This window comes from Ranitomeya variabilis, chromosome 7, assembly GCF_051348905.1.
Source record: "Ranitomeya variabilis isolate aRanVar5 chromosome 7, aRanVar5.hap1, whole genome shotgun sequence".
In the NCBI taxonomy this organism is placed as follows: domain Eukaryota; kingdom Metazoa; phylum Chordata; class Amphibia; order Anura; family Dendrobatidae; genus Ranitomeya; species Ranitomeya variabilis.
In genome coordinates, this window is record NC_135238.1 from 57,692,301 (window position 1) to 57,836,479 (window position 144,179).

The 144,179-nt window shown below is 43.0% G+C and overlaps 1 protein-coding gene and 1 long non-coding RNA gene across 4 annotated transcripts; one reads left to right on the forward strand and one right to left on the reverse strand.

Annotated features, from left to right (window-relative positions):
- Positions 1 to 478: 478 nt before the first annotated feature.
- On the reverse strand, positions 479 to 98,817 carry CPPED1 (calcineurin like phosphoesterase domain containing 1). 3 transcript variants are annotated; one of them, XR_013218187.1, is made up of 5 exons: positions 98,651 to 98,817; positions 96,582 to 96,800; positions 57,506 to 57,928; positions 3,762 to 4,610; positions 479 to 3,680 (listed from the first exon to the last, which is right to left on the reverse strand). XR_013218187.1 is itself a non-coding variant. In XM_077275153.1 (4 exons), exons 1-4 carry the CDS (start codon positions 98,712 to 98,714, stop codon positions 4,381 to 4,383), a joined length of 936 nt encoding a protein of 311 aa, XP_077131268.1. In that variant the 5' UTR covers positions 98,715 to 98,817; the 3' UTR covers positions 479 to 4,380. The 3 variants fall into 3 exon arrangements, 2 of the variants coding, with proteins under 2 accessions (XP_077131268.1, XP_077131269.1); XM_077275153.1 differs by having other exon boundaries at positions 479 to 4,610; XM_077275154.1 differs by having other exon boundaries at positions 479 to 4,610; positions 96,582 to 96,789; positions 98,651 to 98,759.
- Positions 83,604 to 86,288, forward strand: LOC143784940 (uncharacterized). Its single transcript, XR_013217924.1, has 2 exons — positions 83,604 to 83,687; positions 85,851 to 86,288. It is a non-coding gene; the product is annotated as an uncharacterized LOC143784940 (long non-coding RNA).
- Positions 98,818 to 144,179: the final 45,362 nt, after the last annotated feature.

Here is a 144,179-nt window from a genome sequence, read left to right on the forward strand (position 1 = left end):
TTTTCCTCCAACTGAAAAGATATTAAAAAAAATACACGTGATATTGCGGTGTTCAGAAAAAGTCCAATCTATCAAAATATAAAGCCAATCAACTCGATTGATAAACGCCATAAAAGGAAAAGATTTAAGAACGCCAAAATTACGTTTTTCTTGCTCACCATAATTCCACAAAAAATTCTGTAACAATTGATTCTAAAGTCACATCTATCCACAAATGGTACTAATAAAAATGTTTTTCTCACAGTTTCAATTTCACTCTTGGAATGTTTTTCCTCTTTTCCAGTATACTATGTGATAAAAAGAAAGGTGTCATTCAAAAGTACAACTTATCCCACAAAAAACAAGCCCCATATGTCTATGTGGACAGAAAAAAAAATATAGGTGTGGGAAGAAGGGGAGGAAAAAAATGGAAATATGAAAATGGGCTTGGGGGTGAAGGGGTTAATTAACAAAAGAAATAAGTGAAACACAACTTAAATATAATTCAATTCTTTATTTTGCATAGATTGTCATTCATTGAAATTATTTTTCTAATAATGTGATAAAGGAAGAATACAGCAGACACAAGTGTGATAATGTAGGTAGCAACAGCAGACAGGATTTTCACACCAGGAATCATGAAACACGTGGACAGGAGGCATAAAAAGTTATTTGGTTCCATTGTAAACAGACATACCGGTATATTGGACTTCCAAAAAGTAAGAAAATCGGCACAAAACTCCAGTTCTGCATTTGTTTCAACAAAAACAGAGAGCTCCCCTTCAGTCTCTGTGATGGTGACATATATGGAGGGGGTTGGCTGTCAAGCTCCGTTCATTAGCAAAGTCAGCCCCTTACTTTATTTCTATATTAGCTGTGATGGAGAAGGGGGCTGGCTTAGCTAAAAACCTGAGACAACCAAACAGTCAGTCCCATTTAGCACATACTGACACCCAGTGAAAGAACTCTGACTATAATGAAAAAAATGCAGAAGTGGAGCTGCTGGGACTGCAAATAGGGGTCAGAAATCAGTACACCTGTGCCAGTTTCATAACTATGCAAATTGCTTCATCAGGGAGGAAGACAACGTGAGCTCTAGTGCCACCTACTGGAAGTAGCCATCCTAAAATTCGATATTGACCCTTTAACGAGCCTTGCCATATGACTTTGGCTTTTATCCTACGTCATGTGACAAGGCTCGTTAAAGGGTCAGTGTTGACTTTTAGGATGGCTACTTCTAGAGTTCTAGTCTTCTTCCTCTCTGAAGACGCAATTTGCATATTTTATTTCCAAGAGGAGTATTGCGTGGCCTATAAGTCTCCTTATACTGGCATGTCACACTCTCCACAATAAGAACTGCTACCCAATTTTATATCCGAATTTCATAATTAAAGTACATTTTTTGTATTTTTATGTTCCCAGAGAAACTCTTTAAAGGGGTATTAAATGAAGAAGAAAAACTTAGATCAGTGATGATTCTATGATGTGCATGAAATGAGGGCGTCATCTGCCTGTATCAGGTTGAGCCTAGTTTACGACTGGTATCACAGCCTTTATATGTAATTTCTTACATGATGATATCTTGCATAAAAGACATAACCAATTCTTTTTGAGCAAGAATGAGTCATGGCCTTTCTCTACTCTACTGAATAACAGCATCTACCCCTTATGTATCACAGCTTGTATAGCATGTATTAAACTGAATCTAGTCATACACAATGCACATAAAGCAAAAACCAAGATCATTGCAAAAATAATGTGAAAATAATCATCTGTTATAATAGTCATCACACATAGAAGCAAGAAGAACTTTAGTAAATCAAAATGTCTGATACAAGAACTTGCGTAACAATGGCAATAAAGCTTACTTTGAATTTACTAGTCATTTACCTTTTCTACCCCCTCACTGTTGTATCTAAAAACTGCAGACTTGAAGGTGGACGACAACCTATATGGTTCCGATTACAGCTTCCATATAGATTATCCCGAGTATATGACTCAGTTATCTCCATAGTCCCAACAGTTGGTTGGCCACCGATCAATTAACAGATGAAGACTTTTTATTAGACCCTTGGGGTGGGGCCATCTCATTGAGGCCTTGGAGGTAACTTCCAGAGGTGGGGAAATGTAGTGTTACAGGTGAGATGAATGGTTTTTCTTGTAATACATAGGCAGGCTAGGTAAGTCCAGGTTCTGCTCATAGTTTCCCATTCTATGTTCTGGCTCAGAGTGGTTGGTCCTAAGTGGTGTACCCTTCTAAAACACCCATATACCCTAAGAAGGCATACGTATAGTGGTCACCGTTCTACAAAACTAGAGTATCTAACCACTAGTGATGAGCGAACGTGCTCAGATAAGGCGTTATCCAACCAAGCTCGGGTACTAACAGTGTCTTCGACGTGCTCGAATACTATGTTCGAGTCCCCATGACTGCATGTCTCTCAGGGATTGCCTAACCATGTATATAATAATTTGAATTATCATCAAGACCCACAGACTAATATGAGTAATGCAAAGTCAAAATTATTAGAGGCAGAGGCTAAGACATGCCATTACTTCTTACAGGATGAACCAACACGTCGCAGTTTAATGAGTCTGCGAAGTCATTACTACCCAGTACAACTCTAATCTGTAATTTTAGAGTTTAACAAAATATCAAATCAATTTGCATTTTTAAAGCGTAATTATGGCCATAATCATGTGCATTAGAGAATGCAAACTGTGACCTGTGCAAAACAAGATTTACATAGCAAGTTAGAGGAATCTGCTACATCGGTAAAATTAACGTAGAGTCCAGAACAGATGACAACTAGGATTGAGCGAAATTAGTCTTATGTTTCAAAATGTATCGAAATAACTAACCAGCTACAGACTACATATACAAATGGAATAGGATGGAAAGGAACCTTGTATATCCTATGTAAACCTTTGTATATGTCCATTCTACCAATGACCTAAGTCTAACATCTTCCATAATCCGACCCTTGTTCCAGTCTTCAAATATTGCCTTGCCCTGCACCAGTTATCTGGAATCCGCTACCTCAATCAGATTCATTTCCGACATCCACAATTCACAAATGTCACATAAAAAACCCCACTAGTTTTAGGTGGACAAATCTTAATCACTAGTCTAACTTCTCAGTTTACCCTTTTCGACATTCACAGTATTCCCCACTCAATAGCACTTTATACCTGTGCTTACCCAGGTACCGGCTGATGATTAGTTTGTGCTGCATTATGTGTTACTACCTTTTTTTCCCCATTATTTTTATGATGGCTGGGCTATTATTCAATTTTTGCGTAATCCCTCCTAGATGGTAAGGCCCTCATTCCAATTGTTAGGACTATTACGGTAATTTGTTATTCTGTAATGTCTCATTTTTCATATGCGTTGAGGGGTAGAAGCTAAAAAGAAATGTTAAAGATTAACAGTGACTTTAATTTTTTTTTTCAGAAATCAATAGTACAACTGAAAATAAGAACCATTGTAATATATCCCATTAGGGAAATCTGCTTCTTTCTCTTCCAGAACCGATTATGTAATTCTCAAAATTCCAACGTCATAGATAAAATGTCTTTACCGACTACAGATTTTACCCTTATCAAGATAAGGAGATGACATTTGGTGCTCATAAAAGGTCTATGGAAAATTGTAGGGGAACTTGCAGCAGGATGTCTAGGCCAGCCTCTAGCTCCTCCCCCTTTGTGCTTTTAAAATCCTATGTAGAGTAAGGGGGAGGAGCCAGAGGCCGGCCTAGACATCCTGCTGCTAGTTCCCCTACAATTTTCCATAGAGTTTTATGAGCACCAACTGCCATCTCCTGTCTCAGTTATGGGGAAATCTGTCTTCACTGAATACAGATTTAACCTAAGAAAGAAGAGCGAAACATCTGTCCAAGAGGAGAAAGATTCATCAAATAAGATACAAAACATTTTTTTTTTCTGTGTATTACTGATTTATGAAATAAAAATTAAAATCACTCTTACTCATTAAGCATGTAGTACAAATATGTATGATAAAGACTGGTGGGGGGAAGGAGGAGAGAGCAGAGCCACACACCGACAAGAGGGTGGATCCTAAAACTCCTGCCTTGGACGCCAATTCCTTATCCTGCCCATGGGCCTTCAGGATCTGTTAGGGTCTATACACTAAATATATAGGGAATCCATCTCTACACTAACCGTCACCGAGCTTTGCCTGAAAAGCATAAAAAGCTAAACCGATAATTTAACTTCACAGAAGCAGAATTTTTTAATATTTCAGAAAGAAAATTTTCTAGTGTCATTTTCTAAAGCGTTAAAGTACCAGAAGATAAAATTGTAACAAGATCAAAGTGTAATCATCAAATCAATCAAATAAGCAGACATTTTGGAATATATGGAATATCGCCATTTCGCACTCTATTCCTTCCTCATTAAGTCCATGAGGTCTTCATCGAGACCTTGGTTTTTGAGTTGGTCTAGGCTATAATATCTATGCACAATCTGATCTTCTGTGACCACCACCACACGAAAGCCATGTTGGTCTTCGCCAAGCTGGCACCCGATGGCCGATGTCACTACCATGTCAATATCTTTGTAGGTTCCTCCAGCATTCCTATGGTAGTGTCCCGAGAATATGGCTTTTACTCCTGCGAGAGGAAAAAAAAACACACAAAATGTCAATTCTGCGTCAGATTCACCACGGCTCAGGAGAGTAGTGATGCTAGTTTGATAAAGCAGAAATGTGTACGAATTATTGTGTTACATTTTTCCAACAAGTATTTGTAACCACTAGTGATGAGTGAACGTGCTCGGAAAAGGTGTTATCTGAGCATGCTTGGGTACTATCAGTGTCTTCGGCGTGCTCAAAAAAATATATTCGAGCCCCCGCGGCTGTTAGACAGCCACAACACATGCAGGGATTGACAGACAATTCTTGCATTTGTTGCGCCTGTCGAACAGCCGCGAGAGAAGCAGCCGTGGGGACTCAAACATATTATGCGAGCATGCCAAGGACACTCGCTTAGCCTGAGCATGCTCAGATAACACCTTATCCGAACACGTTCACTCATCACTAGTAACCACCTTATTATAATCTGTATTTCAAGCACTAAGAGGATCAAATTCGTCTCTATAAACCACATATGTACTGCTGCGGAATCCTGGAACCACATAAGACGCTAATACTACCTTTGAAGAATTGTAATGCTTTGATTTGTCATCGATAATGACATACAGGAGTCAAGCTGATTTTACTTGCTCATCAATAACATTTCAGTAGTGAACGGTTCTGAAAGATACATATCAATAGCAACTGGCTGCCTGGCTCCTGGATTGGATATTTGATGAGATTGTAAATCAGCTAAGAAGACAGTTCAAAGAAAGAAAGATAAGTCTTATAGACCCTGTGGTCAGATTGAGCTCACTGACACATTCACAGCTAACTCATTTAGCAGTCTGCATGTACTGTTATATGTACTGCTATGTAAGAATCTAAACAGCTAAACATTTTCATTGTAACCTTAATGCAAAATTTATTTTTAGCTGAAAAAAATCATTCATTTAACCCCACAAACAAAGTTAATTTTAATCAACAGATCTTGGAATAATAAGAACTTCCACAATTGGATGTGTTTAAAAAAAAATGTTCCTGTGCTGATATAATCTTAGAAATGTGTCCCTGCTGTGTACTGTGTAATGGCTGTGTCTGACCGTGCAGGAACATGGTCTGATCATACCACAGCTCCTGGCAAATTACTAGATGGAAAGGTCCATGGCTACTTTGACTGTGTCATTCCCTTATTGAACATAATATAATCCCAATGGGCGTGGGTGGTAGATGGACCCACCTTGGCATACATGCGATATTTTAGAATTAAAAGAAATGACTAAATTCCCCAGTTGCTTTTTCTTATTGGTCCTCCCCCGATAAGCAGATTGGCCACTCGTTTCGATCACTTCTACAATTAAGTATTTGCAAAATACCTAGCCGAGATATACATTTATGTTCACACGTTGGGTTTTTTGGCTGCATTTTTTAATGCAAATTTTAAGCTGCGTTTTACAGTACCAGCAAAAGCTTTGACATTTTAGAAATCTCGTCCACGCATATTTTATTTATTTTATTTTTTTCCTGACCGATTTGGAAAACTGTTGCATTTTTGCAAACTGCAGTGTGTCACTTCTTTCAGCGTTTTTTCACCCATAGAGAGCAGTGAATAAGTGCAAAAACGCAGAAAAAAGTGCAGATATCAGGTTTTGCTGCCAAAACCTTAAGGAAGTTGCATAATCTCTCTTTTTTTTTCTTGGGGGGGGGGGGGGGCATTAAGCTTTATCGGCATGCACAAGAGACAATAACAAGCACAGCAAAATCTGCTTTGTTGCAGCAAAAACGCAAAAACGCAAAAAATGCAGCAAAAATGCAATATGTGAATACAGCCTAACCGTCTGCCAGCAGATCTATGTGTTAATAAGTTACTGCTATCCTATGGATTTACAGCTCTTAAAAATAGTTTGGGGATTTTTCCTCTTTACAACAAAGTAAACAATGTCATTCTTCTTGACGTTAATATAAGCCTTGAAGAAGTCTACGGTGAACAGACATTTTCACTTACAACCGGCAGTTTAGCAAATAAACTACTACTCCATCATGGTGAACACTTGGGCTTTAATACACGGTGAAGGAATGAGCAATGAAAGTCGAAAGTTTGTTTAATTTCAAGGAAACGGCTACCGTCGCCTCGTCTGAGAAATCCGTGGTGTAATGCAATGCGTAAAATATAGACTTGATCGGTTCAAAAAGCAATTCCTCCGTCAGTTGGATGTGATACACTACTTTCATTTGCTGATCAAGTTTTCTTTATTCTGTACAAGGCATGAATATCCACCTAGGGTACCAGTTACATCTATAATTCAGTGCATTAAACTTCAAAAGTCTTTTTTCTTTCCTGGCAGAGCTGTAGCCTTGCAACAAAGTAATTGAATAAAAAAATTAAAAAAAATAAATAAAAAAAAGTCTCAGTAAAACTTTTTCATGTTGCCAGAACTAAATAAACCGAGCTGAGAAAGGTGATGGCCATAATATATAGATAGCATTAGTATTCTCCTATCAGCACCTGGTGGGCTTGAGAAAAAAAGAATGTGTATTCATAGGTTATGATATGTAATTCTAATTATTATGACACCCTTCTTAAATATGACAAAGTGGAAGATGCAATGGATACTGACGTACTTTCACACACAGGGAACGTCAAATAAGATTTCAAATACCGTACACACTGTCGAAAAGCGTCTTTATTTTACTAAACCCAGACCTGGCCAGATATTAAAGGGAATCTGTCACCCCAAAATTCGAGTGTGAGCTGCGGCCACCGGCAGCAGGGGCTTATCTACAGTATTCTGTAATGCTGTAGATAAGCCCCCAATGCATCCTGAAAGATGAGACGATGGGTGTCGCGGTAAAGTCTGGGGCCTCCCATCTTCATACGTTGACGTCCTCTTCTTTTCTTCCTGCTGCGTCTTCGGCACAGGCGTACTTTATCTGTCCTGTTGAGGGCAGCGCAAAGTACTGCAGTGCGCAGGCGCCGGGAAAGGTAAGAGAGGCCAGTGCCTGCAGTACTTTGCCCTCAACAGGACAGATAAAGTATGCCTGCACAGCAGCCGTGGCAGGAAGAAAAAAAGAGGACGTGATCCTATGAAGATGGGAGGCCCCGGACCGCGACGCCCATCGGACCCGAACCGAACCGGGACCGCCCCTGGGCGAGTATAATATAACCCGTTTTTCTTATCTTTCATGGTACATCGGGGGCTTATCTACAGCATTACAGAATGCTGTAGATAAGCCCCTGATGCCGGTGGCCGCAGCTCATTCTCGAATTTTGGGGTGACAGGTTCCCTTTAATTGTAAGTATATCTGCCAGTACCCAGTATTCTGTCATTCAGCCTAAAAGGGCTCTGTAGGCTTCATAAATCACCAGTACAAGCAAAGAGAAGACATTTTTTATATATTAGCCAAAATTTGCCTTTTTTTCTGCTTCTAAGTCACTTATATACTGCACGGATCTCAAAGACTGCTTAAATCAGTTTACAGATCTGTCTTCAGTGAGAAATCAAATTACACCTTTTGGCTATAGAAGCTTGGAGGGAAGAAGCTGGAGTGTAAGGCCATGTTCGCATGTTGCATTTTTGCTACGTTTTTCGGCAGAACCTGCTCTCTTGACGGTAAAGAAGATGCTTATCAGCAGGTTTTGCCGTTTGTGATTGCGGATTATATACAGCTCTGGCAAAAATTGAGAGACCACTGCAAAATGTTCAGTTTGTCTGATTTTTCTCTTTATAAGTATATTTTTGAGTAAAATGTAAATTGTTCTTTTAGTCTATAAACTTCTGACAACATGTCTCCGAATTTCCAAGCAATAGTTTTTTTTTTTCTGAAAAGGAGAAATGGTCAAAGTAAAAAAAAACCCCCAGTGCTTACAGACCTCAAATAATGCAAAGGAAACAAGTTCATAATCATTTAGAAACAACAATACTAATGTTTTAACTCAGGAAGAGTTCAGAAATCAATATTTTGTGGAATAACCATGATTTTTAACCCCTTAGTGACCGATCCAAATTTTTAAAATCTGACCAGTGTCACTTTATGCAGTAATAACGCTGGAACGCTTCAATAAATTCCAGTGATTTTGAGACACATTTTACTTTATGATAATGGTAAATTTAGGTTGATATGTTTTGTGTTTATTTATGAAAAATATCAGAAATTTGACAAATGTAAAAACATTAACAATTTTCAAACTTTGAATTATTATCCCTTTAATCCAGATAATCATACCAAAGCAAACCATTAATAAATAACATTTCCCTCATCTCTGCTTTACATCAGCACAATTTGTAAAATGTTATTTTTTGGTTAGCATTTTAGGAGGTTTAAAAAAGTAGCAGTAATTTTTCATTTTTTCAAGGAAATTTGCAAAATTTATTTTTTTAGGGACCTGTCCAGGTTTGAAGTGGCTTTAAGGGTCCCATATATTGGGAAACCCCTTTAAAAACAACACCTCCTACCATACTGAAAACTGCTGTCAGGTACTTTATTAACACTTTAAGTGCTTTTCAGGAATTAATACAAAGTGACATGATAGGAATAATAAAGTTGATTTCTACCACCTAAATGTCGCTAACTTCTGAAAAGCCCGCTAGAGCCGACAGTCTCTAAGGCCGCTATTTGTTTGTGAATTGCCATCACAAGCATCGGGACCACAGAATCATGATCTCAGGGTGCCGATGGGAATAAAGAGGGAGAAGCCCCACACTCTTTTAAACATTTACAGTCATGGCCAAAAGTATTCACACCCCTGCGATTCTGTCCGATAATACTCAGTTTCTTCCTGAAAATGATTGCAAACACAAATTCTTTGGTATTATTATCTTCATTTAATTTGTCTTAAATGAAAAAACACAAAAGAGAATGAAGCAAAAAGCAAAACATTGATCATTTCACACAAAACTCCAAAAATGGGCCAGACAAAAGTATTGGCACCCAGCCTAATACTTGGTTGCATAACCTTTAGCCAACATAACTGCGACCAACCACTTCTGGTAACCATCAATGAGTTTCTTACAATGCTCTGCTGGAATTTTAGACCATTCTTCTTTGGCAAACTGCTCCAGGTCCCTGATATTTGAAGGGTGCCTTCTCCAAACTGCCATTTTTAGATCTCTCCACAGGTGTTCTATGGGATTCAGGTCTGGACTCATTGCTGGTCACCTTAGAAGTCTCCAGTGCTTTCTCTCAAACCATTTTCCAGTGCTTTTTGAAGTGTGTTTTGGGTCATTGTCCTGCTGGAAGACCCATGACCTCTGAGGGAGACCCAGCTTTCTCACACTGGGCCCTACATTATGCTGCAAAATTTGTTGGTAGTCTTCAGACTTCATAATGCCATGCACACGGTCAAGCAGTCCAGTGCCAGAGGCAGCAAAGCAACCCCAAAACATCAGGGAACCTCTGCCATGTTTGACTGTAGGGACTGTGTTCTTTTCTTTGAATGCCTCTTTTTTTCTCCTGTAAACTCTATGTTGATGCCTTTGCCCAAAAAGCTCTACTTTTGTCTCATCTGACCAGAGAACATTCTTCCAAAACGTTTTAGGCTCTTTCAGGTAAGTTTTGGCAAACTCCAGCCTGGCTTTTTTATGTCTTGGGGTAAGAAGTGGGGTCTTTCTGGGTCTCCTACCATACAGTCCCTTTTCATTCAGACGCCGACGGATAGTAAGGGTTGACACTGTTGTACCCTCGGACTGCAGGGCAGCTTGAACTTGGATGTTAGTCGAGGTTCTTTATCCAACATCTGCACAATCTTGTGTTGAAATCTCTTGTCAATTTTTCTTTTCCGTCCACATCTAGGGAGGTTAGCCACAGTGCCATGGGCTTTAAACTTCTTGATGACACTGCGCACGGTAGACACAGGAACATTCAGGTCTTTGGAGATGGACTTGTAGCCTTCAGATTGCTCATGCTTCCTCACAATTTTGTTTCTCAAGTCCTCAGACAGTTCTTTGGTCGTCTTTCTTTTCTCCATGCTCAATGTGGTACACACAAGGACACAGGACAGAGGTTGAGTCAATCCATGTCAACTGGCTGCAAGTGTGATTTAGTTATTGCCAACACCTGTTAGGTGCCACAGGTAAGTTACAGGTGCTGTTAATTACACAAGTTAGAGAAGCATCACAGGATTTTTCGAACAGTGCCAATACTTTTGTCCACCCCCTTTTTTATGTTTGGTGTGGAATTATATCCAATTTGGCTTTAGGACAATTCTTTGTGTTTTTTTCTTTTAAGACAAATTAAATGAAGATAATAATATCAAAGAATTTGTGTTTGCAATCATTTTCAGGAAGAAACTGAGTATTATCTGACAGAATTGCAGGGGTTTGAATACTTTTGGCCATGACTGTATAGGATATAGTCATTATTGACAGCAGCATCTAAGGGGTTAAATAGATATGGACGGTGACAACACTAATCGTGGCTGAAGCAGCAAATTGTCAGCTATAGTGGACAGCCGACAGCTGCTGGATTGTCACCTGTATGTGAATGATATTCTCTCATATCTCAGGTCAGTTAAAAGACGTATTGACGGTCATTAACCCCTTCAAGACGCAGCCCTTTTTCATTTTTGCGTTTTTGTTTTTCGCTCCCCTCCTTCCCAGAGCCATAACTTTACTTTTCTGTCAATATGGCCATGTGAAGGTTTATTTTTTGCGGGACAAGTTGTACCTTTGAACGACACCATTGGTTTTACCATGTCTTGTAGTAGAAAACGGGAAAAAAATTCCAAGTGCGGTGAAATTGCAAAAAAAGTGCAATCCCACACTTCTTTTTTGTTTGGCTTTTCTGCTAGGCTCACTAAATGCTAAAACTAACCTGCCATTGTTCATAGACACCAAACATGTCTAGGTTCTTTTTTATCTAAGTGGTGAAAAAAAAATTCCAAACTTTGCTGAAAAAAAAATTGCCCCATTTTCCTATACCCGTAGCGTTTCCATTTTTCGGGATCTCGGGACGGGTGAGGGCTTATTTTTTGCGTGCCAAGCTGATGTTTTTAATGATACCAGTTTTGTGCAGATACATTCTTTTGATCGCCCGTTATTGCATTTTAATGCAATGTCGTGGCCACCAAAAAAACCGTAATTCTGGCGTTTTGAATTTTTTCTCGCTACACAATTTAGCGATCAGGTTAATCCTTTTTTTTTTTTTTTTTTTATAAACCAGGCGGTTCTGAACACGGCGATACCAAATATGCGTATGTTTGATTTTTTTTAATTTTTATTTTGAATGGGGCGAAAGGGGGCTGATTTAAACTTTTGTATTTTTGTTATTTTTTTAAAACTTTTTTTTTTTTTAAAAACTTTTGCCATGCTTCAATAGCCTAGAAGCTGGCATGGCCTGATCGGCTCTGCTACATAGAGGCGATCATCAGATCGCTCCTATGCAGCTGAATTACAGGCTTGCTATGAGCGCCGACCACAGGGTAGCGCTTACAGCAAGCTGGCATCAACAACCATAGAGGTCTCAAGGAGACCACTGGTTGCTATGCCGACGCATCGCTGACCCTCGATCACATGACGGGCGGTATGATGGCCGGAAGCGGTATTTAAATGCCGCTGTCAGCGTTTCGCAGCGGCATTTAACTAGTTAATAGCGGAGGGTGGATCGCGATTCCACATGCCGCTATTGCGCGCACATGTCAGCTGTTCAAAACAGCTGACATGTCGCGACTTTGATGTGGGCTCACCGCCGGAGCCTACATCAAAAGGGGGAGACACCACATGCTCAGTAATAGTACGGGGCATGTCATGAAGGGGGTTAAGGGGTTTTAATCACAGCTTTCATGCATCTTGGCATGCTTTCCACCAGTCTTTCACACTGCTTCTGGCGCAAAAAATTTAAGCAGTTCTTCTTTGTTTGATGGCTTGTGACTATCCATCATCCTCTTGATTACATTCCAGAGGTTTTCAATGGGGTTCAGGTCTGGAGATTGGGCTGCCCATGACAGGGATTTGATGTGGTGGTCTCTTAATTTTTGCCAGGGCTGTATGTCAATTGCCTAAAATACGTTTAATAAATTACGTTTTATTCAACAAAAAACACAGCAAAAACGCATGGTTGCATTTTTACAGCGTTTTTGCACTTCACACATGCAGGGATTGCCCAACAAACAGCCAATCCCTACATGTGTTGCGGCTGTCTAACATGCAGCCGCAGGGACTCGAACACATTATTCGAGAATGGCGGATATGTATGCAGAAGTGCGCAGCTCTCAATCCTTCCTGCTATTTGTCCGGTGTTGTTGTATTATACCCAGTGTGAAGCCTACTCCAGAATACAATGTGCTTTACACGCCATTTCCTATTCTGCAGGACGTATTCTATTTACATTGAAAGGTCTCCGGTGAGTAGAAATGCAGATAATAGGAAACACCGTCGCCACCAGCAGAAAATCAATTTGTGGATAAATCTTTCAGTAATGATTTCTTTAAATGCTGTTGCAGCCAACACAGATTATTAAACTGGAACACAGCACTGTTTTCACAACATTTAGTATTTACTTTTTTCATATTAAGCTTTTATTTATAAATAATAGTTTTGTGATAGATCGATAGATACACACACTGTGTGCAGAATTATTAAGCAATTTGTATTCTTGATGATTAATTTTATTATTGAACAATTGCTGTGCTGTCCGTGAATCCAAAAGGTTAATAAACCAGAATATTTAAGAAAGTAAAACTGAAGGTTTCTCCTTCACCGCAAATCTTCTGTTTATTAAAGGGCAGAGAAGTTCTCTGTAGGGTTTATGTCAGATGATTAAAGGGCCATCTCATTATTCTTCCATCTTTAAGGGTTTAAAAGCCAAGCAGTGGAGACCTCCATGCAGCGATGGAGCAATGTCCTGCATTAAAATCATGGTTAATGGCTTCCTGGTTGCTTCACATTTGATTCTTTTCAAATCTTTGGCAGATAACACGGATTTTTTTTCATAACGTTTTTTGCAACTCTGTTGGCTATTTGCGAAACATTTGATGGTTCAGTGATCACGTTCCAATATCGCAGTTATCAGCCACCATTTTCCTGTAGCCCACCACTGAGAGATAAATGGCTCCTGCCTCGCACCGACGGACACCCCCTCCTCCCAGCCCAAGGCTCAAAGCATCGCTCCACTCAATGTGAATCAAAATTAATATCCCATATAGGTCTGGATTTGGAATGATACTCAAAATCAAAGTGGAAAATCAAATTCAGGAAATAGAAAAAAATCCAGCTCGACGAGGTGGTGAAAAAGCAAAGTCTTGGTACTTTATTCACTTCATATCAAAAAATAGAGGATAAAACAACAGCACAATAATTATTGTGCTGTTGTTTTATCCTCTATTTTTTGATATGAAGTGAATAAAGTACCAAGACTTTGCTTTTTCACCACCTCGTCGAGCTGGATTTTTTTCTATTTCCTGCATTCCTCACGCCTTGACACAGTGTTTCCGTGCTCCGAGCCTCCAGGGACTACAACTATGGTGAGCTGGATTTTTTCTTTTGAAAATCAAATTACAGGCTGATCCAACATCAGTGGAAATGCCTCAAGACAAGGAAATGATGCTCAGTAGTGAGTGTGGCCTCTACGTGACTGTATGACCTCCCTATAATGCCTGGGCATGCTCCTGATGAGGCGGCAGATGGTCTCCTGAGGGATCTACTCTCAGAACTCGATTAAAGCATTAATCAACTCCTGGACAGTCTGTGGTGCAACATTGTGTTGGTGAATGGAACGAGACATGATGTCCCAGATGTGCTCGATTGGATTAAGGTCTGGGGAAAAGGTAGGCCAGTCCATAGTGTCAATGCCTTCATTACATAGGAACTGCTGACACACTTCAGCCACATGATGCGTAGCATTGTCATGCATCAGAAGGAACCCAAGGTCAGTGCACCCGCATATGGTCTCACAATGGGTCTGAAGATCTCATCCCTGTACCTAATGGCAGTGAGGTGTGCGCTACTGAAGAGCAATGAATACTTACTGCTCTGCACACTGGGACTGTGCCCACACAGAGTATTCTGGCAGCCGTGCTCTGCTTGTGAGCAGCGAATGACGTCCCTGTCATGCGCTGCTTTCAAGCATAGAGCAGCTGTTGGCATCAGAACAAGATGCTTCGAAGGAGCGTCAGGAAGGTAAGTGTAATAGTTTGTTTTTTTAATGTTTTCTGATGGGGCCATTCATACCAGGATAGAGGTGGGTGGGGGCCAATCGAAGGATGGGGCCATGTATACCAGGAGCGGGGTTGGGGGCAAATCATACCAGAATAAGGATGGGTCCATGCATACCAGGACTGGAATGGGGTCCAATCATACCAGGATGCTAAAGAGAAATGAATATTCATTGCCCTCCAAGCCCATGGGCATGAAATGCAGTGAATATTAATTTCTCTTTAGCAGTGGGCACAGAAGTTAGCTGCAGCGGCCTGCTCCTGCCTTTGTGACCCGCTGCTCCGCCGATACCGCCTCCCCACCACAGCCAGAGACGGTACATCCGGACTATAAGATGCACCCCCCATTTTCCTCCACAGGAAAAAGAAAACGTGCATCTTAAAAACCGAAAAATACGGTAATTAATATGATTTCCCATTGCTGGAAATAAGGGGCCTAGGTTGACCCCTGGACAACCCCATTATAAAATTACACCACTCCACCAATATTTACAATGCTATCCAGGCGTGGTTGGTGAGGCATAATAATGTTCATAATAATGCAGTTAGAGAAATGGAATGTAAAATTACTATTATACTGCAAGATAGCATCATAAAGTACCGAATTGCTACCGCGCGGCACGTGGATACCGCGTCCTCCACTGACCAGGACACGCAGGCTCCATTCCACAGAAGGCAATATCGCCGGTTTCGGCCATCCCTGAGACACTGGCTGTGTCCACCTATATCTATGACCTTAATGAAAACCCACAATCTTTCGGGTCCACTAGCTTCCGTTCACGATCAAATATTGTGACTGATGAAGGTCCGGCTATAGGACCGAAACGTTTCTTCTGTTACTTACCGTGGACACCACTTTATCTGATTAAGTTAAGTCTGAGTGCCAAGTTTTCTGCTACCTGTATCAGTTATTATCAAGATACTCTAGACAGTAGAATTCACCTTATACTACTTTCTCCAGTACAGTACCCTGCCTCGACAATGCTATATTCTGCTATCTACACCAATATAGCTGCTCGTGTGATTTTACATAATTGTTGACTGGTTTGGTCTCTATCAGAGCTCAACACTTCTGCACGTTTCCACAAAGGTGCAACTGAGCAGTGTTTGTTGCCTCCTGTTAACAGATCAATGACCTGAAACTGCAAATGCTGCACTGTAGATGCAAATAGCAAAGGATTATCTTCTGCCAGATGCATCAACAGTGCAGCATTTGCATTTTTACATAACGGATTTACAGCAGCAGCCAACAAATGCAGCTCAGCTTCTGTCACGTTAGCACTGCTTAGTTATTACAAGCTTTGTAATAGGAGAGTTGATCTCTGATAGAAATCATCTAACAACGATATAAAACCGCAGAAGCCAGGAGCAATTTGCAAATTTTTGTTACTTGCTGCTACAAATCACCGAAGGTTTTTAGGTACAATGAGCTTTTTATACACTGCAATTTCCTAAACTTGTTTGTCCTACTGAACAAAACCTGAATGGGATGGAGCTGCAGGACCAGAGACAGCTACATACACAAAACACTGCTAGAAGAACTAACACTGAAGTGTAGTGGTGAGCGAATGTGCTGGGATACGGTGTTGTGTGACCATACTCGGGTGCTAACCGAGTGGCTCTGGCGTGCTCAAAAAATGTTCGAATCATGTGGCTTCATGTCTCACGGATGTTAAACAGCCGCAACACATGTGGGGATTGCCTGTTTGTCAGGTAATCCCTGCATGTGTTGCCGCAAGACATGCAGCTGCGGGGACTCGAACATACAGTATTTTTCGAGCACTCTGAAGTCAATCGGTCAGCACCCGAGCATGATCAGATAACACCTTATCCCAGCACATCACTACTGAAGTGTTAACATTACTTTTAGGGACCCCCCCATCAGATCTCACACTGATGGTCTATACGAACGTCACATTTTATTGTGAGCTGCTGAGACTTTCCTTTGTGGTTTTATACCTGAATATATTCTATGGCATTGTGTAAATTCAATTACCCTACTTGTCTACCAGAAATCAAGAGATGAGAACTTCGCAATTTTTAATAAAACTGTACAAAGCTTAATGAATTGCTTCATCAGTCTGCTAGTAAATACTTATAAAACCCGTATCTTGATCTACTCCCTTGATGTTCATAACGACGGTGAAGAATCTTCATGGATTGTTGCATTTTTCATTAAATAGCTTATGAATTTGTATTCAGATCTGGTGGAGCCTGAAAGAAGTAAACAGTTCAGCAAAGTAAAAAAGCGACATTACTGTTCATGTGCGCTAAAATAAAAAACCCATTCCTGCTCCAGAGGAGGATCAGGGAAAATGGAGCTCTAGACAGAGCAAGACTTTCAGACCTGTCCTCCAGTATAACCATAGGCAAACTCCCCAAAATACCTTCAGTTTGCATAACTGTCAGTGAGGACGTTACAGTAAATTATCTCTCGGAAACCTACATGTAAAAATGCTACAACCAACCCATGTCTTTTAGACAAGCATTGGTGTGAGCAGGGTCCTGGGCCAGGGATAGGTTTTGTAAGTGGTACCACTGAGGAGGCTTGTCCCACCACCGGGTTACAGCACAGAGGTTCATTAGGCTAGATAGCATGAAGACACTTATTCGCTGTCAGGTTATGGTTAACTCACAGCATTTTTGCAATCTCAGAACTTCCCTATGACAAAAATGGTGGCAGAAGACCCTTCCAACCATCGCAAAAAAGAAAAATCAGGCCGGGTTGAATTTTTTGTATCATATGTTTTCCAAGGTGGCATCAAATTTTAATTTTCCATAGGGGAGTATAAATGTCTTTATTATAAAGTACAATTGTAGCTTTTGACCACATCACAATGCCGCCCTAGGCTTACAAACAGTGTCATACAGAGTGAAGACTTAGGCACCAGTTCTCACTGCATGAACTGTAATGTCATCCTGACCCTGAGGACCATCCCTCTTCGTCCATGTATAGGCCTCTTATACCTAATGGGATACCTGGCACTATGGACAAGAATGCTACGCTGTGTCTTTAGGTAAGTGAGGGAAAGCTGTAACAGATACAGCACTTGAAGTGAACTTGACAGCCGATACAAACAAATCAGGTGTAACACCTGATGAAGGCTCTTTGTGAGCAGAAATGCGTTGTGTACCAACGCTACAGGTTCCCATTCCTTACTTGTTTTTAGCAATTCTTTTTAATGGACATGTAGGTTTTTTTTTTTTCCACTTGTAACCTTTGGGAGTAAACCTTTAGGAATAGCAACGTGTTCCCACCAGTTTGGTTATTCACTCGGAGATCAGATTGGACCGCACACTGGGATTAAACCTTCAAACGGAAGCTCCTCCGGAATTTTTATCCAAGTCAAAGTGTGAGAAAGACCCAAGAGAAGATCTTTAGGACTCAGGTGAAGGTGCAGTGAGATGAGCTTACATGGCTTGAGATGGGGGCTTTGTGCACTGAACGGTGCTGTAAGGAGTGGTGAAAAATGAAGAGATTTTGCATTTATCAAATGGAAATAATAAGAGCAGAAAGATGGAAGGGCAAAACAAAAAAAAAAAAAAAAAGAACTACTTTGTAAGGTTGGTGTATTCTTGTGACTCGGGATGGGAGAATTATATGAGGAGTTAAGCTTCTAACTTTTCCAATGAATAAATGATGGGAAGGTATAGTGAGGCTGATGGGTGAAAAAGAACTAAAAAAGAATTAAAAAATTCTCAAAGAGAATTTATTTATTTATTTTTTGCCAGTGGATGACATAGTAGGAAGAAGTGGTCTATTTTGCATAGGTATATACACAGTGGCGTAACTAGAAAGTTATGGGCCCCGATGCGAACTTTCAAATGGGGCCCCCTCCCAACCATGCAAAAATATTTTCCACCCAAATTCAGATTTTCCCTGTTCATTTCGCACACTATAGCTTTATTGCAAAGTTGTATAGTGTGATCTCAGTGGCGTAACTATCCGGTGCCCCATCCTGGTATATATCTGTCCCCCGTACTGCCATTGTTATGTAATTTATAAAAGAAAATAAACCATTATACTCATCAGGGGCTTACATAGAAGTCACGGGGATCCATATAAGAATTATAATGCACCCCCATAGTACTCCTTATAATATAATGCACCCCCATAGTCCTCTATATAATATACTGCACAGTTCATAGTCATCCATATAGTATAATACACTCTCCATAGTCATCCATATAGTATAATACACTCTCCATAGTCCTCCATATAGTACAATAGTATAATACACTTCTCATTGTCCTCCATATAGTATTATACACTCCTCAGTCCTCCATATAGTATAATACACTCCTCATAGTCCTCCATATATTAAAATACACTCCTCATAGTGCTCCATATAGTGTAATACACTGCTCAGTCCTCCATATAGTATTATACACTCCTCATAGTCCTCCATATATTAAAATACACCGCTCAGTCCTCTATATAGTATAATACACTTCTCATAGTGCTCCATATAGTATAATGCACCGCCATCGTCATCCATGTCGTACAATTCACTTCTCATAGTATAATGCACCCCATAGTTCTTCATATAGTATAATGTATTCCCCATAGTCCTCGATACAGTATAATGCAGGCCACATATAGTATAATGCAGCCACCCCACAGAGTATAATGCAGCCACCCCACAAAAGTATAATGCAGCCCCACCATACAATATAATGTAACCCCCATAGAATATAATGCAGCCCCCCTCATAGTATAATGCAGCCCCTCCATACAGGTGCAGTGAGAAAGACACGGGCAAATGGTGACTATGGGGCAGGGGAGGACACAAGGGGGCTAGGGGAGACAGGCACAATGGTGACACAGGGGGGCTAGGGAGCAAGGAAGACAGGCACAGGGGGACACATGCGGGCTAGGAGGTGGGAGAAGGGCACAAGTGGACTAGTGGGCAAGGGAGACTGACACAAGGGGACAAGGGAGACTGACACAAGGGGACACAGGGGGACCAGTAGGCCAGGGAGACTGAGAAGGGGACACACGGTGACTAGTGGGCCAGGGAGACTGAATAGAGGACACACAGGGACTAGTGGGCAAGGGAGACTGACACAAGGGGACAAGGGAGACTGACAAGGGGACACAGGGGGACCAGTGGGCTAGGGAGACTGAAAAGGGGACACACTGGGACTAGTGGGCAAGGGAGATTGACACAAGGGGACACAAGGGGACAAGGGAGACTGACACGGGAACACAGGGACTAGTGGGCAAGGGAGACTGACACAAGGGGACACACGGGGACTAGTGTGCAAGTGAGACTGACACAAGGGAGCTAGCGGGCAAGGGAGACTGACAAGGGGACACACAGGGACCAGTGGGCAAGGGAGACTGACAAGGGGACACACAGGGACCAGTGGGCAAGGGAGACTGACACAATGGGACACACAGGGACAAGGGACACAAGCACAAGGGCGACAGGCACAAGGGGACACATGGGGACTAGGAGGAAGGGGAGAAGGGCACAAGGGGGCAAGGGAGACAGGCACAAGAGGAAATAAGGGGACTCCTAGGGCAGAGTAGATAGGGACACACGGGGAGACGGAGCTGCAAGGGGACAGGGGAAAACGGGGGGAGCCTTGGGAGCAAGGAAGAAGGGGGCACATGGATTATGAGGACAGGGTAGATGGGGAACACACGGTGAGAAAGGGGACAGGGGAGACTTGAGAACAGGGCAGACAGGTGAGACGAGCGGCTGCTAATGACAGGAGGACAAATGCAGATCTGAGGCTTAAAGGACCCTTCAGCAGCAGGAAGAGGACGACGCAGCAACAGATTGCAGCTTTTTAGGTTTAGGCACTCAGCCACTCACTCAAGCAGCACCAGCTCCCTTCGACCAGTCTTTCCCTTTGGTGTGGCCGAAGGACCTGTGGACACGCCTCTCTCCAGTCACAAGGTTGGATCACGTGACCGCATTAAATCCATCTTCCCCCATGTAACTGGAGGACCTGCGGTGACGCCTCCCTGCTGTAATGGTTGGGTCCTTCTCCTTCACTATTGCTGGACGGACGGGCCCCTTAGCAGTCCGGGCCCGGTCGCAGCTGCGACCGCTATAGTTACGCCCCTGTATATACATTTGAAACGGAAAAAAAAAAAGGGACAAAAAAAAAAAAATAGGGATTATAATACGAAAGGAGTAGGGTTTGGGTGGTCCTTCCCACGCACTGCAGGCCACATTGGCATTCTATGAGGTATATAATGAAGTGAGACTGACAGTTCATATTTGACTTGATAGAAAACTTCACTTCTATAGTTAGATTTAAAAGTTTGGGTGTTAGGTTTAATGCTTCTGCCACAAAGGCATTTTCTTGCAAAGCATGTAAAACTCGTATTTTTTAGTGAAAGTTTATTGATGCGTGTACCACTGGGGGTAGTGTGTTTCAAGCAGCTGGGGGCTAGGCTGTTTCTCAATGTAGGGGCTCGCCTGAAGGTAACTTTAGGCTGTTCAGGAATGACAGAACAAAGAATCGGATATTTTAGAAGAATGTGCCAATGTCTATGCAGCGAGTCACGAATGGACTGATGTGCTGAATTAAAAGTTGTGATAAAATTACAATTTAAATCATCCCCTGCATTAGCCTGTGGGGCAGTTTTGGGCTGGATTCATTGTTTTTGTGATATGTTCTTAGTATTCTGATAATAGCGCTTGATAAGCCCTTCGGGGTAACTGCCTATGAAAACGCTCACGCAGAATATTGGCTTATGATTCAAAATCAACCCCATGGCTCGAGTTCAGTTGTATCCGTTGAAACTGGTTAAAAAGAGACATTTTGAAGTCACTTTTTATAAAGACCACTGGTAAAATGGATGTAACCATTAGCGTCCACGTCTTTTAAAAAAAAGTTTTAGTAATTACATGGTGTCCCCGATGAGAGATAGTAATATCTAAAAACTAAATAATATCATTCTCTATTATGGGAGTAAAAGTAATCCCCTCAATCGTTGGAATGAAGATAAGATAAAAAGTATGAAACGGTTTGTGGGTTCCCTTTCCAAATAATAAAAAGATCATCTAGAATCCTCTTGTACAGAACAATGTTAGTATTATATCAGGAATTGATTATACAGGTTCCTTCAAAAACTCCCATAAATAGGTTTGCATAGCTTGAGGCTCCAATCACTAATTGTTAGCAATTAGTCCTTTATTTGTGTATGATCATTTATATGTCTAGTTCCCTCCTTTCCTTTGCCCCCTTTCCCTCATCTGCCTGGGTGGCTCTTCTGTTAAATGTTCCTCCTCTGGCTTCCATTCACTGGCCCATCCTGGGTTCTTATTCCACTTATCCTACATTCCAATCATTTGTCCTCTATTCATCCATTTACATTTCATCATCAATAAGTATGGTCTTTCCTCCCACCCATCTAACGTTATACAGTTTGAAATTGTCAGTTGAACTTCCCTCTCCTTCCTAATTTCCCTATTGGTTTAAATGTTCCTGTGGGTGTGCCCACGGGCAGTTCACTGTGAGCTGGGACAATGAACTGCGGTGACCTCAATGAGATCACCGCTAGCACCGTGAGAAAATTCTCCTCCATTAATCTGTTTCCATTTTATCAATAAGTATAGTCTTTTTTTCCACTCTAACTTTATACAATTTGAAATTGTCAGTTGAACTTCCCTCTCCTTCCTAATTTCCCTATTGGTTTATATGTTCCTGTGGGTGTGCCCACGGGCAGTTCACTGTGAGCTGGGACAATGAACTGCGGTGACCTCAATGAGATCACCGCTAGCACCGTGAGAAAATTCTCCTCCATTAATCTGTTTCCATTTTATCAATAAGTATAGTCTTTTTTTCCACTCTAACTTTATACAATTTGAAATTGTCAGTTGAACTTCCCTCTCCTTCCTAATTTCCCTATTGGTTTATATGTTCCTGTGGGTGTGCCCACGGGCAGTTCACTGTGAGCTGGGACAATGAACTGCGGTGACCTCAATGAGATCACCGCTAGCACCGTGAGAAAATTCTCCTCCATTAATCTGTTTCCATTTTTTCAATAAGTATAGTCTTTTTTTCCACTCTAACTTTATACAATTTGAAATTGTCAGTTGAACTTTCCTCCCCTTCCTAATTTCCCTAATAGTTTAAGTGTTCCTATGGGTGTTCCCTATGTGATTGGCATCCATTTTGGGCCCTTAAAACTCATATTATTTGGTTTTTCACTTGAAAAAGACACCGGTATGGTGTTGAAACATGTTGTGAATAAAAAGCCTTTTCCTCATCATCTTTTCTGAAGAATTGATTTACTCCAGCAGTGCAGCCCACCTACGTGTTCATCCAACTGGATGCTTAAGGTGACGGATTAGCTTGTTGGCATGGAAGAAGGGTAGCATTGGACCACGCATTCACTTCAACTTACTTGCGTTATCGGAGTCCTCTAAAGAAAGGGACTCAAAATTCCTCTACTGGGGCTGCACTGATATGAAGCTAGTGATGTTCCAAAAGGACTAGAGTATAAGAAATACAGACATGCAGATACATATGTGGGCAAATATGAAGAAAGCAAGAGATATATATCTGAAATAACACATGCACACACACAACATTCTGGCAGTTATCCACTTCCTACCTAGAAAGACCAACCGGTATTTACCTAATTACAAGGCGGCCAACATCTCAGGAGGACCCGTGAGGCTCTACAACAGGTGTCTGATTTGCGCTTTCGTTAAAGAAGCTCCGTACAACGATGCACAGTATAATTTGGCATAAAGAGAACAGATATTACTTTATATCTATGGTAGGTAGATGAAGCTGTTGTTCTCACAGATGTTGAACATAAATTTAATTATTTCTTTTTAAGCAGAAGTATGTAGAACACATATATTATGTGTGGGCTTTTTTTTAATTTTTAGCGGTGTAAATATTGAATACATTTTTAAATGTCTTTCTGGGCTGCCAAATTGGGCACCCTAGGCAGTGCAGAAGGTTAGGCGTTCTTGGTGGCTGATAAAACTAATGGGAGTTAAATGTCATAAACTAAAAAAAAAATATACAGTAAGAAAATACAGTCCCTACTCCAAGAGACCATGGGGTCTCAGATGAGGGGCATACAGAGCTGTACGTTTCTATTCGGTCTTAACTAAGCATTCAACGATAAATTACAGCTACCAAATCGCCTACCCTCTAATAATCATGAGAAGACTGTGCTGACGATGTCCCAGTATATAAGGCAAAGCTGAAAAAGATGCAGTAAACAGAAAATGTCAGCCTGTATGTATATTCTTCAATAATAGTTACATGATAGAAACATTTATGATAAAAAAATAATGTTAATGATAATCTTCTGGCCCTTTGTTTCTAGGTCACATTATTTGACAGTCAACTTTGAAGTTTTTTTGTTTTTTTTTTAAAGCAGGTCAGTGTGAAATTTAAAGTGAACCTGTCAGCAAGATTTTGCTAAGTAAACTATAGACATTGTCAGGTTGGCTCTATTACACTGATTAAAAAGATACCTGTGGTGAAGAAAATCAGTCTTGTGGTTCTTGTGTAATCAGTTTCAGAAGTTTTCAGTTAATGAGATCCCTGTGCTCTGGGGTGGGACTGTAGGCAGAGTCTTATCTTCTTGCTCTAGGCCAGAGAAACCAAGGAAAGACCAGCCCGAAGCACAAACAGTCTGTCTCTATGATGAGGAACATGTTTGTGCTTCGGGGTGGCCTGTGGTCAGGTCTTTCCTTGGTTATATTAGGTAACAAATACTCATGATTAGCGGAGACAATCGGAATTTTCAGTTTAATACTATTTATCACAAAAAAAACATTATTTTCTGTTCAATTAACTAAAATGTTAAATGCACCTCAAACATGAGCAATGTGTTTCATTACTGAACACCAGCTGTAGTTTCTGCAGTCGGCCTTTCATCTCGGGTAATGATGAATGCCATCGCATTAGTAAAGCAGTAGGCTAAGGAAAAATGGCTTTTATTGTGAGGTAGCGCCAACAGATTAAAAATTTTTTTTTCAAGTTTGCAAAAATAGATATTTTATCTTTGCATCATTAGGCTGATTAAAAAGAGCAGGGTAAATTCTCTGAACACAAGTGGTACTAATCATATCAAACTCTATTTAGATAGTGCCGTTTCAGCACAGCGGGAGGAGAAAAGGATTAAATTGCACCCAGAAATTTCAGCAGAAGAATTAGAAATGCAAAAGTTAACTGGTGATTTTGTCACGGCATATTTTATTCAGATGACCACATGTAAAGAAAGTGTGGACTTCTCAAATCGACAGGAAACCGTGGTTAAGACTAATCCTGCAACAGTTTTCTGTGCCTTAAAAGGAATTGGTCACCAGGTTTTGCTACCTAGTGTGAGAAAAGCATAATGTAGAGACATAGACCCTGATTCCAGTGATAAATCACTTACAGGGCTACTTGTTGTTTTGATAATCTCCTGCTGATAAGATTGATTTCATCACTAGAGGACTAGTAAATCTGCTGCCATGTAGTCCTCCATATTCATGAGCTCTGCATAGCCCCACCCCAGCACCGATTGGAAGCTGTGTGCACTGTCCATGGGCAGAAAGCAGCCAATCAGTGGTGTGGGTGGGGCTATAAAAAGCTCGACATTCAGAGAGCTGCTAGATCTGCAGCAGAGAAAAGAGCTAATCAGCAGTGTGGGCAGGTTTGGACTAAGAGACATGTGACACCAAGTCCTGTAGTGATAATCTCCTGCTGCTAGAACACCAATTGTATAGAAACAAAAACAGCCTAGTACGTGACAACAGAATCAGGGTCTCTTGCCCTACATCATGCTGCTCTCAGAATACATAGCAAACCCTGCTGAAAGATTCCCTTTATCGAGCAGGACATGTTAAACACAACCACTCGTGTGCTGACACTTTGCAATGAATCTACTCCATCCTCTTCGCTCACGGGACCAATTATGCTCGAAAGACGCAGCAAACGACTTCAGCGGGCGGCCAGGAACATAATTACTGAATTGCCAATTGCTTCTGATAAAGCAGGTCACAGGTAGGGAAGTTTTGGTGCCTTTGGGCATTTCTTAGACACCATGGAAACCAGGATTTTAAAGTTAGGATTCTAAGACTTTTTTTATGCTTTTCTTCATTGTAGAGGAAAACACTAAAATTACAATCCTCAAATGAGTTTTCCTATTTTTTTTTACATTTTTTAACATTGTGTCTCCAACTAAAATGATTCTGATCCCGCTCGTGTGACTACGCTGCTCGATTCCGCTCCTGCCTCAGATCATGCGTCATTCATTCCCCATGTCATCTGTGTCTGCTAATTTTTGTCATTAGTGAATAAAATGTTATTTTCCTCCATTCCTAGCTGTGCCCCAGTTTTGTCCTCGTTTTTTAATTGTTTTGGTGTGGCCAAGGCTTCAGGAAGGAGGTGGCATGTTACATCATTTCAAAAAATCTACTTTAGATGCAGTTTGTGAAAAGCTTTGTCTGGTACTTAAAGGGGACCTGACCGCTAATATATGATGCCCTATCCACGGGCAGCATGTATCAGACGCTTGCTGCATGATATCAGATATATAACTGACTCTGAAACGTTTCGGTGTTTCAGAGAAAAATACTGTATAACAGCTGCCGGGGAGCGAGGAACATGGGAGACTAGTTGGACAGGTAGAGCCCGGGCCGATTCCCCCTCAACCTACTCCCCTGGAGTGACAGTTCTCTCCCTATACTAGTTCGCAAGAAGAGACCTGTTACTCAAGGATAGAGGGAGGGGAGAAGCCACAGAGGACTTGCCTGTCTGACTAGTCTCCAGTGGGTCTCAGTCCCTGGTGGCTTTTAAGCCATGGCTTTTTTTTTTTTTTAAATGCCATAGAGTTTCAGAGTTAAACATATATGGCAGAAACCACACAACCAGTGTATGACACATGCTGCCCGTAGATCGGGCATCATGTATACACTACCAGGTTCCATTTAAGGCACCTAAACACACTTGATAATACTTGGCCAAACCCAACAACTTTGGCTCTCTACTAACAGATGATGTTGGTGAAGAACAGATTAGGCAGTTGGCATTTCACAGGTCGATCCTTTTGTTTGGCAGGGACATAAGTCACTTCCAGAAGAAATAAGCCCCTGCCAGTCGAGCATTCCTGTGAATGGGGGAGTTAGGACAGATAATTGTTGGCTGATAATTCGACAGCTTTAGGATGGGATCTCAATGTATGAGTGGCAATCCAACCTTTGGGACTACCAATCACCAGGACCATTGACCATTTGCTCCAATGATTAATAGAGGAACAATTGATGGGATCTTGACAATCATACACTGTGTGACGCAGTGACTGGTGTTACATGTGAAGGTCGCTGTGTGTTCCTCCTAAGATACGTCCTAAGACGTATTGAGGCCATGGGAATGTATTGCAGTCACAGGTGTAGCTGTGGTTGCAATGCAGAATAAAAGTAAGTGTTAGTCTTGGGCAAGCTATTTGTCCAGGGCAGATTTTGGAAAACCTGCTGGGCTTTTGTTTTTGAAATGGACTACAGGATGGTTAGTGGGGCAGTCAGTTTCCTACCTGGCTGGGTTTTCCATGTGGCTGAAGGCCACAGGTTGCTTGTAAAAAAACCCTGATCAGATGGTTGGGTGTGTCAGGTTCAGTGTCAGTCTGATGTTTGCAGGAGTACAGAGCGGAAGGGCTCTGCAGCGCTCCACCTGGGTGAGGCAACACAGGCAAGCCGAGCCAAACAGCCAAGGCAGCTGAAAAGCCTGGCACCCACAGCGGTGCAGTCGCCCACGGCAACTGGTCTCGGAGGTGGACTGGCATGTTTAACAGCTGAAAACTGGAGAATATGGTTCCCGGCTGCGATCCAGAGGATATCGTGTACTGTGTATTACTGCGAGTTGAACATTAATGAGAAGTTTTGTTTTTGAATGTTGCTGGGTCACTGCCTCATCACTGCACAGGGTGCTACCGCTGCACTACAACTGATAGTCTTATCCAAGGGATCGCTCATTTATTGACAATTAACTTCATGCTATCCTCTTTAAATCCTTCAGAAAATAGAATTTTTTAGATATATTTATGAATCTATAAGCAATATTTTGGCTAAAAGCGCCTTTTTAAATGTAATCTGATTCCACTACAGTATATATAACCTAGGCTACATATTAGTGGAAATAAGATGCTAATAATATAATCTCAACCAAGTGCTGATAGAAGTACAGGAAGTACTTTTAAATAGAAATGAGCAACCCGTGGATGTTCAGGTTCACACAAAATACAGTAAAAGGCTTGGTTCAGGTCTGAAAACTTCACCCACAGAGCACGGGGCAGAGTAGCCCTATATTAGGAGCTTACAAATTTCACCCACAGAGCCAAACTTTTATCTTTAGTAGCGTACAGTAGAGCAGCTACAGATTAAAAAAAATAATAATAATCGCAGTATGATTCTGAATACAGATAGCAGTCCGCTTAGAGGCTTGCTACTGCAAATCCCAACCACTTTGCCTTGGGACGCACAGAGGCTTTTGGGCACAGTACCCCCACAGAAGCTAATAACAAATTTCACCAACAGAGCATGTTTTCCACATTCATCCCACAGAACCTGGTAACAAATTTCACTCACAAAGCATGGGGCACATTACTCCCACAGCTACAAAATGTCTGCTCCATTAGCGTATGTTCCAAATGCCGCCGATGATACGCTTATAGCATGATCTTGAATCGAGCTGGCAGTCTGCAGAGAGGCTTGCTACCGGCGGTCCAGGTAAAAATTTCACCCACAGAGCAGGTTTCCACATTTCCCCCACAGAAGCGGATAACAACTTTCACACTCAGACAATGGCCTAAAATACCCCTACAGGCAGGGATGCAGAGTACACACAGCGGCTTTTGGCAAAGTACTCCCACAGATATTGATTAAAGAATACACACAGGGGATTTTGGCACAGTACTGTCACAGACATGGTTGCCTAAGAATAGAAAAATATGTTTACACACGCAGACTCAGTTGAAGATTATAAAAATGTTTGGTTACGCAAGATACTATCACAAATACAGAAAGAAAGAATGGAGGTACAGAGAGGAACATCAAGTGCATGTATACTAATGCCAGAAGCCTCGCCAACAAAATGGACGAATTAGAACTAATGTTGTTGGAGCATAATTATGACATGGTGGGGATATCTGAGACGTGGCTGGATGAGAGCCATGACTGGGCTGTTAACTTGCAGGGCTATAGCCTGTTCAGAAATGACCGTACAGATAAGCGAGGGGGAGGGGTGTGTCTGTATGTAAAATCTTCCTTAAAACCCATCCTGCGTGATAATATAGGTGAATTTAATGAAAATGTAGAGTCCCTGTGGGTGGAGATAAGGGGAGGGGGAAAAAATAATAAATTACTGATAGGGGTTTGTTATAAATCTCCAAAACTAATGGAAGCAATGGAGAATATCCTCGTAAAGCAAATAGATGAAGCTGCGACTCAAGGAGAAGTCATTATTATGGGGGACTTCAACTATCCTGAAATAGATTGGGGAACAGAAACCTGCAGTTCCAGCAAAGGTAATCGGTTTTTGACAACTATGAGAGACAATTACCTTTCACAACTGGTTCAGGACCCAACAAGGAGGGGGGCACTGCTAGACCTAATATTAACCAACAGGCCAGACCGCATATCAAATATAAGGGTTGGGGGTCACTTGGGGAATAGTGATCACAAAATAATAAGTTTTCATGTAACCTTTAATAAGATGGGTAGTAGGGGGGTGACAAGGACACTAAACTTCAGGAGGGCAAATTTCCAACGGATGAGAGAGGATCTTGGTGCAATTAACTGGGACGATATCCTGAGACACAAAAATACACAAAGAAAATGGGAGACGTTTATTAGCATCCTGGATAGGACCTGTGCACAGTATATACGTATGGGAATAAACATACTAGAAATAGGAGGAAACCAATATGGCTAAATAGAGCTGTATGGGGCGCAATAAGGGACAAAAAGAAAGCATTTAGAGAATTAAAGGAAGTAGGTAGTGAGGAGGCATTAAATACAGAAAATTAAATAAATTCTGTAAAAAGCAAATCAAGGCAGCAAAGATTGAGACAGAGAGACTCATTGCCAGAGGGAGTAAACATAATCCCAAAATATTCTTTAACTATATAAATAGTAAGAAACTAAAAAATGACAGTGTTGGCCCCCTTAAAAATAGTCTGGGTGAAATGGTGGATGAGGATGAGGAAAAAGCCAATATGCTAAATGACTTTTTTTCATCAGTATTTAAAAAAGAAAATCCCATGGCAGACAAAATGACTAGTGATAAAAATTCCCCATTAAATGTCACCTGCTTAACCCAGCAGGAAGTACAGCGGCGTCTAAAAATAACTAAAATTGACAAATCTCTGGGCCCGGATGGGATACACCCCCGAGTACTGCAGGAACTAAGTACAGTCATTGATAGACCATTATTTTTAATCTTTAAAGACTCCATAATAACAGGGTCTGTACCACAGGACTGGCGTATAGCAAATGTGGTGCCAATATTCAAAACAGGGGCAAAAACTGAACTCGGTAATTATAGGCCAGTAAGCTTAACCTCTACTGTGGGTAAAATCCTGGAGGGCATTCTAAGGGATGCTATGCTGGAGTATCTGAAGAGGAATAACCTCATGACCCAGTATCAGCACGGGTTTACTAGGGACCGTTCATGTCAGACTAATTTGATCAGCTTCTATGAAGAGGTAAGTTCCGGACTGGACCAAGGGAACCCAGTGGACATAGTGTATATGGACTTTTCCAAAGCTTTTGATACGGTGTCACACAAAAGGTTGTTACATAAAATGAGAGTAATGGGGATAGGGGAAAATATGTGTAAGTGGGTTGAGAGCTGGCTCAGGGATAGGAAACAAAGGGTGGTTATTAATGGAGCACACTCGGACTGGGTCGCGGTTAGCAGTGGGGTACCACAGGGGTCAGTATTGGGCCCTCTTCTTTTTAACATATTTATTAATGACCTTGTAGGGGGCATTCAGAATTTCAATATTTGCAGATGACACTAAACTCTGCAGGGTAATCAATACAGGGGAGGACAATTTTATATTACAGGATGATTTATGTAAACTAGAAGCTTGGGCTGATAAATGGCAAATGAGCTTTAATGGGGATAAATGTAAGGTCATGCACTTGGGTAGAAGTAATAAGATGTATAACTATGTGCTTAATTCTAAAACTCTGGGCAAAACCGTCAATGAAAAAGACCTGGGTGTATGGGTGGATGACAAACTCATATTCAGTGGCCAGTGTCAGGCAGCTGCTACAAAGGCAAATAAAATAATGGGATGCATTAAAAGAGGCATAGATGCTCATGAGGAGAACATAATTTTACCTCTATACAAGTCACTAGTGCGACCACACTTAGAATACTGTGCACAGTTCTGGTCTCCGGTGTATAAGAAAGACATAGCTGAACTGGAGCGGGTGCAGAGAAGAGCGACCAAGGTTATTAGAGGACTGGAGGGTCTGCAATACCAAGATAGGTTATTACACTTGGGTCTATTTAGTTTGGAAAAACGAAGACTAAGGGGTGATCTTATTTTAATGTATAAATACATGAGGGGACAGTACAAAGACCTTTCTGATGATCTTTTTAATCATAGACCTGAGACAGTGACAAGGGGGCATCCTCTACGTCTGGAGGAAAGAAGGTTTAAGCTTAATAACAGACGCGGATTCTTTACTGTAAGAGCAGTGAGACTATGGAACTCTCTGCCGTATGATGTTGTAATGAGGGATTCATTACTTCAATTTAGGAGGGGACTGGATACCTTTCTGGAAAAGTATAATATTACAGGTTATATATATTAGATTCCTTGATAAGGTGTTGATCCAGGGAACTAGTCTGATTGCCGTATGTGGAATCGGGAAGGAATTTTTTTCCCCAATGTGGAGCTTACTCTTTGCCACATGGTTTTTTTTTGCCTTCCTCTGGATCAACATGTTAGGGCATGTTAGGTTAGTCTATGGGTTGAACTAGATGGACTTGCAGTCTTCCTTCAGCCTTAATAACTATGTAACTATGTAAAATACGGGTGCAGAGTACACATAGAGTGCTTCTTTGTAAAACTGCGCACACGCAAAACCTAATACTGTCCCTCACTACAGCTGAGTCCTGTCCCTATGCTAAGCAGAGCAGGAATAAAAAATAAGAATAATGAACCAGGAGGAACAGGTCCAAGTGGAAGAGTAGGCGGAAGTGGCAGTATAAGTGGTAGAGGAGGAAGTAGCTAACACTGTTCTTTTTTTTATATATATTTGGGGAGGGGACCCCGTAATGAAACAAATGGCAAATAGAGTTGAAGTCTGGCTGGGTTTTTCTGTTATAGTTGTCTAGTCATCCAAAAGGTATGTTAGAGTGCTGTGGCATCCACGCTTTGGAGACCCAGAAGTTAAATGGGGCAGACCCATCTGTTAGTACGTGAAGATGTGTGGACACTTAGTCTTCCACAATGTTGTTGTAACCCTGCCTCCTGGTAATACGGACCGTATCAGATGATGGTGCCGGATGTTGTGGTGTGCTCATAACATTATGCCACACTTCAGCCATGCTAAACCTGCCTTCCGAGGTGCTGATGGTGCCCCAGCAGCGTTGGCAACTTCCTCCTCCGCCTTGTTCCACTGAGCCCCCGCTGTCAGGTGAGAAAGCCATTAGTAGTTTTTCTACCAGCGTTTGCTTGTATGCACACATTTTGCGATCCCTCTCCAGTGATAGAAGTAATGATGGCAAGTTGCCTTTGTAGCGGGTATCCATCGGGGTGGCCACCCAGTCATCTGCACTGGTAACAATACAGGCAGCTCGACGGTCATGTAGTGGCTCCGGAATTGCCCATAGTTTAAAAGCTTGTTGATTGGCTGCGCTTCAGCCTTACAACAAGCTTTATTAGACTGGCGAACCTGAACAGGATACTGGACATACTGTGTTCAGTACGGTCCGGTAGGAACTTTCCAGTTCAGGTTCGCCCATCCCTACTTATAAACTTTGGCTATACGTACTGTATCCGTTCCAAACTTTTGCAAAACTTCTTTAAGTGGTTTGACAAAATCTACTGAAATATAATGTAATCCCCATATCCTTAGTGGATAAGACGGGAAATTAAAACATGAAAGCCTTGAGTTCCTCGTGTCGTGTAAACAGATACTTGAATCAGGAAGGCATCTTTCAGAACTGTCCTCCTTCCATTTCTGGAACACCGTCTACTAATGTAATCGCTTCTACTTTTCAGGTTCCATAATTACCAGTTGACCTAGTTACTTATCTAACACATTTCCAATAACAATATGGATAGTCAGGGGAGCAACCGATCGTAGAAAGGCAAGAATAACTTTCATCAAAGCGACAGAATCATTTTGCACTAAATTCATTAGGTTCAGAAAATTGGAATAAATATTAAACGTTCAGGAGGTTAAGCTTCTTAAATGTATAAAAAAAAAAAGTTTAAAAAAAAAATACAAAGGAAAAAAAAAAAAAAAAAAGAAACAGAATGAGATGGATTTCATTATCTACTGTCTGTCTCTTCGTCCCAAAGTATGAACGAGTCGATTTAAGGAAAAAGGCAATTTCATAAAGATGTGCTAAAAATTGATTATCATTGGGCAAGACACTAAAAGAAAAAATAAGTGGTGTCAGTGCACATCTGCCTATCTGTTCTGCCGTAATAACTGCTTATTAGTACATTTTCACAATATTTTTTTTCCCATGCAAATAAAAAAAAAAAAATACATTCACAAAAGGGCTAATATAAAGTAAACTAGACGGTATCTGTTTCTGTGGCAACCTGTAATAATATGGAGAATAAACAAAAAAGACAATTTTGCTTTTAGACTTACTAGAACGGTTGAAAATAATTTTTTTTTTGCTCTAAGGGTGAAAATACAGGTCCTTCTCAAAAAATTAGCATATAGTGTTAAATTTCATTATTTACCATAATGTAATGATTACAATTAAACTTTCATATACTATAGATTCATTATCCACCAACTGAAATTTGTCAGGTCTTTTATTGTTTTAATACTGATGATTTTGGCATACAACTCCTGATAACCCAAAAAACCTGTCTCAATAAATTAGCATATCAAGAAAAGGTTCTCTAAATGACCTATTACCCTAATCTTCTGAATCAACTAATTAACTCTAAACACATGCAAAAGATACCTGAGGCTTTTAAAAACTCCCTGCCTGGTTCATTACTCAAAACCCCCATCATGGGTAAGACTAGCGACCTGACAGATGTCAAGAAGGCCATCATTGACACCCTCAAGCAAGAGGGTAAGACCCAGAAAGAAATTTCTCAACAAATAGGCTGTTCCCAGAGTGCTGTATCAAGGCACCTCAATGGTAAGTCTGTTGGAAGGAAACAATGTGGCAGAAAACGCTGTACAACGAGAAGAGGTGACCGGACTCTGAGGAAGCAGTGGACTGAGTCTGGTGTGGAAACATCCAGAGCCACCGTGCACAGGCGTGTGCAGGAAATGGGCTACAGGTGCCGCATTCCCTAGGTAAAGCCACTTTTGAACCATAAACAGCGGCAGAAGCGCCTGACCTGGGCTACAGAGAAGCAGCACTGGACTGTTGCTAAGTGGTCCCAAGTACTTTTTTCTGATGAAAGCAAATTTTGCATGTCATTCGGAAATCAAGGTGCCAGAGTCTGGAGGAAGACTGGGGAGAAGGAAATGCCAAAATGCCTGAAGTCCAGTGTCAAGTACCCAGTCAGTGATGGTGTGGGGTGCCATGTCAGCTGCTGGTGTTGGTCCACTGTGTTTCATCAAGGGCAGGGTCAATGCAGCTAGCTATCAGGAGATTTTGGAGCACTTCATGCTTCCATCGGCTGAAATGCTTTATGGAGATGAAGATTTCATTTTTCAGCACGACCTGGCACCTGCTCACAGTGCCAAAACCACTGGTAAATGGTTTACGGACCATGGTATTACTGTGCTCAATTGGCCTGCCAACTCTCCTGACCTGAACCCCATAGAGAATCTGTGGGATATTGTGAAGAGAAAGTTGAGAGACGCAAGACCCAACACTCTGGATGAGCTTAAGGCCGCTATTGAAGCATCCTGGGCCTCCATAACATCTCAGCAGTGTCACAGGCTGATTGCCTCCATGCCACGCCGCATTGAAGCAGTCATTTCTGCCAAAGGATTCCCGACCAAGTATTGAGTGCATAACTGAACATTATTATTTGATGGTTTTTTTGTTTGGTATTAAAAAACACTTTTATTTGATTGGTCGGGTGAAATATGCTAATTTATTGAGACAGGTTTTTTGGGTTATCAGGAGTTGTATGCCAAAATCATCAGTATTAAAACAATAAAAGACCTGACAAATTTCAGTTGGTGGATAATGAACCTATAATATATGAAAGTTTAATTGTAATCATTACATTATGGTAAATAATGAAATTTAACACTATATGCTAATTTTTTGAGAAGGACCTGTAGATCTAGTCACATATGAAGGCTAGCCCACGGCTTTGCCTTTTACATGATCCTCTACAGCAGATTACTACAGTGGCTTGCGAAAGTATTCACCCCCCTTGGCGGTTTACCTATTTTGTTACATTACAACCTGTGTTTGAATATTTTTGTAATCCGATTTGTGCGTGGTGCACCAGCACTAAATAGTCTAAGTTGGTAAAGTGAAGTGATAAAATACATTTATGGAATCCAATAACTAAAAATTGGCATATGCATATGTATTCACCCCTTTTGTGATGACACCCCTAAAAGTTTCTGGTGCAAGAGTTTACCTTCATAAGTCACATGCTTAGTGAAAGGAAGTCCGCTTGTGTGCAATCTAAGTGTCACCTGTCGGTCAGTATATACACTTTACCTTCTCTGAAAGGCCACAGGGGCTGCAACACCATTAACAAGAGGCACCACTAACCAAACACCAAATATCCCAATCTCTGATCCCCCAGAGCACCATCAAATCCATTATCACCAAAAGGAAAGAACATGGTACCACAACAAGCCTGCCAAGAGAGGGCCGCCCAGCAAAACTCGCAGCCCGGGCAAGGAGGGCATTAATCAGAGAGGTAGTACAGAGAATAAAAGTAACCCTGGAGGAGCTGAAGAAATCCCAAGCAGAGACTGGAGTATCTGTCCATACTACCACACTAAGCTGTACACTCCTTAGAGGCAGACTTTACTTACACACAAAAATTGAAAAGCTCATTTTGAGTTTGCCAATAGACATATGGGTGACTCCCCAAATGTATGGAAGAAGGTGCCGTGGTCAGAGGAGATCAAAATGTAACCTTCTGGCCACCAAGGTAAACGCTATGTCTGGAGCCAAACCAACACAGCTTATCGCGCCAAGAACACCATCCCCACAGTGAAATATGGTGGTGGCAGCATCATGGCTGTGGGGAGGTTTGTTGGCAGCCGGGACAAGGAGAATAGTCTGAGTCAAAAGGGAAGAAGGATTGTGCGATATAAAGGGAAATTCTTGAGCAAAACCTGTATCGGTATGTATGTGATTTGATTGAAACTGGGACGGTGGTTCACCTTCCAACAGGTCAATGACCCAAAACATACTGCTAACGCAACACTCGAGTGGTTTAACCCTGCTGTGGAACCATGAGGTCATATAGACCCCAGTGCTGAATAAATGGAAATATTCCTAAAACTGGTCAATCTCAGATATTGACCTTATGTATTTTCAAGTAACATTTCTGCTTATGTTGATGATATTTTGAATTTTTTTTTCAATTTTGTTTCAAAGTTATTTTCAATTTTCTGTGTTTGGGACTCTCCTGACCTCATAGTACCTTTATTGTCTGACATTTTTTTCGACTATTTTCTGTTTATTTCCAGGTTTTGTAATATAATTGTAAATAGACAATGACTAGTCACTTCCAAGTGACACCAGCAGTGTTACAGGACAGTGCAAACGGTGCTATGTTTGTCCTCGATCGAAGGACAAAAAGACGAGATTTGTTTGCAATGACTGCAAGAAGTTCATTTGTGAAGAAGATGGCACTATGACGTGCAGTGAATGAAAGGGCTAAATGTATTGTCAGATCATTCGTTGTCATTATGTTTTTACTAAAATCCACACAGTTGCAGTTATTGTGCATTTTTTTATTGAATTTGAATACTTTAAGTTATTAGTAAAGCATGTTGGTATAAATTTCAGTTTGTGTTTGATGATGACAAATAAATCCCTTCAAAGTTATGTTTGATTGCATAACTGTGTTCTGAAATGATGACAGAATAAAACTTGATTATTCTGAACAGCCAGCATGTTCATTTTAATGAAATATGAAGATTTTGAGCCTGGGGTCATATAAACCCCATGGTACCAAAGCAGTGATTTTTTTCATGGTTCCACAGCAGGGTTAAGGGGAGACGTGTAAATGTTTTGGAGCGGCCTAGTCAAAGCCCAGGTCTTAATCCAATAGAAAATCTGTGGTCAGACTTGAAGATTGCTGTTTACCAGAAAACTACATCTAACTTGAAGGAGCTGGAGCAGTTTTAACTTGAGGAATGGGGAAAAATCCCAGTGGCCAGATGTAGAAATCTCATTGAGGCTTATGCAAAACAATTTGCATCTGTAATTTCAGCAAAAGGATGCGCTACAAAGAACTGACTATAGGGGTATGAATACTTATGCAAACTTAAGTTTTCAGTTATTGTGTCCTATTTGTTGATTGCTTCACAATAAAAAAAAACACAAGAGCACAGTTGTAGGCATGTTCTTTAAATAAACTGATCAAAACTCTATATAAAAAAGTGACATTCCAGGTTGTGAGATCGCAAAACACGAAAAATGCCAAGGGGGGTGAATAATTTCTCAAGCCACTGTACATCAAAAAGGAGCTTCAATATTTATAATTAAAATATTAAAACTTTATGAGCAACACAAAACTGACGAGAGGACACCAATGGGTCTTATGTATGAAATATCAGCAAAACACTACAGCATGACAAGATCCCCCAGCACCAACAGCTCGGACGTAATGAAGATATAGCGCATTCACACAGTGTATGTTTACATATAAAGCCAATGGCATGTCTAGTGGTATGTGAAAAGGAAGAAAAATCAATCATCAACACAAGCTAAGATGGTGTTCACCATGATGTACGTTTCAGCAGAAAATCATGGCCCTAATTTAACAGGGAGTTATTGTAAGAATTCTGATGCAAAACTCTGATGTAAAACTTGATTGCATAGACAACACACTGTACTACTTGTGTTGCACAGTGTATCATCTAATGGGTCAGTGTTTGACAGGTGGCCTATTAGACCCCACTCCTAGCAGGATCTGATAGGTTGCAGTAATGGCAGACATGGAGGACATTGTTAGAGCTCTGGCATCTGTAACTGTGCTTCGCTCTCTGTCAAAGTCTTTAGACGAGTTAAATAGCGAGGATAGCACATAGCTGTGATCCTGGTTGTTGTAGTGGGATCTCAGCAGTATGTAACAGCTAGCCCTAACTGCAGATGGCATGGGCAGAACCCTTCTGCCTGCTCCATCTCAATGCCTTATATGTACAGCATGGTGCGATAAATAACACTTCACCAAAGTATCACTAATCAAGCAACAGTCAAGCACAATCTCACTTCCCCAAAAAATAAAAAATGGTGCTGGTAGAGCTGAAACTCCTAAACCCTCAAATGAAAGCTGAAAGTCTGAACTTCAACTGCATCTGAATTATTTTGTTTAAAATTCATTGTGGCAATGTCTATAACCAAAATTAGAAAAATGTTGTCTGTAAATTATATTATATTATATATATATATATATATATATATATATATATATATATATATATATATATATATATATATATATACACACACACATACACACACACATATATACACATATACACACAGTGGGGCAAAAAAGTATTTAGTCATTCAGCAATAGTGCAAGTTCCACCACTTAAAGAGATGAGGGGCGTCTGTAATTTACATCATAGGTAGACCTCAACTATGGGAGACAAACTGAGAAAAAAAATTCCAGAAAATCACATTGTCTGTTTTTTTATCATTTTATTTGCATATTATGGTGGAAAATAAGTATTTGGTCAGAAACAAAATTTAATCTCAATACTTTGTAATATATCCTTTGTTGGCAATGACAGAGGTCAAACGTTTTCTGTAAATGCATGTAGGATAGCTGCGGAGACACCATCACGTGTTTCTCGACGCAAGCAGTGAATAGCCAGACCTTTCCCCGGGAGGGAACAACCACGGGAAGGGCAGCATCCCATAAAGGAAAACATCCAATACAGGAAAACCACCTATGCCAAGCATGGTATCCATCCACAGACAGCTGTTTCGGGGTGTTTGCCCCTCATCAGTGTGGAGTAGGAATCTGGAAATTAGGAGAAGTGCCTAGTAAAAGGCTGTGAAGGAACAGATGATTGGCCTCGGGGAGACCAAAACATCCAACACCGCGGAGACACCATCACGTGTTTCTCAACGCAGTGATCCAGAACACTGCCCACATCCCTTATGGGAAATATGGTGTTGGATGTTTTGGTGTCTCCGCAGCTATCCTACATGCATTTGCATATTTCCCATAAGGGATGGGGGCAGTGTTCTGGATCACTGCGTTGAGAAACACGTGATGGTGTCTCCGCGGTGTTGGATGTTTTGGTCTCCCCGAGGCCAATCATCTGTTCCTTCAAAACGTTTTCTGTAAGTCTTCACAAGGTTGCCACACACTGTTGTTGGTATGTTGGCCCATTCCTCCATGCAGATCTCCTCTAGAGCAGTGATGTTTTTGGCTTTTCGCTTGGCAACACGGACTTTCAACTCCCTCCCAAGGTTTTCTATAGGGTTGAGATCTGGAGACAGGCTAGGCCACTCCAGGACCTTGAAATGCTTCTTACGAAGCCACTCCTTCGTTGCCCTGGCGGTGTGCTTTGGATCATTGTCATGTTGAAAGACCCAGACACGTTTCATCTTCAATGCCCTTGCTGATGGAAGGAGGTTTGCACTCAAAATCTCACGATACATGGCCCCATTCATTCTTTCATGTACCCGGATCAGTCGTCCTGGCCCCTTTGCAGAGAAACAGCCCCAAAGCATGATGTTTCCACCACCATGCTTTACAATAGGTATGGTGTTTGATGGATGCAACTCAGTATTCTTTTTCCTCCAAACACGACAAGTTGTGTTTCTACCAAACAGTTCCAGTTTGGTTTCATCAGACCATAGGACATTCTCCCAAAACTCCTCTGGATCATCCAAATGCTCTCTAGCAAACTTCAGACGGGCCCGGACATGTACTGGCTTAAGCAGTGGGACACGTATGGCACTGCAGGATCTGAGTCCATGGTGGCGTAGTGTGTTACTTATGGTAGGCCTTGTTACATTGGTTCCAGCTCTCTGCAGTTCATTCACTAGGTCCCCCCGCGTGGTTCTGGGATTTTTGCTCACCGTTCTTGTGATCATTCTGACCCCACGGGGTGGGATTTTGCGTGGAGCCCCAGATCGAGGGAGATTATCAGTGGTCTTGAATGTCTTCCATTTTCTAATTATTGCTCCCACTGTTGATTTCTTCACTCCAAGCTGGTTGGCTATTGCAGATTCAGTCTTCCCAGCCTGGTGCAGGGCTACAATTTTGTTTCTGGTGTCCTTTGACAGCTCTTTGGTCTTCACCATAGTGGAGTTTGGAGTCAGATTGTTTGAGGGTGTGCACAGGTGTCTTTTTATACTGATAACAAGTTTAAACAGGTGCCATTACTACAGGTAATGAGTGGAGGAAAGAGGAGACTCTTAACCCCTTCCCGACCTTTGACGCCACGTAGGCGTCATTGTAGTCGGTGCCAATCCGACCTGTGACGCCTATGTGGCGTCATGGAAAGATCGCGTCCCTGCAGATCGGGTGAAAGGGTTAACTCCATTTTTACCCGATCTGCAGAGACAGGGGGAGTGGTACTTCAGCCCAGGGGGGGTGGCTTCACCCCCCCGTGGCTACGATCGCTCTGATTGGCTGTTGAAAGTGAAACAGCCAATCAGAGCGATTTGTAATATTTCACCTATAAAAATGGTGAAATATTACAATCCAGCCATGGCCGATGCTGCAATAGCATCTGCCATGGCTGGAGACCCCGATCTGCCCACCGCCACCGATCGCCCCCCCAGTCGTCCTTTCTGCCCCGATCTCCTGTCCGCTCCCCTCCTCCCTCCTGTCCGCTCCCCCGGTCCTCCGATGCCCCCCCCGTGTTCCGATCCCACCCCCCCATACTTACCTAGCTTCGATGTCCCTCCCGGTGTCCGGCCGTCTTCTCCATGGGCGCCGCCATCTTGGAAAATGGCGGGCGCATGCGCAGTGCGCCCGCCGAATCTGCCAGCTGGCAGATTCATTACAAGTACATTTTGATCGCTGTGGTAGGTTCTATCGCAGCGATCAAAATAAAAAAATAATAAATAAACACCCCCCCCCCTTTATCACCCCCATAGGTAGGGACAATAATAAAATAAAGAAAATATTTTTTTTTTCTTTTTCCACTAGGGTTAGGGTTAGAACTAGGGTTAGAACTAGGGGTAGGGTTAGGGGTAGGGTTAGGGTTACGGGTTGGGGTTAGGGGTAGGGTTATGGCATGTGCACACAGTGCGGATTTGGCCGTGGATCCGCAGCGGATTGGCCGCGGATTCGCAGCGGATTGGCCGCGGATCCGCAGCGGATTGGCTGCGGATCCGCAGCGGATTGGCCGCGGATCTGCAGCGGATTCGAAGCAGTTTTCCATCAGGTTTACAGTACCATGTACACCTATGGAAAACCAAATCCGCTGTGCCCATGGTGCGGAAAATTCCGTGCAGAAACGCTGCGTTGTATTTTCCACAGCATGTCAATTCTTTGTGCGGATTCCGCAGCGTTTTACACCTGTTCCTCAATAGGAATCCGAAGGTGAAATCCGCACAAAAAAACACTGGAAATCTGCTGTAAATCCGCAGGTAAAACGCAGTGCCTTTTACCTGCAGATTTTTCAAAAATCGTGCGGAAAAATCTCACACGAATCCGCAACGTGGGCACATAGCCTTAGGGTTAGGGTTGGAATTAGAGTTAGGGTTGGAATTAGGGCTAGGGTTTGAAATAGGGTTAAGATTAGGCTTGTGGTTAGGGTTACGGATAGGGTTAGGGGTGTGTTGGGGTTACAGTTGTGGTTAGGGTTGGGATTAGGGTTACGGTTGGGATTAGGGTTAGGATTAGGGTTGGAATTAGGGTTACGGGTGTGTTGCGGTTAGGGTTGTGGTTAGGGGTGTGTTGGGGTTAGGGTTGTGATTAGGGTTATGGCTACAGTTGGGATTAGGATTAGGGGTGTGTTGGGGTTAGTGTTGAAGTTAGAATTGAGGGGTTTCCACTGTTTAGGCACATCAGGGGTCTCCAAACGCAACATGGCGCCACCATTGATTCCAGCCAATCTTGCGTTCAAAAAGTCAAATGGTGCTCCCTCCCTTCCAAGCCCCGACGTGCGCCCAAACAGTGGTTTACCCCCACATTTGGGGTACCAGCGTACTCAGGACAAACTGGGCAACAACTGTTGGGGTCCAATTTCTCCTGTTACCCTTGCAAAAATAAAAAATTACTTGCTAAAACATTATTTTTGAGGAAAGAACAATTATTTTTTATTTTCACGGCTCTGCGTTATAAACTTCTGTGAAGCACTTGGGGGTTGAAAGTGCTCACCACACATCTAGATAAGTTCCTTCGGGAGTCTAGTTTCCAAAATGGGGTCACTTGTGGGGTGTTTCTACTGTTTAGGCACATCAGGGGCTCTGCAAATGCAATGTGACGCCCGCAGACCATTCCATCAAAGTCTGCATTTCAAATGTCACTACTTCCCTTCCGAGCCCTGACGTGTGCCCAAACAGTGGTTTACCCCCATATATGGGGTATCAGCGTACTCACAACAAACTGGGCAACAAATATTGGGGTCCAAATTCTCCTGTTACCCTTGGGAAAATAAAAAATTCTGGGCTAAAAATCATTTTTGAGGAAAGAAAAATTATTTTTTTATTTTCACGGCTCTGCGTTATAAACTTCTGTGAAGCACCTGGGGGTTATAAGTGCTCACTATGCATCTAGATAAGTTCCTTGGGGGGTCTAGTTTCCAAAATGGGGTCACTTGTAGGGGAGCTCCAATGTTTAGGCACACAGGGGCTCTCCAAACGCGACATGGTGTCCGCTAACGATTGGAGCTAATTTTCCATTCAAAAAGTCGAATGGCACGCCTCCCCTTCCGAGCCTTGCCGTGCTCCCAAACAGTGGTTTACCCCCACATATGAGGTATCGGCGTTCTCAGGAGAAATTGCCCAACAAATTTTAGGATCCATTTTATCCTGTTGCCCATGTGAAAATGAAAGAATTGAGGCTAAAAGGAATTTTGTGTGAAAGAAAAAAAGTACTTTTTCATTTTTGCGGATCAATTTGTGAAGCACCTGGGGGTTTAAAGTGCTCACTATGCCTCTAGATGAGTTCCTTGGGGGGTCTAGTTTCCAAAATGGGGTCACTTGTGGAGGAGCTCCAATGTTTAGGCACACAGGGGCTTTCCAAACGCGACATGGTGTCCGCTAACGATGGAGATAATTTTTCATTCAAAAAGTCAAATGGCGCTCCTTCCCTTCCGAGCCTTACCATGTGCCCAAACAGTGGTTTACCCCCACATGTGAGGTATTGGTGTACTCAGGAGAAATTGCCCAACAAAATTTAGGATCCATTTTATCCTGTTGCCCATGTGAAAATGAAAAAATTGAGGCTAAAATAATTTTTTTGTGAAAAAAAAGTACTTTTTCATTTTTACGGATCAATTTGTGAAGCACCTGGGGGTTTAAAGTTCTCACTATGCTTCTAGATAAGTTCCTTGGGGGGTCTAGTTTCCAAAATGGGGTCACTTGTGGGGGAGCTCCAATGTTTAGGCACACGGGGGCTCTCCAAACATGACATGGTGTCCGCTACAGATTGGAGCCAATTTTTCATTCAAAAAGTCAAATGGCGCTCTTTCCCTTCTGAGCCCTGCCGTGCGCCCAAACAGTGGTTTACCCCCACATATGAGGTATCAGCGTACTCAGGACAAATTGGACAACAACGTCCGTGGTCCAGTTTCTCCTTTTACCCTTGGGAAAATAAAAAAATTGTTGCTAAAAGATCATTTTTGTGACTAAAAAGTTAAATGTTCATTTTTTACTTCCATGTTGCTTCTGCTGCTGTGAAACACCTGAAGGGTTAATACACTTCTTGAATGTGGTTTTGAGCACCTTGAGGGGTGCAGTTTTTAGAATGGTGTCACTTTTGGGTATTTTCAGCCATATAGAACCCTCAAAATGACTTCAAATGTGAGGTGGTCCCTAAAAAAAATGGTTTTGTAAATTTTGTTGTAAAAATGAGAAATCACTGGTCAAATTTTAACCCTTATAACTTCCTAGCAAAAAAAAAATTTTTCAAAAATTGTGCTGATGTAAAGTAGACATGTGGGAAACGTTATTTATTAACTATTTTGTGTCACATAACTCTCTGGTTTAACAGAATAAAAATTCAAAATGTGAAAATTGCGAAATTTTCAAAATTTTCGCCAAATTTCCGTTTTTTTAACAAATAAACTCAGAAATTATCGACCTAAATTTACCACTAACATGAAGCCCAATATGTCACGAAAAAACAATCTCAGAATCGCTAGGATCCGTTGAAGCGTTCCTGAGTTATTACCTCATAAAGGGACACTGGTCAGAATTGCAAAAAACGGCAAGGTCATTAAGGCCAAAATAGGCTGGGTCATGAAGGGGTTAAAGAAGAAGTTACAGGTCTGTGAGAGCCAGAAATCTTGATTGTTTGTTTCTGACCAAATACTTATTTTCCACCAGAATATGCAAATAAAATGATAAAAAAACAGACAATGTGATTTTCTGGATTTTTTTTTCTCAGTTTGTCTCCTATAGTTGAGGTCTACCTATGATGTAAATTACAGACGCCTCTCATCTTTTTAAGTGGTGGAACTTGCACTATTGCTGAATGACTAAATACTTTTTTGCCCCACTGTATGTATGTATGTATGTATGTATGTATGTATGTATATATATATATGTATATTATATATACACATATATATATTTTATTTATAACACTATATTATGATTTGCATATCTATATATTATGTTTAATATCTATATATAATTGTCTAAGGGGTACTTCCGTCTTTCTGTCGGCAACTTCCGTCACGGATATTCATTCGCTGATTGGTCTCCCCAGCTGCCTGTCATGGCTGCCGCGACCAATCAGCGACGGGCACAGTCCGGTTAGTCCCTCCCTACTCCCCTGCAGTCAGTGCCCGGCGCCCGCTCCATACTCCCCGCAGTCACGGCTCACACAGGGTTAATGCCAGCGGTAACGGACCGCGTTATGCCGCGGGTAACTCACTCCGTTACCGCCGCTATTAACCCTGTGCGACCAAGTTTTTACTATTGAGGCTGCCTATGCAGCCTCAATAGTAAAAACATCTAATGGTAAAAATAATTTAAAAAAAATAACAAATCGTTATATACTCACCTTCCGCCGCCTTTCCGACGCTCCGGTGACCGGTCCATGCAAGCGGCAGGTTCCGGTGCTAAGGTTGGTATGCGACAAGGACCTGCCATGACGTCACGGTCATGTGACTGCGACGTCATCACACCCTCGGACCGGAAGCTGCTGCCTGAACCGAACACAGGTGACAGAACTACAAGGGGCCCCTCGGAAGGGGAGTATGTGTTTATTTTTTATTTTTTAACCTGTGACATACGTGGCTGGGCAAAATATTACGTGGCTCTGTGCTGTATACTACGTTACTGGGCAATATACGTAACTGGGCAATATACTACGTAACTGGGCAATATACTACGTGGCTGGGCAATATACTACGTGGCTGGGCAATATACTACGTGGCTGGGCAATATACTACGTGGCTGGGCAATATACTATGTGGGCTGTGCAATATACTACGTGGCTGGGCAATATACTACGTGGCTGGGCAATATACTACGTGGCTGTGCAATATACTACGTGGCTGTGCAATATACTACGTGGCTGGGCAATATACTACGTGGCTGGGCAATATACTACGTGGCTGGGCAATATACTACGTGGCTGGGCAATATACTACGTGGCTGGGCAATATACTACGTGGCTGGGCAATATACTACGTGGCTGGGCAATATGCTACGTCGCTGGGCAATATGCTACGTCGCTGGGCAATATGCTACGTCACTGGGCAATATGCTACGTCACTGGGCAATATACTACGTCACTGGGCAATATACTACGTCACTGGGCAATATACTACGTCACTGGGCAATATACTACGTCACTGGGCAATATACTACGTGGACATGCATATTCTAGAATACCCAATGCGTTAGAATCGGGCCACCATCTAGTATTATAATTATATATACATACTATCATATATAAATCATAATATATTATAAATAATACATATATAACAAATATATATGCAATATTAAATTTAACACATTATACTGTATATAAAAACGATTCTCAGGGATTATTTGAATACCTTTTTCTTTCATCTGCTTCTATTTGTTTGATCAATATATTTATTCATTAACGGGTGCACCCAGATGACGAGAGTCTATTTCTGGGGGATTTGAAAGGTATATATTATTTGGGAATGGTCATGTAGTATACCTATGACTAAAGACCCCACGGTAGTCTGAAACGCATAACGCATTTTCACCTTTTTCATTTCCATCTGAATTTTGAATTTTTTAATCATGTTTTTTTTTTTTTTTAATGAAAATAAGTTTAAGGTGTGTACAATGAAATCGTAATCTTCAGGGTGATGGATTGCAACTTCTCTTCTAGGTTGAACTTTCCACTCGAAGATACCGGCCTAGAGGACTCTGTGTAACGTTCCCAGAGAGACTTCTCTGTTTAACCCGGTGGTGGTGGTGAGCTGGTATATTCTTCTTTTTTTGGTATTTTACTGAATCATAGACCCCTCTGCAGAGCCCCATCTAAATGTATTGAAGGTTGAGCATGCGCCGCTCTTTTCCAATCATTGTCTATGTGAATGCCACAGATAGAGAGTGGAAATACAAGCAAAGCTAACGTTACTCAGAAACGTACTTGGAGAATAGATACTTTTGTCTCCATGGTTACAGACTACAAACAAATTCTTTGTTGTCGGATTATGCAGACAAACTCAGAGTTTTGCCTTATCTTTCATAGACTGTTATGGAGAATATACAGACATCTTATTGTCGGTTGCTTTTTTTGGACCATTTCTCAACAATACAATAAAAGCAGCAGAGCATACATGATGCCTGCCAAAACCATGCATAAAAATCTTGGGGAAAAAAAAACGAAAAAAAGGCAGGGTCAACATATCCATCCAGGTAACATGAAAAAAAAAAATATTTCCAAGTGCAGCTTTATGACACTGGCCCTGATCTACATGCAAGACAAAACCTTTATTCCTGTTGCAAGAACACTTAAATGAGAGATTGCAAAATGTCCACCATCTTGGTCTATAATAAAACCAGTATAAAGATCTAAAGTAGGTGTTCTCCGTAAAAATGTTCTGGAAGGTGCGATGGCTTAAAGACCTTCCAACAGAACAGATCAAAACAGGCAGTAAATCAAAGGCAGTTAACAAAAAGTAGACTTTCCCTGTCAGGAAGCAGAATGTTCTAACAAGTGAACAGGACAGCGGCAGCTCATACCAGGGCAATCACGCCAGACACGTACAATCAATGGAGCTCCGTGCTATATGAAAACTCCATCTAACATCGGATTTAAATGATGCCCCCTCATTTCTTCCATAAGGTTTCAAAAAGGCCGCACCACCTGGGAATACTTAAATGGTCAATGTCGCTTCAACAAACTGCATAAATCAATAGTACAGAGCAAAAAAAAAAGAGGCTATGTCATATATTTTATTCTTTCTCCACTTATGAGACATTTTTCCCCACTTCTTCCCTGCCTCCTGAACTAGTTGTCCAATCTGAAACCTCCCATCCCACCCATCATGGCCAAAACAAGATGGACTGCCAGCACAGTGAGGCGTCATGTTACACCTTGTATTATCATCTATGGAGTGGTTGGTGGAAAGAAGAAGTGAGTAGCACTCAGGAAAGTGAGATGCAGGAAAACTTATTTCACTTAAAGGGACTATCAGCACAGAATGACTGTTCAAACTAAGTACAGTCGCTCGGTGCTTCACAGCGGGGCCAATTTATATACACCTTCCCACCGGCTTATTTTCCCTCAATCTCCACCTGCTCTTCTTTGATTCACAGCTCTAATTTCATAAAGCCAGAGAAGAGAGGGGATAGATGGAAACCAGGCAGGTGGGAAGGTGTATATAAATGATTGGCCCAGTCCTGAAGAACCGAGCACTTGAGCTTTGCCGGAACAGCCATTCAGTGCTGAAAGTGTCCCTTTAAGTGATGGATTCACAGCTACAAAGATCAGTGATACAGTGTTTTCTATCCTATTGCTGCTGCTACTTCTGTATGTGTGATACAGAGAAAGAACAGCAGGAAAACCTTATGTCTGTGTAGGCTGTGAATGGGGAACACCCACCCACTAGCTCAGAGAGGACTGAAAATTGGAAGCAGAACTTGAATATGGAAAAACGAATGATCAATAAATGATACGAGTCATATAATGGTCAAAAATAGTTTATTCTGAAGTTACCTGAAATGATCGGTGGCAACAATTGGACAAGTATCAGAAAAAATTATCCAATTACCATAAAAGTTGTTAAACTTGGTATTGCATACTATGACAATATTGCTAATAAGTAGACTCCATGAGTACTTTAAAGTATAACCCACCATTTATATTTTTAGCATAGTAGTTATTAAAAGAAACAAAAAAAAAAGTGTTAAAATATCCAGGATATTCCCGCCTTAATCTTCTCCTTGTCTTTGATATAGTTTTGTCACATACTATAATTAAGGCTAGGGCTATACGACAATTTGGCTGTGATTCAGATTGCTTGCCCAAAAATGGCTAAGTGTCGCTGTCACGTCAGCAGAATAATAAAAGTGAATGGGGTGGTATTGCGACCACTATTACGCTGCAATGTAACAGCTGCTCATAGTAATCTGACTGTACAATCTGTGTCGTTTTGACAAATGCCATGTAGCGCCAGCCTAAAGCTGACAATATACAATGAAATCTGAGTGTTTTGGGAGCTTACCTATGTCCCCACCCCTCCTGTTATCTGTCCTGTGTGCTGCAGTAAGATAACTAGCTGCAGCTGAAGTCTCCCTACTGTGCCCAGTCTTCAGTTAGACAACTGGCTGCAGCAGAAGCCTTTATTCTGTGCCCAGTCTGCAGTACAACAACTGGCTGCAGCAGAAACCTTCCTGCTGTGCCCAGTCTGCTACTGAAAAAAAAACGGCACAGGAGATGACAGTGTCCGTGTGTGTAATACTTGCAGAACAAGTGTGGAAACAGTGTGCTGTATCAGTACCATACGGATGGACACCAGGGAAGAAGCGGTACAGTAAGTGCTGTTTCTCGTCACCGGGTGCTGTAGACAGCTCATCATTCTCATCCTAACTGGTTGGCCCGTGCAAAATGTTCGCACATTGGTTGACGAGGGCGCAGGCAATTTCAGGAAAATCAAGCTGGTCAAATGTAAATATATTTATTGAGATAATGAACACAGAGGTATGTGTCTCACTGACATTATATATATATATATGTGCCTTGCGAAAGTATTCGGCTCCCTGGAACTCTTCAACCTTTTCCAACAAGTGGAACACAATTGTGAAGTTGAATGAAATTTATTGGTTATTTTACATTTTTGTGGAAATTCAAAAACTGAAAAGTGGGGCATGCAATATTATTCGTCCCCTTTACTTTCAGTGCAGCAAACTCACTCCAGAAGTTCATTGTGGATCTCTGAATGAATGTTGTCCTAAATGCCTAATGATGATAAATATAATCCACCTGTGTGTAATCAATTCTCCGTATAAATGCACCTGCTCTGTGATAGTCTCAGGGTTCTGTTTGAAGCACAGAGAGCGTCATGAAGACCAAGGAACACAACAGGCAGGTCCGTGATACTGTTGTGGAGAAGTTTAAAGCCGGATTTGGATACAAAATGATTTCCAAAACTTTAAACATCCCAAGAAGCACTGTGCAAGCGATCATATTGAAATGGAAGGAGTATCATACCACTGCAAATCTACCAAGACCCGGCCGTCCCTCTAAACTTTCATCTCAAACAAGGAGAAGACTGATCAGAGATGCAGCCAAGAGGCCCATGATCACTCTGGATGAACTGCAGAGATCTACAGCTGAGGTGGGACAGTCTGTCCATAGGACAACAAATCAGTCGTACACTGCACAAATCTGGCCTTTATGGAAGAGTGGCAAGAAGAAAGCCATTTCTCAAAGATATCCATAAAAAGTGTTGTTTAAAGTTTGCAACAAGCCACCTGGGAGACAGCAAACATGTGGAAGAAGGTGCTCTGGTCAGATGAAATCAAAATCGAACTTTTTGGCAACAATGCCAAACGAGGTTTGGCGTAAAGGCAACACAGCTCATCACCCTGAACACACCATCCCCACTGTCAAACATGGTGGTGGCAGCATCATGGTTTGAGCCTGCTTTTCTTCAGCAGGGACAGGGAAGATGGTTAAATTTGATGGGAAGATGGATGGAGCCAAATACAGGACCATTCTTGAAGAAATCCTGTTGGAGTCTGCAAAAGACCTGAGACTGGGACGGAGATTTGTCTTCCAACAAGACAATGATCCCAAACATAAAGCAAAATCTACAATGGAATGGTTCACAAATAAACGTATCCAGGTGTTAGAATGGCCAAGTCAAAGGCCAGACCGCAATCCAATCGAGAATCTGTGGAAAGAGCTGAAAACTGCTGCTCACAAACGATCTCCATCAAACATCACTGAGCTCGAGCTGTTTGCCAAGGAAGAATGGGCAAGAATTTCTGTCTCTTGATGTACAAAACTGATAGAGACATACCCCAAGCAACTTGCAGCTGTAATCGCAGCAAAAGGTGGCGCAACAAAGTATTACGTTAAAGGGGCCGAATAATATTGCACTCCCCGCTTTTCAGTTTTTGACTTTCCACAAAAATTTAAAATAACCAATAAATTTCGTTTAACTTCACAATTGTGTTCCACTTGTTGATACTTCACCAAAAATTTACATTTGGTATCTTTATGTTTGAAGCATGATATGTGGGAAAAGGTTGAAAAGTTCCAGGGAGCCGAATACTTTCGCAAGGCACTGTATGTGTGTGTACACATATACAGTGGGGCAAAAAAGTATTTAGTCAGTCAGCAATAGTGCAAGTTCCACCACTTAAAAAGATGAGAGGCGTCTGTAATTTACATCATATGTAGACCTCAACTATGGGAGACAAACTGAGAAACAAAAATCCAGAAAATCACATTGTCTGTTTTTTTATCATTTTATTTGCATATTATGGTGGAAAATAAGTATTTGGTCAGAAACAAACAATCAAGATTTCTGGCTCTCACAGACCTGTAACTTCTTCTTTAAGAGGCTCCTCTTTCCTCCACTCATTACCTGTAGTAATGGCACCTGTTTAAACTTGTTATCAGTATAAAAAGACACCTGTGCACACCCTCAAACAGTCTGACTCCAAACTCCACTATGGTGAAGACCAAAGAGCTGTCAAAGGACACCAGAAACAAAATTGTAGCCCTGCACCAGGCTGGGAAGACTGAATCTGCAATAGCCAACCAGCTTGGTGTGAAGAAATCAACAGTGGGAGCAATAATTAGAAAATGGAAGACATTCAAGACCACTGATAATCTCCCTCGATCTGGGGCTCCATGCAAAATCCCACCCCGTGGGGTCAGAATGATCACAAGAACGGTGAGCAAAAATCCCAGAACCACGCGGGGGGACGTAGTGAATGAACTGCAGAGAGCTGGGACCAATGTAACAAGGCCTACCATAAGTAACACACTACGCCACCATGGACTCAGATCCTGCAGTGCCAGACGTGTCCCACTGCTTAAGCCAGTACATGTCCGGGCCCATCTGAAGTTTGCTAGAGAGCATTTGGATGATCGAGAGGAGTTTTGGGAGAATGTCCTATGGTCTGATGAAACCAAACTGGAACTGTTTGGTAGAAACACAACTTGTCGTGTTTGGAGGAAAAAGAATACTGAGTTGCATCCATCAAACACCATACCTACTATAAAGCATGGTGGTGGAAACATCATGCTTTGGGGCTGTTTCTCTGCAAAGGGGCCAGGACGACTGATCCGGGTACATGAAAGAATGAATGGGGCCATGTATCGTGAGATTTTGAGTGCAAACCTCCTTCCATCAGCAAGGGCATTGAAGATGAAACGTGGCTGGGTCTTTCAACATGACAATGATCCAAAGCACACCGCCAGGGCAGCGAAGGAGTGGCTTCGTAAGAAGCATTTCAAGGTCCTGGAGTGGCCTAGCCAGTCTGCAGATCTCAACCCTATAGAAAACCTTTGGAGGGAGTTGAAAGTCCGTGTTGCCAAGTGAAAAGCCAAAAACATCACTGCTCTAGAGGAGATCTGCATGGAGGAATGGGCCAACATACCAACAACAGTGTGTGGCAACCTTGTGAAGACTTACAGAAAATGTTTGACCTCTGTCATTGCCAACAAAGGATGTATTACAAAGTATTGAGATGAAATTTTGTTTCTGACCAAATACTTATTTTCCACCATAATATGCAAATAAAATGATAAAAAAACAGACAATGTGATTTTCTGGATTTTTGTTTCTCAGTTTGTCTCCCATAGTTGAGGTCTACCTATGATGTAAATTACAGACGCCTCTCATCTTTTTAAGTGGTGGAACTTGCACTATTGCTGACTGACTAAATACTTTTTTGCCCCACTGTACAGGTCCTTCTCAAAAAATTAGCATATAGTGTTAAATTTCATTATTTACCATAATGTAATGATTACAATTAAACTTTCATATATTATAGATTCATTATCCACCAACTGAAATTTGTCAGGTCTTTTATTGTTTTAATACTGATGATTTTGGCATACAACTCCTGATAACCCAAAAAACCTGTCTCAATAAATTAGCATATCAAGAAAAGGTTCTCTAAATGACCTATTACCCTAATCTTCTGAATCAACTAATTAACTCTAAACACATGCAAAAGATACCCGAAGCTTTTAAAAACTCCCTGCCTGGTTCATTACTCAAAACCCCCATCATGGGTAAGACTAGCGACCTGACAGATGTCAAGAAGGCCATCATTGACACCCTCAAGCAAGAGGGTAAAACCCAGAAAGAAATTTCTCAACAAATAGGCTGTTCCCAGAGTGCTGTATCAAGGCACCTCAATGGTAAGTCTGTTGGAAGGAAACAATGTGGCAGAAAACGCTGTACAACGAGAAGAGGTGACCGGACCCTGAGGAAGATTGTGGAGAAGGACCGATTCCAGACCTTGGGGAACCTGAGGAAGCAGTGGACTGAGTCTGGCGTGTGCAGGAAATGGGCTACAGGTGCTGCATTCCCCAGGTAAAGCCACTTTTGAACCATAAACAGCGGCAGAAGCGCCTGACCTGGGCTACAGAGAAGCAGCACTGGACTGTTGCTAAGTGGTCCCAAGTACTTTTTTCTGATGAAAGCAAATTTTGCATGTCATTCGGAAATCAAGGTGCCAGAGTCTGGAGGAAGACTGGGGAGAAGGAAATGCCAAAATGCCTGAAGTCCAGTGTCAAGTACCCACAGTCAGTGATTGTGTGGGGTGCCATGTCAGCTGCTGGTGTTGGTCCACTGTGTTTCATCAAGGGCAGGGTCAATGCAGCTAGCTATCAGGAGATTTTGGAGCACTTCATGCTTCCCTCGGCTGAAATGCTTTATGGAGATGAAGATTTCATTTTTCAGCACGACCTGGCACCTGCTCACAGTGCCAAAACCACTGGTAAATGGTTTACTGACCATGGTATTACTGTGCTCAATTGGCCTGCCAACTCTCCTGACCTGAACCCCATAGAGAATCTGTGGGATATTGTGAAGAGAAAGTTGAGAGACGCAAGACCCAACACTCTGGATGAGCTTAAGGCCGCTATTGAAGCATCCTGGGCCTCCATAACATCTCAGCAGTGTCACAGGCTGATTGCCTCCATGCCACGCCGCATTGAAGCAGTCATTTCTGCCAAAGGATTCCCGACCAAGTATTGAGTGCATAACTGAACATTATTATTTGATGGTTTTTTTGTTTGGTATTAAAAAACACTTTTATTTGATTGGTCGGGTGAAATATGCTAATTTATTGAGACAGGTTTTTTGGGTTATCAGGAGTTGTATGCCAAAATCATCAGTATTAAAACAATAAAAGACCTGACAAATTTCAGTTGGTGGATAATGAATCTATAATATATGAAAGTTTAATTGTAATCATTACATTATGGTAAATAATGAAATTTAACACTATATGCTAATTTTTTGAGAAGGACCTGTATATACACACACCGTATATATGTTTTCACAAATATTTGAGCCCATGAATCCATTATATGTCCATTTTGCAAGCCGATGAGAAAATCTCGCCATACGGATGTCATACGGATGCTTACATGTGAGAAAATCGCATACTCGCACTGCACACGGATGACATACGGATCACTGTTCAGAGAACATTTCTGCGATTCTCGTCCATGTAAAACAGACAGATTTTTTATACGTTGTGTGTGACTCAGCCTAAAGGACATCCCCCAACATTTAACATAATGGTATTTTACTTACTGATGAGAAGGGGTCTGATTGTCAGGACCTTGCAAACGAACAGGGGCAGCAGCATTTTTTTTTTCCCTCCACAGCAGTACCGCCATCTATCTGCAGTGTAGGGAAGTGCAACACTGCCCTATGTATGTGAACGGAGCAGCTCCCTGTACAGCAGTGCCACTTTGACAGTAAAAATGATGAAGGAGAATTGACCCCATAACTGAGCGTATTTACACCATTGTATAATAGTTGGGAATATCCCTTTAAAAAAAAAAAAGTAATATCTGCAGATTATTTTACCTTTTTTTCCCCCTACGGTTGGATTTTTTTTTTTTCAATTTTTGCAAGGTTGTTTCCACCAATCTCTCCCATCGGGAAACAATCTACAGTCTGAGTTATGTCAACGCTGCAGTTTTTTTACTTGGAACCAGAGGTGACTCCAGGTCACCAATAAGCTGCAACCTTAGAAGGAGATAGACTTTACAATGACTGTCCAATAATATGGAAAATCTGATGGTTCAGAACCTGTCCGATCTTTTTTAGGCTGCATTCATTATATCTTCGGCTTTAAAACTGATGTCTTAAACAGGTAAAGTTTAACTTTTATTCTACTTCCACATATGTAGCAAATATTTTATATGTACCTGCCTGAAATCGGCTGGGCAAAGAGTTCGGTAAGCTGGAAAGTCCCCAAGGCAAATGTTAGGATTTGTTTCAGCTTTGTGGTATTGTGCTTTGGAGTAGTGTGGTGCCACCTGCAGGTCATTTTTCCTTACCGCAGTTTTATAAAATTAATGTTTAAAATGTATTTTGTGATCACATCATGGATGCGTGGTTTGTTTGGCTATTTTCTTGCTGAAGGGGGCAAGTTTACCTTTCAATTGGTGTATTTGTGTGTGTGGGTGCAGTATGAGATACAAAGGAATCACTGAAAAATAGTGTTTTGAAATAATACAGAAGGATTCTCGTAATACCGTACACCTCAGAGTACATTCTTGGAGCATAAAAGACCTGCAATTAGAGAACCAGTAGGGGGTTCAAGCTGGAGAGATTGTCATATCTTGTTGGTAGACGTTATGCCCCTGTGAAGAAACAGTAAGTAAACATAGCATTCGGCATGGATACCGTATAAAAAAACACATTTAGTATTTAAATGATTTTAATGCCCATCATGCTACACTTCTCTTTGAAGCAAGTTGCCTTGCAGAGATAGCTTTTTTTTTTTTTAATTACACAAAAAGACAGAAAACCCGCTAAGAGTAACTAAAGAATACAGATCTCGTTACACAGATAAAGTGGTTAACTATGCAAATGAAAGGGCTTGGTTTTTTGAGGACTAGCCCTTTGTTATCAACTATATAAGGGTCACTTCCGTCTTTTTGTCTGTCCTTCTGTCTGTCTGTCTTTCTTTCTGTCACGGATATTCATTGGTCGCGGCCTCTGTCTGTCATGGAATCCAAGTCGCTGATTGGTCGTGGCAAAACGCCCACGACCAATCAGCGACGCGCACAGTCCGGAAGAAAATGGCCGCTCCTTACTCCCCGCCCGGTGCCCGCATACTCCCCTCCGGTCACCACTCACACAGGGTTAATGCCGGCGGTAACGGACCGCGTTATGCTGCGGGTAACGCACTCCATAACCGCGCTGCTATTAACCCTGTGTGTCCCCAATTTTTTACTATTGATGCAGCCTATGCGGCATCAATAGTAAAAAAAAATGTAATGTTAAAAATAATTTTAAAAAAAACCAAAAACCTGCTATACTCACCCTCCGTACTCCTCTGAGCCGCTCACGCGGACCGCCATCTTCCGTTCCCAGTGATGCATAGCAAAATTACCCAGAAGACTTAGCGGTCATCTGGGTCATCAGTCATCTGGGTAATTTCGCAATGCATCCTGGGAACAGAAGATGGAGAGCGGCTCGACAGAGCTTCGGTGGATCCCAAGCGTCGGTAACCGGTTCCTGGATCCAGGCGCCAACGGAAGGTGAGTATATAACTATTTTTCATTTTAGTTCTTTTTTTTTATTTTTTTAACAGGGATATCATGCCCACATTGCTATATACGTGGGCTGCGCAATATACAACGTGGGCTGCGCAATATACAACGTGGGCTGCGCAATGTACAGCGTGGGCTGCGCAATGTACTACGTGGGCTGCGCAATGTACTACGTGGGCTGCGCAATATACTACGTGGGCTGCGCAATATACTACGTGGGCTGCGCAATATACTACGTGGGCTGCGCAATATACTACGTGGGCTGCGCAATATACTACGTGGGCTGCGCAATATACTACGTGGGCTGCGCAATGTACTGCGTTGGCTGCGCAATGTACTGCGTAGGCTGCGCAATGTACTGCGTGGGCTGCGCAATGTACTGCGTGGCTATGCAATATACTACGTGGGCTGTGCTATACACTACAAAAACATATTCTAGAATACCCGATGCGTTAGAATTGGGCCACCATCTAGTCTACAATAAAAGTTTAAGAAACTTTGCAAATGGTCTTATTTAAATAAATTCTATATTCTTACTACCTTTTTGGCTCCCAATCCAAACACTGTGTTCTTAATTCCTCTAAACTTACCCACTACTATGTCTTTGTGTTGTTTTGTATTGATTTAACTTATATTTGATATATATAAAAAAAAACTAATTATTCTCTCAACGGCCTTGATTTTTTTCCAGTATGAGCAATAAACACATACCATGGAAGTTATACTATTTGTATGCAAGTTTTATATCCATTCTTTGCATTTATATTTTAAAATATAAATGCAAATAAGCATTGAAGGGTCTATTGTAAGCAGGAGTCAATGCGACTGACAGTATCAAGCCATATACTCTGTCTCGCAAGCAGTGATATATTATGCCTTTTGGCAGATTCAATAAATAGGGATTAAGGCCACATCAAAACTCTTCAGGCAAAACGTGTTTTTCCGCACTGAAGGGCAGATCAGATACCAGTAATATGTTTCTGTAAATCTTATACCAAACATACTGGGGATATGAGAGTGTAGTATTTCTTCTATAACAAAGCAGACAAGGACACATCAACATGAATTATTTATCGATATTAAAGCGCAGTACCTGCTTTATGGAACATCTCTAATAGCTCTTGTCGAAGTGATTTTTCCAGGTTGAAATAGTTATTATCTTCATCAGGATTCTGGAGGAATAGAGGGATGTGCTGAAAAATGATAACTCGCTGGCAGGGACGTTGTTTGGCTATGGCCAGCTGCTCAGCAAGCCACTTGTCTTGATTCTCCTTCTGGTCAGGGCACTTCGATGCATCGAAGAACAACTGTGTATTTAAGACCAGAAAGAAAACTCCACCAACCCAGAAAGAGAAGTAGTCATCTCCCCAGTTGTTGCAGTAGGTCTGTATGGTCTCAGGGGTTGGTGCGTTGCCTATGTCATGGTTTCCGCTGACAAACACCATTGGGATGTCAGGGTTGGTCTTCAGGAGGACGGTTTTCAGATCACGTTCTTGAGCTTCTTTCCACTCAATTCCTAAGAAAATAAAACAAAATTAGAATCATCATCTAAAATGTTGCGTGACGTACACCGATGAAGCAATTTACTTTACCATAAGAAGATCAAACAATCTAAGGTTATTCACAAATAAGGCAACCTCAGTATTTCAGAAAAAAACAAAAAAAACACAGAAACAGTCGGAATTCACATCTCAAGACATTTATAGCATATCCACAGAACAGGTCATAAATATCTACAGGTTTGGTCACCCCTGGTCAAAATTACTGTTATTGTGAACAGCTAAGCAAGTTGAAGATGTAATGATCTCTAGAAAGCCTGAAGTTAAAGATGATAAATTTCCTTTGTATTTTAGGCAAAAAAAAAAAATACATTTCCTTCTTTTACATTTTAAAAATTACAAAAAGGAAAATGGGCTGATGCAACAGTTTGGGTATCCTTGGAGATTCATGTTCTCAGGTAACTTTGACCAAGGTTTCAGACCTCAATTAACCTGAGGGTTATGGCTTGTTCACCATCATCATCATTAGGAAAGGCCAGGTGATGCAAATTTCCTAGCTTTATAAAAACCCAGCCTCCTCTAACCTTGTGCCAGAAAACAGCAGCCATGGGTTCTTCTAAGCAGCTGACTAGCACTCTGAAAATGGCGGAGGCCCACAAAGCAGGAGAAGGCTATAAGAAGATAGCAAAGCATTTTCAAGTTGCCCTTTCCTCAGTCTGAAATGTAATTGAGGAATGGTAGTTAACAGGAACAGTAGAAGTAAAGATAGGGTCTGGAAGACCAAGCAAAATTTCAGTGAGCTGCTTGTAGGATTGATAGAAATGCAAATCAGAACCCCCACTTTACTGCAAAAGACCTTCACAAAGATTTAGAAGACTCTGGAGTTGTGGTACATTGTTTTACTGTTCAGATATACCTGCACAAATATGGCCTTCATGGAAGAGCCATCAGAAGAAAACCTCTCCTGCGTCCTCACCATAAAATTCAGCATCAGAAGTATGCAAAAGAACATCTAAACATGCAGTTTGGAAACAAGTCCTGTGGATCGATGAGGTTAAAATAAAACTCTCTGGCCACAATGATCAAAGGTGTGTGAGGAGAAAAAAGGGCACAGAAGTTCAGGAAAAGAACATCTTGCCAACCAGCAATAAGCATAGGGCTGCATAAATCATGCTTTACGGTTATGTTGCAGCCAATGGCATGGGGAACATTTCATAGGTAGATGGAAGAATGGATTCATTGAAATTTTAACAAATTCTTGATGCAAACATAACACCATCTGTAAAAAAGCTGAAGTTGAAAAGAGGATGGCTCCTACAAATGGATAATGATCCTAAACACACGTCAAAATCTACTATAGACTACCTCAAAAAGGCACAAGCTGAAGGTCTATAGTGGCCCTCACAATCCCCTGAGCTAAACAGAATTGAAAATCTGTGGCTAGACCTCAAAATATCAGTGAATACAAGACGAAACAGGAATCTCACAGAAATGGAAAAAATTTCCAAGGAAGAATGAAGGAAAATCCCTCAAACAAGAATTGAAATACTCCTTTCTGGCAAAAAAAAAAAAAGCATTTACAAGCTGATACACTTGCAGGGTGTCCGAACTTTTGCATAGGACCATTTTCTGTTTTTTAATTTTTAAAATGTAGAAGATGAACATTATATAAAGGCCTAAAGTTAAAACAGCATGTAGAAAAGCCGGGGAGACACCATGACGTGTTTCTCAATGCAAGCAGTAAATAGCCAGGTCTTTCACCAGGAAGGAACAACCACGGGAAGGGCAGCATCCAATAAAGGAAAACCACCTATGCCAAAACATGGTATCCATCCACAGACAGCTGTTTCGGGGTATTAGCCTTATGTTCATAGCCTTTTCACTAGGCACTGCTCCTAATAGCCAGTTCCCTACTCCACACAATATACCATATTTTATTCCAAAACGGTTAAAACATCATGGCCAGGAGAGTGAGGATAGGAGTGTGCGATAGCAGGTGCTGACGACGGCCGTTTCGCACTGGAGCAGCGCTTCTACGGGTCTGCTATCGTACACTCCTATCCTCACTCTCCTGGCCATGATGTTTTAACCGTTTTGAAAAAAAACATGGAACTTTTTAAGGATCGGTGAGTGCTATCCACTTTCTTTCTTCAATGGAGATCACCAACGTGTTTTTTCTGGAGGAGCACCCGGAATCTTAAGGTATAGCATGCAATTGTTCACCACACCTGTGACACACAGACTCAGCAGTATTAGCGGTGCCGTCTTCTTTTTTCCTTTGGAATCGTGGACGCCTTTCAATTAAATGTTCTGTTCTTTTTCGGCAACTTCCTATATGGATGATAGTTTGCCAATTACAACACTAATTAGCCGATTCTAAATCTAATTATAAGAGTACTCATGGACATTAAAGGGAGCCTGTCACCCCCCAGGCGTTTGTAACTAAAAGAGCTACCCTGTGCTGCACTAATGCTGCGTTCTGACAAGGTGGCTCTTTTAGTTCGAGTTTTGAAATTTTTCCCTCATACCTCGAAATCGCCACGGGGGCCGATCTTTCACCCCTAATCCAGACGCCTCACAGCCGTCACTCTTGGCCTCTGCGCGCCGCCTCCTCTTCCTTCATTAGCGTCCCCGGTGTCTGTACTCTAAGTTCGAATGGCAGCGCAACTGTGCATGCCGGAAAAAAAACAACAACAGTGCAGGCACCGGGGACGATAACGAAGGAAGAGAAGGCGGCGCCCGGCGCGCAGAGGCCATGAGTGACGGATGTGAGGCGTCTGGATTAGGGGGGGAAAGACCTGCCCCCCTGGCGATTTCAAGGTATGAGGGACAAATTTCAAAAACGATTTTTTCAGCAGTGGCAGGGACCCGAACTAAAAGAGCCACCTTGTCAGAATGCAGCATTAGTGCGGCACATGGTAGCTCTTTTAGTTCGAAACGCCGGGGGGGGGGGGGGGGGTGACAGGTTCCCTTTAAATGAATGAATAAATCTCCAAACCCAGTGATTTCAGATATTCCATGCGTGGGGGTTTTTCCTGACTTTACTCTGAAGCTATTCATGGAATTCACTGTGCCCCATGCTTGGTTTTACGGAAGATGAGCTGCACCAGACGTGTATGGAAGCAGCTTATGACTCTCCTCATTCAGAACACCCTCATGCTCATCATCTGAATAGGCATGTATATGGCAGGGTCAGGAGCAATCGCAGATGGCAAGCACTATTAGAGTGCAGGAAAAAGATACAAACTTACTGTCAAGGGAATCTGTTGCCAGGCTTCTGCTACCCCATCTCAGAACTGCATGGTGTAGGGGTTGAGATCCTTGTTCCAGTAATGCATCACTTACTTTATTTGTTGATGCAGTTTTTTTTCTGCGGCAGATCTACTGGTTCTCTGAAATCTGAGCTATGTATAACTCCGCCCCCACACTACTAATTGGCTGCTTTCTGTGTACACTGTGCTAAGGAAGAAAGCTGCCAATCAGTGGTGAGGGCGGGGATAGACTACCTGGCAGCAGGCCAAGTAGTCCTCTAGCGATCATCTCCTGCTGATAAAATAGTGATTGTGTAACGACTACACTAAGCAGCACAGTACATGACACATTGCTGAAATTAGGGTCTCTTTATCTACATTATGCTGCTCACAGATTAAGTAGCACAAACCTGGTGACTGATTCACTTTAAAGGGTCTTTATGTGACAAGAAAATTAAGTCCTTTCCGCTCTCCTGACACAGTGCCATTTTTCTCTAGAGTGTCCCTGGTATTGCAGCTGCAATATCAGACAATTTTAGTATTCTTTTTAGAGAAAAACAGAGTCGGTGCAGCCAGTTCTCATTGTGATCAGGGCTGTGGAGTCGGTAAGTCAAACCTCTGACTCCGCAATTTCCATGACACTGACTCCACCAAAATGGGCTCCGACTCCGAATCCACAGCCCTGATTGTGATGGTCTGATCAAACATCTGCTTGATATTCCGCTTCATGAAACCAATAGGAGTGTAAAAAATAGATAAATAGTTTGTGGTTTACTGTATTTTTACTTTTATCCAAGTGTTGAAAAAAGTTTGTCTAAAGTTTTCAACAGCTTAGATACTGAAAAAAAAAAAATAGAATCTTGCGAGAAATAAAAATGAAACAAAATCAAAATGATGAAGACGGGCATTTCCAAGCAAGATTCCCTTTACTTGACAATAAAAGAAGACAGAGCGTTAACAAGGCATAAAAGAACTGGCACCGAAACCAAGAAAATCGCTCTGAAATCCTGGGTCCTATTTGCCTGCCGTGCGACGTCTCAAGTTTGCGCGTTATTAAACTAGCTTTCTGGAAGCATTTTTCTACATTCTGAAATACTCTGGTGTCCAGTTAGCTGCCTGAATGTGCACATTATTGGTTCACCTTGTGCTGTGAAAATAACCTCCATGCTTCATTTCAGCAGATCCTCGCCACAGACACAACACATGCTCTTCAAAAAAGTATTGCTTCATTTATCACTCCCACCATCACTTAACGCTTTTATATTAACTGTGGATGATAGAGGGAAGATGACAAAAAAGTTTGGAGAAACTTTAGACGCCTGAAGTCTACGCAGAGTTGGAGATATGCTACAGGAAAGGTCACTGTACTTAGAAAACAAGGAGAAAAATAAACTTGATTGGTAAAACATCACTACCGCTTCATCAGCTGGATTTCCAAAACATTAACTGATTTAGAAGTTCTCCCTATAACAAACTAAAAACGTAATGAAAAAGGCCAAAATGTCCTACTAACGAACCTGACATGTGGCTAAGAACTTTGGTGCTAACTTCCTATAATCCGCGGCAAGGTGGTCACAGACCACTCTTGCCGGTGATTTTCCTGCTTGTGATGAGGTCACATCGATACAGCAGCTCTTTGCCTTCCACTTTGCTCTGCTGATTGAGTGTCTCGGCCGATGCCATTCTGATTGAAAGACAACTCCCTGCTTCCTATCTGCGGGGAGCCAGTTGTCAATTAGCATGACGTCGGCTGTGACGCCATGATAACAGAGAAAACTGGAAGAAAAAGAGCTGCTCTGCTGACGTGTGGTCAAATGAAGCCAGAGACTCGCTGCTTGAGCTGGGGGAGATCATCACAGGGCAGAACAGGCAGGTAGTTTGCATCTACATGTCAAAAAGTTCTTATCCTGATAGCCAAGAAGACCTAGTCTAAGATAACCTCATTAACTATGGCCATGGCCTCCTATGGCACAAGTTTGCCAATTTTTTTTTAGACCTATGTTGCCCTACTAAAAGCATTACAAATCAGTGATGAGCCTCTCATAAGGTATCTATTCTCCTTGTGGAGATCCAATTACTAAAGATTGTTTAGGAGGGTTGTCGAACAAATAAAGTGCATTTTAATAAATAGACCTTGGAATAATAAGAATTTACACAATTGGATGCTTAAAAAAAATGTTCCTGTGCTGGGATAATCTTATAAATGTGCCCCTGCCGTGTACTGTGTAATGGCTGTGTCTGACCGTGCAGGAACATGGTCTGATCATACCACAGCTCCTGGGCAGGAGGGAAAGCAAAAGAGAGTTTACAGATAAAACAGAATGGGATCTTAGATGCTGTTTTCTGTGAGGTAAAACATTGTTTAAAAACCGGAAGTGAAAGGTTTCACCTCACAAAAAGAATCTCCAGATTCAATCACAACTGCTGCACCCAGTACACTAAGTGACATATTAGTGGAATCTGTATCTCGGTCCCTACCTCATGATGCTGTTAGATTATATATAGCAAAAACCTGCTAACAGATTCCCTTTAAAAGCTCTCTCTAAATTAGAAAGTTATAAAATAACAGTAGTAATACCCATCTTACCAATGCTCTACTGCTAACACACAGATCGTGGCCCTCACCAGCTCTGGTCTAGCAATATTGTGTTGAAACCACTAAGGCTACAGTCACAGCCAGTGATTGACTGCAGAGGTCACGGGTCATGTCAACATGATTGGCGAGCCAGGAAGAACAAACACTGGCTTGGATCAGTGGGAGATGTGTAGGAGGAACATTGCTTTAATTATTTTACAGTATTCAGAATGTTTTTAAATAGTTGGGAGGAAGACCCCTTTCAAGGGAATAACAGCACCATGAGTTAGGGAAACTATCCGGTCACTTGGATTAAAATTGTGTTTAAAGTTTGTTGGATCCTTCCCTTTCTGAAATGCTATAGGTCACGGTCAAATACGAATAAAGCGGAAGGTCAATGGACCGTCAGTTGCCGAACAGTTTCTACAACCGCTGCCTGACAAATCGGCGTTGGCCAAAGACTCCGGAATAATTGAGTATTATTTTAGACGAGTACACATTCTACGGACGGACGACATGTCATGCTTTATAGAAGACCTGCAGAGACAACACACATCCCTTCCAAGTTTACCATTTGTGCTTTACGTCTACCCAAGGAATTCTTTACTATTCACCCATCATGCAACTTAGTCATGCAATAAATTGAAAGACGGCATAAGCCAAGAAAGGGATGTGAGCATTTGGTTTAGCAGATAATGTGAAAGCCCCTCTGAGGACAGGCATGTTTTCCGCATGCTGCAGGAAGTCAGGCAGAAAGAGCACTTGTGGCCAATATGATAAAGAACCACTTGAAACACCATAGGGATGGGAGAGTTAGCAGTAATCGCTGATTACTAGGCACACCGCCTTGTGTACGCACGGTCTGGTGTCCACGAACCGATAATGTAAAACATGAAGGGCGATTCCATGATTTCTTATTAAAAAAAAAATTAGAACCTCTCCTTTCATACGAGACTTGGGGTCCCAAGCATCACAAATTACCCACGAGGCCTCCAGAGATACCAACTCGGGATAAGAAAACGGCAAAAAATACAATTCCCTGTTTGTTAAGAGATTGTACAGAATAGGGAAACAAGTAGTTGCATTTCCCTAATAGCGATGTAGATGGGCTAGTCTTTGACCTTATTGTGAAAGGTGGTTTCTGGTTTCCGAAAATGCTCGTTCCAAAAGAAGAAGAGAACCGATCAGCAGGATTTTGCTAAGTAAAGTGCAGACATGGCCATATTGGTAGTGCGTATATACTGATTACAATTACCGTATATCTGTTCCAAAGATATCTGGTTTGTGGATTTGGTTTTGTCTGCATTTTAATTTTCTTGTAATCATATCTTGGTGTTTCGGGAAGAGACTGGGGGTAGGGGTCTTCAGCTCTTGCTCCGGCCCCTCCGCTGCCTCTGGTGTCTTTATATTTTGCCTTTTTTACATTTCGCACCCTCCTAGTCGGGCGCAGATCGATTTCATTGTGGCTTTGGTAAACTGGAGATCAATCTGACAGACTCAATGCTGGATCCGGAAAGGGCAAGTAAAGCATTATTTTTATCCATGATAATCATATTAAAAAAGGAGAAACATTGGAGTTTTTGGCAAAATTTCTAGCACTCAGTACTAAGTGTAATACTAAAGGGCTTCAATCAACATGATATTTTAAGGACCCCATCACCTACAATGTCCATCCACCTGCTCCCAAAGGTTAATGGAGGGAGGACACTAACCAATATAGCCCAGTGGCTGTTGTAGAATCTTCTCTGGGGATTCCTCTCCCATACTGCCCCCTTAATACATATGGTCACAAAAATCAACCTATGTTAAGTTGAATAAAGGGGTCATCTTACCCAGACTGAGGCACACCGCTGGACGCACCCCGACGCACGTTTCGCCGCTATATAGCCTTGCTTTCTCAAGGGGAGGTGTGTTAATGGTCTCCTACAGGACCTTTTATATCCACAGTATTTTTTTTTTTTCATTAAACCATTCCCTGAAAGATGGTCAGGCCTCTTATTTTAGCTGCTTTGAAGTGATTAAAAGAAGCTCAATAAGAAGGAACATAGTCGTTGTGACATTGTATTGCCCACGTTCTTTCTTGCCTGCATTCATTTAGTGATTTTTCAGCCGGGTTACAGGTGGAATTCGCCTGAAAAAGACATTGTGTGGAAATATCCCAAGTGCACTAAATAGTTAATATAATATTTATAGCGAAAAAACGCGAAAAAAACGCTAAAAATCCTGAACGTGTGCACATGGCCTAAAGGATAGGTCATTAGTTTCAGATTAGGAAAGAATTGACACCCGGAACCCCCCGCGACCGGGGTTATAAACCGTTAGCAGCCAATCATCTGTCTACAAGCTAAAAATACAATAGTAACGGAAATCTCATTAAAATCCTATATAGCACCACATTATAGGACTTGTCCGTGTTCGCAATCTGGGAGAACAGATGAAATGAAAAAAAGACATTCACAAGGTTTTTTATATTAGCAATGCAGTACTAAATCCTAACCGCGATTTAACCCTTTAAGGACCCGAGGGGTCCAAAATAAAAGAACCGACGTGCCCCGCAATGCCCTACACATTTAACAAATTAATATTCCCATTGATTATGAGATGTTAAGTGCGTTAGTTACATCACAAGGATGCCTGTGTATATGAACAATTGTGAAAGGAAGTCATTTTAGAAGCAGAAGTAAAATGTTTAGAGGTTTGGAGAAAATTACATGTGCACGGTTTGTGACCACACTTAAGGTACCGTATGTGCACTAGGTGGCCTTTTCAGACGGGTTCCAAGGTGAACACAAAAAGCACTGGATAAATATTAAAAATAACGAACATATGTCAAAAAGACTTGAGCGCATGTTCCATCTCTTAACTTCTTATAAAAAAAGCGTTGTCCACTAACTTGGACATCCTCTCCTAAATTACTATATTCCCAGCATGCAAAATAAAAACAACCTGTACTCGCCTCCGGTGCCTTCCTCGCTCCAGTGATGCTGGCGTTGGGTCTCTCGTGACATTATAATCCTGCTAATTTTGCTGCACTTTCACTTCGTTCGGATGTAATTGACATCCGAAAAAAGTGAGAGAGCAACAGCAGTTCTGACTTTCTCCAGATTTCAGTTTTGCCTGAAGTGAGTGAGAGTGAAAGGGCTCTTTAGCGGCCGCTGATTGGCTGCAGGGCTCACGTGACATAACGTCATGTGAGCCCTGGGAGACGTGGTGCCGACATTGCTGGAACGGCGCAGGTGAGCACAGGTTGTGTTTATTATATATGGAGGAATATAGTAATCGAGAAAGGGTTGTCCAAGTAGTGGACAACCCCTATCACTAACCGCTTCAGACTTCGAGAGCTGTGAAGTCAGGTGACAACCAATGGGCGCTTTGCGGGAAACGCATTTAGTTTCTTCATGTAGAAAACCTGCGCAGTATCATGATACAAGACTGGAATGTATTTTTCACGATGGAACAGATAGCAATAAATCTGTTGAACATCTAGTTGAAAAAATATAATCAAATTGAGATTTATTTTCATTGCATAACGATAATTTACGGAGATTTCCATTTACAACCATGCTTTACTCGTTGTGAGGACCAGTTTTTAGAACCCCTATTAGCCAACCTTGACACTTAAATTAAGCTTTTAGTTCATATTAATAGTTTGAGGAGTTCAACCCACAACAGCTGCTGTATCGGATCAGATTTGCTGGTATAAGGCAGATGATAAAATGTGCCGAAGATGGTTGTGTTATCGGTGGTTGATTTTGAAAGATTTCAGTTTCCACATCTTGAGTGACTACGTTAACTCGGATGCAACATAAATCCAAAAATTGGATTTCTTTTATAGCTCAATCATATTAAACCATCATCTGTAAATTCATGGCATCATTAGTTAGAAAAGATCTGGTACGGTCACGAAAGGGCTACTCCAATGCAACGGATCATCTTTCAACTGCTGTGCACCATAGACATAAATTTCCACCGGTCTATTTCTTTTGTAACGTACGCCATTTTTGTGGCGTAAGATGATGGCATCAGGCGGACTCTAGAAAGTAGAATTCATAATCTTGTAGGATCCAATAAAGTAAGCCATTTAGAGACGACCTTTCACCAAATTTTTCATGTTGATCTGGGCAGACGATGTAATAGTGGCTGCAGAGCAGAATAAAACATTTTTTTTCTATTTTGCCCTTCCGTTGTGGAGATCAAAGTTTTGGCACCTAATGAGTTAACATTACTTAAGTCCAAGTGGGTGTTTTCAGATAGGGAGAGGTACAGCCCCAGTGAAGACTGAGTTCCTATCTGATAGCACCCAATTGGACTTATAAAAAAATCACAACAAAAAAAAACTAGCTATGTGACAATATTTTATCTCTGCAACAGAGGCATGAAATGTAAAAAAAAAAACGTTTGCCAACGTCTATTTTGAGGTCTGCTGACACACAAGAGAGGCGAGCTACAAGAGTTAGGGTCCATCCTGATTATTGCACTGGGATGGCTTTTATGCTCTTTTGATCAAAATAGTGTCAATTACGGTAATTATCCTATGTTATTTACATATACTATAGCTATTTACTTACTACAGGGTATTTTCTCATTGCTTTATCATATTATGTCTGTTAATGGCCACAGTGTGAATGCCCACCTAAACATTGTACTTTTACCAACAGGTGTGGCGGCTCATTTCTTTGGTTTTGCTTTATTTTTTTTGTACTTTGTACATACAAGGCTGTGCATCCTGTCAATATAGCTTTCTACGGGCAAAACAGTCAGATCTGGGTCCTGCTCTTCCCCCGTCTATTTTGAGGTCTGCTGACACATAGCGAGATGAACAAAAAGAGTTAGGGTCCATTTCTAATTGAGTACACCTTGAACATGGAATATATGTCGAACAGGGAAAGTGACACTTTAGAACATCTTTTTTCATTTTACACGAGAAAATTTGACATTTCACCATATCAGCCATTCCCGGAAACGTTGCCTCTTCCTTATCAAGCTATAATGCAGATGTTTCCCTCACCATTTTGCATTTTAATACCATGTAATCTACTTCTGAAACAAAAATGTCCTGTATCTGGAGCCCGGAAAAATGCGTTTGTTGATCCGTTCTATAGACGTACATCCCTCAGTATCCAAGTTGTCACACAATATCCGATTAAAGTGTAACACGTCAACCACCCAAGGCCATGCAGAGATTTTAATGAGATGTCATGCTTGATAACAATCCCTCATACTTCTTATTACTATGCCGTGCAAGGGAGAAAGGTTTGCCTTTAAATGTGACAACTTCACCTTAATTCATCCCTCCTGGCTTTTACATCATGCACAGGAACAAAAAAAAATAAAAATCTTTGCTGCTTTGTCTTAAAGGACATTGCCACTTGTCAGGAATGATGCAAATGTTTATAGGATAAAAGGTCAAAAATAATTGCAAAAGTGTCATCTCTGCCAAACTTAACTGGCTTATCGAGAACTTATTGAGAAGAAGGGAGGTCATCTTTACAAAAGATGCCCGCAGACAGATGTCCCTTTATTGTAAAGAAGATTCAGGTTTGACCTTTACTCTGTCAGGCTGCAAGGCTCATAAAGAAATCAGTCATTAAAAAGGGTTGTCGGGGACACTGATAGCCTATCCTTTGGCTAGGTCATAAATACCTGATCCCTCAGGATGTGACACCCGGCACCCCCACCGATCAGCCGTTCCAGGTGTCGAAACTGGGTACTGCATATTCGCCCCTACTAATTTTAAAAAGGGGCAGATATGCACCCCCATCGATCAGATATTGATGACCTATCCTAGGGATAGGTCAATGTAAAAGTCCCGGACAACTCCTTTAGCTTAGATAGTAGCTATTACAATAGGAAGGCTGCTTTAATTCTTTTTGGAGGGAGCTACTATGCATACTTCTTTGCCAAGAGAACATTACCTGGCCTACAAGTCTCCCTTCACAATGAAAAACTGCACCCTCTCACCAAGCCAACCCAAAGCCTGCACTGCATTAACAAGGGCAAAACCTCTGAAATAATTGTGGAACTGTGGATCACATCAATGACACTTCTAGTAGAGAGGGGTAAAGTGAGAACATTTCTGCCCTTCTAAGTGGTTTACTAAACATTTTATACCCTAAGCATCAGGGCTGTGGTGTCGGATTTATGGAGTTGGTGTCCATTTTGGTGGAGTCGGAATCGGTATAAAATGGACCGACTCCTAAAATCTATAATACATTGGGTACAGCAGTACAATGCCGGATGTGCTAAACATGTTTTCATAAGAATTTGGGAAAGTAATGAAATGTCCTATAAAGGTCTGTTCTGTTCCTCATCTAAGGATCTCTGCTTTTAGATGAGATGAATCTGTGCTGCACTTTACGTACATGCTCAATAGTGACCAGTGCTGTGGAGTCGTAGTTGAAATGAATCTGTGCTGCACTTTACGTACATGCTCAGTAGTGACCAGTGTTGTGGGGTCGGAGTCATGTAGATGAATCTGCACTGCACTTACTTACTTACATGCTCAGTAGTGATCGATGCTGTAGAGTCACAGTCAGGAAAATTGAGGAGTCGGAGTTTTGGCTTACCGCTTTCACAGCCCTCAACTGTCTTGTCTAACCACCTGAAAATGCTACACCTGTATGTGACCTATACCTGAGCATTATATTACACTCACTAGCCCGGATTCATCAAGGCTGTCATTTTCACACCAATCTTGATAAAGGTGCAGAGTGCAGTGCAAGTCTTACGCCAGACAGAGATAAATTTATCGGGCGAGTGGTCACCATGTCCCAGCCCGCTGACTTAGTTAGAGCTAGGCGAAAATGGGTTGAAAACTCCAAAAGTTGCAAAATCTTTAAGCAACTTAATCTTGCACAACAATTTGGTGACTTTTCACAGCTTTTTATGACATAATTCAGGCATAAAAGCTTTATAAATAGGGCAAATTACTGTACTTTCTAGACTTTAATGTGGTAGACCTTTCTAGGAAGCTGGGCTTCACTACAGGGAATACAAAATTGATGGGTACTGCTTTACGGGTAAGACACCCTGCCAAAAAGATATGGCCACAGACTACCACAAGCATCAATTTTAAAGTTTCTACTGAAATCCAAGGGCAGGAAAAGGAAATTTAATGAGGCTTTCTATGAATTTATATTGCTTCATGGAAAGTAGGGTGCCGAAATCTTAAAGGGTCCTTCTCATAGTACCGCTTCCACAGGTTGCCGACTTCCTGGTTAACTGACACAGTTAATGTCAACAGCCTGACCGGGACGATACGCTCCCGATGGGCCGATATAAAGCAGCCTAGCCTCTGCAACACAGAAAGTGCTGTGGGGTTGAAGTTGGGCAGGATGAGGATCTAACAGCGCTCTCCAGTGATCCAACCAGCATCAGTGCAGTGCTTACAAGCTCAATAGGAAAGAGCTTGTGAGCACTGCAGATGTTCCATCACCACTGCACCCCCCTTTACCAAGAAACACTAAAAAGCGATAAGTAGAGAGAGGAAGTAAATGGAGGCAGATCGAAATAGCAAGTACATATATAGCAGCTGAAGGAGTGCCAAAAGACCAGATCTGCCCATTAGCCCCTTTCCCATGCAGAGTGCTTTTCAACTGGAGACTAATCGACGCAAAATCATGCCCCAATGCATAAAAACATAGTGTAACTCCTATAGTGAGCAATCGAATATGTGTCAAAATGGAACTTTTTCATATACTGTACTCCTGCTTGTTTATATGGATGTCGATGTGGCATTCTACGCACTATGCTTTACGGCTCTATAGATGGTTAATGGTTTAAAGAAAAGATATCGCTGTTGAATCGAGGCTATTAATGTTTATAATAATGATTAATGTGTATAATCCCAATCAAGAAAAATCTAAAGTAATTCTTATGTACAGGCTGCAGCTGACAACTTAAATCATTGGATGCAGTATTGTGTATGTGTAAAAAGGCAGATACTGCCAAAAACGAGGTCAAACAGAGACCAAAGCTTCATGTTTTGTGTTGGCTATGACTCACTGAAGTCAATGGATCGGTCAGAGGTATTTTTGGGGATTCGGATGGACGCTCCCAACAAAGTCAAGAATAAACAGTGAAACCTGATATGAACTCAGCCTGATGCAGCTCAAAGCCAAAAAGCAAGAACTGTTTGTGAATCAAATATTCAACCTTAGAGACACCAAAAGACATAAAAAATAAAAAAGTGTACTCCACAAGCAATAAGCCAAAACCAAGAAGCAGCAGCTGCTCTCGCTCTGTGGACAGCCATAAATTTAGAAGGTTACATGTGATTCCAAATGAGATATGCTTAGTGTAGAACATGAGGAGAAGCTGCCTCAGCATGGAAGAGAACAACGACTACCGAGCATTGTAGCTGTGAATCCAACACTGGGGTTAGGTAAACAGTTACTAGAAAGCAACAGCACTGTATGTTTGTCTCTCACTATGCTCCTCTCCTCGTTTCCTTGCCCCAGAGAATAAAATAGGCATATGTAATCTGATAATTCATCAGGCTTGTCTTAAAGTTTAATTTTACCAATTTTTAGAGTGCATTTTGAGTACAAAAGATGGGTATAGTGGGAGTGGATTATAAGTGGAGAAAGAAGCATACTTCTTAAAGATATATTGCTTATACTACTGTTTTATACAAAGATCTATAAGTCCACACTGGTATTTTGAGGGGATCTATACCTTTCAAGTCACTTTTCTTAGTAAGCCGTCCTGTATGTGTTCATGAGGAAGAACACTATTTCTGATCATGATTTGACTTGTATCCACTGTTTTACAGACGCTCCCTCTCTAATTTGCAATCAACTCTGAGCTGGTGGAAGACGACTAGCTGCTATGTCGTCTCCTACACACCAAACACAGAAAAAGGAATTGCTCTTTTTTTCCTTTGATAGTAAAAAGACAGCAGAGTTATGAAGGAATTTATACAGCAGTACTGAGCAGAGTAGCTGTGAATTCAGGACTTGGGGATAAGCTAGTTTCTAACTCTGCTCATTCCCCTTCCAAACTCCATATAGATTAGTCTGCTGTGTAATCTTACGCCTCATTTTGACGACAGTACATCTTGCCCTGAGCAAGATGGATTTGAGCTGCTTGAATTCAGGAGGCTGGGGAAGAAATAACTAATGAGTGGAGAAAGTATATCTATCTGATATATTATATAGTTTCTTAAATTCACTTGTACGACTAATTTATGTACAGTTTATTGAAAGTACAGTACAGTTCCCATTTAAGCATTGTATTTGACATTAGTCTTCTGATTTCATAGACATAGCTTAAAATGGTTGTCCCACAAAGTTAATTTTAATTAATAGAGCTTGGAATACGTTTCGCAATTAATATTTAAAAAGTTCCTGCGCCAAGATAAAAGTTTCATGACATGTACTGTCTTGTTTGCCCCGTGTCCGACCAAGCAGTACTGCTCCAGTTTATGGTTGGCACATACCACAGCTACTGGCCAGGGGAGAAAACATAAGTCACTTATGATAAGCGAGTATACAAATCGCACAGTTGGAGCTCGCAATTCTCTGCATGTTTGTTCATAGGAGCAAGCATTTCTGCCATGCTTCATGCCCCCTGAGCTCTTCATATATGATGGCAGCGACCGAGGAGTCCCAGCAGCCACTGTGCTGATATATCACCGATTTCATTTATGATGAGCACAGTGGGCTGGAGAGGAGGTAGAAACACACGCTCCTGTGATAAAACAGGCAGGTAAATGTGTTACTTCAAAGAAAGGAGCATCTGCGAGCCCCCATTGTGTCATGTGTATACTTACTTAAAGAGAACCAGTCACCCCCAAAATCGAAGATAAGCTAAGCCCACCAGCATCAGGGGCTTATCTACAGCATTCTGTAATGCTGAAGATAAGCCCCCGATGTAACCTGAAAGATGAGAAAAAGTGGTTAGATTATACTCACCTGGGCGGTCCCGCTGCGGTCCGGTCCGATGTGGGTCGCGGTCCGGTACGGGGCCTCCCATCTTCTTAGATGACGTTCTCTCCTTGTAGTCACGCTACAGCTCCGGCGCCTGTTGAGGGCAGAGCAAAGTACTGCAGTGCGCAGGCGCCGGGAAAGGTCAGAGGCCCGGAGCCTGCGCACTGCAGTACTCTGCTTTGCCCTCAACAGGGCAGACAAAGTATGCCTGCGCCGGAGCCGCAGCGTGACTACAAGAAGAGGACGTAGAGTAGCTGCGGAGACACCATCACGTGTTTCTCAACGCAAGCAGTGAATAGCCAGGCCTTTCCCCGGGAAGGAACAACCACGGGAAGGGCAGCATCCAATAAAGGAAAACATCCAATACAGGAAAACCACCTATGCCAAGCATGGTATCCATCCACAGACAGCTGTTTCGGGGTTTTTGCCCCTCATCAGTGTGGAGTAGGAATCTGGCTATTAGGAGCAGTGCCTATTAAAAAGCTATGAAGGCACAGATGATTGGCCTCGGGGAGACCAAAACATCCAACACCGCGGAGACACCAACACGTGTTTCTCAACGCAGTGATCCAGAACACTACCCCCATCCCTTATGGGAAATATGCAAATGCACGTAGAGTAGCTGCGGAGACACCATCACGTGTTTCTCAACGCAAGCAGTGAATAGCCAGGCCTTTCCCCGGGAAGGAACAACCACGGGAAGGGCAGCATCCAATAAAGGAAAACATCCAATACAGGAAAACCACCTATGCCAAACATGGTATCCATCCACAGACAGCTGTTTCGGGGTTTTTGCCCCTCATCAGTGTGGAGTAGGAATCTGGCTATTAGGAGCAGTGCCTAGTAAAAAGCTATAAAGGCACAGATGGTGGTGTTGGATGTTTTGGTCTCCCCGAGGCCAATCATCTGTGCCTTTATAGCTTTTTACTAGGCACTGCTCCCAATAGCCAGATTCCTACTCCACACTGATGAGGGGCAAAAACCCCGAAACAGCTGTCTGTGGATGGATACCATGCTTGGCATAGGTGGTTTTCCTGTATTGGATGTTTTCCTTTATTGGATGCTGCCCTTCCCGTGGTTGTTCCTTCCCGGGGAAAGGCCTGGCTATTCACTGCTTGCGTTGAGAAACACGTGATGGTGTCTCCGCAGCTATCCTACATGCATTTGCATATTTCCCATAAGGGATGGGGGCAGTGTTCTGGATCACTGCGTTGAGAAACACGTGATGGTGTCTCCGCGGTGTTGGATGTTTTGGTCTCCCCGAGGCCAATCATCTGTGCTTTTATATACAAGAAGAGGACGTCATCGTAAGACGATGGGAGGCTCCGGACCGGACCGCGACGCCCATCGTACCGGGACCGCCCCTGGGTGAGTATAATATAACCTCTTTTTCTCATCTTTCAGGATACATCGGGGGCTTATCTACAGCATTACAGAATGCTGTAGATAAGCCCCTGATGCCGGTGGGCTTAACTCATGTTCCATTTTGGGAGTGACAGGTTCCCTTTAAGCTTCCTCACCTTAACAGCTATTGTGGTATATGCCAAACATGAACTGGAGCAGCTCTACATGATCAGACACTGCTAATAAAAGGGTACATAGCACATTTATATTGATCTCAGCAACAAGAGCATTTCTTTTTAACATATTACTTATTATTCTTCCAAGATCTATTCATTAAAATTATACTTTCATCATGAGACAACCCTTTTAAAAAGGTACCTATGAAAGAGACAGAGTTCCAGGGCTGTGGTGTTCATAAGCCAAACCTCCGACTCAGACTCCCGACTCCACAGCACTGGCTCACTTCTGATCAGGAACAGAACAGACATTTATAGGACATTTCATAACTCTCTCAAATTCTTATGAAAATTTTTTACAGCACATCCTGCATCATACTACTGTACCCAATGTATTATATATTTTAGGAGTCAGAGTCGGACCCTTTTATAACAACTCCACCAAAATGAATACTGACTCCACAGTCCTGCAACGTACCGATCCAATACAAATTATGGTACGTGATGGTGCAGTTACTTTATCAGTACATATCAATGGCATTGCTTCACAATTCTAGTTATAGGAAAGCGTCAAAGTCTAAGCAATGAGAATCCTCATATTAGGTAACTTGCAAAGCATTTTGTGTGTACGGTATACGCTGATGTGCAACAGTCCTCAGTGTCACAATAAATAGATAATGAAGACATTAAGTATTCCACATTAATTTAGGTTACTTCTGCAGCCATTGTCAGGAAATTACCATATTGTGCCCAACTAATGTGCACGTTTTCAACACTGGCCCTTGCAATATGCCTTATGATCCAGCTTAAATAATGCAGAAGACTTTTCATTCCGGAGAGCTTCTTACACAAGACTCTGCCATACAGATCTCCTGCATTATTGAAATACAGATGTTTAGATTCACTGCTGTTTGGTTACTAAATTTAAATATTAAATATCTCATAGCCTAAAAACAAAAAAAAAAAAATCTGCATCATCTTATAGCTTAAGGGACAAAGACAATGTATACTACACAGGAATGGGTGGAGAAAACCTGCCAGAAGCTCTAGGGTCCCCAGACAAATTACATTCATTAATAGAGTAATAAAAACAAAGTTTAAATGTCTTTCTTGCCATAAATTAATTTGCCATAACTGAGAAAAATGTAAATCTTTATGTAAATGAGGTATCAAGGATGTGCCGATCTCCAGCACATCCAACAAAAGATGGCCAACCTTTTGGCAGCTCTGAGCCACATTGTAAGAGTTGACTTGGGCCGCACAAGGACCTTTAGTCAAGTGACCATGTTGTCAAAGATCCTTCTAGATTATGGAGAACTATCACTGCATTATCAGTGATAAGGGCAGTTTCTCTTTTTCTTAGGGTACCGTCACACAGTGCCATTTTGATCGCTACGACGGCACGATCCGTGACGTCGCAGCGTCGTATGATTATCGCTCCAGCGTCGTAGACTGCGGTCACACGTTGCAATCACGGCGCTGGAGCGATGCCGAAGTCCCCGGGTAACCAGGGTAAACATCGGGTTACTAAGCGCAGGGCCGCGCTTAGCAACCCGATGTTTACCGTGGTTACCAGCGTAAACGTAAAAAAACCAAACAGTACATACTCACATTCCGGTGTCTGTCCTCCGGCGTCTCAGCTTCTCTGCACTGTGTAAGCACAGCGGCCGGAAAGCAGAGCGGTGACGTCACCGCGTCACCGCTGTGCTCGCTTTCTGGCCGGCCGGCGCTCACAGTGCAGAGAAGCTGAGACGCCGGAGGACAGACACCGGAATGTGAGTATGTACTGTTTGTTTTTTTTACGTTTACGCTGGTAACCAGGGTAAACATCGGGTTACTAAGCGCGGCCCTGCGCTTAGTTACCCGATGTTTACCCTGGTTACAAGCGAATACATCGCTGGATCGCTGTCACACACAACGATCCAGCGATGTCAGCGGGTGATCAAGCGACGAAAGAAAGTTCCAAACGATCTGCTACGACGTACGATTCTCAGCAGGGTCCCTGATCGCTGCTGCGTGTCAGACACTGCGATATCGTAACGATATCGCTAGAACGTCACGAATCGTACCGTCGTAGCGATCAAAATGGCACTGTGTGACGGTACCCTAAGACGGGAGGGACCAGTGGCCTCTTTCGAGATGGGAACTTTTAGCAACTAAATAGTTAACCCCCCACCCCTCACCTCTAAAACAGGCTAGTTCTGGGCCCACCAAAAGAGTGAGCCAGTCCAACATGGAACAGTGTGGATAGGGCAGCCTAGGAGTGAGGTCATTGCCAAGGGGGTGATGGGGGAATTTGGTTATTAATGGTCTCTCCTGAAATATTGGCTTTGCCTTTCTTTTGCAATGCCGACCGCCAGGCAGCTTATAACCTACTAAATGGTGGCCCGATTCTAACGCATCGGGTATTCTAGAATATGTATGTATGTATGTATGTATGTAGCAGCCACATAGTATATAGCATAGGCCACGTAGTATATAGGAGCCATGTAGTATATAGCAGACAAATACTACGTCGCCTGTGCGATATACTATGTGGCTGCTATATACATACATACATACATACATAAATATTGTAGAATACCCGATGCGTTAATACAGGCCACGCAATATATAACAGTGGCCACGCAGTATATAACACAGCCCAAATAGTATATAGCACAGCCCACGCAGTATATAGCAGCCACGCAGTATATAACACAGGCGACGTAGTATATAACACAGGCCATACAGTATATAACAGTGGCCACATAATATAAAGCACAGGCCATGCAGTACATAACACAGCCCACATAGTATCTAACACTGGCCACGTAGTATATAGCAGCCCACGCTGTATATAATGCAGCCCACGCGGTATATAACACTGCCCACGCGGTATAGAACACAGCCACGTAGTATATAACACTGGCCACGTAGTATATAGCAGCCACGCTGTATATAACGCAGCCCACGCGCTATATAACACAGCCCACGTAGTACATAGCAGTGTGGGCACATATCCGTGTTAAAAAAAGATAATTAAAACAAAAAATAGTTATATACTCACCCCCTGGGATCCAGCGAAGCTGTCCCTATGCGCGCGGCTGCCGCCATCTTCCGTTCCCAGGATGCATTGCGAAATTACCCAGATGACTTACCGGTCTCGCAAGACCGCTAAGTCTTCTGGGTAATTTTGCAAAGCATCTCTGGTAACGGAAGATGGCGGCAGCCGCGAGTGCATCGTCGGACTATGGAGGGTAAGTATAGCAGGTTTTTTTTTTTTTTTTATTATTTTTAACATTAGATGTTTTTACTATTGACGCTGCATAGGCAGCATCAATAGTAAAAAGTTGGGGACACACAGTGTTAATAGCAGTGGTAACGTGGCATAGCGCGGTACGTTACCGCTGGCATTAACCCTGTGTGAGCAGTGAGTGGAGGGGAGTATGCGGGCGCCAGGCACTGACTGCGGGGAGTATGGAGCGGGCGCCGGGCACTGACTGCAGGGAAGTAGGGAGGGACTAATCGGACTGTGCCCGTCGCTGATTGGTCACGGCAGCCATGACAGGCAGCTGGCGAGACCAATCAGCGACGCAGGATTTCCGTGACGGAAGTTGCAGACAGAAAGACGGAAGTACCCCTTAGACAATTATATATATAGATGAAGCCTCTTTCCCCGATTCCTGCTTCTTTCAGATTACTTCCTCTCAGGTTTCTCCTTGACTTCCTTCAATCGTTTTCAGTCTGTCTTCTTTCTCCAAGTTTCATGCCTACTTCCTCCTTCTTGCCCCTTCAGCTGCTCTTGCAGGGTCAGGAAGAAAGCCAATAGTAAAGTGTAATGGGCAATTTGTGATGAGCTGCCGAGATGTGAAGTATACTTCATAATCAAATCAGAACACTTCTAAATAACGTTGCGTTGGCATGTTGAAATATTGAGAATTGCCGCTTTGCCAAGTTCACCATGAGAAGACATAATGTCTGATGGTGTCAATTTTATGGTCAGCACTTGGAAGAGAATACACTGGAAACCTCATATCTCCACATGTGTACAAATTGTGACAAGTAGTCACAAAAAATAATCTCATAGTACTTTAGGCATACAAATTTGTGTTGGTCCGCGATCATAGTTATCCTGGTGGTTCGTGGGCAACAGGTTGGATATCCCTAAGCTAGAGCTTCGAACGTCTGAATTATTCACCAAGTAACGCCTTTCCAATGGGATCGATTGATACCTCACTGGTAATAGTCAAGCAATCTCATACAGTAATCTTTTTGTTAACAGAAGGGAGAGTGCTGTGCACATGAACAAGACTTTCCCACATTGGGAAACCCCCTAGGCGGGAACAGCGTGATAGATGGGGATCGGACCGCCCTGGAGGCACTTCTAGACTCCATTTATAATAAAGATTCAAAGTTAATTTTCTCACTGATTAACTATTCTTTTGCAGACAGGAAGGAAGAATTGAATTTGTTTTTTTCAAAAACCACACTGCAATGTAATTAGTTTGGTACACCTAAAACTCCAGACCGGTTCTCTTTAAGAGCGCAGTCAGACGGCCGTATAAGGCGGACAGAGATCGGAACGCATGGACTGGCTGGCGGCTCTCCCCACCATGAAGCTGGCCCGCATATGTCAGGAGAGCCACCGGACAGTCCGTGCATCAAGTTCCAATCTCGGTCCGATTTATAAGGCCATCTAACTGCGCCCTAAAAGTGACTGTAACTGGACAATTGTGCTGGACTGGTCATAGAACAATAAAGAAAACATTAAACCATTTATTTACATCTACGTCTGGGAGGAGAACCTTTAGATACCGGAGCTCCACTAAGGATTTAGCCATGATATGCTTCAGCACAATATATTAACAAGCGCTTATCAGTGTCAACATGTATTGCAGAACGACAGCTGACGATCTCAGGACGCTTGGCACTGTGGCGGAACAAGATGTACATGACGGCATGCAGAGCAACAAGATGCAATTACTGTCTTGAGAAAGATACAGAAGATATAAAGCACATGAATACCATTAATATGGATACACAGCAGCTATCATGTACAGATCACACAGTGTGGGCATATCTTGTCCCATTAGGGATCTATCAGCGGGTTCCCTAAGTGATCACTAGAATGACGGGGCTGCAGCCACTCGGATTAGCACGAACATTTGCAGATCTGTAAATTATACAGGACAGATATATCTATTGTAGTCCTGTTGGAGATCTGGGAATCTTGGACCCTTACATTTCATTAAAGATGACATGCTCAGAAATGACTCAACCACATACTATACATGTGTAACCACACACAGCCCATCTGTCTGACTGCAATGCACAAAGACATTCAGGACACCGATTACATGGCGATAAACGAGAATCTCTCCAACTAGGACAGGAACGGGCATCTGTGCGGTACAGACAAGAGGCCTAGCCTTTAGGATCAATGGAGGATTCCCAGAATTCAGACCAGTTCTAGTCATACAATTATGACAGCTTTTAAACTCCCACCAAAGAGACCCCATATAACATACTAGATGAGTAGCTATACTTTTAAGCATCATTTGGACACTACTGCAATTTTTTGCATGCCCATATATATGTCATAGTGGCCACTGCCCAGTGATCACATTTAAAGGGAATCGATCACCAGGTTTTGCCACCTAATCTGAGAGATGCATAACAGAGAGTCAGAGACTACCCCCCCACCGAATCTAGCAATGTATAACTTACTGGTCTGCTTGCTGTCATTTTTATAAAATCGCTGCTTTATCTGCTGCAGATCTAGCAGTTCTCTGAATGCTGAGCTCTGTATAACCCTGCCCCCACACCACTGATTGGCAGCATTCTGCCCATGCACAGTGTGTGCAAAAACCTGCCAATCTGGTGGGGGATTACAGAGCTCATGAGTAAGGAGGACTACCTAGCAGCAGGCTTATTAGTCCTCTAATGATAATCTCCTGCTAATAAAAATGATTTTATCACTAGAGGACTAATAAGCCTGCTGCCAGGTAGTCCTCCATACTCATGAGCTCTGTAAGCCCTCCCCCCACCAGATTGGCAAGTTTTACGTCCATCGTCCATCTAGGAGGCAAGCTTTGTGGCAGTGGAGAGAGATTTTGGTGCCTTTTTTTTTTACTTTCTTGGCAATTTTAGATATCGTCACTATCGATCAATGAAACTCCCTAAATATATGTTCAAATTGCGCAGTTTTCTTTTTTATCCACATTCTCACTTCCTTGGAAGGAAAGTGCTAAGTAGGTGTTTCGTTTTGGAACATCAGAAGAAACCCACATGAACAATAAAAGCCTATACAAGATTCACGTCAGGTTGCTTGACGCAAGGCCACAATCTTAAAGCAAAACCAAAGAAACGAGCAGGAGCATAGGTTGGTATACAGGCAATGTGCAAGAAAACAGCCACATTGTGGTAATTTCACAGACAAAACCCATGAAAAAAACACAAATGATTATATAAAAGTCATCCCACCGCGATAAGGTGTACCCAATCGGGCCAGTCCTATCTTGTCTCTAGCATTAAAACCTCTCCTTGTGTCATCTGACCTCAATGTAGCCCTATGGGAAGCTATATAGATGAAAAGCCTAGCTCAAAAGGTCCCGCTCTGCCCTTATCCACACTGAGGTCACCTGACACAAGGTGAGGTTTTAATATTAGAGTAAGGATAGGTAACTCACAATTGGGTACACCTTGTCGTGGTGTGATGGCATTTACGCTTTTTTGATCAAAATAGTGTTAACTAAGCAAACCGAGTGATTTACATGTACTATTACTATTTACTTACGACAGGGTATGTGCTCATTTTGTTTTTGTCTTGGATTAAGGCCACCGCGTTAGTAGCTTTATGCCCTTTTTTTATCCCTTCTAAACAACTGCTCATATACAAGAATGAGTTTAGAGATGAAGAAGCTTCGGCTCGTGTCGGGATTCACAATCACGCAGTTACTGTTATCATATCGACCTCAATCAGTTCAGATCTAGTTCGCGGGTGAAAGCAAACATGAGCTTAATTTTTAAACAAGTTCTTCAAGAAAGGCTGAGATCTGTGTGCTAATGAGCTGTGAAATCTTCAGAGAACGAAGACACGGATAAATGTGGCATCAACATTTTACTGGTGAGGCACGAATACAAACATATCAGCACCGTAACTCCAAGGACACATTATAAACAGGGCGGTAGAGTCGTAAGCCCAACTACCGACTCCAGCTCCTTCAGAAATAGGTCATGCCTAATTATTAGTAATGACAAATTTACTGATGTAATATGGGAACTGAAATTATATTTTGTGTATTCCTATGAATATAATTGTACAACAACCTGTACATCTAATAAATTAATAGCACATAGTATAATAGTTATTTTATATAGAATTGGTTAAGTTTTAAAGTCAGAGTTGTAGTTGATATAGGTCTACCGATTTCACCAAAAACTGACGTGGACACAATTTTCCCTCTGGCCACAATGGACAACTGTTAGGATTCAGATGTTTTGTTATACATGTTTTGTTACACGTTTGCTCCACTACTTTTATATTTAGGACGTATCCTGGGGATAGATCATCAACATCAGATGAGTGAGGGTCCAGCATCAAGAAGCCCCATCGATAAGCTATTTTTGGTCTTAGACTGATGAAAACAGCTATATAGCTCAACAGAACAGCTCCGTCAACTGTGTATTGGCCGTGGCCGGGAACCGCACATCCGCCCTCTATTCAAATTATTAGGAGTGGACTTGCAGTACCCGACTCTGGCAAATACACGGTTTTGGACCAATCCTTTAAAGAGGTTGTTCAGTCTTAAGCTACAAGTCTGCAGTAACTATGAGTGCAGACTTGTGAATCCTCATATCACATGCACGTTAGGATTCTACAGCACCAGGAGTGGAAAAGAATTTGACCACAAATTACAAAATTTTCATACTTTTTGACACATTCAGAATAGACTGTATCCGGCCTCGCTCTATACACTTGAATTGAGCGAGGCCGTGCCCATCTAGTCGGCACGTGATCACATGCATGTAAAATCGCATAGATGTGGTCACACGCCAGCTGCTTCCGGTGCCACATAATCCTCACAGCATGCGTACTTTGAGGATTCACAAGGCTGCAGTCACAGAGTGACTGCAGACTTGTAGCCTAAGGCCAGACAACCTCTTTAACTATTATTTAGCTGTACAAGACTATAAGTCATACTCTTCTCTGACATCACTTCCTGCTCTGCAGCTATTGGCTAAAAATTTCCTCACCAACTTCCTATGTTTCCGCGTACTACAGATGCGCTATACAGAGTAGTGGGAATACTGATATGTTTCTGCTTCCTTCAAGATAATTTTTGATGTTTACTGGTCTAAAATCAAGAGGGATCGGCTAAACTGAAGTAGAGAATGCTCAGTATTTCTAGTATTATTAGACTGTAAGTGAAGGTAAAACCAATAAGATTGGAGGCTAGAAGAGAGATCTGTGCTGCTCCACTGCTTGGCTCATGGAGGATAGCTTAGACTAGACTTTGGTAAGAATTAATTGACTTGTTATCGTTAACGATCGTTTTATAGCTGCACTGCATGCTGGGGGTGAATGTAATTAATCTACATAAGCTGTATAAATACAAAAATCACCAGGCTTATCATAAATTAGGGGCTGGGAACACCCAAATTTTCCTCCCCCACTGTCATTAACCACACCACAATGGCTGGTAGGGAAACTCCAAACCAAATATACCACAGACAAAAGGAGTAACAAAATCCCAAGGCACATGTTCAAAAACGTATAAACTTTATTGGTAATAAATAACAATGCAATATAGTCATGTGTCGCGTGCCCTAACATACTGAGAAGTAGGAATTTTAAGTCATCTGATGGGAGTAGGGAATATAAAATCAGAGAATATATCTCGTGTAATAGTACACATGTGGTCTATTATGCTACTTGTCCCTGCTCCCTTATTTACATCGGCTTGACTTCCAGGGAACTAAAAGTGCGGACACGCGAGCATGTTTGTGATATCATTGCCGCAAAGAAGGCAACCGATGTTTCGACATTGAAGACCATTCCCCGACATTTTCGGACCTGTCACGGGTCCGATCCCAGCGGCTTGAGGGTAAGGGGGATTGATGTGATTCATGGGGGTATCAGGGGTGGCAATCTTAACCAACTCCTGGCACAATGTGAGTGTAGGTGGATTGTCACCCTTGATACTGTGGCCCCAAAAGGGTTGAATGAAAGAGTAAGTTTTGCCCCTTTCCTCTAAATTATTAAAATAGGGATATATATTATTGTTCCACCGTCCCTCCTTCTGCTGTGGAGGCGTCACAATGATGGGTTGGTGCTTGACACTACCCACTTTGTGATTACCATATATTTGGTCGCACAATCCTCTGCTTAATACAGGGTTTTTCTCCATCTCTGATTTTAATTGATTTTAATCATTGTCTTTGTTCTTCTTTTTCTTTTATTCTTTGCAGCTTTAACACGTACTGGCACATCCGTGGTACACTTTTTCCGAGACCATAATAATCTGTTGGCCACTCTTCTTGTTCACATTTTGCACCTTCCAATCAACAATGATGGTATAAATTGTATCACTTTATATTATTTATATGTATTGTTAATAATGGTACATCATTATTGATATTTTTATATGTTTTTTGTATTTGTAGATGTTAATATATGGCTATTTATATATATATATATGTAATTATACACTTTGGATATAATTGTGCACATATTTTTTATAATGTGGTAATATGGTTTTCTTATTTTATAGTTTTATATAATGTGCACGTTGCACTATATGTAATCACGATGCAGGGGATATATCTAACAATGTGTCCCCTATAACATGTCAGCTCATGTGGTCTCCAATAAAATGGTCGGTGGCTGTGCGCGCGCGCACTTCGGACTGAGTGCTTCTGGCTTACCGACGGCTATCTGCTGCAGCCGCGCCCACATAACACTGACGTCCTTGGCGGTGTTCCGCCCTATGTGGGCGTGGCTATGACGGCCGGAGGGGAAGCTGATGCCTGGTTTTGAATGCGCGTGCGCCAACACGCCACCTGGACTTCCGGTATGTGCTGCATTTAAATCTGATGTGAGCAGTCAATGTTTAACCCTCTTCGATAAAGCAATCCGCGAAACGCGCGTCAGGGGGCTGCCAGCGGAGCGGAGCAAATCCTCTGGCCTCATATATGGGTAAGCTGAACTAATTGGGATTTTGACTGTGGTCTATGTGGCGGCATGTTACTACAAAAGCATGTGTCTTATTACTTGTCTCTTGATATGGGGGTATGTCTTTCCACATGACCTTAGAATCTGACATAGGATATATATTTATACCTACCCAAAGGCTATTGGACTCTCTGTCTACCGCTGGTATACCTATGGGCTCTCCATTTGAAAATTCTCCTGTCTTATTTGTGCTTTTATAGCAATTGTAACTTTATTATATTGCATTGTTATTTATTACCAATAAAGTTTATATGTTTTTGAACATGTGCCTTGGGATTTTGTTACTCCTTTTGTCTGTGGTATATAAGCTGTATAAAGTATAACAACAAGAATAAGCCAATACATATATACAAACTGTAGAGTGATACGTATTCTGAACCATATTATTCTGCATTTAAAAAAACCCTCAATCTTTTCTCTTATTTTCGCTTCTTCCCTATTTTTATAGCTGCTCATCACTAAGCTTCATATCAGATAAGAAGAGAAACCAGGTAGCCTCAGGACAGATGGGACATAAGATCAGACATGTTGTCAACACGGGTATTAAGTGCTGACTCTAAAACCGACAACCCAACTGCTAAGCTTACTAGCACAAAGCGGATCATCAGTTAACTCCTTAAGAACGGAGATAAGTGCCTCTTGTTTAAAGTGGGGTCAAAACATGAGTTCATGGTGCCATTACTGATCTCCTGGGGCTTCCGTCAACAGAAGAAACTGAAAATAATTGGTTCCAGGACAGTCTTTTAATCTGGCCAAAGCAAATGTAGGTGAGGGAAAGGCTGAAGATCTAGGGTCACTGTAACAATTCTTTATACTAACTTCTGATCTCAATATTTTTTTTCATTTAAGTATTACAGACTTTATTCACAAACTGTTTTGACCGGTATTGAGCGATAAGCTTTTTTGCCATATGCAAAATAGTCAAGTGACAGCTGCTTCCCCTGATTTAGAAGCTCGTTTCAGTTTTGTGCTGTGTTGCTGCACTGCAGAGATATTCACATTTGTTGTTTCTGGAGCACAGCATGTGAAATTTCTGCTTGTATTTCAAACAGAGTTTTTTCAGAGTCTTCTCTGGGGTCATGCTCTTTCACCCCTAGCTCCCAGAAGCTGACTGAGAACATTAGTCTGAAAAGGAGGGGTGAAAGCATACCACCACCAGAAAAAAACTCTAAAAAACATAAACAAGTGTGACAGATGTTGCAAAGAAGTGACTATAGGGCCATCTGGTAAGAAACCAGATTATATCTTAATTACCCAGACAACTATGTTTAGCAAACCAAGAAGAATTGACTTTTTATCTGTATGTTGGATTTTGGATATACACTCACCGGCCACTTTATTAGGTACACCTGTCCAACTTCTTGTTAACACTTAATTTCTAATCAGCCAATCACATGGCGGCAACTCAGTGCATTTAGGCATGTAGACATGGTCAAGACAATCTCCTGCAGTTCAAACCGAGCATCAGTATGGGGAAGAAAGGTGATTTGAGTGCCTTTGAACGTGGCATCGTTGTTGGTGCCAGAAGGGCTGGTCTGAGTATTTCAGAAACTGCTGATCTACTGGGATTTTCACGCACAACCATCTCTAGGGTTTAAAGAGAATGGTCCGAAAAAGAAAAAAAAATCCAGTGAGCGGCAGTTCTGTGGGCGGAAATGCCTTGTTGATGCCAGAGGTCAGAGGAGAATGGGCAGACTGGTTCGAGCTGATAGAAAGGCAACAGTGACTCAAATCGCCACCCGTTACAACCAAGGTAGGCCTAAGAGCATCTCTGAACGCACAGTGCGTCGAACTTTGAGGCAGATGGGCTACAGCAGCAGAAGACCACACCGGGTACCACTCCTTTCAGCTAAGAACAGGAAACTGAGGCTACAATTTGTACAAGCTCATCGAAATTGGACAGTGGAAGATTGGAAAAACGTTGCTTGGTCTGATGAGTCTCGATTTCTGCTGCGACATTCGGATGGTAGGGTCAGAATTTGGCGTAAACAACATGAAAGCATGAATCCATCCTGCCTTGTATGGAGCATCTTTGGGATGTGCAGCCGACAAATCTGCGGCAACTGTGTGATGCCATCATGTCAATATGGACCAAAATCTCTGAGGAATGCTTCCAGCACCTTGTTGAATCTATGCCACGAAGAATTGAGGCAGTTCTGAAGGCAAAAGGGGGTCCAACCCGTTACTAGCATGGTGTACCTAATAAAGTGGCCGGTGAGTGTAAGTGTTGACTGGTGGGTCAAGAAAACAGACTTTTGTTTGTGTAAGCCTGGAATATTGACTTATAAGCTGATATTTGATATAACATAGTGTGCTCTTATCCTTGATGAATAGTGAGTTTTACTGATAAGCTAATTATACATTGTCTAGCCCAGATAGTTTGTTGAGTTTTCAAACAGAGGAGGAAAATCTATGCAAATAGATTACATAAACAAGGCAACTTGGTCATCACCATTCTTCCTCTTATCTGTGAGGGTGGACTGAAGGACACTGGGTAAATCTAAAAATAGGTTACATGCCTCTGTGTAAAGTGACAGAGTGACTAAGGGTACCGTCACACATTGAAATTTTCATCGCTGCGACGGCACGATTCGTGGCGTCGCAGCGTCGTATAATCATCGCTCCAGCGTCGTAGACTGCGGTCACACGTTGCAATCACGGCGCTGGAGCGATGCCGAAGTCCCCGGGTAACCAGGGTAAACATCGGGTAACTAAGCGCAGGGCCGCGCTTAGTAACCCGATGTTTACCCTGGTTACCAGCGTAAACGTAAAAAAACAAACAGTACATACTCACCCGTCGGTGTCCTTCAGGTCCCTTGCCGTCTGCTTCCTGCTCTGAGTGCAGCCGTACAGAGAGAGCAGAGCGCAGCACCGCTGTGATCTGCTCTCACTTTCCGGCCGGCACTCAGAGCAGGAAGCAGACGGCAAGGGACCTGAAGGACACCGACGGGTGAGTATGTACTGTTTGTTTTTTTACGTTTACGCTGGTAACCAGGGTAAACATCGGGTTACTAAGCGCGGCCCTGCGCTTAGTTACCCGATGTTTACCCTGGTTACAAGCGAAGACATCGCTGGATCGCTGTCACACACAACGATCCAGCGATGTCAGCGGGTGATCAAGCGACGAAAGAAAGTTCCAAACGATCTGCTACGACGTACGATTCTCAGCAGGGTGTCTGATCGCAGTAGCGTGTCAGACACAGCGATATCGTAACGATATCGCTAGAACGTCACGAATCGTAACGTCGTAGCGATGGAAATTTCAATGTGTGACGGTACCCTAAGAGAGAGACAGCCGGACATTCTGCAAAACACCCAAAGGTTGAGAGACAGGACTACAGCTAATTTATCATGGCACCAACACGAGGGACACAGATCTATCATTCTATATGAAACAACCTACGGGTTTTCGGCTCTGGTTGGAAGGATACTGATTAGCTCCACTGATCATCGCTGATCCATGGATATGTTGGGAGAAAGCCAGGATTGGGACCCGCTGGTCACTTGAGGTCCATGGAGATGGTCGGATAAGCCAGGTTGTGACTCTCATGTCAACTGGCCTTCTACCTAGTATGGACTCAATGGACTGTCATCTTCCTACGCTTATCGTTACCTCCTCTCTGTGTGTGTACCCTGGGAGCTCCGACGTAACATCTGCCATTATCCCGATGGGTGAGCGGTAGGGTGAGACTCTATAATGTGCACCATCTGGGGTACTGTGCTGGGACTGTTCTATGTTTTATCTGCCTGTTTTGCGGTTCAGTAATGCTTTGCCACACTGTTTTACCCTCAACTTGTGTTGTCTGAGTAACGTTATGCTCACATTAAAAGGCGAGCGGGTGTTCAGCGTGACGATTCCTAGTCCATGCTGTTCCAGCTAGCGGACCTGGGTGCCCACCAACCCCCCATTTCCCCACACCATCCTTCTGTGATACACAGTTTTAGACTTCCTCAAATGAAACATAACAGGAAGTAAAGTAAAAAAAATAGCAAAAAAGCGAAAGGGATTATATGTATGTGAATTACAGTAGAGATTTTTAGAATATAGAAAATACAAAAGGTGTTAGGTATATTTATCTATCTTTAAGCCCTATCGGACAACCCTTTTAAAGGGAACAGTTCATGGAAAAAAAACGCTATTTACCTTCACATATGGGGTTAGTCTGCAGGTTAGTAGTGTCCTGAACCAACATGAATAAGATGTCGCCTTTCTCTGTACATAGTAATTCAAGCACCGTATATACTCGTGTATAAGCAGAGTTTTTCAGCACATTTTTTTGTGCTGAAAACGCCGCCCTTGCCTTACACACGAGTCAATTGTCTCAGAGGCAGGAGCCGGTGGCTGTGGATAAAGCCTGTGCTGCTGCTAAAGACAAATGAATATTCATTTCTCTTATAGCGCACACAGTGACACTCACAGCCGCCGGCTTCCAGAAAACTTCCTACTCACCTTCATGCGCGCCCTCGCTCATTGGTCCTGGCGTCTGCAGCTCTTCCTGTGCCAAGCGATCACGTGGCCCCGCTCATTAAGGTAATGAATATTCCCTCCACGCCTATGGGAGTGGAGAGGCAGGCATATTCATTACCTTAATAAGTGGGGCCACGTGATCGCTTGGCACAGGAAGAGCTGCAGACGCCGGGACCAATGAAATGCTGCGAGGGCGCGCAGGAGGGTGAGTAGGATGGTTTTCATTTTTTTTTTTTTTAAATAGGAACCATTCATACAAGGATAGGGAATAAGGAGCAATGCACACCAGGACAGCCATGGGGGAGCCATGCACACCAGGACAGCCATGGGGGAGCCATGCACACCAGGACAGCCATGGGGGAGCCATGCACACCAGGACAGCCATGGGGGAGCCATGCACACCAGGACAGCCATGGGGGAGCCATGCACGCCAGGACAGCCATGGGGGAGCCATGCACATCAGGACAGCCATGGGGGAGCCATGCACACCAGGACAGCCATGGGGGAGCCATGCACACCAGGACAGCCATGGGGGAGCCATGCACACCAGGACAGCCATGGGGGAGCCATGCACACCAGGACAGCCATGGGGGAGCCATGCACACCAGGACAGCCATGGGGGAGCCATGCACACCAGGACAGCCATGGGGGAGCCATGCACACCAGGACAGCCATGGGGGAGCCATGCACACCAGGACAGCCATGGGGGAGCCATGCACACCAGGACAGCCATGGGGGAGCCATGCACACCAGGACAGCCATGGGGGAGCCATGCACACCAGGACAGCCATGGGGGAGCCATGCACACCAGGACAGCCATGGGGGAGCCATGCACACCAGGACAGCCATGGGGGAGCCATGCACACCAGGACAGCCATGGGGGAGCCATGCACACCAGGACAGCCATGGGGGAGCCATGCACACCAGGACAGCCATGGGGGAGCCATGCACACCAGGACAGCCATGGGGGAGCCATGCACACCAGGACAGCCATGGGGGAGCCATGCACACCAGGACAGCCATGGGGGAGCCATGCACACCAGGACAGCCATGGGGGAGCCATGTACACCAGGACAGCCATGGGGGAGCCATGCACACCAGGACAGCCATGGGGGAGCCATGCATTCCAGGACAGCCATGGGGGAGCCATGCATACCAGGACAGCCATGGGGGAGCCATGCATACCAGGACAGCCATGGGGGAGCCATGCATACCAGGACAGAGATGAGGGGACAGTGCATACCCGGCTTATACTAGAGTCAATAAGCTTACCCAGTTTTCTGTGGCAAAATGAGGTGCCTCCGCTTATACTCTATTACATACGGTATATTGAGCCAAGTACTGCTCATACAGTATAAGAGGGTGATGTCTTACTCCTACACAGGGGCGCACCAGAAGATTCTCCTGCTCTTCTGTAGGCCAGTCCAAGCCTGTGTGTGAATAACTGCAAAATCATGTAACACACACAAAAAGTGTTCTTCCTGAGTAGCTGGCTGTTCTGGCTCATAAATGGGGTCTTGTACTGGGGACCCTCTTTTGGTATTCAATGCCCTATTAAAACATATAAACGAAGGACAGTTTTTCTGAGAAAATTCCTGCTATTAAGATGCTTAGGAATAATTCTCTACTATTAAAAACCTCGCTGCCAGCTGGGTTCTCTGACATTACATATTATTGTAATTATAAATATTAATTGTGTCAAATGGCGAGAAAAAACATTGTAATTGATATTCAAATGAGGGTTCCCAATTAGAATGGGAAAAAAAAAGTTTATTTTAAGCCATACGACTGTCTACCTATCAATATTCTAAAAGTCTGATTACACCGCTAGCCCGGATTCCCGGTGTGCTGTAATTACCTGTGCCTCAATTAGCTGCTGTAAATTCTCCAGTAAGACAGGGCTACAGTGTGCAGTGTAATAATAGGTAAGAAGAGATCCTATATATATGCAGCTGTCACAAACTAACAGCCAATAATTGAAGGGGTGTTCTTGTGTTAAACTTTTGAGAAGTCGCCATGGTGGTCTTAAAATAATAATAAAACTAAATATATATATATATATATATATATATATATATAAAGATTTTTCTGTATTTTCATGACTATGAAAATTGTACATTCACACTGAAGGAATCAAAACTATGAATTAACACATGTGGAATTATATACTTAACAAAAAAGTGTTAAACATCTGAAATTATGTCTTATATTCTAGGTTCTTCAAAGTAGCCACCTTTTCCTTTGATGACTGCTTTGCACACTCTTGGCATTCTCTTGATGAGCTTCAAGGGGTAGTGACTAGGAATGGTCTTCCAACAATCTTGAAGGAGTTCCCAGAGATGCTTAGCACTTGTTGGCCCTTTTGTCTTCACTCTGCGGTCCAGCTCACCCCAAACCATCTCGATTGGGTTCAGGTCTGGTGACTGTGGAGGCCAGGTCATCTGGTGTAGCACCCCATCACTCTCCTTCTTGGTCAAATAGCCCTTACACAGCATGGAGGTGTGTTTGGGGTCATTGTCATTTTGAAAAATAAATGATGGTCCAACTAAACGCAAACCGGATGGAATAGCATGCCGCTGTAAGATGCTGTGGTAGCCATGCTGGTTCAGTATGCCTTCAATTTTCAAAAAATCCCCAACAGTGTCACCAGCAAAGCACCCCCACACCATCACACCTCCGCCTCCATGCTTCGCGGTGGGAACCAGGCATGTAGAGTCCATCCGTTCACCTTTTCTGAGTCGCACAAAGACACGGTGGTTGGAACCAAAGATCTCAAATTTGGACTCATCAGACCAAAGCACAGATTTACACTGGTCTAATGTCCATTCCTTGTGTTCTTTAGCCCAAACAAGTCTCTTCTGCTTGTTGCCTGTCCTTAGCAGTGGTTTCCTAGCAGCTATTTTACCATGAAGGCCTGCTGCACAAAGTCTCCTCTTAACAGTTGTTGTAGAGATGTTTCTGCTGCTAGAACTCTGTGTGGCATTGCCCTGGTCTCTAATCTGAGCTGTTGTTAACCTGCGATTTCTGAGGCTGGTGACTCGGATAAACTTATCCTCAGAAGCAGAGGTGACTCTTGGTCTTCCTTTCCTGATGTGGTCCTCATGTGAGCCAGTTTCTTTGTAGCGCTTGATGGTTTTTGTTACTGCACTGGGGGACACTTTCAAAGTTTGCCCAATTGTTCTGACTGACTGACCTTCATTTCTTAAAGTAATGATGGCCACTCGTTTTTCTTTACTTAGAATTTGTATTATGGCAAGAAAAAAGCAGCTAACAGTCTATTCAGTAGGACTATCAGCTGTGTATCCACCAGACTTCTGCACAACACAACTGATGGTCCCAACCCCATTTATAAGGCAAGAAATCCCACTTATTAAACCTGACAGGGCACACCTGTGAAGTGAAAACCATTCCCGGTGACTACCTCTTGAAGCTCATCAAGAGAATGCCAAGAGTGTGCAAAGCAGTCATCAAAGCTAAAGGTGGCTACTTTGAAGAACCTAGAATATAAGACATAATTTTAGTTGTTCCACACTTTTTTTGTTAAGTATATAATTTCACGTGTTAATTCATAGGTTTTTTTTTTATGCCTTCAGTGTGAATGTACAGTTTTCATAGTCATGAAAATACAGAAAAATCTTTAAATGAGAAGGTGTGTCCAAACTTGTGTGTGTGTGCGTCATCCACATGAAGCAAGAAGGAAGACGGGGATAGTAAGAAGATGGGAGGTGCTGGACGAGGACCAGCGACACCCATCGGACCGCACCGCACCCAGGTGAGTATAATAAAAGTTATTTTTCTTCTCTTCCAGGTCGGGTTGTGGGCAGATATGCAGCATTATAGAATGCTGTATATCAGCCCTGAGAGGTGATGGCGGTAACTTATATCGGCCAAAATGTTACATAGTTAGGCATTTATTTGAACAAGCTGAATTTCTTGTCACACATCAACTCCGGCGGGAAACTAACCCATTCCCTTCTATAGCAGCTGGTGGCTTGAGATTCCAGAAGCCAGATCTGCATCAATTGCCTGAAAGTTGGAGGTTGACTGCCTTTAGATACGTTGTCTTCCTGAGACACCCAATTATTAGTATTCTTTCCATCATACACAGTATTCCATACTGGAACACCAGTATTCCCACAGCACTGGTGACTTATAGGGTTGGATTCAGTATTGCAGTGGTAGCTTTTTTTTTGTCCAGGTATTGGTGTTTTCCATTTTTTTAATTTGCACCTTTTTTAAAAGTCTATTTTATATGTGCCCTCCACCATTGTTGGCGATTTCCAGATGTTTTATTTAGATTCAATAATTGTGACTTTTAAAAAAAAAAAGAAAAGCTGCAACATTTGCGCATAAATGTACTTGAGACTTCCCCCACCACGCCACACCAGTGATTTTATGGACATCTAGAATTATTTGCAAACTTTGCATTACTAAAGCCATATATGTGACTTTTGGCAAAAATCTGGTACCTAAAATGTCCTTTTTAAAAATCTTTCTTTACACTCTAACCACTTTTCTAATTAGATTTATTGTACAATACCCTTCACTTCTCCCTATACTGCTAATGGCTAAATGTGTATTTTTCACTTTACTTCCTGCGATGCCACGTTTGAGACTCCTCTCACACGCAGTGTCACAGGAGGCTGGTGCTGCACTCACTCCTCACAGCTTCCATCGCACCTCATGGAACAGGAAATCACCACAGGGCAGCGTTGCAGATACATACTACAGTTTCTTATATCACCGTCCTCTGAAGAAGTCCGGGATCCATTCTGATAGAAGCTGTGGGAAAGGTGAGTGCAGCGTCGGCTCTCTGCTTCTATTTTTCCATCTTCTAACTGAAACAAGATGTCGTCAGGAGGCAGAGATAGAACTACTGAGTGATACCAGCGCTGCCCCACAGCTTCTACCACCGTCATCAAACAAATCATCATCGGGGCGGTGATAGAAGCAGTGAGTGGCCCCAGGGGTACTGGGAAGTGGGGTCCTTCATATTGCACTTTAATGATGGCGAGTGTTGGTGGGTATTGGTGCTAATGCACATTGTACTTTGTCTTGAAACTCTAGTAGGAGTACTCCCTCCTCTATATCAATTATCATATCTTATTATTCAGTTTGGTCAGAGTTTCATTAAAGGGTCTGTAAGAAATGTAAGACTATTCTTACTGAGTGTGTTGGGGGACACTCGCTTGACCGCGACATTCAGCACACGGGCACGGGTTTTAAAACCAAAACAGTCCTTACGGTTTATTATGCCTCATAAACCATACCACGAGCAGTCCATTTACATACTGTACCAGGACCTCACTTTAAGTTTCAGGCCCTTATTCTGTGGCAACTACACACGCTGGTCCTCACTGACCAGTTGCCACGGGTTACCACACAGTTCCTATTCCAAGCACCAACAGCTTGTGGAGGTACCTTATGGGAGCTCCTGCTCCATCTGCTGACTCCTTGTCAGTCCTCTCTCCTGGGGAAACTGCCTTACGGGGTTCACCAACTTGCCTGGCCGGCACACATCAGTCAGTCCAGAGCCACCGAAGGACGGTAGCTTCCCCAACACCGATCATCCAGGTCCACAGTGTCTCAGGTGCTCCAAGAAGACTCCACTCACAGGAGCACCTAACCCAGACTGTCCAGGACCATGATCACACTGAGGTCTTCAGAACGTCCGTCCCACCTGGTACCGTTCAACACAGGAGCATACACAGCCCATACACAGGCCCTCAGGAACTCTCAGGAACCATGTGACCCACACCCTGGCCACACTATGTACCCGTAACCACACCCACAGTAATGGATCACATGGGCTGGTCACGTGATCCTGACATCACTGCAGGTCGATTCTCACGGTCTCAATACGACTCCGTGCACATACGGGGAGACCATGCAGCGCCCCCTACCTGCTACAGGGGTCACTGCATCACAGGTCGTTAAATGAACTGATGTTCGTTACATTAACTACACTATACTAATGCTTATGGTCGCTTGATTATTGTGTGTCTGATTGATTCTGTGCATGTACTTTAGCACCCTGCATATTTTTTTATTTATTTATTGTCTCTTGCCAAATTATGATATATCATTGACCACACTCGCTTTTCTTTTTTGGGGTTTTAATGGGGCATCTAATTTGTTTCTTTATATTTTTGTGCATTTATAATTGTGATTAATACAATTATTTTCATATACATTGTTTTTTTCCTACATTGTTATTTTCTTTGAAGAGTCCATTATTGGTTTATATTGATTTTTGGGAGACTCTGATTAATAATAATTTTTGGTTATTTTAGTACGGGTCTTTGGATCCACTATTGGTCATAAATTGTGTGATAGATGCTGAAGGGCAGCGAGTGCAGCCCCAGCCTCCTGTGACAACACATTTGAGACTCTTCTGAAACAAAACATTACAGGAAGTGCATTAACAAAAAACCCAAACATTTAGGGATTCACTAGATAGGGAGAGGGTGTTGTGTGAAAAAAAGCTACTTACCAAAGTGGATAGAGGGTAAGGATAGATATTTTAGAAAGGATATTTTAGGTAACAAGGCAACACTTTAAAGTAAAAAATAAAGAACATTTTTGATTTTGTGCAAAATTCGTGAACCAAGTGTGCCATTTTGAAGCATTTTGTGCACAAAAAGTCAATGAATACCACAAGACAAAAAAAAAAGTATGATGAATCAGGGGCCCTTAGTGTTTATCGCCTACCTGGCATAGAATGAACTAGGTCTCCGCACAGAGCAAGAAACTTGGGTTTGGGACACATCTTATTAATGGCCTCCACGGCCTCTTCCGTTAATTTAAACTCTTCGTCCCATTCATCCCCTCCAAAGTCACATTGGCCAATCGCCCAAGCTTTCATGAGCCCAAACTGCGGGTCTGCTCCTTGGATGAAGAAGAATGGACCTTTCCACTCCTTCTCGCCATCTCGAAAAAAAAAGAAAGAAAAATGTTAGAATATTCTACAGTAAGTGGCGGCTTACAGTAATTACATACTAATAATAGGATTGTGAATATTAATCTCCGGGACCTTTAACAAAGATCCAATTATGGAAAGGCTACACTTACTAAAAAAAGGAACTTTGCTCAGAACGGTGCACAGATCGGGAAGCTGCTGACCTTTCTATTAAACAAAGTGAAATAATTCCCGGGGCGGTCAATTCTTTGTGTCTTTTCTGCCTCAGAAATAACCCGCTCCCTGAAAGAGGTGCAGTGACATGCTGAGAAACCAATCTAGCTGGGTATTATTGGTGCCTCCGGCAGGGTGAGGTGAGTGCAGAGCAGGAGAAAAAGACGACACCAGCTCCCGAAATCCCAGCGCAATGCTTGTTTTCTGCCTCATCCACCTTTTCTCATTGTGTTAATAGAAGCAGATGAAAGTGCAGCTCTTACATCACATAGACAATATATGCACATGACATGATTAAAAACAAAACTGCAGAAAAATATTAAACAAGTTGTCAATTGGGCTACTAATTACACTGACAATCTGGGTGGGGGTCTTCAGCCACGTTCCTGCGAGGATTACGCCTAAAAAGGGAATCTGTGGGCAGGCTTTTGCCATGTAATCTATTGTATGGACAGAGACCCTGATTCCAGTGATGAGGCACTTCGATTACTGGGTGCAGCAGTTATGATAGAGTCATAGTTTTCTCTGCTGCAGATTTAGCAGCGCTCAGTTGTTGGCTATGTATAACCCACACCACAGCTTTCTGTGTACATTGTATAGGGACAGAGATCTACTAGTAATTTCTGGGGGTGGGTTTGGACTAGGAAGCACCAGACACCAGTCCTGTAGTAATAATTTCCTGCTGATAAAACACTGATTGTATTGAAATAGCAAAACATCACTGGAATCAGGGTGCTCTGAGATTACATATCTGCTGAGATATTCCCTTTAAAGGTAAGGAAGGGTGGCACTATGCTGTCATTTGCATACCCAAACCCGTGCCCGTATGCCCTATTAGTCTACAATGATATAAGAATGAAAGGTTGACTTTAACGACGGGTACGGTTAGTGCTCGTAGCAGTTTGTCATCTGGGTGGTACATGGCGTATGATTGCTGCCGCTAGTGTCTACATCATCCTCTTTAACACCAGTCATGAAAATGAATGGGATAAAGTAATTATCCTGGTTTATTTAAAGGGGTTATCCCAGAAAGGACAGATCAGCTACTCATAGATTTGAAAATAAAAGGACTGATTCCTGGGGGAACTCCGCCAATTCCAAGCCCTTTGTTCTGCTTCACGGCCCCAGTGAGGAAGAGTATGGATGGCACAATGGTCGCACATGCACAACGTCGCCCTATTCAGTGTCTATGAGTATAGCACTCAGCGGATATTGTCAGCCCTGAAAAAACTAAAGGGGCTTTTCCCAGAATCGCAAGTTACCCCCTAACCACAGGATAGGGGCTCATTCACTGAATGCTGGGACTCAGAATATACCTGAGGATAATCAGATGATTTCTTTACGCTTGTGTGAACTGCGCCTATAGGAAAGTCAGCAGACTGCTAGATCCTATAGGGAGACACTGGAATAAAAAACACCGGGGCATATGGTTTTTTGTTGTTTTTACACCGTTCCTATAGTGACGGATGTTGTATCATCCATCAGGACTGCAGTCGCTGTGGCTCATACACCAAATACCTGACAGCAGCCCACAGAATGGGCACAATCTGCACACTATAGCTCTGCAGCACGCCCTGATGCTGGGAGTTGTAGTGCTGCACTGACTGCAGCCCAGCTCCTGCTCTCTGCCGCCGGGGAATGTCACTACCTTCTTGGAAAGAAGTGAACGTCCTGCCCCGAGCTCTTAAGAACACCTCCCGATCCTCCGACATGGCCGAGAAGACGAGCAGCCCCCGACACAGAGACCCCGGCACCCGGACAGCTGCCTGCCGCGCTGCTGACAGCGCCACTTCCGGTCACATCGGCAATCAGCTCACTCTGCCTGCCAGGAGCTGCGAGGGAGAAGATAGGGCGGTTTCACATCGGTGAATCCATTGATCAGCCTGTTTGGCTGCTGGCTCTGGGAATTGCACGGACATCGGGGCGAGCTCGTAGGTCGCTCTGTGCAGATTCTGGGTGCCACTGCCGTGAATAATCTTGTAGATTCCTTGTGCAGAAGTGACTATCCCATAGTGTATGGCTGAAGGCTCAGAATGAGACCCTCAAGGTGAAGTATCTCCACCCCACGCCTACAAAATCTAATCTAATAAACACATCATGATTTTATTAGAAATTATCAGAAAGTTATATCTGTATAATAACATTGTCGGGGATTTAAAGGGACTGTGTCAGCACAGAATGACTGTTCAAACCAAGCACAGGTGCTTGATGGCGGAGCCAATCATTTCTATACACCTTCCCACCTGCTTGTTGCCCTTCTCTGGCTCTATGAAGCCAGAGCCGTCACTCACAGAAGAGGTTGGTGGAGATAGAGGGAAAATAAGCAGGTGGGAAGGTGAATTTCAATGCTTCACCACCTTGCGATTTTCCGTTTTTGATCTTTCGTTTTTTTTCCTCCCCTTCTTCCCAGAGCTATGACTTTTTTTTAATTTTTCCATCAATATAGCCGTATAAAGGCTTGTTTTTCGTGGGACGAGTTGTATTTTTTGAACGACACCATTGATTTTACCATGTAGTGTACTGGAAAACTGACAAAAAAAAATTGCAAAATTCCCCAAAATTAGTTTTTTGTGTTTTTTATTTACCATGTTCACTAAATGCTAAAACTTGAGCTGGTAATATGATTCTCCAGGTCAGTACGAGGACGCAGATGACAAATATGTATAGGTTATTTTATAAGTGGTGAAAAACAATTTAAAATTTGTAAGAAAAATAAAGTCACTATTTTCAGAGACCCGTAGCGTCTCCATTTTTCATGATCTGGGGCTGGGTCAGAGATTATTTTTTGCACACCGAGCTGGCCTTTTTATTGATATCATTGTGGGGCAGATAAGATCTTTTGATCGCCCGTTATTATTGCATTTTGTTGCAGTGTTTCGGCGAACCAAAAAACCGTAATATTAGAGTTTCAATTTTTTTCTCGTTACGCCGTTTACCGATCGGATTAATTTATTTTATATATTGATAGATCGGGCGATTCTGAACACGGCGATATCAAATACGTGAATTTTTCTTTTATTTTGAATGGGGCAAAAGGGGGGTGATTTGAACTTTTATATTTTTAAAACTTTTTTTACATTTTTTTTATAGGCTTTAATAGTTCTATTAGGAAACTTGAAGCTGCGAACATCCAAATGTCTGTGCTACATGTAGCAGGGCTTCATCCACGGGTCGGCTTACATAGATTCACAATGACAGGCACGGGGTCTTCTGCAAACCACCATCTGTGATGACAATCCATCAGCGCACCACGATCACTTGACAGGGGCGCCAATGGGCGGGTCTTTTGACTCACTTCCACACGGCGTTTCTTAAATGCCGCTGTCAGAGATTGACAGCGGCATTTAACATGTTAACAGCTGCATGTGGATCACGATTCCAGAGGCACATGTCAGTTGATCAAATCAGTTGTCATGTGCAGGGAAACATGCGGGCTCAGCGCCAGAGCCAGCATCAAATGCAGAGACCCAACCTTGGATGTACTTATACGTTCAAGGTCATGAAGGGTTTTAAAAGCATGCTTTTTGTCCTCAGATAACCACTACCCTTTATCCAGGGCAGTAATATGCTGAGATTAATTCCACTGTGTATTTTGGACAATGCAGCTTAATGTAGAAAAAGTACTTATATAACACCGTATTCAAGATGCCTATAAAGAGTCATGGGGGTGGAGCCACACCTCTAAAGAGTCACACTGGTCGTTCCTCCTCCAGGCTTGATTGACGTGCCACAGGTCAAGTGTATCATCACAAACCAGGACTGACACCAGTGCACAGCGGAGTCTTGAGCAATGTACTAGCTCAGCCTTGTGCCCTCAAGCTGTTTTAGGCCCCCTTCACAGGTCAGTGTTTCCAGTATGTGTTGTGACAGTTTTCACATGTACTGGAGACACACTTGCACACCCATTATAATCTATGAAGCTGCACGCATGTTCATGTATACACACGCAACGTGTCCGGGTAACCCACATGTAGACATGTCCATTGTTTTCCGGCAGCACGGATGTCTATATGCACACTTACGCACAGATTAAGTATGGCATCCCGGTGCCGCCTGTGTGACACATACCGAGATAGAATGCAGAATAGAAATGACAGATGTTTAGGGGTTAAAGATGTGCAAAGTTAGATATGGGATAGATAGATAGATATATGAGATATATAATTAGTGCCATGTGTAGTGAACTGTACTTGTATTAACCTAATAAATGGAAAAAAGTCCGACGTAGGATCCCCGTTATGTTTTGATAACCAGTCAATGTAAAGCAGACAGATGCATGCTGATATTCTCAGGCTGGGACACTCCATGGAAATTGGGCCATCCTCAGTCTAAAAATACAAGCCCGCAGTCGTCCCAGAAGTGACACATAGCATTAGATGCTCCAATTCTGGCGCATTGGCAATTGGGGTAAAAGTATCAGGGATGCTGTCATTTGTCACAAATCACAGCTGGCATCAAGCCATGGGGTTAATAATGGAGAGGTGTCTACCAGACACCCCCATTGCCTACCAAGTAATAAAAAAACACACACACAAATAAAAACCTACATTTGAATAAAGACTCCCCCACACTATCCCTGGTTCACCAATTTATTGGGAAAAAAAAATCTCATGCACCTCGTAAGTAATCCACCAAATCCTATGTAGTCCAGACATGGATACCTGAAAAACATAACAAGACAGAAATAAACACAGGATACTGTCCCTTGTTCACCAATTTATTAGCAAATATATTCCCATGCAGCTCCGGCATCCGTCAATGGCAGTAAAGTTACTACTATTATCATAGACGCCGGGGAGTGATAACAATGCTCATCAGAGCCACCGGGTATCACTGATTATAACATAAGCCAGCGACGCTGATGAGCGTTCTCGTTAGTACCTGATGATGACATCAACCTAAATACTCTTACTCCGATTGCCAAAGCACCAGGGCAATCAGGAAGAGCCAGCGAAAGCGCCAGATTTGGCGCATCTAATGGATGACCCAATTCTGGGGCGGCTGTGGGCTTATAGTTTTAGGCTGTAAAGGGCCCAATAACCATCGACCTTCCCAGTCTGATAATATCAGCCTGCAGCTGTCTGCTTTACCTTTGCTGGTTATAAAAAATAGGCGGGACCCCGAGTTGTTTTTTCATTTATTTATTTATTAGCATAATACAAATACAGTACACTACACATGCAAGGCACGATATATATATATCTCACAGATAGCTATCTATCTATCTATCTATTTATCTACCTACAGTTGTGGCCAAAAGTATTGACACCCCTGCAATTCTGTCAGATAATACTCAGTTTCTTCCTGAAAATGATTGTAAACACAAATTCCTTGGTATTATTATCTTCATTTAATTTGTCTTAAATGAAAAAACACAAAAGAGAATGAAGCAAAAAGCAAAACATTGATCATTTCACATAAAACTCCAAAAACGGGCCAGACAAAAGTATTGGCACCCTCAGCCTAATACTTGATTGCACAACCTTTAGCCAAAATAACTGCGACCAACCGCTTCCGCTAACCATCAATGAGTTTCTTACAATGCTCTGCTGGAATTTTAGACCATTCTTCTTTGGCAAACTGCTCCAGGTCCCTGATATTTGAAGGGTGCCTTCTCCAAACTGCCATTTTTAGATCTCTCCACAGGTGTTCTATGGGATTCAGGTCTGGACTCATTGCTGGCCACCTTAGAAGTCTCCAGTGCTTTCTCTCAAACCATTTTCTAGTGCTTTTTGAAGTGTGTCATTGTCCTACTGGAAGACCCATGACCTCTGAGGGAGACCCAGCCTTTCCCACACTGGGCCCTACATTATGCTGCAAAATTTGTTGGTAGTCTTCAGACTTCATAATGCCATGCACACGGTCAAGCAGTCCAGTGCCAGAGGCAGCAAAGCAACCCCAAAACATCAGGGAACCTCCGCCATGTTTGACTGTAGGGACCGTGTTCTTTTCTTTGAATGCCTCTTTTTTTTTTCTCCTGTAAACTCTATGTTGATGCCTCTGCCCAAAAAGCTCTACTTTTTGTCTCATCTAACCAGAGAATATTCTTCCATAACGTTTTAGGCTTTTTCAGGTAAGTTTTGGCAAACTCCAGCCTGGCTTTTTTATGTCTCGGGGTAAGAAGTGGGGTCTTCCTGGGTCTCCTACCATACAGTCCCTTTCCATTCAGCCGCCGACGGATAGTACGGGTTGACACTGTTGTACCCTCGGACTCCAGGGCAGCTTGAACTTGTTTGGATGTTAGTCGAGGTTCTTTATCCAACATCCGCACAATCTTGTGTTGAAATCTCTTGTCAATTTTTCTTTTCCGTCCACATCTAGGGAGGTTAGCCACAGTGTCATGGGCTTTAAGCTTCTTGATGACCCTGCGCACGGTAGACACAGGAACATTCAGGTCTTTGAAGATGGACTTGTAGCCTTGAGATTGCTCATGCTTCCTCACAATTTGGTTTCTCAAGTCCTCAGACAGTTCTTTGGTCTTCTTTCTTTTCTCCATGCTCAATGTGGTGCACACAAGGACACAGGACAGAGGTTGAGTCAACTTTAATCCATGTCAACTGGCTGCAAGTGTGATTTAGTTATTGCCAACACCTGTTAGGTGCCACAGGTAAGTTACAGGTGCTGTTAATTACACAAGTTAGAGAAGCATCACATGATTTTTCGAACAGTGCCAATACTTTTGTCCACCCCCTTTTTTATGTTTGGTGTGGAATTATATCCAATTTGGCTTTAGGACAATTCTTTTTGTGTTTTTTCATTTAAGACAAATTAAATGAAGATAATAATACCAAAGAATTTGTGTTTGCAATCATTGTCAGGAAGAAACTGAGTATTATCTGACAGAATTGCAGGGGTGTCAATACTTTTGGCCACAACTGTATCTATCTATCTATCTATCTATCTATCTATCTATCTATCTTTGCACATTTGTAACACCTAGACATCTGTCATTTCTATTCTGCATTCTATTCCAGCATGTGTCACATGGATGGTGCACACGGATGCCACATGGATAACACACACGTACACATGGACACGGATAACTGTTTTTTCCAGTACCAGAAATATCAAGACGTGTGAAGGGGGCCTTAAAAGAACATGTCTCCTTTTTCAAAGCTTTTTTTAGGCCACTCCCTGGTCCTGTTAGTGATGGATACGCTGGCTCATTATAGTGATCTTAATCATTTGGCTACACTCACCAAAAAGAGCCATTTCCTTTGGATACCTAACGGATTCCTATAAATCTGCGCAGCTAGATCATATCAGAGGAGAGAGAAATTAACTGTAAATCGGACTTTTTTTGTGATCGGTGTTATTCGATGAATAACAATCACGTGACAGGGAACCGTAAAAATCTGCCCTGATTATGTTCTTCAGGGTCTCAGCAACCCCGGAGATTTTTGAACCCTGGGGGGCTCTATACCCTTATTTATCAGCACTGTTAAAAAGAAGGGCTGAGGAATAAGTACCCTTAACTGCTGCCATTAAAGGGTGTATTGGTGGTCATTAAGGGGTTAAGTTAATAATGTTTGCCTATTCTAAAACAGGTTGCAATGTTATCTGATATTATCATGAAAATAGTTTCAATGAGTCCTAAAAATGGTCCTGGCTAATCACAAAAATTGTCCCCTTGTGTTTTTTGTAGCCAGGAACAGAAGAGTACTTCTTGGTGGAGTGTTAAAATTTGACATAAATGTGGTCATAATATTTGAAAACTATGTGAATATTTGACAGTCTCCAGGGAGTTTACATAACTGAGGACAGGTTTTACATACCCTATAAAAACTTATATTAATTGCAATAATAGTTTTATAATTTATTTAGCTAGTGTTCTGGGTCCAGGTTCTAGGAGCAGCTAGAAGAGTTGGGTGGGACTGGCTGCTCCCATATCTCCAATTAAGGCTTTTCAGCCCATTTAAATAGCAGTCAAGCTGTTTCAGAAGTGGTGTGTGTGTGGGAGAAGTGAAGGACTTTAATGGTGGTTATTCTCTGCCACAGACTGAAAGTGTTGACTTTAACCTGAGCGGGTGAGCCCCTATTTTCTGGTGCATTCATTTTTTTTTCTTGTATACCTTTTGTGCATGGAAGAGGTTGTTTAATTTTTTATTCCGTTGAAGTTTATGACCCAATATACTTCACCTGTTTGAAAACGACTGTATTGACTTTGTATACCTGAATCGCTACCAGGAAGTGAGTGAATCACTACAGTAGACAAATATCAGATTGTAATAAAAAGAAATAGAAAAGCATTTCTGTAGTATCACTGTACTTTGACCAATGTAAGACAGCCGCGCTTTCACCAGTGAATTTAGTGAGACAGTGACCCAGGCTAGTTAAGTAAAACGTCCTTTATTGCCCAAATACGTCACACATGAAATTGCTTACCTCCAAATTGCAGCCGGGAATGTGAAAATAATGTCCAGGGCTGCTGGCACTTACACCCCTGTAAGGTTCTTGGGTGCTATCGTGCTTGTCTACGCAGCTGGCTCTGGTCTGTGTTAGCTTCACACAGCAAGATTTAACTTAACATTATTAAACATACTGTATTGTATGTTTTTAGAGATGTTTCTGTATTTATTTTTGTATAATTTGTTTATTAGTAATATTTGATATTTGTCAGAATAACATCTTGGCTGGATTGAGGAATTTAAGTGGATGGAGCTATACCTTTTGTTTTTCAAGATTAATGATTTTGCTAAGTAAACTATATTTTCAGGTTGGCATTGCTGTACTGATTAAAATGATACCTGGGGTGAAGAAATCCGTCTTGTGGTTCTTGTGTAATCAGTGTTAGAAGTTTTTAGTTAATGAGATTCCCGTGCTCCGGGGCTGGACTGTAGGCAGAGTCTTATCTTCCTGCTCTAAGCCAGAGAAACCAAGGAAAGATTGGCACACAGGCCTCCCCAAAGCAGTACTTGGACTCAAAAATGATGCAAAAAAAAACGAACTCAGAAGAAATGGAGTTTCAGCTTTTTTGGTCTTCAATGTCAATATACCATGCTCAAGCTGCAAAGCACCCTGGATGAATTGATTTTGGGTACGGTGAGCTGTTTATTCACTTTTTCTTTTAGAAATCATTGGGCCCCATAGCAAAAGTCATAATTGGTCCAACCCACAAAAATACATTTTTGTCAGAGTAGGTGAGGTCGTGGTACATACGTGCAGTTACAAAACGTCATACAGCCTAATTTTTAAAGATAGGGAGATGGACATATATTGCAGGGTAATTACATACACAGTAATTGTGCCGATATTGAAGCCCCTTACTGTTTTCACCCACTACAATAATTCTTTCATGTTCCCCATAAACTATGAGGCCAATAATAATGCACAGTGCGCTCTCTTGCTGGCACGTTACCTCTGATCAGAGCCGGCGAGCGAGTGCACTGTCACTGTACATGTTGCGCAGTGACAAGAATCTGCTGAGCATATATCTGAATCACAACCGATGCATGCTCAGTACAGCAGGGACTAGCCCAGCCCCTAAAACGGGTGTCAGTGACTGCAGCCTCTGCCCCTTGATAACGAATCATTTGACTTTCCCAGCATGCTCTGGGACTTTCAAATAAAGTGTCATCAAAGAGAAATGAGTAAAAAAAATAAAACAGAGTAGTGAAGGAATGGTAGGTACTGTTCATTTCATATTAGAAAAGAGATTAGAGTATAACATTATATACATAGGCATGTAGAATACATTTTAGTTCCGGGCGACCCCTTTAAGGGCTTAGTCTTGATTATACAGATGTTTTTGCCTATTTCATCATTTGTAACTTTCTGAAATATTGCAGAATTTTTCTCTAAATGTAGTTTAGTACTCTAGTGGAGTACAAAAATGGTATTTTTCACAATTGAAGACTAATAGGCAACATTTTAACCCCTTCCCGAGTTCCAACCTCCATGTACGGTGCAGTGCGTTCTGCAGATCGACGAAGATGCACAGCGTCAACTCACAAGCAGCAGGTGACAGCTGTATATTATAGGTGTCATTCTGCGGCAATTGGCTGTGATCATTGCTAGCACCGATCACAACCGTTTCGCCACTGAGAAACAGCTGCCAATAGCATTTAGATTGTTATTTCAGAGAGGGAATCCATTTTTAATCCCATCGGCACCCCCGCGATATCAGTCAAGGAGTGATAGAGATCACATGCCAAGAAATGGCGTCAGAGCCAGCCAGGTACAGTGGTTTTTTAGGTCCTGCTGTGCACAACTGACAGGTCTATTTCCTGCAAAGCCTAAGTATTGCAGGGTATTAGATCATCGATCAGGAAAATGAAAGTTAATGTCCTATTTCATGGCAAAGTGGCAATGTAACAGCCCAACAACATTTTCCCCAACAGTAGTGTACAACTACATCTTGGTTATTGCAGGACTTGAGAGAAATAATTTAATAATTTATGGGGTAGTCTTTTTTTTATTAGCCCTCATAAAGATGAAAAATTTTGAGATCAATCTACTTATTATTACCAAATATAATTTTTTTTATTTTTGCATAACATATGTCAAAGTGTCATGAAAAAGCAAAAAAAAATTTGATTAGAAATAGCCGAAAGGTCAGGCTTCAGTGGTAAGGGCTTAAACCCTATTGAAATGATTGCGAGATTAGTTTTTTACTCTAAAAAGGTACAAAAAGGCAAAACAAAATCCAGAATTTGCACTATATTGCATACCCATTTTGATTAATTTGATGGAAAATCTATCTGATGAAAAAGAGAAACTATAAAAGAAAGATTTAAAATTCACAAATGGTGAATCAGAGACGTAGTAGTATGCCTTTCGCTTTTTGTTTTGGGTGTGCATACAAAAAACATTTCATATTGTACAACATTTGCAGGTCTGGATGAATAAAAGCTTTGTAAAAAAAAATTGTATCTTCATTTTTCTGTACTACAATGAGTCTCTAGCTGCGTTTTAGCAGGACGGGATAGCGTGAGAATAAAGGCTAGGCGTGAATGTGGTAATGCCATTGGATTCATTAGTTAGTATGGAGGCATTCAGTACTGAAAAATGCAACTTTTAGAGCTTCTTGTGAAAAGTCATTCAAAGGTCACTCATTCATACAGCTCTCCGAAAATGGTATTTGACTTTAACTTCAGCATATTTAACATGGATTAAATATAAATATCTGTCAGTCTGTGATGGCCTTATAGGGTTTTCTCAAAATAAACATTCATTGCTTAACATTATTGTGTTTGCACCCTTTTTTACCTTATTCTTTTATTCTTCTTTTCAATGTCTATTTTATATGTGAACACTTACCTGTTTTGTTTTTTTTAAATCTTTTTACTAGAATACGTGTTTTCCTGTTTTTGTAAGATGCAAGTAGTTCATCATACAGGTAACTCACTCCATGGTCAAGAAACCCAAAATGTTGCTCACGGCACCATCGACATAGCCATTTGTTCACCTGTAGAATCCTGTTTGATCTCCTTGGTCTATGCCCATCCACTGGGAGGATGGTAAGAAGACAACCTACGCTTCCAGTTTCCACACTTTCTGGCCTAGGACTTCAAAGTCTCAGCATATCGTTTCCATGACCTGTTTTGCTTTGTCATTTGTTCCCACGTGTATTCGTAATCATGGGTGGTTTTCTGTAGCACTGAAGAGTCTTGATACCCTATCAGACACATCTTTGGTTTGGGCACCTGGAATACAGCACGCTTCTCGTGAGGTAATGTCCGGTCGGTAGATAGCAACTTCTGTTCCTCTCAGTAGGGAATCCCCCACGAACACCACTTTCCTTTTCTTCTTCACCGCAGCGCTTCTTTTTCTCCCTTGAAGAGGCTTCTGATTTCTTACTGGGTTGTTTTTTGTGGGCAATGCACTTTTTAGATGCACTTCATACATGTCCTGCGTGAGAGCCTGGTAGCGGTTCTCCAGTGGTATGGGTGCTGACTGCCTCCTTATTCTCCTGCTTCTTTGGGTCACATACTTCCATTTCTCTTTTTCTGCAGGTACATTGAAAGGTGCTTCTCATCGAACATTTGGAAGAGTTATTCCTACTCTGTCATTAGCTTCTGCAGGAACACTGAATAGTTCTTCTCTTGCAACATTCGGAAGAGATTCTTCTGCTCTGTCAAGGAAATCCTCATCTTCTTTGACGAGCTTCAGTCTTAAGTGTAGATATTCTCTCCTGAAGACTTTGCACCTTTTCCTCTAACAGAGCCACAGGTTGGCATTTCTTGCATGTAAAGTTTGTCTTTTCCTCTGGCAAGTCAGTAAAAATAAAGTACACATTGCAGCACACCATATGGGTAATCTCCTTCTCCATGTTGAAGAAAACAAACTTCCGTGGAACTGCCGTAAAGATTTTGCAAAAGGTTTGCCGATTTCCTCCAAGCAGCTCGATCTAGATACCCCCACAGCTCTTCAGACTTGCGGCAACTCTTCACTTCATGCGGCTAGGGGGATGTGTCCTGATGCTCCATCCAAAGTCTATGACACTGATGGAAGCAACAAGTTCTTCTGGCTCATAAAGGCTGGCTCATAAAGGCTGTCCTAAGCTAGTAACTATGCCATGATAGGACATGTTGAGACTTCCGTTTTGTACTAGAAAATACTAAAATACTATATCCTAGATACAATGAATATGAACAGCACAGCAGCAGACTTGATATATGGCTACTGAATATGATGATAATGATACAGTAATTAAAGGGTTAACAATGCATGTTTTCAGAAAATAAGTAGATTGTATGGTTCTTCCCACTGATTAAAATGAGATCTCCGCAATATCTATGAGATGCTTCATCCTAAAATCATTCCACTTAAAGCCTGAATTAGACCTCATAGCTGCTGACACTGTTGCTGGGTCTATCGGCCAAACTGATGAAAATTGTGTCCGAGTGTCAAAACTAATTTGCACTTACCCTTAAAATAAATTTTCCTACCACTGATAGGTCTCTTGGTCACTGAGAAGGTCTGTACCACCTCCACCCCCCCCCCCCTCCAAAATAAAAAGAAAGCGGTATCGGGTAATGTCTTCCTTTTGATTGATGATAAGAAGACACCAAGAAATTTACGGACTCCATGACCATATAATAGCACAAGACTACTGGTGAGAACCTTTATAAAAGGTCACAGGTGAAGTCTAATATTCTTAATATTTTATAGAAGTGGGTACCAGGTGCGACATATCATTGCTGCAGCCTGTGCAGCCGCACAGGGGTCCAAAAGATGTAGGGTGGCACATGTGCTTCTCCAAAGAAGGTGGAATAGTGCATTATGATGAGCTCTTGGACTGCAAGGGGCCAATATATGGTACTCGTGTGGAAGTCCTTTTTTATCTGTGTCCGCTCAACCAGTGGTGGGTACATTATTCCTTGTAATGCATACTGTATCTCAGCTGCTGCAGAATCTCATTTTGAAGAGAATTTCATACCCTCCATTGCTTGATATGGAAATCAAATCTACAGTATCTGAGATGTATATTATACTGTTCTGCAACAGAATTGTATATCAGCTGCTGTAGAACATCTTTGTTTTAAGGGAAGCTATCGTTTAAATCGGGTTTTGTTTTTTGGTTTATGGTCACTTGTGACTTTTTTAAGCTCTTTTCTTGTAATTCTTGTTTTCAGAGACAGGATTACAATGATAGGTAACACCGCTATGCACAGCTGATGACACAAGGTCCACCAATGACCTCTGCACACGCCCATTAAATGCTTCAATGCAAAAGATAAGGTCTGACCATTGTGGTTAATGTACATGTGTTGTTTGAAGAAACAGCAGGAACATAAAGTCTAAAAAAGGCCCAGTGGTCAGTGTGAAAATGGAAAAATCTACATTTACTTTTTTGATACACAATGTGTTATGTACACTGGCATGTAAAAGTTTGGGCACCCCCGGTCAAAATTACTGTTATACTGGACAGTTAAGCAAGTCAAAGATGAAATGATCTCTAAAAGGCCTAAAGTTTAAGATGACATATTTCCTTTATTTTAGGCAAAAAATATTGTCTTTTTTAACATTTTAAAAACTACAAAAAGGAAAATGGGCTAATGCAAAAGTTTGGGCACCCTTGAAGATTTGTGTGCTCAGATAACTTTGACGAAAGTTTCAGACCTTAATTAGCCTTTTAGGATTTTAGGCAAAAAAAGTATATTGTCATTTTTTTACATTTTAAAAATTACAAAAGGGAAAATGGGCCAATGCAAAAGTTTTGGACCTTGGAAATTTGTGTGCTCAGATAACTTTGAACAAGGTTTCATACGTTAATTAGTCTGTTAGGTTATGGCTTGTTAACTATCATCACTAGGAATGGCCAGGTGATGCAAGTTTCACAGCTTTATAAAAACTCGGCCTCCTCCAACCGTCTGCCAAAAAACAGCAGCCATGGGTTCTTCTAAGCAGCTGCCTAGCACTCTGAAAATGGTGAAGGCCCATAAAGCAGCAGAAGACTGTAAGAAGATAACAGAGCATTTTGAAGTTGCCCTTTCCTCAGTTCAAAATGTAAATTAGAAATGGCAGGAACAGTGGAGGTCAAGATAAGGTCTGGAAGACCAAGCAAAATATCAGTGAGAGCTGCTCATAGGATTGCTAGAGAGGCAAATCAGAACCTCTGCTTGACTGCAAATACCCTTCAAAAACATTTAGCAGACTTTCGAGTTGTGGTTCTTTGTTCTGCTATTCAGAGACACCTGCACAAATATGGCCTTCATGGAAGAGTCATCAGAAAAAACCTCTCCTGTGTCATCACCATAAAATTTAGCATGATAAGAAAGCAAAAGAAAAGAATGTCTAAACAAGCCTAATGCCTTTTGGAAGCATGTCCTGTGGACCGATGAGGTTAAAATAGAACTCTTTGGCCACAATGATCAAAGATATGTGAGGATAAAAAAGGGCACAGAATTTCAGGAAAATAAATCTCGCCAATCATTAAGCATGGGGGTGGGTCATTCATGTTCATCTGTATAAAAGATGAAGTTGAAAAGAGGATGGCTTCTACAAATGGATAATGATACTTAAAAAATATCAAAATCCATAATAGACTACCGCAAAAGACGCAAGCTAACGGCTTTACAATGGCCCTCACAGACCCCTGATCTGAATATCATTGAAAATCTGTGGCTAGACCTCAAAATGCATGCAAGAAGACCCAGGAATCTCAGAGAACTGGAAGAATTTTCCAAGGAAGAATGGATGAAAATCCCTCAAACAAGAATAGAAAGACTCTTGGCTGGCTACAAAAAATGTTTACAAGCTGTGATAGTTTCAAAAGGGAGTGCTATTAGGCAATTACCATGCAGGGCGCCCAAAGTTTTGCACCGGTCTATTTTCTGTTTATTTTTAAAATGTAAAAGATGAAAATATATATACATTTTTTGCCTAAAATTCCAACATAATGTGTCAATGTAAATGCCACTGTAAATGAAAATGTTGCCAATATAAATAAATATATACCTTTAACACAAAAACATGATTTAAACAATGGGTCATTTCTGATGATAAATTAGCTTTAAAAATAAAAATGAGTCACAATAGATAATGAGCCAGTAACTGGTATAAGGGGAGGCACTTCATATAAATGCTATCTGTGACAAAGTGTGCAAGAAAGTGCACAGTCGGAGACCAATGAAGATAGCTTGGGTGTTGTCTGTGATTCTACTTCACTAGGCAGAAAACATAAAAATCAATATAAAAGGAGTTATCCACGGTGAACCATCACTTTTAGTTTGAAGTATCCATTGATCTCTTGACATATAAGAGCAAGGTTCACACTGAGCACAAGTGACATGTGAAAGAGTCAAGACATGCCATGTTGAGTGTTATGCTGCCCACAACATCATCCGGCATGACTACTTTGGTGGTTGGCCAGTGATGGTATGTGGAGCCATATTGTTGGAGAGTCTCAAAAACCTCAACTTGATCCAATGCTACCCTGTCTCCTTCTGGGTACCAGACTGAGCTATTATCAGACCAGATATTGGTCCTTTGACTAATGTATTCCTCCATGTGCAAGACAATGTCCCTACTCATGTGTCCAGAGTGTGTACGTAATTCCTAGATGATGAAAGCATTGAGCGTTGACCTTCAAAATCCCCCATCTGAGTCCATTTGAGACCTTCTCGAGAATTAAATTTCACTACATCCAATGGTGCAGTGTATTCACATCAATTAGCTCCAAGTTTCTGATTTTTTGCTCTAATGTTTTGGACAGTGTGGAATCCGGCAATCAATTGGCTGACAACTTTGGGTTCCATTGACTGTTTTTACATCATTATTAATAAATTTCACAATTATATCAGTGATTTTCAATTTGAATCTTTAATTCAATAAGGGACATTTGTTTACTTAAATGCCTTTAAAGGGAACCTGTCACCTCGTTTGGCCGCTATAAGATGCGGCCACTGCCTTTCGGGGCTTATCTACAGTATTCTATAATGCTGTAGATAAGCCCCCGATCTAACCTGAAAGATAAGAAAAACAAGTTTTATTATACTCACCCGGGGGGCGGTCCGGTCTGATGGGTGTCACAGGTCCAGCGCCTCCCATTTTCTTGCGATGCCGCCCTCCTGCTTACTTCGTGTTGCGCTCCTGCGCAGGCGTACTGATCTGCCCTGTTGAGGGCAGAGCAAAGTACTGCAGAGTTGCTATTGCCAGTTGCGGAAAGAGTTAACACCTCACTGCGACAGTCAGATTTAGAGTTTATAACTCTTTTATCTCTCTTTTTCTGAGCTCTTAGCTAATTTATCACCACAGATCAGATTATAGGGAACCTGTTACCAGGTATGGCCGATATACGGTATGGCCATCACCTATCAGGGCTTATCTACAGCATTCTATAATGCTGTAGATAAGCCTCCAATCCAACCTGCAAGAGAAGAAAAATAACTTTTATTATCCTCGCCTGCAGTGCGGTCCGGTCTGTTGGGTGTCGCAGGTCCTGGTCCGGCGCCTCCCATCTTGTGATGCCGCCTTCCTGCTTGCTTCATGGCTCCCTGGCATCACTCTCCTGCACAGGTGTACTTATCTGTCCTGTTGAGGGCAGAGCAAAGTACTGCAGTACGCAGGCCCTGGGCCTCTCTGACCTTTCCCGGCACATAAACGCATGTTCACATTGGCCATAAAGCATACAAAACCTACAAGAAACAAAATAAGCAAAAACCCTGCTGTAACTAAATAGGTAAAAAGCAAAAGTGCATTTAAATAACTCAGGGTTCTTAGTAATACTGTTTTTGATCAAAAATAGCATAAAAGCCATCCCACCATCGTCAAGGTGCTCTTGATCAGGACAGAACCTACACTGTCTAATATTAAAACCTTACCATGTGTCAGAGCTGACCTCAGTGTGTGATTAAGGGCAGATAAAAGGAATGGGTCCCAATCTATGGACACCAGTCTGGGGAAGCTTTTAAATGTAATTACCAGCTCAGGAAAGGGAAGCCACACCCCGGGTTGCACAAAATGCAAAAATACAAAGAAAAAACACAAAAATTGAGCTTGGATTAAGTTGGTATACATGCAGCACATAAACACATGTTCACATTGGCCATAAAGCACACCAAATCTACAAGAAACAAAATGAGCAAAAACCCTGCTGTAACTAAATAGGTAAAAAGCAAAAGTGCATTTAAATAACTCAGGGTTCTCAGTAACACTGTTTTTTTTAAATCAAAATAGCATAAAAGCCATCCCACTGTTGTCAAGGTGCCCCTGATCGGGACAGAACCTACACTGTCTAATATTAAAAACCTTGCCATGTGTCAGAGTTGACCTCAGGGTGTGATGTTGTGAATTCTTCTCTTGGGCTCCCTCCGGTGGTTGTAAGTGGTAGCGCTGCTGTCTCTGAATCGCAGCATTTATCAGGTGTGTTCACTTTTTGCAATTTTGACTGGGCTATTAAGTCTTGCTTCACCCTTTAGTCAGTGCCAGTTGTCCATTGTTCCTGGAGGATTCACATCCCTGCCTGGTCTCTTCTGCTTTGCAGTTCATTTCAACAAAGATAAGTTCTGGCCTTGATTTTTGCTGTCCACATGCTGTGGCCTTATTGTTCAGTTCTTTTCCATGTTTTTGTCTTGTCCAGCTTGGTCTGTATAAGGATTTGTTTAGCCAAGCTGGTATCTCTGGAGATGCAGATATACCCTCCATATCTTTAGTTAGCTGTGGAGATTTTGTATTTTCTGTGGTGGATATTTTCTAGTGTTTTAATACTGACCGCATAGTACTCTGTCCTATCCTTTCTATTTAGCTAGAAGTGGCCTCCTTTGCTAAATTCTCATTTCAGTCTGTGTATGTTTTTTCCCTCTCCTCTCACAGTCAATATTTGTGGGGGGCTGTCTATCCTTTGGGGATTTTCTCTGAGGCAAGATAGTTTTCCCTTTTCTATCTCTAGGGGTAATTAGTCCTCCGGCTGTATCGAGATGTCTAGGGAGCGCTAGGTACATTCCACGGCTACTTCTAGTTGCGGTGTTAAGTTCAGGGTCTGCGGTCAGTACAGGTACCACCTTCTCCAGAGTACGTCTCATGCTGCTCTTAGGCCACCAGATCATAACAGTGTGAATAAGGGCAGACAAAAGGAATGTGTCCCAATCTATGGGCACCAGTCTGGGGAAGCTTTTAAATGTACAGTAAGAACCAGCTCAGGAGAGGGAGGCCACACCTTAGCTTGCACAAAATGCAAAAATACAAAGAAAAAAACACAGAAATTGAGCTTGGATTAAGTTGGTATACATACAGCACATGAACGCATGTTCACATTGGCCATCAAGCACACAAAACCTATAAGAAACAAAATGAGCAAAAACCCTGATGTAACTAAATAAGTAAAAAGCAAACGTGCTGTTAAATAACTTACTAATACTGTTTTTGATCCAAAATAGCATAAAAGCCATCCCACCATTGTCACCACTTCTGTATTTATCACCCACTCCTGGTTTTGGCTTAGGGTACCGTCACACAGTGCCATTTTCATCGCTACGACGGCACGATTCGTGACGTTCTAGCGATATCGTTACGATATCGTAGTGTCTGACACGCTACTGCGATCCGGAACCCCGCTGAGAATCGTACGTCGTAGCAGATCGTTTGAAACTTTCTTTCGTCGTCTAGTGTCCCGCTGTGGCGGCATGATTGCATCGTGTGACACAGGTTGTACACGATGTGTGCACAGTAACCAACGGCTTCTACATCGCAAATTTGTCATGAAATTATCGCTCCAGCGCCGTGTATTGCAACGTGTGACCGCAGTCTACGACGCTGGAGCGATAATCATACGACGCTGCAACGTCACGAATCGTGCCGTCGTAGCGATGAAAATGGCACTGTGTGATGGTACCTTTACAAATATGAATGTGAAATACTGACCAAATACTTAAAAGTTCAGAGAAAGGTCACATTGTCTTCGATTTCCATATGATTCATTGGAGCTACTTGTTGGAGAGTTAATGTATTCTTTACATAGGTAAAATTGCTCTGTTGTTGTCTATTGTCGGCTGATTATTGCATCAATACTAAAAATATATAAAGCTTTATAAATATGTTATTAAATACTTTTCCTGGTAAATTGGTATAAAAGCGCTGCATTAGTTAAGTATGGGTAATTTTCAGTATGACAAGATAATTTGTTTTCTGCAAAAGACATTTATAGCAGAGTTTGAATTTTAACAACAAGAAATGTTAATCCTTTGGACCAGTGGGACTTTTTATCACTTTTTTTTTTTTTAAATCGTTATTGGACTAATGTGATAATATATACAGGCAATCCCGGATTTACTAAGTACAACTCAGATATGAACATCGTATGTTCCACATTCACACGTTCAATATTTGTTCAGTATTTTACATCACTATCTGTAAGCCAAAACCAGGAGTGGGTGATAAATACAGAAGTGGAGATGTGTTTCCATTATACTTTTCCTCTGATTGTTTCACTCTGGTTTTGTCTTACAAATAATGATGTCAAATACTGACCAAATACTGAATGTGGCCTAATGCTCACTCCACTGCTTAGTGCTCATCTCTCACCACCCACCTGCTGGTCCTCTTCTTCCTGCCATTGCACGTCGCATCTCTGGGCCCTTCACTATAGGCAAAGACTTCTGGTTGCATCACCAGGCTTCAGAGGTTGTTGCAATTTTGTGAAGTCAAGTCTAGTGCTCCAAGACCTATAGAATTTTGAGGCCTGGATGCGTCCTTAAGTCATTGCCTAAGGTGAAGAGACTAAAGATGTGGCACGCGATGGCACAAAGAAGAGGACCGGCCAGTGGGCATCAATGCAGAGGAGAGGCAAGAGATCAGATGAGTATTGGTAAAAAAAATAAATAATATCTCTCTGGAAGCCTGATATCTGGTCTTCTTCTGTCCAGAGTCACACGCTGTATCTTTGGCCTCTTCACTATAGGCCCAAAAGTCACTGCGTTATTAATCATATTCACTCGCTTGTGACTGCAGACTTGTGAATCCTCACAGTGCATGCACTATGCGCTATGTGGATTTTCCGATGCCAGAACTGGGAGCAGTGGGTGTGTGACAAGTATTTATTTTACTCACTTATATAGCAAAATAAAACCCACAGTGCTTTACAGACATCATCATCACTGTTCACCATTGGGGCTCACAATCTACATTCCCTATGAGTTTGGAGTGTGAGAGGAAACTGAAGAACCCAGAGGAAACCCACAGAAACATGGGGAGAACATACAAAGTCCTTACAGATGTTGCCCTTGGTGGGATTTGAACCCAGGGCCCCAGCGTTGCAAACTAACAGTGCTAACCACAGAGCCAACATGCCAACTAATCATAGAAGGCCTTGGTTAATTAACCTTTCTAATCATTGCCTTTCCGAGATTGAACATAGGGTTTTAACCAAGGGATTAACTTTCTCTCCTTCCCAATATTTAGATCCATTCGTAGCCATCAAGGATCTTCATCTTTTTTTCTAGAAAAATGATTTTACAAAGAATGCATTACAGATCTGAGCTGGACGATCTTTTTCCATCTGCCCATGAGAAAGAAGCATTGGCTAACCTAGAGGCCCTTGAGGAGGAAAATAGCACCACATCGGTAAGCCATAAATTCCCTGTGTCGTTGTTGGGTAAATCCCAAAAATTCCCCTCCCTTAGTCTCTGCTCTGCGGTCAATGTTTTTACCAGGTTGGTTACCACCGACATTGAAAAGCTATGCAATAATGGCTATGGTGGTTCAAACTGCAGCAGAGTTGAGAGAGAGGCCATTGACACTTTGGCTAAACCTACCGATGTGGTGTTCAAACCCTCTGACAAGGGCGGTAAGATCGTCATCTGGCCAATTTTTCAGATTGGGTTTTCTTATACATTTGTTAAATTACAAGAGCTTTCCTGTTTTGATCCGGTGACCTTGGAGCCGCATGAGACTTTCTCTGGAGTAGGTGGAACCTGTACTGACCGCAAACCCTAACCTGACACCGCAACTAGAAGTAGCTGTGCAGTGTACCTAACACATCCTAGACACCTCGACACAGCCGGAGAACTAAATACCCCTATAGATGGAAATGGGAATTCTATCTTGCCTCAGAGCAGAACCCCAAAGGATAGGTAGCCCCCCACAAATATTGACTGTGAGTATTAGAGGAAAGACACACGCAGGCAGAAAACAGGATTTAGAAAAAGAGGCCACTCTAGCTAAATAGAAAAGGATAGGATAGAATACTAAGCGGTCAGTATTAAAACCCTAAAAATATCCACAGCAGATAATACAAAAATTCCACATCTAACTAAAGACATGGAATGTACATCTGCATCTCCTGAGAATCCAACTTGACTAAAAAAATCCAAACACAGTCTAAGCTGGACAAGAAAAAACAATGAATAGTACTGAATAGTAAAGCACACAGCATGTGTGCTGAAGAAACAAAACCCAGACACTTATCTTGGCTGATTTGGCAGCAGGGCAGGAGGAACTAGACAGAGATGTAAAACCTCCAAGAACAATGGACAACTGGCAAGGGCTAATGGATCCTGCAAACCTAAATACCCAGAGAGAGAGCTGCAATCAGCAGGGACACCTGCTCAGGATTGCAACCCAGGGACAACTGTATTACCACCAACAACCACCGGAGGGAACCCAAGAGCAGAATTCACAACAGTACCCCCTCCTTGAGGAGGGGTCACCGAACCCTCACCAGAGCCCCCAGGCCGATCAGGACGAGCCAGATGAAAGGCACGGACCAGATCAGCAGCATGGACATCAGAGGCAAAACCCAAGAATTATCCTCCTGGCCATAACCCTTCCATTTGACAAGGTACTGAAGCTTCCGCCTCGAAAAGCGAGAATCCAAAATCTTCTCAACCACATACTCCAACTCCCCATGAACCAACACAGGGGCCGGAGGATCAACAGAGGGAACCATGGGCACCATATATTTCCGCAATAAAGATCTATGGAAGACTGTTGTGATTCGGTTCGTGGGCTCCCCCGGTGGTCTCTTGTGGTACTGGTGTCCTGCAAGCTTTGCCTTCTCAGTTCACCTGTTCCTATCAGGATGTGGGAGTATCCTATTTAACCTTGCTCCTCAGTCATTCTAATGCTGGCCATCAATGTATCCAGAGTGATTCTGTTGCATGTTCCTGCTCCCAGTTTTCTGCTCAGCTAAGTTGGACACTTTAGTCCTTAAGTCTATTTTTGTATGTTTTGTCCAGTTTGCACTTATGTGAATCTCTGCAGCTGGAAGCTCTTGTTGGGCTGAAATTACCACTCCAGTGGCATGAGTTGTCACGTGAGTTAAGGTAATTTCAGGATGGTGTTTTGAAGGGTTTTGCAGCTGACCGCGAAGTCCTCTGTTGTATCTTTCTGCTATTTAGTTAGCGGGCCTCTCTGTGCTAAATCTGCTTTCATACTACGTGTGTCTTTTCATCTGCTCTCACCGTTATTATATGTGGGGGGCTGCTATCTCCTGTGGGGACATTCTCTGGAGGCAAGCCAGGACTGTGTTTTCTTCTACCAGGGGTAGTTAGTTCTCCGGCTGGCGCGCGGCATCTAGAGACAACGCAGGAATGCCCCCTGGCTACTTCTAGTGTGGTGTGTAGGTTTAGCATCGCGGTCAGCTCTAGTTTCCATCACCCGAGAGCTTGTCCGTTTATTCTATGCTTCTGATGTTTCCTTGCCATTGGAAACCATAACAGTATGGCCAGCCCAAATGTTTAATCTATAGGCTGAAGCAGGAGAGAAAAGGAACTGTGTGAAACCTTTTTTTTTTTTTTTTTTTTCCTTCCTCTGAAGTTGCACTCCAGCTCTAATTGCAGTCTCCTGTTTTCCTCTCCTCTTAACCCCTGAATGGCTCAGACTTTATCTGTTGAAATATGGATCCCCAGAGTCTGGCTACCAATTTGAATAATCTTGCCTCTAAAGTTCAGAATATACAAGATTTTTTGTTACATGCTCCTCGGTCTGAACCTAAAATTCCTATACCGGAGTTTTTTTCTGGAGATCGATCTTGTTTTCTAAATTTTAAATACAATTGTAAATTGTTTCTTTCGCTGAGATCTCATTCTGCTGGAGATCCTGCCCAGCAAGTAAAAATTGTTATTTCTTTACTGCGGAGTGACCCCCAAAATTGGGCATTTTCATTGGCACCAGGGGATCCTGCGTTGCTCAATGTGGATGCGTTTTTTCTGGCTTTGGGGTTGCTTTATGAGGAACCAAATTTGGAGATTCAGGCTGAGAAAGCCCTAATAGCCCTCTCTCAGGGGCAAGATGAAGCCGAAATATATTGCCAAAAATTTCGAAAATGGTCTGTGCTTACTCAGTGGAATGAGTGCGCTCTGGCGGCAATTTTCAGAGAAGGTCTCTCTGATGCTGTAAAAGACGTCATGGTGGGGTTTCCTGCGCCTACTGGTCTGAATGAGTCCATGACAATGGCAATTCAGATTGATCGGCGTTTACGGGAACGCAAACGTGTGCACCAGTTGGCGGTGTCTTCTGAAGAGGCACCACAGAGTATGCAATGTGATAGCTTTCTGTCCAGAAGCGAACGACAGATTTATAGGCGCAAAAATCATTTGTGCTTCTATTGTGGAAATTCTACTCATGTTATATCAGCATGCTCTAAACGAACAAAGAAAGTTGATAAATCCTCTGCTATTGGCACTTTGCAGTCCAAGTTTATTTTGTCTGTAACTCTAATTTGTTCGTTATCTTCTATTGTTGCGGATGCGTATGTGGATTCTGGCGCCGCTTTGAGTCTTATGGATTGGTCCTTTGCCAGGCGCTGTGGGTTTGATCTAGAGCCTCTGGAAGTTCCTATACCTTTAAAGGGTATTGATTCTACACCATTGGCTAGTAATAAACCACAATACTGGACACAAGTGACTATGCGTATGACTCCAGACCATCAAGAGGTGATTCGCTTCCTTGTACTGTATAATCTACATGATGTGTTGGTGCTGGGATTGCCATGGTTGCAAACTCATAACCCAGTCCTTGACTGGAAAACAATGTCTGTACTAAGCTGGGGATGTCAGGGAAATCATGGGGACACATCTTTGGTCTCCATTGCTTCATCTATTCCCTCTGAAATTCCTGAGTTTTTGTCTGATTATCGTGAGGTTTTTGAGGAATCTACTCTTAATTCTCTTCCTCCTCACAGAGATTGCGATTGCGCCATAGATTTGATCCCTGGCAGTAAATTTCCTAAGGGTCGTCTATTCAATCTGTCTGTGCCTGAACATGCTGCCATGCGAGAGTATATTAGGGAGTCCTTGGAAAAGGGACATATTCGTCCTTCTTCGTCTCCTCTTGGAGCGGGGTTCTTTTTCGTAGCTAAAAGCGATGGTTCTTTGAGACCTTGTATTGATTATAGACTCTTGAATAAGATCACAGTCAAGTATCAGTATCCTTTGCCATTGCTGACAGATTTATTTGCTCGCATTGAGGGGGCGAAGTGGTTCTCTAAGATTGATCTTCGCGGTGCGTATAATTTGGTGCGAATTAAGCAGGGGGATGAGTGGAAAACCGCATTTAATACGCCCGAGGGCCATTTTGAGTATTTGGTGATGCCTTTTGGTCTGTCAAATGCCCCTTCGGTCTTTCAGTCTTTTATGCACAATATTTTCCGTGAATATCTGGATAAATTTATGATTGTGTATTTGGACGATATCTTGATTTTTTCGGATGACTGGGAATCTCATGTTCAACAAGTTAGGAGGGTTTTTCAGGTTTTGCGGACCAATTCTCTGTTTGTTAAAGGTTCAAAGTGTGTTTTTGGGCTTCAGAAGATTTCTTTTTTGGGGTACATTTTTTCCCCCTCTTCTATTGAGATGGATCCTGTGAAGGTTCGGGCTATTTGTGACTGGACGCAACCGACTTCTCTTAAGGGCCTTCAGAAATTTTTGGGCTTTGCTAACTTTTATTGTCGATTCATAACTGGTTTTTCTAGCGTTGTCAGGCCTTTGACTGATTTGACTAAAAAGGGTGCTGATGTTGCAGATTGGTCTCCTGCTGCTGTGGAGGCCTTTCGGGAGCTTAACCGCCGTTTTTCTTCTGCTCCGGTGTTGTGCCAGCCTGTTTCTCTTCCTTTTCAGGTGGAAGTTGATGCTTCCGAGATCGGAGCGGGGGCGGTTTTGTCGCAGAAAAGTTCAGATTGTTCAGTGATGAGACCTTGTGCGTTCTTTTCTCGAAAATTTTCGCCCGCCGAGCGAAATTATGACGTCGGTAATCGGGAGCTTTTGGCGATGAAGTGGGCATTCGAGGAGTGGCGTCATTGGCTTGAGGGTGCTAAACATCAGGTGGTGGTCTTGACTGATCACAAAAATTTGATCTATCTTGAGTCGGCCAGACGTCTGAATCCTAGACAGGCGCGCTGGTCGTTGTTTTTCTCCCGGTTTAATTTTGTGGTTTCGTATCTGCCAGGTACTAAGAATGTGAAGGCGGATGCCCTTTCTAGGAGTTTTGAACCTGATTCCCCTGGTGATTCTAAACCTACGGGTATACTTAAGGATGGGGTGATATTGTCTGCTGTCTTCCCAGACCTGCGATGTGCTTTACAAGAGTTTCAGGCGGATCGGCCTGATCGTTGTCCGCCTGGTAGATTGTTTGTGCCGGATGAGTGGACCAATAGAGTCATCTCGGAGGTTCATTCTTCTGCGTTGGCAGGTCATCCGGGAATTTTTGGTACCAGAGATTTGGTGGCTAGGTCCTTCTGGTGGCCTTCCCTGTCTCGGGACGTGCGTACTTTTGTGCAGTCTTACGATGTTTGTGCTCGGGCCAAGCCTTGTTGTTCTCGGGCTAGTGGGTTGTTGTTGCCCTTGCCTGTTCCTAAGAGGCCTTGGACACACATCTCTATGGATTTTATTTCTGATCTCCCTGTTTCTCAGAAGATGTCCGTCATTTGGGTGGTGTGTGACCGCTTTTCTAAGATGGTTCATTTGGTGCCCTTGCCCAAGCTGCCTTCCTCATCTGAGTTGGTGCCCCTGTTTTTTCAGAATGTGGTTCGGCTGCATGGTATTCCGGAGAATATCGTTTCCGACAGGGGATCCCAGTTTGTGTCCAGATTTTGGCGGGCGTTTTGTGCCAGGATGGGCATTGATTTGTCTTTTTCGTCTGCATTTCATCCCCAGACAAATGGCCAGACGGAACGTACTAATCAGACCTTGGAGACTTATTTGAGGTGTTTCGTGTCTGCTGATCAGGATGACTGGGTCTCCTTTTTGCCGTTGGCTGAGTTTGCCCTTAATAATCGGGCCAGTTCTGCCACTTTGGTCTCCCCTTTCTTTTGCAATTCAGGGTTCCATCCTCGTTTTTCATCTGGTCAGGTGGAGTCTTCGGATTGTCCTGGAGTGGATACCATGGTGGATAGGTTGCATCGTATTTGGGGGCAGGTGGTGGACAATTTGGAGTTGTCCCAGGAGAGGACTCAACGTTTTGCTAATCGCCATCGTCGTGTTGGTCCTCGTCTTCGTGTTGGGGACTTGGTGTGGTTGTCCTCCCGTTTTGTCCCTATGAGGGTCTCTTCTCCTAAGTTTAAGCCTCGGTTCATCGGTCCTTATAAGATTTTGGAAATTCTTAACCCTGTGTCTTTTCGTTTGGACCTCCCAGCATCCTTTGCTATCCATAATGTCTTCCATCAGTCATTATTGCGGAGGTATGAGGTACCACTTGTGCCTTCTGTTGAGCCTCCTGCTCCTGTGCTGGTTGAGGGTGAATTGGAGTACGTGGTGGAGAAAATCTTGGACTCCCGTGTTTCCAGACGGAGACTTCAATATCTGGTGAAATGGAAGGGCTACGGTCAAGAGGATAATTCTTGGGTTACAGCTTCTGATGTTCATGCTTCTGATTTGGTCCGTGCCTTTCATAGGGCTCATCCAGATCGCCCTGGTGGTTCTTGTGAGGGTTCGGTGCCCCCTCCTTAAGGGGGGGGTACTGTTGTGATTCGGTTCGTGGGCTCCCCCGGTGGTCTCTTGTGGTACTGGTGTCCTGCAAGCTTTGCCTTCTCAGTTCACCTGTTCCTATCAGGATGTGGGAGTATCCTATTTAACCTTGCTCCTCAGTCATTCTAATGCTGGCCATCAATGTATCCAGAGTGATTCTGTTGCATGTTCCTGCTCCCAGTTTTCTGCTCAGCTAAGTTGGAGTTAGAGCGCCCCCACACCGCCGCAGGGCCGAGGGGTACCCGGAGCCGGGCCTCTAGGTCTCAGTCCTGGGGTTGTCACGGTGGCTAGACCCGGTCCGTGGCCCTGTCCGTCAGTGGGGGACGTCCGGTGCAATAAGTGGTAGTAATGGTAGCGATGGAGCGGTACGGTTGTGGGGTGTAAGTCGCAGCAAATAACGAGGACACCAGGTTGCAGTCTCTTTACCTCTTTACTGGAGATCTCTGAGTCCTCAGTCCGGAACACGGTTCACCAGGCTACGCAAGTCCGGCCGGTCCAATGGCACCTCCAGAGTTCTCCTCTCAGGTGGAAATCTGTGCCTTCCTTCTAGCGCTATGTGTTGTAGTCCTTCCCTGCTGTGCTTACGGAAAGTAACCCCACAACGGTTGTGTCTGTTTCTTAAGTTCCCTCACAACTCGATTTGATGTTCCTCTGTAATCCACCCCTTCCCTGTATTCAGGTTGGAATGGCACCCGTTTGTCAGGTAGGCCTGGAGTTCTTCCGGGACCCTAGAGTCGCCCCTCTCCCGCAATTGCCCCCCAAGACTTCATAGGTGATATGTGGTAGACAGCCCGCCTAAGACCGACTGTCCTGCCGCTGTTTGGAGTATGGCTTGAAGCTGTATTCTAATCCACTCCCTCGGCGTTCCGGCCACCGGTATTGCGCCTCAGCAGGGTGCTGCCTCTTTCAACAAAACCCCTGCTGGTATTCTCCTTCTGCTTGATCTCGTTTCTCACTCAGCACAATCTATCTCGCTTCTAGTCCTTTCTTGAGTCCCGCCGCTTCCAGGAGCCTGCGCGGACCCGTTACGTTCTTTCAATGCCAAGCCTCTGCCAGGATCCCACCCCTGGCAGAGACCCTACAGTCTCTCCCTTCACAACACCCCCTGCCACAGGGTGTTGCTCCGTTCAATCCCGTCAGCGTTCTCTTCTAACTTCCTGCCTGACCCCCAGTTTACCCACTATGGTGGGGAGTGGCCTAATGAATAGCACCCTTAGCTCCCCCCGGAGGCCCAGCTGTGAAACATATTGGTGTCTGTGATACCTGATTGGAGGAACTCCTTCGGTGCCATCGAACGTACCATGGCTCCCCTTAGCGGCGAAGCCACAGCACTGCAACGACCAGAACTCTGGGGCGCTGCACTCCCCCCTGGTTAAACACAGTACTCCGGGACTGGGAAGAAAAACAACAATACAGATTAGCAAAAAGACATACAATTTTGTTGAGTGCAAAACGATAAGTATACTTGAACAAGCTTCCCTTTATGGGAGGTGAGGACTCTTTTAACGTTACAAACATGGTCAACATTATAAATTACAGGCTATACATAACTCCTGTTACCCAACCGGGTATTCTACTTAGTGCAAATTCTGGAACAATAAATTAACATTGCCTTTAAGAAACATACACTCTTAGTTTACCAAAGGCCTTCCTATAATCACATTACAGGGTAAGGTAACTTCACATTCTCCTACTTTGAACCTGCAGGACCGCCTGTCCCTATGGCACCAGACCTACTGCCTCTCCTTTCTTTTACAGGACCGCCCCGTTCAGCCAGGGCCTACTGCCTTTCGCTACTATACATAGTATAGACATAACATTCCTTTCGTTTAAAGAACTCTGAGTCCGCTCTACTCGGCTCCTTTAAGGACTCACTCTCTAACCCCTACGGGTTCGCCTTCTGTCCTTAGTAACAAAGTAACTTTCTATGGGGACGCAGGGTTGACCTTCTATCCTCACCTTCATCATTACTTCCTTACTTTCAGCTATGCAGATCTCTATCTCTACCCCTACGGGCTCTCTGCATCTTTTCTTTCTGCAAAACATTATTTAGATTTCACATTTCAACAAATTCAACACATATAACTGAGCATGTAAAACAGTTACATTTCTTTTTCAAGCTTCATTATCACATTACTGTTCTGCAACAGTATCTTTCTCAAGTTCAATTTCACACATCCCCTTTAAGAGGGGACCAAGTCTTTCTGAGGTAGCTCGTCTTCTCAGCCTACCAGCCCACGCAAAGGTTCCGGTATGGTATCTTCGCAAAGTGTCTTTAACTAGAACCGGTAGGAAAGGTATCTTCACAAAGTGTCTTTGGCTCAAACCAATAGGGCAAATATCTTCGCAAAGTGTCTTTGGCTAAAACCAGTAGGGAGCACCTTTAAGAAGGTGCAAACTATTTACAAAAGAAAGTTCGAATCATGCACAGTCCATGATTTCTGCAGTTTTTATAACATTGTGGAACAAAAAGCAAAAATGAAAGTGAAAGCAAAAATAAAAAGCAATAGGGATCCCGGGTAAACAAAGGGATCCCTTTAAGAGTTAACCCAGGACGGGTTTTAGCAGCAAAACAGCAAGGAAATAAACAGTTAACTATTTACAGTTTCAGGTTTCCGAGGCTTAGTTGGACGGCTTCCAGGGCTGCACCTGGCACTTAACCCTTCTTGGCCTGGGCAAAGTGAGGTCCAGGGTTACACCCAGTGCTGGACAAACGCCGTTAATCCATCTTTCATGTACGATTAAATCATGCGCAGCGATGGAGGTCTGCGCAGCTTGAGTATGGGCATCTGCTGCAGCAGAGGTAGCGGCTGCTGCAAGATCAGTCACTGGAACGGAGTCAGCAGCTGTGGCACTAGCAGTCGCTGGGGTGGTGTCGGTCGTCAGGGCAGGGTGGCTCTTCCTACCTGCTTCAGATGCGGTTCCTCCGGTGCCGGTCTGCTCCGTCTCCGCTGGGGTCTGGAACGCTGGCTGCAGGGCCTTGTTCTGCGACGCTGTCATCTCTGCTTGCAGCACCTCGCTTTCCGGCAGGGCCTTGCTTTCCAGCTTCGGAGCGCTGGGACTTCTTCCCTGCTCCGGACCAGATGAGGCTGCCGACAGATGTCCGGTGAGGCTCCTGATGATGGCCTTCTTCCACCCGGCCTCGGTGCTCAGCTGCGTCCGCCGGGGTCGGTCGCTGAGCTCGTCCACTCCGGCCTGCAGGAATTCAGCATCAGCGGTGGAGGCCTGGTTGCGGTGCCCCTCCGGGTGGCTGGGGGAGTCCTCTGCTCCGACCCCACGCTCCGGCTCCGGGCGGCTCGCCATGGCGTCCTCCATGTCGCTCGCTCCTTCTTCCTGGTCCTTTTCCCGCTCTCTTCTTCGTGGGCGGTTTCGTTTTCGTTGTCTCTGCCCACCATTAAGGATCAGGAGGCGGATCTCGGCTGCTGACGGACAAGTCCTCAAGGGGCCGAGATATTTAGACTGGGCGGCCATTGTCTTTCGCGCTCTTCAGCTTGTTCACGCCCACTTCCACGCCCTTCTTCTTCTCCTGCGCTCTCCTTAGCGCTGTAATGGCGGCGGTTTTGGCGGGAACTTCTGGCGGCAAGTGGCGCAGCACAGTCTTACAATAAAGTACAGTCCAAGCACAACAAATCACAGTCTCTAGGCACACATGACCTGATTCTTCAGGCTTAAGTAGATCCTGTTCGTGACGCCAAGTTAGAGCGCCCCCACACCGCCGCAGGGCCGAGGGGTACCCGGAGCCGGGCCTCTAGGTCTCAGTCCTGGGGTTGTCACGGTGGCTAGACCCGGTCCGTGGCCCTGTCCGTCAGTGGGGGACGTCCGGTGCAATAAGTGGTAGTAATGGTAGCGATGGAGCGGTACGGTTGTGGGGTGTAAGTCGCAGCAAATAACGAGGACACCAGGTTGCAGTCTCTTTACCTCTTTACTGGAGATCTCTGAGTCCTCAGTCCGGAACACGGTTCACCAGGCTACGCAAGTCCGGCCGGTCCAATGGCACCTCCAGAGTTCTCCTCTCAGGTGGAAATCTGTGCCTTCCTTCTAGCGCTATGTGTTGTAGTCCTTCCCTGCTGTGCTTACGGAAAGTAACCCCACAACGGCTGTGTCTGTTTCTTAAGTTCCCTCACAACTCGATTTGATGTTCCTCTGTAATCCACCCCTTCCCTGTATTCAGGTTGGAATGGCACCCGTTTGTCAGGTAGGCCTGGAGTTCTTCCGGGACCCTAGAGTCGCCCCTCTCCCGCAATTGCCCCCCAAGACTTCATGTGGTAGACAGCCCGCCTAAGACCGACTGTCCTGCCGCTGTTTGGAGTATGGCTTGAAGCTGTATTCTAATCCACTCCCTCGGCGTTCCGGCCACCGGTATTGCGCCTCAGCAGGGTGCTGCCTCTTTCAACAAAACCCCTGCTGGTATTCTCCTTCTGCTTGATCTCGTTTCTCACTCAGCACAATCTATCTCGCTTCTAGTCCTTTCTTGAGTCCCGCCGCTTCCAGGAGCCTGCGCGGACCCGTTACGTTCTTTCAATGCCAAGCCTCTGCCAGGATCCCACCCCTGGCAGAGACCCTACAGTCTCTCCCTTCACAACACCCCCTGCCACAGGGTGTTGCTCCGTTCAATCCCGTCAGCGTTCTCTTCTAACTTCCTGCCTGACCCCCAGTTTACCCACTATGGTGGGGAGTGGCCTAATGAATAGCACCCTTAGCTCCCCCCGGAGGCCCAGCTGTGAAACATATTGGTGTCTGTGATACCTGATTGGAGGAACTCCTTCGGTGCCATCGAACGTACCATGGCTCCCCTTAGCGGCGAAGCCACAGCACTGCAACGACCAGAACTCTGGGGCGCTGCAGACACTTTAGTCCTTAAGTCTATTTTTGTATGTTTTGTCCAGTTTGCACTTATGTGAATCTCTGCAGCTGGAAGCTCTTGTTGGGCTGAAATTACCACTCCAGTGGCATGAGTTGTCACGTGAGTTAAGGTAATTTCAGGATGGTGTTTTGAAGGGTTTTGCAGCTGACCGCGAAGTCCTCTGTTGTATCTTTCTGCTATTTAGTTAGCGGGCCTCTCTGTGCTAAATCTGCTTTCATACTACGTGTGTCTTTTCATCTGCTCTCACCGTTATTATATGTGGGGGGCTGCTATCTCCTGTGGGGACATTCTCTGGAGGCAAGCCAGGACTGTGTTTTCTTCTACCAGGGGTAGTTAGTTCTCCGGCTGGCGCGCGGCATCTAGAGACAACGCAGGAATGCCCCCTGGCTACTTCTAGTGTGGTGTGTAGGTTTAGCATCGCGGTCAGCTCTAGTTTCCATCACCCGAGAGCTTGTCCGTTTATTCTATGCTTCTGATGTTTCCTTGCCATTGGAAACCATAACAGAAGACATTATGGATAGCAAAAGAGGCCGGAAGGGCCAATCGAAAAGACACCGGATTAATAATCTCAGAAATCCTATAAGGACCAATAAACAGAGGCTTAAACTTAGGGGAAGAAATCTTCATAGGAACATGACGGGAAGACAACCAGACCAGATCCCCAACCCGAAGCCGGGAACCAACACACCGACGACGGTTAGCAAAATGTTGAGCCTCCTCCTGAGACAACACCAAATTGTCCACCACATGAGCCCAAATCTGCTGCAACCTGTCAACCACAGAATCCACACCAGGACAGTCAGAAGGCTCAACCTGCCCCGAAGAAAAACGAGGATGAAAACCAAAATTACAAAAGAAGGGCGAAACCAAGGTAGCCGAACTAGCCCGATTATTAAGGGCAAACTCAGCCAATGGCAAGAAGGCCACCCAATCATCCTGATCAGCAGACACAAAGCATCTCAAATAAGTTTCCAAAGTCTGATTAATTCGCTCGGTCTGGCCATTTGTCTGAGGATGAAATGCGGAAGAAAAAGACAAATCAATGCCCAGCCTAGCACAGAAGGCCCGCCAAAACCTAGAAACAAACTGGGAACCTCTGTCGGACACAATATTCTCCGGAATACCATGCAAATGAACCACATACTGAAAAAACAACGGAACCAAATCAGAAGAGGAAGGCAATTTAGGCAAAGGCACCAAATGAACCATCTTAGAGAACCGGTCACAAACCACCCAGATAACCGACATCCTCTGGGAAACCGGAAGATCAGAAATAAAATCCATAGAAATATGCGTCCAGGACCTCTCAGGGACCGGCAAAGGCAAAAGCAACCCACTAGCACAGGAACAACAGGGCTTGGCCCGCACGCAAGTCCCACAGGACTGCACAAAAGAACGCACATCACGTGACAAAGAAGGCCACCAAAAGGACCTACCAACCAAATCTCTGGTACCAAAAATACCAGGATGGCCAGCCAACACAGAACAATGAACCTCAGCAATCACTCTACTAGTCCATCTATCAGGAATGAACAGTTTCCCCACTGGAGAGCGGTAAGGTTTGTCAGCCTGAAATTCCTGAAGAACCCGTCGTAAATCAGGGGAAATGGCAGAAAGGACCACCCCTTCCTTCAGAATGCCGACCGGTTCAAGGACCTCAGGAGAATCAGGCAAAAAACTCCTAGAGAGGGCATCAGCCTTAATATTCTTAGAACTCGGAAGATACGAGACCACGAAATCAAAATGGGAAAAAAACAAGGACCATCGAGCCTGTCTAGGATTCAGCCGTCTGGCAGACTCGAGGTAAATCAGATTTTTATGATCGGTCAAGACCACAATGCGGTGCTTAGCTCCCTCAAGCCAATATCGCCACTCCTCAAACGCCCACTTCATAGCCAACAACTCCCGATTGCCGACATCATAATTGCGTTCAGCAGGCGAAAACTTACGGGAAAAGAAGGCACACGGTTTCATCAAGGAACCAACAGTATCCCTCTGAGACAAAACGGCCCCTGCCCCAATCTCAGAAGCGTCAACCTCAACCTGAAACGGAAGAGAAACATCCGGTTGACGCAACACCGGGGCATAAGTAAATCGGCGTTTAAGCTCCTGAAAGGCAGAGACAGCCGCAGAGGACCAATTCGTCACATCAGCGCCTTTCTTCGTCAAATCGGTCAAGGGTTTAACCACACTGGAGAAGTTAGCAATGAAACGGCGATAAAAATTAGCAAAGCCCAAAAATTTCTGAAGGCTCTTCACGGATGTGGGTTGAATCCAATCATGAATGGCCTGAACCTTAACCGGATCCATCTCCATAGATGAGGGAGAAAAAATGAAGCCCAAAAAAGAAACCTTCTGCACTCCAAAGAGACACTTAGACCCCTTCACAAACAAAGCATTGTCACGAAGGATCTGAAATACCATCCTGACCTGTTCCACATGAGACTCCCAATCATCGGAAAAAATTAAAATGTCATCCAAATATACAATCATGAATTTATCAAGATAAGTCCGGAAGATATCGTGCATGAAGGACTGAAAAACAGATGGAGCATTAGAGAGCCCGAATGGCATCACAAGGTATTCAAAATGGCCTTCGGGCGTATTAAACGCAGTTTTCCATTCATCACCCTGCTTAATACGAACAAGATTATATGCCCCCCGAAGGTCAATCTTCGTAAACCAACTAGCCCCCTTAATCCTAGCAAACAAATCGGAAAGCAGAGGTAAAGGGTATTGAAACTTGACCGTGATCTTATTCAAGAGGCGATAATCAATACAGGGTCTCAAGGAGCCATCCTTTTTAGCAACAAAAAAAAAATCCCGCTCCCAATGGTGAAGAAGATGGCCGAATATGCCCTTTCTCCAAAGACTCCTTAACATAATTCCACATGGCGGTATGTTCAGGCACAGACAGGTTGAAAAGTCGGCCCTTAGGAAACTTACAGCCTGGAATCAAGTCAATCGCACAATCACAGTCCCTATGCGGTGGAAGGGAACTGGACTTGGGCTCATCGAATACATCCTGAAAATCAGACAAAAACTCTGGAACTTCAGAAGAGGAAGAAGAGGAGATTGACATCAAAGGAACGTCATTATGAACCCCCTGACAACCCCAGCTAGTCACAGACATAGACTTCCAATCCAACACAGGATTATGTACCTGCAACCATGGAAAACCCAGCACGATAGCATCATGCAAATTATGCAACACCAGAAAACGACAATCTTCCTGATGGGCTGGCGCCACATGCACATGGTCACCTGTGTCCAAAACTGGGGCTTATTTTTAGCCAAAGGTGTAGCATCAATGCCCCTTAAAGGAATAGGGTTCTGCAAAGACTGCAAGGGGAAACCACAATGCCTGGCAAACTCAAAGTCCATTAAATTCAAGGTGGCGCCTGAATCCACAAACGCCATGACAGAAAATGATGACAATGAGCAAATCAAGGACACAAATAACAGAAATTTAGGTTGTACAGTACTGATGGTAAATGAACTAGCGATCCTCTTTGTACGCTTAGGGCAGACTGAAATGACATGAGAAGCATCGCCACAATAAAAACACAACCTATTCTGACGTCTGAATCCTTGTTGTTCCGTTCTAGACAGAATCCTATCACACTGCATTGGCTCAGGCATCTGCTCTGAGGACAACGCCACAGCGCGCACAGTTCTGCGCTTTTGCAAGCGCCGATCAATCTGAATGGCCAGAGACATAGAATCACTCAGACCGAAAGGCGTGGGAAACCCCACCATAACATCTTTAACGGATTCAGAAAGACCCTTTCTGAAAATTGCCGCCAAAGCATCATCATTCCATTTAGTCAACACAGACCATTTTCTAAATATCTGACAATACAATTCTGCCGCTTCTTGACCCTGAGACAGGGCCAACAAGGTCTTCTCCGCTTGATCCACAGAATTTGGTTCATCATATAATAATCCTAAAGCCTGAAAAAAGGCGTCTACATTAAGCAAGGCCGGATTCCCAGATTCCAGGGAAAATGCCCAATCCTGAGGATCGCCACGCAGCAGGGAGATGACAGTTTTAACCTACTGAATGGAATCACCAGAGGATCGAGGTTTCAGAGCAAAAAAACAGTTTACAGTTGTTTTTAAAACTCAAAAATTTGGACCTGTCCCCAAAAAATAAATCAGGAGTAGGAATCTTAGGCTCTAAAACTGGAGTCTGAACAATATAATCAGAAATACCCTGTACCCTAGCAGCAAGCTGGTCTACACGAGAAGCTAATTCCTGAACATCCATGCTAGCACAAGACTCCTCAGCCACCCAGAGAAAAAGAGGGAAGGTAAGACAAAGCAGGCTACAGAAAAAAAAATGGCTCAACACCGTTCTTCCCTTCTTCTGAGATGCATTTAACTCATTATCGGCCAGTTGTACTGTTATGATCCGGTGACCTTGGAGCCGCATGAGACTTTCTCTGGAGTAGGTGGAACCTGTACTGACCGCAAACCCTAACCTGACACCGCAACTAAAAGTAGCCGTGGGGTGTACCTAACACATCCTAGACACCTCGACACAGCCGGAGAACTAAATACCCCTATAGATGGAAATGGGAATTCTATCTTGCCTCAGAGCAGAACCCCAAAGGATAGGTAGCCCCCCACAAATATTGACTGTGAGTATTAGAGGAAAGACACATGCAGGCAGAAAACAGGATTTAGCAAAAGAGGCCACTCTAGCTAAATAGAAAAGGATAGGATAGAATACTAAGCAGTCAGTATTAAAACCCTAAAAATATCCACAGCAGATAATACAAAAATTCCACATCTAACTAAAGACATGGAATGTACATCTGCATCTCCTGAGAATCCAACTTGACTGAAAAAATCCAAACACAGTCTAAGCTGGACAAGAAAAAACAATGAATAGTACTGAATAGTAAAGCACACAGCATGTGTGCTGAAGAAACAAAACCCAGACACTTATCTTGGCTGATTTGGCAGCAGGGCAGGAGGAACCAGACAGAGATGTAAAACCTCCAAGAACAATGGACAACTGGCAAGGGCTAATGGATCCTGCAAACCTAATTACCCAGAGAGAGCTGCAATCAGCAGGGACACCTGCTCAGGATTGCAACCCAGGGACAACTGTATTACCACCAACAACCACCGGAGTGAACCCAAGAGCAGAATTCACAACACTTTCCGTCCCTTGTTCTTTACAATATTAATCACGGCATTACGCTATTTTATATATTTATTTATTTGTTTAGCAGCCTGCACTCACGTTGTCAATAGGTCATTTCCGTAACTGCGCACTTGGTCCGCTGAGGGGATATTCTCAATTAGCCTCTGATAGTGTTATTTCAAGCATCTGTGCAATGGTCCCACGTGGGGGTATACTCGTCACACTATGCTAATTTTATCGTGACCGCAACGATCTGATTGGCTGAGGTCCATTTAAATGCACTCCCATTTCCCTCTATGCTACACGCCCCCCGGAAGAAGAAATTAATCGAAACGTGCGTAGGGGTTCCCAGGTCTCGTGTCATCTCATTGCGGTAATTATGTTTTAAGGTTTCCTTTTATGGCTGTAAAACAACCCGCTATGTCCAGGCATTTTGGTCGGGTATCTTAAGTGTATTATTTAATACCTGGTGTTAGGGTTATGCCCTTGGTACTTTCTTACTCGTGGCGCTCCTAATACTTTGCCTGCATGTGCGGCTGTTTACATTTACACGTATGCACTTTGCATTTTCACTTTTAGGTTCTCTCATTCATATTTGCCGCTACTACTTATGTTGATTCATATGGCATATAGCCACTTAGTGGCCTGCTGAAATATACTTTTTGTATTAATATTTGTATATGTGTTCATGAGACCTGTGTTAGATAGGAGGTACTTTCTATATTGTGATTGGATTGTGTATTTGAGGTTGAGGGTTTTTACCTTTTTTATGTAATAAAATATGTTTTTTAACTTTACATTCTTGTGGCCTGTCTTTATATCTCTTTGAGAGGCCTTTGTGTGGTTATCATACTTGAATGTGTTATTCTCATATGTTTATGGACTAATATGTATACTCAAGTGTGCAGACACGTCTAGTCTGAATGTTGCCAGAAGTATGCAAATCGCACACTTGCTGTCACATGACTGCCACTTGCATTGGAGAATCCTCACAGCCCACAGTGCTTGTGAGGATCAACAAATCTGCAGTCACACAGAGTGACTGCAAACATGTATGAGAAGGCCGGACGACCTCTTTAAAATAATAGTGGAAGCAATCCTTAGCATAATCCTTGACAAAACCTCATCTCTGTAAGTCCTAGGAAAAGCATTGGACCCTCCTATTCTAAAATGAAGAGATGTGGGGGTATGAACCAGCAGGGAATGCATTTTTCATGTTTCTCATTTTTCCCTCTACCAAATCCCATTGAACACCAATGCACATAGGATCCTGATTATTTACTGATTATCTTTCTTTTTTTCTGCATCTCTTTTCCTCATACGTCTGGAGAAGAACACAATGTGCCATTAAAATGATTAACCCGAATGTACACGACATTGATGTCCTCTGGAGATTTGATGGGTCAGTGATAGAATTTTAGTACTAAATGAGCAGCACTCTTGCACTTCATATTGCAAAGAACATAATAGTCTGTAGGAATTCACAAGGGTTTGTAGAGTTAATTTATTCTTCACCTAAGTTTGATTACTCTTAGCACCGTTCTGATGGTATTCTCAGCTGAATAGGGATTTCTAAATGCTCACTCCTTGTTATATAATTCTTACATTAATTCACTCAGTCAACCCTAGAGGAAAGCGTCTTAAATTTAATAAATTAATATGTTTCTAGAGATAGTATGTTAAGTTTCAATTGTTTCTGAAGACACCTCTGTGTTACACTTTTCTATAGAACACACAGGTTGCTAAAATGGATAAAACTATGGATGCTCAGCAATGAGCAAGTCCATTTTTAGAGTTAACATGAGATTTCAGCTCTCTGATAAGCAACTGTTTGCCATTGTTCTGAAAATGTATATCATCGGTAGAGTTGAGCGAATTTTTCATAATTTGGTTCCGACTACAAACGTCGGCTAATATTGTTTTTGTCTTTTTTTTGCAATATTTACGGAACATAGTCGAACATCACTGGAGTCAATGGGAGTCGAAATTAACTAATATGTTCAGAATCGATCATCTACTATATAATTGTCTATGAGTCACTTCTGTCTGTCCTTCTGTCTTTCTGTCTGTCTGTCACGGATATTCATTGGTCGCGGCCTCTCTCTGTCATGGAATCCAAGTCGCTGATTGGTCTCGCCAGCTGCCTGTCATGGCTGCCGCGACCAATCAGCGACGGCCACAGTCTGATTAGTCCCTCCCTACTCCCCGGCAGTCAGTGCCCGGCGCCTACTCCATACTCCCCGCAGTCAGTGCCCGCTCCATACTCCCCTCCAGTCACCGCTCACACAGGGTTAATGCCAGCGGTAACGGACCGCGTTATGCCACGGGTAACTCACTCCGTTACTGCCGCTATTAACCCTGTGTGACCAAGTTTTTACTATTGATGCTGCCTATGCAGCATCAATAGTAAAAAGATCTAATGTTAAAAATAATAAAAACATATAAAAAATCATTATATACTCAACTTCTGCCGCCTTTCCCGCTCCTCGCGACGCTCCGGTGACAGGTCCATGCAAGCGGCAGGTTCCGGTGCCAAGGATGGTATGCGAGAAGGACCTGCCATGACGTCACGGTCATGTGACCGCGACGTCATCACGTTCATGTGACCTCGACGTCATCACGGTCATGTGACCGCAACGTCATCACAGGTCCTGCACTCATACCAACCCTGGGACTGGAAGCGGCCGCGTGCACCGCACACAGGGCCAGGACTTCAACGGGCCTTTGGAAGGTGAGTATATGTTTATTTTTTATTTTAAGTCTGTAAACTACGTGGTTCTGTGCTGCATACTATGTAACTGGGCAATATACTATGTGGCTCTGTGCTGTATACTACGTCACTGGGCAATATACTACGTAACTGGGCAATATACTACGTGGGCTGTGCAATATACTACGTCGCTGGGCAATATACTACGTGACTGGGCAATATACTACTTCGCTGGGCAATATACTACGTCGCTGGGCAATATACTACGTGGCTGGGCAATATACTACATTGCTGGGCAATATACTACGTGACTGGGCAAGGGCAATATACTACGTGACTGGGCAATATACTACGTGACTGGGCAATATACTACGTGACTGGGCAATATGCTACGTGCCTGGGCAATATACTACGTGAATGGGCAATATACTACGTCGCTGGGCAATATACTACGTCGCTGGGCAATATACTACGTCGCTGGGCAATATACTACGTGACTGGGCAATATACTATGTGGCTGGGCAATATACTACGTGGACATGCATATTCTAGAATACCCGATGCGTTAGAATCGGGCCACCATCTAGTCAAACATAAATTCGTCACGAATCACGATTAATGTACCAAAACAGCACGAATATGGCAAACTCAGATTCGGCGACCGATTCAGAACATATTCGCTAAACTCTAATCATCAGCCATAGAGGAGTATCTCCGCAAAGGTCAAAGTCTCATTTTTCCACAAGTTGGTGACAATTGGCTGCTAGCTGTGATTATTAGTGTTGAGCATTCCGATACTGCAAGTATCGGGTATCGGCCGATACTTGCTGTATCGGAATTCCGATACCGAGATCCGATATTTTTGTGATATCGGGTATCGGTATCGAAACAACATTAATGTAAAAATGTGTAAAAGAGAGAATTAAAATAAAAAATATTGCTATACTCACCTCTCCGATGCAGCCTGCACCTTACCGAGGGAAGCGGCAGCGTTCTTTGTTTAAAATTCGCGCTTTTCTTTCCTTTACGTGAGTCCCGGCTTGTGATTGGTTGCGTGCCGCCCATGTGACCGGGACGCAACCAATCACAGCAAGCCGTGACGTAATTTCAGGTCCTTAAGGATTTTAAAATTACGTCCCGGCTTTGTGATTGGTTGCGTCGCAGTCACATGGGAGACGCAACCAATCACAAGCCGTGACGTCACGGGAGGCTGGACACGCGCGCATTTTAAAATGGGCGCGTGTCCAGCCTCCCGTGACGTCCCGGCTTGTGATTGGTTGCGCCGCGATCAACCAATCACAAGCCGGGAGGCTGGACACGCGCCCATTTTAAAAAGCGCGCGTGTCCAGCCTCCCGTGACGTCACGGCTTGTGATTGGTTAATGGCGGCCATGTTGCCGGGACGCGGACCAATCACAGCAAGCCGTGACGTAATTTCGTCACGGCTTGCTGTGATTGGTCCGCGTCCCGGCAACATGGCCGCCCTGACCAATCACAAGCCGGGACTTCACGTAACCAAGTAAAAGCGCGAATTTTAAACAAACAACGCTGCCGGTTCCCTCGCTGAGGTCCAGGCTGCGTCGGACAGGTGAGTATAGCGATATTTTTTATTTTAATTCTTTCTTTTACACATTAATATGGTTCCCAGGGCCTGAAGGAGAGTTTCCTCTCCTTCAGACCCTGGGAACCATCAGGAATACCGTCCGATACTTGAGTCCCATTGACTTGTATTGGTATCGGGTATCGGTATCGGATTGGATCCGATACTTTGCCGGTATCGGCCGATACTTTCCGATACCGATACTTTCAAGTATCGGACGGTATCGCTCAACACTAGTGATTATACATTCATGCAAAGGGTTTTGAAAAACAAGAATAAATGTCTATGGCATGGCAGAGACCTGCAGCACTATCATAGACCCTAGGTTCGATCCAGTAGAACTGTTTGAAGTCCAGGTTTTGTGGTCATAGTATGGATGCTAAATTGTGAGCTTAAAGAGAACATGTCATGCAATGTAACACTATTAACCTACAGATATGGGGTTAATCTACAGGTTAATAGTGTTCTGATACCGTGCGGTGCTGGCACTGAGAACCCCGATGCCAGGAGGAAAATAACTTTGTTCTCCTTCGACAGGCTCCGTTTTTCAGTCCCAGAGGCTCTGTGTATAGAGAGCGGCGGCTGTAACCACACCCCAGCACTGACTGACAGCAGCTTATCATTAGGGCCAGCTGTCAGTCATTGTTAAGAGCGAGGTTCCAGCCTTCACTCTTTCTGCATTGAGTGGTGACTAAAACTATGGTGGCGCTGCGAGCAGGTTGTGTGATGCAGTGACGCAAGAACGGCAGCGCAAGGGTTAACAGTTTAATGTAACAGAAGGTACTCCTCGCAGGGAGATAAACAGTTAAACTGGGAATGAACAAAGGAGAATAGCAAAGAAAATAGTAACAGTTCACTCAGTAAATTTATTGTATCTACAATTTCCTCAGCCGCAAATGTTCTCATGAGGGTTGTAGTCCATGTGGCTGTTGGGGAAATGTCCTCAAATGGGATCCAAAGTTAGCGATCCGTCTTCTGGCAGCAGCAGTCGGTCTCCTGTACCTTCCGCTGAGCCCCTAGTACATAAGCTAGTGTAGCCAAAGTCACAGGTGCGGGAAAACCCCTGGTATCAAATGAAGTCTCTGGTATGTGGGACAGCACAGGGGACCTCAATGACGGGTCCTGTACTCAGCTTACACCTTTTAGCACAAGCGCGGCCCCAAGCTTAACAGAGCCCATGGGCCTGTGTCTGCTCCCATCCATCTCAGTCTTTGCCAGCAGGAAACTGCCCCTGGCTATTCGTGCTTTTCTCTCTGCCATACCCCCCGCTTCCAGGTGAAGAGGTCTGTCCGGTTCCCTATTCTTTCCCCCGGACAACCTGGGAAGCAGCCTCAACAGTTCCAGACCCGGAGCAGTACAGGTGCCCGCAGCCCGGTCTTCCTCCTTACAGCGCCACCCTGTGACTGAAAAACTGAGCCCACCAGGTGGGGAATATAGTTAATTTCCTACCAGCGGTGGTGCGGAAATTGGAACTTAGATGTCATCCGAGTGTGGTCCGATGAATTCCTCACAACCATACACTTGAATGGGTGCCTGCCATCTGATTAGCGGAGCCACTCCCAGCATGCTGCAAATTTTTTCTTACTGCACTGCCCTATAGTATAACGTTGGTCTGAGTGCTACCGATAAAACATTGGATAGCACTTGTCTGAGTTATACGCTCGTGTGAGCGAGCCCTTAAAGAGAGACCTATCATTCAGCAGGAGCAAGCGATGAGAAGCCACCAAGGACTGGCCTCTTGAACTATCAATAATGGACTGCACAGACAGGAAAGCAAGGTTTTTACGGGTGCCACCATGGATTAGCATTTCGCAACCGATCAGGTTCTGTCCACAGGTACCGGCCTCTGGGAACTAGTCATGCTAGTTGCACCATCTGGGCTTGCTTTTAAAAATATGTTTTTTTTCTGAAACACTGCAGGATTTCAGAGTGCAGGAACAAAGGCAGTTTCTAATTCATGCTACCCGTAATTTGTGCAACATCAACTAACCTTCAAGTTCCCTTTGAAGAGCTCATCCGGTTAAGAAATCACATTTACAAAATACCCTGCTGTAATATTCTGAGACCCCTGCCAGAGTTGAGAGTGGTACAAACAACGTTTTCAATCGATGCCATGTAATGCATAAACTCTCCTTTGGTGGCGCTGTAGGGATTTTGAACACATACTCCCAAAATCCCACACAGATGTAGTTGATCATTGGAGGTCCCAGCAACAGGAAAACCCTGCAATTAGGCAATCATCCTCTGTTCAAGTAAAACTTTCTAACAGGGATTGCTCAACATAAATACCGTCTTAAAATTTCTTTGTCTTCAGATTCAGGCCCTTTCTAGTCCGGCATTGATAGTTTAGTTGCTGCATTTTTTCTAAGGGAGAGATTATGTCATTAAAAAATCTGCAGCATTTTAACAGATTTACCACTAATGTAAATACCATTAACTTGTCTCCTAGATGTAATTCTTCCGATAGCGAAGCACAAGGTATTGATGTAACATTCAGTTTTATGCCAGACGCACTTATTCAGGCCTAATAAGCATTAATCTAGGATTCTAGGATTTCTCCATTAGTTCAGCTCTCCGTTTCCATGCTGTTCTGTGCTACAAGAATATTGAATAAACTCTTGTCATTGTGAGGGATTTGTGCCATCATGTTAGATCTAATGCTTTATAATACTGTTGAACATGTATGAATATAATGTTCTTTGCTTCATCTTTCTACATAGGAGATTCTTGGTTGGTAAAAAAAAATGTCCCCAGAAAATGCGACGAAGAAAGAATCTTTAAAGAGTCACATTTAGAAGATGCCACTCATTGAAATACTGCAATAAATTGCTTGCAATTTCAACAATTTAACCTAATAAATTAAAGTTTTTTTGCTTTTTACTAACTATAATCATGGTTTTGCTTAAAAATTGCATTTGAGGAACACTTATCACTCACATCTAATTTTTTTCTTGCTTGCAATGCATGTATTTGACCTTTACAGAGAGATGGAGTTGAGTAGTTGACTAGGTGAGTGAAAGTTCCATCTGGACATGGGCTGACGTGCTACCATAGATCCCAAATGGTCAGCCTGTCCCTGACATCATAATGACGCGCCCGTCAGGGCCGGGGGGTACTCGGTACCAGGTCTGGTACTTAAAGAGATGTGTCACAGCGGCGGCAACCCGGTCCGTGGCCCTGGGCGCCCATGTTAAAGGGACGGTCTTTAAAGGGGTTTTTACCAGGTTCGATTAGAAGCCTTCCCTCTAGTGCTATAGTGTAGTTCCTTGCTGCCTATAGCGGTCCAACAAGGTCCTCACGAGGTTTCTGTCCTTTTGTGTAAGTGGGACCCTAACCTGTATGACAGGTGGCTGGAGCCTTTTCACAGTTTCTCTATTACGACCCGGGCTCTAAACGCCACTGTGTCTTCAGGTGTTAGGGCGGGCAAGTGACCTGTAGTTGTCCTGCCAGTTTCTGCTGTGAGTCTTAGAGCCCCTCAGAACCTTGGTTTCCTAGCCACTGCTATCTGCGCTCTGTCAAAAGGTAGCTAAATTGCAGCTATTCTCTTCTGGCCTGAACCTCACCTTTGCCTCTTTCCCCTTTCAGTCTCTTTATCAGTTGCTCTGTTCTGTCTTTCCTTCCCAGGAGCTGCAGAATCACTCGTCTGCACAGCTCCAGCTTTCCTTCCTCACACATCGCTCTCCTCCCACTATCTACTAATGTGACACCCCAGGGTCCTGGTCGTCACAGTAGCATTGCTTTCCTCACGGGGAGAGTGATGTTACGCTTGAAGACAAGAAGGGATAACTGTATCCAGGTAAAACAAGCATGCAACACATTCACACTCCAGGCCACCAAGGGGAGCTTTTGATCCTTTTTACTAGGTGACTCCCCATATATATATGGTAGTTTTTGGAGGGAAAGTCAGTGAGTTCCAGGAAGGTCCAGTCAGTTCCTGTCAGAGAGACAGATGGAAAGGAAGCAGAAAGATGTGCCAGAGAGAGAGATTGCCAGAAGGGAGCTTGTTGAGGAACATAAGCTAGGTGGAGCTGGTACAATAGGAGAATAGCTGAGCAGACGTGGAGGGCTGCAGCTCCTGGCAGAAAGAGGAAACTGAGAAGGAAAGAAGGTCAGAACAGTTCTTGCCAGGAAACAGACTGGATCAGTCTGAGGCAGAAGAGGGTTTACGGAGCTGTGTAGCCGCAGTGCAGCAGTTCCTGGAAAGAGACATTCAGAAAGCCAAATACATTGCAGTGAATGTGCAGGAGAGCAAAGCACAGGAGAGGATACCAGGGGGAGACCAGCCCCGAGCAGGCTGCCTCCTTCTGAGGCACAGAGACCGGTTGCCGGAACACTGAGGATCGTAAGGCTCTTCACGACTTACATCAGAGACCGGCAGGACAGCTGAATTCCCTGTCCGCCTTAGTACCCAGGAGGCATGGTGACACCCTTAGAGGCTGGGGCATGCTAGAGTCCCTATAAACCGCCTCAAGTCACCAGTCATATGGGTCATGTCCTATCCTATGTGGGGGACAGAGAGAGAGAACATCTATGAGGACCTTTTGTGAAGCCATAGGCAGAAAGGGACTACAACACCATGGCGCTAGAGGAAGGCTTTCATTTCCACCTGGATAAGGGGACTCCTAACTTGCCTCCAAGCCGGCCGGACCCTGACTGCCCTGTGATCTGGTGCCCTGGACTGTGGCTGCTGAAGTCTTCAGTAAATGAGGTAAAGAGCCTGCCAACCTGTGTCCTCGTTCTTCACTGCACCTCTCACCATCTTCCATCTACACATCGGGAGCCCTGGGGATATTCTTCACCTGTGGGAAGGTATACCATCTAGCTGCCATAACATCACCCCAGAGGACCCTTTAGAGCAGCGTTGGTCCCCATTGACGGAATACCACAGGTGGCGTCACGAACATAAACTTTATTCCCTTTAAAGACCTTCCCCTTTTACATGGGCGCCCAGGGCCACGGACAGGGTCGCCACCATGACATCCCCCTGTGAAACGCCAGACCCGGTGCCGAGTACCCCACGGCCCTGGCGGGTGACTCACTAACTCTTCCTAACTGCCTAGCAACTGACTCCTCCTCCTGACCAGAGAGAGCAGCTCCCCTCAAGGAGCTTCCAAAATACAAAGCTTTACACAGATAGTTCAGTTATTGTGATACAGCATGTATTAGAGCACAGTAAATTGTTCATAGAGCACAACGAGACAATAGGCCATAGCATAGACAGATGAATACTTAGTGCAACCAAAATGACACAGAATGCACAATAATTAAGGAAACCATATGCCTGTCCATATACTGTATATAATGGCCAAACAATGAACCAACAGCATAGGTGTATAGTAAACAAAAACCCATAATGAAGTTGTACTTATATTGGAGGGCTAATACCCCATCCCATGAGCTATTTATACTCTCCTGTCACTTGCAGTCTTTGCTGGCTATATTCTAAGTTTGATGGTGTTTGGAGACCCAGCCACCGAGACACCGGAGCTCCTACAACCCTCAACCTAT

Excerpts from the sequence above, each read along its gene's own strand:
- CPPED1 (XM_077275153.1), bottom strand. The coding sequence starts at position 98,714 with ATGTCGGAGGATCGGGAGGTGTTCTTAAGAGCTCGGGGCAGGACGTTC. Across the intron at positions 96,801-98,650 it reads GTTCACTTCTTTCCAAGAAG|ATGGCGAGAAGGAGTGGAAA; the intron begins GTAGTGACATTC and ends TTTTTTTTCGAG. Across the intron at positions 4,611-57,505 it reads AGAGATGTTCCATAAAGCAG|GAGTAAAAGCCATATTCTCG; the intron begins GTACTGCGCTTT and ends TTCCTCTCGCAG.